This window comes from Ornithodoros turicata, chromosome 2, assembly GCF_037126465.1.
Source record: "Ornithodoros turicata isolate Travis chromosome 2, ASM3712646v1, whole genome shotgun sequence".
NCBI classification, from domain to species: Eukaryota; Metazoa; Arthropoda; class Arachnida; order Ixodida; family Argasidae; genus Ornithodoros; species Ornithodoros turicata.
The window spans coordinates 8,339,599-8,483,777 of record NC_088202.1 but is presented as its reverse complement, the minus strand read 5'-3'; the positions used below and the strand labels follow the sequence as shown (position 1 = coordinate 8,483,777).

The 144,179-nt window shown below is 44.3% G+C and overlaps 1 protein-coding gene and 2 long non-coding RNA genes across 3 annotated transcripts in view; 2 read left to right on the top strand and 1 right to left on the bottom strand.

The window, feature by feature from the left end:
- The first annotated feature begins 40,218 nt into the window (after nt 1–40,218).
- LOC135383068 (uncharacterized) lies at nt 40,219–124,085 on the top strand. Its single transcript, XR_010419644.1, has 5 exons — nt 40,219–40,247; nt 99,230–99,330; nt 99,957–100,073; nt 100,694–100,934; nt 123,935–124,085. It is a non-coding gene; the product is annotated as an uncharacterized LOC135383068 (long non-coding RNA).
- On the top strand, nt 87,479–87,862 carry LOC135383067 (uncharacterized). Its single transcript, XR_010419643.1, has 3 exons — nt 87,479–87,532; nt 87,615–87,698; nt 87,791–87,862. It is a non-coding gene; the product is annotated as an uncharacterized LOC135383067 (long non-coding RNA).
- Nucleotides 124,086–143,409: 19,324 nt separating the features above from the next.
- The window catches only part of LOC135384302 (uncharacterized), an 858-nt gene continuing 88 nt past the window's right edge, over nt 143,410–144,179 (bottom strand). Inside the window, exon 1 of the mRNA XM_064613508.1 lies at nt 143,410–144,179. This exon is cut by the window's right edge and continues 88 nt beyond it. Coding sequence (XP_064469578.1) covers nt 143,410–144,179 — 770 coding nt within the window.

Below are 144,179 nucleotides of genomic sequence, written 5' to 3'. Positions count from 1 at the left end.
AGATGTGTTTGCAGTGTTCCCCCGGTCTCAAGTTTTTCTTCAGATGAAATCTGGTCAAGGTGACCAATAGCCATTGCAGCACCCGAAAGATTCAAAAGAAATCAGTAGCACGTGTTCACTATTGGTAGATTGGAGATATTTTATTGAAGAACGCAGCATGTATACATCGTCACGTTTTCTGCATTACTTATGCGTATCAGCTCATGCTTGTAGCCTCAGAATGTTCATTCGTGGATACAGTATCCAACAGCACATTTCATCATTGGCGATGTGGCATACACACATAATGAAGTACCATACAGTCCGCTGCATGTAGGCGCACTTTGACATGAAGGTCTCGCACATACGGCATCAACATATAGCATCCTGGTGGACAGAGCCAGGTTCATAATATGGGAATAGTAAAAACTTGGAACGTGTTACTCAGCAACGAGTTTCCTTTTTGAGCAATGAAGTAGCAACTGATAGTTGCTTTTGCCATGCTTGTCAGTTGGCAGCTAAAGCCTCAGAGTGCGTGTTTATGGAAAAAAAATGTCCAACAGGGCACCATTCATCATTGGCCACATAATGCTGAACCAGGTACAACACTGGCAAGGGCAGGTGCTTCATAATCAGGGAGAGAGTAGGAAATTTTCAAATGACAGGTAAAGACAGTAACACTTAGGAAGTTTGACCTTTGGGCGTCTGGCCATCATATTTGCAGTAGTACTGGATACCTGAATCTGAAAATACAATTTTCATATGTTGAAATGACACCCAAGTAAAGGCAAGATGGCAAGAGGACGTAACGCAGAGCGACATGTTGGGATGTTGCTCGTGCTCAACAATGCGGGGAACTGGCGACAGTTGGGAGACAGCTCTGCACAATGATACTTACCGACCTTGTCAAAATATCAAAATGGATTCATACTCAGGATGTCGACATCTGAACAGGCTGGTGGAGCTTCAAAAGTGCTAGGAATACCATTCATGTTTCTTTCCACAATTTTCATACACTCAAGCAAAGGTAGAATACCGTGATGGCCTCACCCATATAGCATCAACGTGTGGACGTGTTTCAACCATGCCTGGGAAGAACGACGGTTTGGGGACAGCTTTGCTATATCTTCATAAACTCAAGCCAAGGCAGAATACCATGATGGCCTCACACATGTAGCATCAACGTGTGGACGTGTTTCAACCATGCCTGGGAAGAACGACGGTTTGGGGACAGCTTTGCTATATCTTCATACACTCAAGCCAAGGTAGAATACCATGATGGCCTCACACATATAGCATCAACGTGTGGACGTGTTTCAACAATGCCGGGGAAGACGGTTCTACGGTTGGGAGATTGTGCACCATTCTCATACTTAGATCCTCACGTGCTGATGGCTGGATTCAGATTTCACACTCTTACGCCATGTTTAAAATATGACAAGCATCGCACGACTAGTCTGTGGATTTATACATAGAAATATATTAATATAAATATTTAGGAAAATTGAAAAATATGCACAGATATGCACAGTAAAAATGGAAAAAGGTAACTTAAATATGAAACACAAACGTGAAGATATGCAGCCTGAGCCAAAGTCGAAGACATGTATATGGAAAAACATTCAGTAAATTATGAAGCAAAATGGATGAATATGCATTAAAACACTTGGCAAAGGTGGAGCCGCACAAACTAAATGACACGTAAATCCACAGTCTAGCCATAATTACAGAACAGCGGCAGGTGAGTTATCTTTACCAGTCTTCCGTCTCTTTCTGGATGAATCGCCCTGATTGGAAGTTGTTTTGGCGGCATCACAGAGCGAGGCAACCTGATGGTCACTCTTCTTGTTATCTCTGAGCTGCAGCCCACGGGACTGACGAGGGTCAACCAACTCCGGTAGAAGGCTATGCGAGTAGAACAGTTGAAGGTGGCCAATCATTTTGCTCCAGAAGCCATCATTTCTCTCGATCTTCTGGACAAAAATTTCCTCGCCAGAATATACCACAAAAAGACAAAACTGACGTCGAGTGATGTGGAGCTGTCCCTGCACCTGATAGTGGTAGTCATGGTTTTCCTTCAACGAAATATTACCAGAGTTATCAATAGTGCAAAAGGTGATTTTTTTTGCCCGCACTCCCTCCACAGGGGTAAGGGGCCGAGCCGAATAAGGGCACTTCACTTCCACGACAGTGTCATCACCGACAAGCCCATCAGGTGTTGCAGCAAGGTATGCAAACTCCTGATCAACAACAAGGCCGCATGGTGAAACAGTCACCCCTAACTCATCCTGCAGCTTAGCAATTGCAATGGGCTCAGTGTCGCGACCATATCGGAGAGCCTCAGTGTCAAAATGACCATAGAGCAAGGAACGAACAGTACTTGCACTGCTCGTTGCATCTCGCATCTTGCATACCTTGCCAAAATTAGAAGCGGTGAGTCGCTTTCGCCTCTCCTGCATCCACAAAGTTCTCCCTTCTTGACCTCGAGTATCAGCCTCGAGCTGCTCTGCATCTGGTTGGGAGAGCACAAGGGAATCCTTGTACGCCGCAGCAGCTTCAACATAGTCATCGTGGTTCATGTCTGGAGCATCCACTATGGAACCATAGTGGTTGTCGCTGGAAGCACGCTTGCAAGGCGCACCTTCAAGTGAACACTTACAGCGAGCAGCCCCAGAACTCCGATGCCTTATGCAAGCAGCACGAACAGCTGCTTTACGCTTCAGCATAATTTTTGCATACTTCCCAGGGCTGGTGTTGTACACTGCCTTATGTAGAGCACGATGGTACTGCTTAGAGTTGAAAGACACGACAGCTCCTGAAGCCCGCATTCCGAATGATCCCCTCTGGGAAAAGTTTATTCTTTTACCGCCAGAAAACTTTGCAACGAGAGAATTGAAATGTTCTGCAGCATTATTGTTAACGTCAAGGATCAAGCTGCTACCATTGTTTGCCAAACGACTCATCGCTACAAGGATTTCATTGAAAAGTCCGCATTTCCTGAGCTCTGGGACGTGATTGACTTCCCCTTCTTTTGGACCACTGCAAAAGTAACCCGCACATTTTGCGTGGTCGCCGAACACATGGAGTGGCCCATTACGGATATCAGCCACCAGGTTCCGAATCTGATCTTGTTTGCTGAACTCGGCCTGCTCTTTGCGATAGTAAATAGCCCTAGCAACTCCAACTCTTAGTCGAACAGCATTATCCAGAAGTAGCTTCTTCAACGATGGGGGAATGGGGGTTGTTCTCTTTGCCAAAGCAACATCTCGAAGACGACTTACATAGTTTCGAAGAAGGTGGTTGCGACATTCTACCTTCTGAACTACCTGATGCTGGTACGGTGCAGCTTCAAGAATTGACTTGTATGTGCTCGAATCACCGTCAGCGATCAACTGCAAGTACTTTACCCCGTGCAACTCAATGCTGCGCCTGAAGCCTTCAACAACGATATCCTTCCCCATACTGGTAGAGCTGCTGTCCCAGTTCTTGAAGCACAGATGCTTTTTTGGGCTCGACCCTGCCTTGGAACTTGCGCACAGTGTACAAAATTTGTTCCGGACGCCTAGGAACAGTACTTTCTTTGTGCGGTACCCAACAATTACAGCCTGCAAAAACGAAAAAATGTCAGGATTGTATTCCACAAAACTCTACCCCCAATGACAATGTTTCGAGGAATTATGCATTTGTACGCGTATCATACGAATTAATGCCACAGGATGTATACCACTCTAGAAAGTGTGTTTACCAAAAGACAGCAGTGCCACTAATAGCACCAGAGGGGTCAACTTTTTCCTCCAAATAAATGCTCATAGTGTTCTTTCCACAAATGGTGGGCACAGACTTCCTGTATATCCCGTCTGCCAAGCGGTGTGCAAGATAAATCCTCCTTTTTCGGGCACCTTTATTAAGTGTAGATAAAAATTTTTACTTACCAAGCCAGAAAGAGCGTCGTACTTGTTCTTGTATGAACGTTTGCACCAAGCACCATCGGCAACGACCGTAATTATAGGAAAACCGTCAGCATCGACGTCCCCAGCCTCCCTAGCTGACCGAGCTTCCTCAATGCCTGCTTTTCTTATTTCTTCCCAAGCTGTTTCGTCGATTCCTTTAGCAACAATATCCTGATACTTACTGTACGTGCTACCAGCCATGCCGGGTATGTCCAGAGCACCTAGGAGCTCGCGAAGGCCTGAGAAACCAGAACCTATAGACACGATACCGTTCACTGCTGAGGAATTGACGTCCATGCGTTGTTGAACAAGTTGATCAACGGGTGCCTCTGTTGTGACTACATCTTTCCTCAGACACATCCTGTACTTCAAACTGAAAGAGCTACACAGACCTCGCCGATGTTCTGATACAATTTCCATGTCAGCCAGGCCGCAACCAAACGGACTATGTACCGACAAACTTTGCAAAGACGAGAAGAAGTGATCAATCTCCACTATACGCCGACCATTCACACTGCTTGTGCGCTGACTCTGTGTCTGGTGAACATTGCCAGTATCGAAAGATGAAGATCGACTGGGTGTAACAGCGGCAGTGATTGGAACGGGACTTGCTCTGGAACCGGCAAGCTCGTCACAACCTGAACTGCAGGGGACTACATTATCTACCTCAGCTGAATCAGCAAATGACGAATTTGAAGGACGAATTTCGCTTGTGCTCGAAGCGATACAAGCATTCCGACCGGCATCAGTTACAGTTTGAGGAACAACACTACCACCAAAGGTTGAGCCTACAAGGGTATCTGCGCGATGTGGAGTCGTCGAAGTGCAACGATCACTGGGAACAGCACGGCTGGAGCATCCTGCATTACCAAAATCTCTCAAATCCGCAGGCTCCGTCACATGCCTGCCTCTACCACGTAAATTCGCAAAGTCCTTCTTCTTACGTTTCCGTTGTCCGTAGACGTGACTTCGAGCCATAATGGGTAAATACTATGAACACGCAGAAAACACACAAGGATAGAGAGCAAATGAACAGGACAAGAAAGTGAAAAAAACGCGTAACTTAGCCACGAATTGGTCACTTCAGGACGAACCGCCGAAACCACGGACGCCGATCAGCTGCTGCGCAATACGCGGATGGTTACGAGCGGACTACGTTCGGGCGCTGCGAGCGGACGGCGCCACCTTCCGGAATCAGTGGTAAACGCCTTGGATGCATGCCTGTACTCACTTTTAATTCTTTTTCGGAAAAACAGAATGCTAAAAACACACAAAAAACGCGTCATTTGAATCCTGAAACATGTCCCCGGTTAACCTCAGAAGCGGATTGTTTTTATTTGCTTTCATTTATTTATTTGGATTTTTTGAAGCTGTAGCGACAAAATTCATTTCTTTTTCTTTTTTAAAAAAAAATTACAACGCTAGAGCGATATTTCAGTTCCCAGAGTTAAGATGTCTTGACGTCACCTTTCCGATGAAAGTTTCCGCATTCCGATCTGTCTCGTAGTTCAGCCACAAAACCTATGCAAAGTTCACATAGAAAACAGAGGGGTTCCCACCTTCAGGGGTCCGTAAAAAAAAATTACAACGCTAGAGCGATATTTCAGTTCCCAGAGTTAAGAGATCTTGACGTCACCTTTCCAATGAAGGTTTCCGCAATACGATCTGTCTCGTAGTTCAGCCACAAAACCTATGCAAAGTTCACATAGAAAACAGGGGGTGGTATGTCCTCTTAAATGGATCGTGTGCGGGCTTCATCCTGTTCGCATGTACAACTTTATCGTCACCCCGCCTGACATCTCGGATTTTGAATGTCACGTCGGAACACTTTTCGATCACGCGGTGTGGACCGGTCCATTTTGGTGCCAATTTCCCACTTACGCCTGGCGCAACGGCTTCCACCCGCAAGTACACGCGATCGCTCGGCTGGTAGCCCACGTTCCTCGCCCCCTTATCGTGTCTCTCCTTCCTTGTTCTCGAAGCGTCCGTGAGTCACGATGCCGCAATTTTATGTGCGATTGACAGACGCTGTATCAACTCCGCTCGGTTGTTCTCTAGTGTACCGTAATGAACTCGAGTTGACTCGTAAGCGACGTCAGGCACCACTGCTTCTCTACCGTGCAACAAGAAGTACGGGCTCTCCTTCGTTCCCTCATGAATGGCTGAATTGTACGCAAAAAGAGCAAAGGGAATCCAAAGGTCCCAATCTCTTTGGTCATGGGACACGTAATGGGACAACATTTTAACGAGCGTTTGGTTCAAACGTTCAACTGCACCGTTGCACTCTGGGTGATAAGCTGTTGTCTGCAGTTTCCTTACACCCAGCCGTGAGTATATTTCGTTCATCAGCCGCCCCGTGAAATTTGTGCCCTGGTCTGTGAGCAGCTGCCGGATCACTCCATGTCGCAGAATAATGCCTTCCACAAATACTCTGGCCACTGTTTCGGCCTTCTGGTCGACCATGGGGAAAGCTTCTGCATAACGGGTCAGGTGGTCAACAAAGACCAAGATGTACTTATTTCCAGATGTGGTCACTGGTAGGGGACCCACGATGTCCATGGCTGCTCGCTCAAAGGGGTACCGCACCTCCCCAAATACCTGCATAGGAGCGCGTTTTTGGTTTTTCGGGTCCTTTCTTAAACCGCACGATTCGCACGAGCGACAATACCTCGCAATGTCACCCCTTATTCCAGACCAGAAATACTGTTTCTGAACCTTTCGCATCATCTTCTTTGTCCCCGGGTGCGCTGCATAAGGAGCATCGTGATATAACCGCAGCAGCTCCCCCACCATTGACCTCGGCGCGACTAGACGACCTTCCGATTTGCCAGCAGGGTCTATTTTCCGAAGAACCCCTCCTCGGTCAAGACAAATTTTCCGGATGTTTTGCCAGGTGACGACTCACACACGTCGATAATCGGCCGTAACCCCCCGTCTTTTCTTTGTTCCTCCTTCAGGTGCATTTGCTCCGCAGTGGGGATGAATATGTCCGCTTGACGGACAATGGCTCGACTTAACGCGTCCGCGTTCTGGTTCTTTTTGCCTGCTCTGTGGACGACTTCGAATTCGTACTCCTGCAGTAGGAGATTCCAGCGAGCAAGTCTCGAGTTAGGGTCACGCGCGCTCATTAACCATTTGAGGGGTTGGCAGTCCGTAATTATGGTAAAATGGCGCCCGTACAGATAGCAACGAAAATGACGAACTGCCCACACGACGGCCAAACATTCTTGTTCGGTCGCTCCGTATTTTTGCTCAGCTTCATTTAGCTGCCGACTTGCGTACGCAACTGGGTGCTCTACGCCCTCAAAAACCTGAGAGAGGATAGCCCCTACTGCGTACTTTGAAGCGTCCGTTGTCAATGAAAATGGCCTGGAAAAATCTGGAAATCTTAGAACCGGTGCTTCGATCAGCTTTTGCTTGAGGCGGTCAAACGCGTCCTGAGCTTCTGTCCCCCAAAAGAATGGTCTCTTTGTCGCCAGCTGCGTTAGCGGGCGAGCGATCGCCGCAAATTCTGCAATATGCCGGCGATAATAGGTAAGTAAACCGAGAAACTGCCTCACCGTGGTTTTATCGGTAGGTGTTGGACAGTTTCTGACACACTCCACCTTGTGAGGGTCGGGTCGGACCCCCTCTGCTGATACTATGTGGCCCAAATATTTAACCTCCCGTTTCAAAAACTGGCACTTGGAAGGCTTCAGTTTTAGTCCCGAGGACCTCAATCGACCAAAAATCGCTTCTACATCTTCCAAGTGCTTCTCAAATGAACCGCTGTATATAATTATGTCGTCGAGATAGACGTAACAAGATTTTCCGAGTAAGCCTGCAAACACTACATCAGCTGTTCTCTGCCATACTGATGCACTGTTAACTAATCCCATAGGCATTCGCTTCCACTGATAGTGACCGGATGGGGTGTTGCAGGCCGTTTTTTCCTTGTCCCGTTCGTCCATATCAATTGGCCAATATCCGGACGCCATGTCCACCACCGTGAAATATTTAGCGTTCCCCAATTGCGCTAGAGTTTCCTGGATATTGGGAAGTGGGTATGGATCCACCCTTGTAACCTTGTTTAGGTCTCTGAAATCAACGACAAAGCGATAAGAACCGTCTGGTTTTTGTACGAGCAGTGCAGGAGCTCCCCATGGTGAAGTGGAGTGTTCAATCACGTCACCTTCCAGCAGCTCGTATACCTGTCTTTCCATTTCTTCACGCTTTGCATAAGGTATGCGGTACGCCCTACGGTATACCGGTCGTGCATCCTCTGTCGGTATCCGATGTTTTACTGCTTTGCAGTGACCGATATCTGTACTGCCCCACGAAAATACATCCCCGTAAGTTTTAATTAAATCAGTCAGGCGTTCCCGCTCCGTTTCGACGACGTGCCCCAAATCAAACTTTGCAGCGACGTCTACCGCGTCAACCGCGTTACAGTCTGAACGTAAGGGAGTCGATATCTCACCAATATCGACGTCGATAAGTCTTCCCACGACCTTTTTTCGCGGAAGTTTTATCTCTTGTAAGGTAGTGTTGGCTACTCGTATGGGAATCGTACCGTCTTTGCGTATCTTTACTATCCCTGTCGCGACCCATGCGCCGGCCTCTATTTCCACATCGGACATCTCTACAACCGCCACCCGACCCGCCATCCCTGGCATGGCGACTCTCGCTGTCAGGAGCGACTCGCTCATGGGCGGTAAAGAGGAGGTGTCGACCAGCCGGACCTTCACGACAGTTTCCGCCACGCTCGAGCGTGGGGCAATCTCCCCGCACGTTTGCGCCGTCCAATTCAAAATCGGGACCTCCCCGTCTTTCATCTTCAAACCACCTCTGCTTGACAGCAGATCGGCTCCTTGGTCGCGAAGGATGTCTTGGCCAATCAGGGCCGCCGTAGGAAACGAAATCTGCTCCGTACATACAAAACACAGGGACTTGAAACTGTGGTTACCAACTCCGAAGGGGATCTCGTAACAGCCTACAGCTTCAATCTTGTCCCCTGTTATGCCGACCAACGTTCGATCGCCATTGCCCTCGCGGAATTTGCTTCGCCATCTCCTGTCTATGCGGTCTAGGACACATTCTTTTACTAGACTGACCTTCGATCCTGTGTCAATTAGACACCTTACCCTGACGCCCCCGATCTCGCATTCAATGATGGGACTTGTTTCTCCGCAAAATTTCACGATAACTTCCTGCTCTTCCCCTTCGTCTCGGACACCCGAAGGGGACGCGACTAGTTTCCCGAGTGGGTGACCTCCCTATCTGTGTTGTTGCCTTCCGCGGTTTCACGTATCCCAATCGTAGGATTTCCCGTTGCCTGCGGGTTGTATCGTTGTGGACAGTTCCGAGCAAAGTGTCCAACTTTACCGCAGACGTAACACTCTCCGCGTCTTTGCCGAGGTGCTGAACGTCGCTCGACTCGAGTAATTGCCTCGAGTCATTGCCTAGAAATCTCAGCCTTTTGCTGAGCATCGTCACCTTCGTAACTCGCCAAAGTGGCGTTTCCTAGGTTGCGGAGTCTCGCGGCGAATGCACGCACGTCCTCCCCTGCGTTCTGCCTCGCTCCCATGAATTTCTCCAATTTTACGTGCGCAGGCTGTGTGTCAACGCGTTTCTTAGCCAAAGCCTTGAATTCAGTGAAAGTTTTGGCTGCACTGACTTCATCGTCCTGCCACGCGAAGTTATATGCCGCGCCTACCATTTTGCATCTGGCGATTCCTACGAGTTGATTATCCTGCCAACCTCCCATAAGGCCAACCTGCTCGAGGATGTTAAGGAAGTCTGTCAAACTTGGTCCCATACTGTCCCCGGTAAAAGTGGGAACCATGCTGCCTAACGCTAGCACACCAGCACCTACACCTACACCCACCGGGTTAGCCACGGGTTGTGCCATAGCGTCTCGTTTTTCCTCTCGTGTGAGAGTACAATGATCTCACACTTTCCTCAGCGATTTCATCCACAGAGTATATCCCACCGCTGCCACCACTTAATGTGATGCGCACGCCTGCTCGCGTCACGCTCACGATTAAATCTATTGTCTCGAACTGTGTGGGTCCACGCTGAGGTGAGGAAAGACGAGACGGGACTGACAAACAATTACAGAATGTTTAATTCCCATCTATGAACATCGCATGTGCGTTGGGCTCACCACTACGATGCGGCGTGACGACTGCTTCATCGAGGCTGCTTGCTCTTGCGAAGGTAGGTTGTCGCTAACGTCGACATGTGGTGGCGAAGTTGGCCCAGGCTGGTTCCTCACGGGGGACAGAGGATGCAACGGCGGAGTTGGCTGGCGAACAGCCGGCACGGAGCACACCAGTCTGGGGATCTTTACTGTTCGCTGGATGCCGCTCTTCTCCTCTCACAAGGGTCCCTTTCCTCGCTCGAACGCTCGGTCCCTTTTGTCTCCCGGCCACCCACTTGTTTGTCCTTCGCTCTGTCCTCCCAGGTGGTTCTCATTTACTATTCGTTTTGGGTGCCGCCGCCGTCGGGTTCCGTCGACTCACTCGAGGCGATCGTTTCGCCAATTTCTTTCAGACGCGGAGTCTCGGTAGCACGCCGTCCCGTCGCCTAACCAGGAAATTGTCGTCTGGCTTTCATTGTACCTGTCCCCATCTGAGCATTGTTCGAACTTATACGGCGCCATGTATACCCATAGGGTTCGTCACATAAGGGTTCGTCACATGGCAACGCTCTATTAACCACCCAGAAACGGAATAAAATGCGCCCTGCGCTGTGACTGTGACATAAGGCGGTCACAAATGAGCGGGACAAAGTAACATTAATGATAACTTTAACGATACCCTGCACTGTCTTTCAAGGACATTAAGCTGTAGTGTGTAATTAAACGTCTCGTAGGAAAACGTTTACATACGTATACGTGCCGCTGTACGTTTATGAGAACGAAACCGTTTGAACGTATCCTGGGAAAACGTTTAAATACGTATACGAATTTACGCTGTTGAATGCTGTTACGGCGGCATGGCCGAGTAGGCTAAGGCGTCCGCTCGTTGGTGGTAACCAAGGTCGTGCTGAAGACTGGGAGGTGGCGGGTTCGAATCCTATCACCGGATGTGCTGTCTGAGGTTTTCCCTGGGTTTTCCGAAGACTTTCCAGACGAATGTCGGCACAGTTCCCCCTGAAGTCGGCCCAGGACGCATACTGATCCCCCTGTCCCCCACTCATTCCTGCTGCCTTCTCTCCGTACGTCCACACCTGTACGCCGCTCATAGCCACTGTTGCTTCGCGGCGCTAACACCCAATAGAAAAAAAAAAAAGAATGCTGTTACGCAATACGCTGTTGAACGTATATCTAACAGAACACGCTTAAGAACGTTTCATCTGTAAAACGTGTTACAAGACGCATTTCTTAAGAAGACGTTTAATAAAGAGCTCTAACTTGAACCCATTGTCAACTGAATAATAGCAGTTGAAACGGCACCACCAGTGGAATTCCACTAGTGTGTGTGTGTTGGAATCTCACTTCTGGTGCCTTTTCTCCAGCTGCCTTTATCCAATTGACAATCGGAGGGAGTGCGTTCGAATCCCACTGCTCGTGCCTACTCTTGCCTTCCGAACAACATCAAAGTCCTATGGTCCCAAAAAGGTCAAAAGAGCGCAGAGCGTTCGTGGACTGGATTTGGCCAGGGACCAGGCAATTTTGAGAGGGGAGGGGGGTGAGAGGGTGCGGTTCGGGAAGGTTGGTAGCGGGGGCAATGAAGAATGTGCTCTAGATCAGCAGTCACAGCATCTCAGCTGCTCACTTGAAGTAGACTTGTTGGTTTAATGACTACGTCTTGTTTGATGTGCCTGTTTTCTTCATTACGAGAGTTAGTATTTGATTTCTTAGTATTTTCCCCCCCAGATGTGCCAGGCAAGAAGGGAAGGTTTTGATGGCGAATTCGCGGTCATATCTGCCGAACAAGCTGAAGGATTTGGATGTCATACAAACACAACAGGCTATCTCGAGAGCATCCCGCAAAGTCACAGGTGTTAACGAGTTCAAGTGGCTTTAAACCCGTAACTGTACGGAAGCAAGTGTGAAGTGCAGTGACATTTTGGTAGGATATTTGCACAATTTTGGAAGTGTGCCTATAAATTATCAGCTGCTGTTCAAACAGCAGAATTTCAAACGTGCAGTGCATCATCTGGGTCGCATTCTATTTATGACTGTTAAGAATCGCTGTTTCCCACCCTTACACCCTTTTGAGTGTAAGGTGGGTTGTACCATAAGAGTTTGTAGGTGCAATGAAATACACCTACATCTCATGGTGTATTTCACAACACACACCCATATATACTTCGGAAAGGGTGTAACATCTACTTAGTGGGTGTGTGCTTGTGATCTACACTGGTAATTGGACAATACCCTGTAACTGAAACTGATTCAGCCATATCAGCCATATGCTGATTAATGGTATGACGCACAACAAGCTCCTCCAAGTAATGCGTTTCCTTTTTAACAGCAAAACGTATACTACATACATTGCCTATCTTGCGAGCGTCTGCAAATTCGATAGCCCTGCTCGCATTCCAGTCAAAACCAAGGGTGAGGGTTAATTTAGATGTGCACCTAATTGACACCCATCTATGAAAGGGTCAGCCTCGAAGAGGTCTAATATGTAGTAGGTGGTATAGTGTGATCTGGGAGTATAGTGCAAAATAGACCCCTCTAACATAGGTGTAGCACTCCCATGTCACTATACCCGATACCTATGGCCGATGGCCGATGCTTTTTTCTGGATTTCATCCTGGAATTCACACGGGAGTGATGTACTCTTACAGCAGCGAGGTCGACGTCACCAATCACCAAACTCATAATTATGCAGGGTGTCACAGAAAATGTGTTTGTTATACGTACGTCATACACCACTTCTAATCACGTAGTCAACTCCACTTGTTCTTACTAGGTTTTCGCTACGTGTTCCTTTAACGTGACAGATCTAGGGCTAGGCACATAAAATTTATTGTAAATGAATTGTAGCATCTCCTGCACCTCAGCATCTCCGAAGACCTGGAATAAAACTGTTTTGAAAAATACACGGAATGATGTTTGCTTATCGATATGTACATAAGAAACCCTCTTGGTGAGGCGGTTTTGTGTGGTTGTACTTTTTAGTCAACCGATTTTAAAACTCCTGTAGTGCCCCTAATGTAGGTGTGTATCGCATTATGCAGGAATGGGTGTGTTTTTCTCAGTGTGTTATTGAAGTCATAGCAAATCGAGCACAAGTGCGTGTAATTTTTCGCTGCTCTTTCCTTCTTTCACTGGTTTTACGCAGAAGAAAGCCGCTTTGTAAAGCTGGAGCTTTGCGGCGAATTTCCCCATTGATCACCATTGAATAGTGTTCTATCATAAGAAGTGGGTTTGTTTGTTAGATTGTTTGTTTGTTGCATGTTGTTGGGTGCTCGGTATATTGAAGTAAGCTGTTTGCAGGTAAGATATGCTTGCATCTGAGCGCAGGGCCCGGTAGGCTGAAATGGGAAGAGAGGAAAACCTGGAGCGCTTAGTTGATCTAAGTAGTAGCACAATTCTAGAACAGTTTCCATAATGAGTAGAATCCTACTCCTAAAATTATAGTTGAACTTATTAAGCCTTTCGGCCATGGTGTACTAAAAAAGACACACCAAGGATCTGTTTTGACGCCTCAATGAAATGGCCGAAATAGGCAAAGAAGAAGCGCATCGCTTGTTGCGCTCTCGCGTGACCTGGAACTGGGGAAGACGACGAAGATGGTAAACACGCATACGAGGGAAGCAGCGGGAAGTACAAAATATTATAATTATAATATTATATAAAATACTATATATTACATAAAAAATAAAAATAATATATAAAATATATATAAAATTATAATATAATTTTTTTACGAGTATTGTAACGGATGTGATGAGAATTTTGCATGTTATTTGTGAAACATTGAAGACCTTATGCTCACCGAAATATTATTGCCCCAGTGTATGCATCGGATATAGCACGTCCAGGTACATGTGTACTATATTTAGTGTACGTCAGGGCCCAGCGCCTGTCACTCCTTGCAAGTTGGGCTCAGGAAGTACCCATTCGCTACACACTTTCCTTTGCTTTCTTTTTATTTGATTTGAAAAAATTGCGCGAATATGTTTTATTTTCCGACGAAGAATTATCCCTTCATAGTCCCATGTCTCCTTCCTTGGTAATTGAAAGGCATCTGACCGAGAGGATGATCCAGGTAAGGAAGAAGACGAAGAATTTGCCTCACGAGGTGCGGCAGACGACGGGTGTCGTGTATTACATGAGCTAAATCACGAACTTCGAGAAGAGCAAATCACAAGAATAATAAACAGAGTGAAATAAACTAATGAAGACGCCGTACGGCTCTCCGCCGGCCGCTGTTCCAGAAGGATTTCCACGTCCGCTGCAGTATTTTTGACAACTGTTAGCTCAATGTGATCACCGTGTTCATTTTGCCGTTTTTGTACAGGACCCAAAATAAATTATAGCATCAAAAATGTTTAACTTTTTCACAACCACTGTACAATATTTAATACATGACGCCATCCTCTATAGCCAAGAAATAGTAACCTCGTATTTTGCATTTTTGGGTTTCTTGGACGGTATAGAAACCAGATCTGGTCGGGAAAAAAAATTCAACTGAATGTTTAAAAAATCCAGGGCCGAAAGGGTTAAGAGTAGTACGGGCCTTTTGTGATAGTGAAAATCATGAATATAGTAGGAATGCAATCACATCATATATCTGTCTGCATCATGTATAACTTTGCCCTAGGCTTTCGCACCTTTTTTGCTCGCAGTCTTGCAGGACACGTGTAACGTCAGACAATGAGTATATGAGCATAGAAAAGGTTGTGCGCCATGCATTACATAAGCCTGGTGATTAAACATGAAGGTGGAAGTCACTGAAAGGTTAGCCATGCAGCTGTAGGACTCCACCGGTCCAGGGCTCTACCATGTGTTCCAGCCTCAGAACATCACTTGCCCCTGGCGATGATGTTGAGTGTTCTAGGGTATCAATTATTATTTTAAACAGCAGTGATAGCAGTTCTCACAATGCGAGGATTTTACTGCTATTGTGATTCTAAGGATTGAAAGCACCAAGGATGTTTTCAGATGTTCTCTGTAGCGTGAAAATGCTTAATCGCTACGATCAGATGTCATGCATGGAGTGGATATCATTAAGAGTAGGACAACGGAAATAACCATGCGATTCAATACATAATAGGAGGGTTTGTCTTTACAAGGGTGGCCCGGCTCTACACCTGTTCGGACAGGATGTGTCGTGCAGTGGCACCATGTTTCAGGTGTGTGTAGCATTGAGTTGACCGTTAGTGGTGCGACCGTGGCGTGATATTTCGTGGTCTTTCTTGCGAGCAGATTTACGATGAGGACTGTTTTTGAATAAGAGTGTGCATGTGTTTAGAAATAGTTCGATGCTGGAGAGTGTGTTCCCTTTCCTTTTGTTTATGCATCTAGTTATCTAAGTATATATTTCGTTTTAACAAGAAACATTCTTCTTGAAGCAGTATCTTGGTGATGACGATAGTGCTACCACGCCCCTGATCTGAATGGCAGTAGCGCTGCCATTATTCTCCATAATTTCGCGATTAAATTAGTTCAGAAAGTAACCACAAGGGGGACAGATGGGTGGTTTTATTCAGGCGGAAAAAAGCGTCATTCAGTTCTCTGCCTGGCTCTCGGATGGAACGGACATACCTCACTGAGCTCCTCGTATTTAGCCGTTGTTGATGTTCCTTGTTAGGATTATTTGTCCTTTCCTGATTTCCGAATACAATAGAGTAGGTCACTTAGGGACAGTTGGCTCGGGGCGATCGCGTCGTTCGGGGGGAGATACCCTCGTGGAGCAGACGACGTTTCCGCAGCACTGGGTGTTTTCAGGGAATATTTGATAGGCTACTTTTTGAAGTTTATTTCGTGTTCATAGCACAAACAATTAATTCTCGAAGGGATTCATGATTTGGGCTGGCACATTTCAGTTCAGTGAACGTAAATTTGCAGACTTGGCGCGTATATTGCAACTTTCGTTGTTGTCTTTCTTTGACAAGGAAAATTTTAATTTTGCTCTCGCTCGGGGCTCTCAATGATGGTTGAGAAACATATTATTGCATTTTGTTGCACAATTCAGTGATATATTGTACGCTAATGACGCTTCCCGTAGTTATTGCGTGACGGCGAAACTTTCCAAATGCGTGATTTTCTTGTTTTCCTCGTAGCAGTTTGTTGTAACTTGAACAGAGATAAAATGACGAGGTGGTTCTATTTCAGCGCAGACAGATAAGACTTCAGAAGAGAGAAGAGAAATACATGATGACGATGATATGGGGATGACTTCCGCTCATTGAGCAGAATGCTACCCCATTGCTATTGGGGGAAAATGGTGATGAGGATGATGCTGACGACGCTGACAGGGTTTTAGAGAGAGTCGACCAGGCCGGTAGTTTGCAGGAATTCGATGAAGGGTCGCAAGACGGACATCTGCTTTCGTGTGTCCCATGGTCCCAAAATGAGTCTGAGGTCAAGGGGTCGGCTGTCAATCCACGCAAAGTCGTTTGCCAACAAGTGACGCTCGCTCCTATAAGGGGCACATGCGATGATCACATGGTCCGCGGTCGCTGGCACACCACACGCCGGGCACAAGGGAGTACTGGCACACCCTATCTGGTAACGGTAGTACGGCGTAAAGGCAACATTCAGCCGTAAGCGATGTAGGAGGGACTTAATGACGCGCGGTAAAGATGTCGGTAAGCGACTCGAGAATGTTGGGTCTACAATTCCCAGTATGGTACTGACCGGGACATCCTGACGCCATTGTTCGACGGATGAGGAGGCAGCCCAGTCACGAAGAAGAGACCGTCTGTCCCCCCTTAGGAGAACAATCGGGACACACTTGCCCTGGTGGTGAGCGGCCGCTGCCGCAGCGTCGGCAACGTGGTTGCCAGAGATTCCGCAATGACCCGGAATCCATTGAAAAGCGATGGTGTGGCCGTGGGCAGTTATGGACTTCAGTAGGCGTAGAATGTTTATCACAGGTGTGGCCAGTGAGCCGCGGAGACCTGAGGTTTTCAGGCATCGAAGAGCTGACTTGGAGTCCGTACAGACTACCCGTCGCCGTGGATCGCAGGTGGCCGCATATTGTAAAAACAGCAGGATTCCGTACAGCTCGGCTGAGGTCGAAGAGGTGCGATGGGACAACCGGCAGCCCCGGGTGAGCGGTATCGAGGGTACCACAAAAGATGAGGATGACGAAGTTTTCGTTGAGGAGCCATCCGTGAAGACCGCGTGCAGAACCCGTCATATGCGGTGCCGATGAAATTCATAGTCAGTTGCTGTAGTACGAGGTCGGGGTAGCTTCTTTTGTTGTCCGTGATCCCTGGGACAGAGGCGGTGACGCTTGGCGACGGAAGCGTCCACGGGCCCGTGCTTTCAGCGGCGGGGCTGATCACGAATTTCGGAACGCCTTAACGTTGGCTTTGAAGGCTTCCTCACACGCACCCACAAATGTCGCAAAGGCAGGAAGAGGAACTGACAGCTCCAAAGTCAGTACTGTCCAGATTCTTGACACTCAAATAAAGCAACAGCTGGCTACTGTCCTGAAATGTGGCATTCCCTCGACGAATATCCCAAGTTGGACTTGGTGGTTTGAAATTGAAAAGACGACAATGAAGAATAAAACGGCCATGAACAGTCACAAAGTGCGCAGTCAACGTACAGCAAACTCGTAGCTAACAACATGGAGAGCGACAGGAACCGGAAGAGTACTCGGCTCTGTCTATAATCCTACGTATTACTGGCAGACCGCGCGAATTGCTCATTAAAAACATGCATATTGTATTAGTACATACATTATTCGCGCCTCCGATTACATTATTTTTGTTTACCTTCGTAGTTTGCCCCTCAACAACCACGCTCGCATGTGTATCAGGTGTATCATGAAGGGCGCAGGGTTGCTAACACAGATTTCGTATTTTTTCCCGCCTTCGCTACCATTTATATTTACCCTGCACGTTACGCGCGAAAACGGCCAGTGGTTACGATAATATACCGATGGCATTAAGTTCCGTTATCAGTTGTCAAATGTTATCTGTGAACTTCTGAACTGCATGCTTGCAGAAGGCGTGCTTCCAAAAGAGCTGAAAATCGCCAAGGTGGCTCCAATTTACAAGAAAGGTAGCAAACTTGACGTTTCGAATTATCGACCAGTTGTCTTTAACCACCAGTCTTTAAGTAAAATTTTTGAGAAAGTGATCATGAAAACACCTGAGGGATTCTTCAGCAGCTGTAATATCCTAAGCCCACACCAATTTGATTTTAGAAAGGGGAAATCAACAGTATTGGCGCTGAGTAACTTCACTGAAAAAACTAAACGGAATCTGGATTCTAAATACTTACGATGGGAATATTCGTAGATATGTCGGAGGCATTCGACCTGATTGACCACAATAGGTTACTGCTTAAACTTGAAAATTACGGTATACGTGGTGTGGCACTACGACTGATTGCAAGCTACCTAAGGGACAGGGAGCAGCTTGTAGATGTTGCTGGTACCAAATCACACCGTAGTCCTTGTTCAGTCGGCGTTCCACAGGGTTCTATTATTGGGACCTTCCTTTTCTTAGCCTACATAAATTACCTTGCCAGGTACTTGTCTGACAGCAGCGTTTTATATGGTGATGATGTAAATATCTTTGTAGAGCCTCTTACTATTGATGAATTGTTTATAAAAGCCAACAAGGTTATCAGCGAACTTGTAATGTGGCTCTCTGAGAGCAAACTTATTCCAAATTTCTCTAAATCTATAGTTATGTTCTGTTCCGCCCCGCTCAAAGTCGCGTCCAGTTAGATTTGCATAGTCTTTTTTTCCTCAAAATTTTTGGGAGTCATATTGGATGAGCATCTTAGTTGGCACCCGCACGTCCTCTGTGTGAGAAATAAGATATGCTCAGGAATATATGCGCTAAGCAAGGCACAGTGCTCTATTGTCAACAAAAGTACTTACTGACATCTACTACGGGCTCGTTCATTCACATATAAATTACGCGTAGAAGTTTACTGTTTAATTTACAACACTGCCTTAAAGCAGCTTTACCTTGTGCAAAAAAAGGCGTTGCGTATTATCTTGCATGTTCCGCCTAGGACGACAGTCTCGTAAGCTTTTAATTCACTCGCAATAATGGGTCTTTTCACTTAGAAAATATGCTGCCTTCCCCAAGAACGCACGCGGTCCTCAGGATGTCCTCAAAGTGTCATCACGTCCTCGTCCCTTGATGGAATGAATAGAGGAGGTCCACAGGATGTCATCATAGGAGCTTCCAGTGATTGCCATTTGCGTACATCCTGCGATCGTCAACCGGAGGACAAGCACAGGAGAAGTAGATAATTTTAATACTGCGTTGTGCACTTTAATACCTGCTAGAAGTTATCAAGCTCCCGATTTATTTCTCATTACCCAATACAATCACAGAAGGAGTGCTCATGCATAAATAAATAAAAACAATACGAACGAACCTATAGTTCGTTCGTAGCAACATGAGCAACATGTGGGCAATGTTTGAATAAAATAAAAACAGATATATGGGTGCAAATACTGATAGTCGGATTTTAAAGGAATCCGTCCATGTGCTGCGTTTGACGTGCAGTAATCCCAAGAACACTCGCGATCCTCAGGACGTCCTCAAAATGTCATTGCGTCCTCGTCCATGATGGGATGTCCGGGGAAGATCCAGAGAGTGTCATCATGGGATCTTCCAATGATGGCCATTTGCGTACGTCCTGCGGCCGTCAGCAAGAGGACGTATATAGGCTAAGTAAATTAGTTTAATACTGCGTTGTGCATTTCAGCGCCTACACCCATTAATTAGTGTTCTGGTTTGTTTGTCACGACCAAATTCAACCGAACCAGCGCCAGACAGAACAGATCGGTCCCACGGAAGTCCCACGGACGTCTTGAACGGGATATTAGGACATCCTGCGGAACGGGTCTAGCGGGATAAAAGACGTCCCACGGACACCGTTTTGTCAGCTCCTCGATCATCCCAGTGACTTCCTACGACGGTCCCATTTGAAAATGCGGGATGCGTGACGGACGACGGACGGAAGTACCCTTTCATGTTGGAATTGAAATGATTTGTTTATTTCTAATCACTATATGAATTAAATCACTATAAAGGACAGAAGTGGTTTATTTTTACGTATGATACATATACAAGGCACTTGTGTTGCAATGACGCTTACACCCCGCAGCAGTACCGTCCATCAGAACATGTGCTACAATATACAGGTGGACAATTGTTGAAAAGTTATGTCCAGTCTCAAGCAGCACACAAAATGAATTTGTCGAATGTCTGTACAGCACACAGAAGTAATGTTATGAATTCAGCCTAACCTAAGCCTTAAACATTTCAGGGAAATGCATCGCGCAATGACAACACGACAAAGTTGTCGGTGGCGTAAGTCGAGAGGCCTGCCTATGAGTGTCGCGGCATGTTTCTGGGCTTTACAAGTAATTGTTAAGATATTTTTCCTCGAACACTTGTGGGACCATGATATAAAAACATGCAAATTCTCATCCGGCAGCCCATACGCTACAGTTTTACACGAGTTGTAAATTTGATTCGAAAATTTCCGTTTTACAAAAATCATGAGGACAGTCACTCACACAGTTACACTGTTATGCATAGAGAACATAAGATATAGGTACACGAATATTTTACAACCCCGTAACACGCCAAATTTGGGTAAACTCCACAGTATATCGAACAAGTAATCATAAAAGGCAATGTTTGAATGGGCCTTTTCTCAGAACGTGGGAGCTCTCAGAGAAGTGACAGAACGACATACAGCAGCAGAACTATATTCCCAGAGCACATATGTCACATATTTTTGCGGTCCCACACACAGAAATATGCATAGAATGTTCAGTAATGAAGTAAATTATAATCAACTGCAAATTCTACCTCAACGTATCCCAAACTGAATCTGTGAAAAGTGTAATGTGAGCTGATTCAGAACGAAAGGAAAAATCGTAGCACTTCCAAATGCTGAAATCCTGATATTATGCTAGATCATAAACGTGCTCTTCAATCCCTTGAATGAGACAAAAACACTTTACGGAAAATTAAATGATTAATGTATGCTAAACCCTAAGCATCAATTCCCCAACACCCAAAATTACTCGATCGAAAGTGTTTTGTAAATTCGTCAGAAATAAGGATGTTGGGAGGGGGCAAAACAATTGGAGTAGTCAACATGCAAGGCACATGTTCCTCTGTACACACCCATGTTGTGTACACCACATACAAACGAGTATGTTGTGAAACAGTCTTTTCAATTTGTGCAGCTTGATGCTTCCTTGTAGGGAACTCATTGAATCTTTCGCAACAGGTGTTCTGATTGCTTCTACGTTGCGTTCTACTTTGTGCAGGAATCGTGTCGTCATGCCAGGTAAAGCAACCTAAACATCAAAGGAAAGTTGACAGCGCTTGAGATTGAACATTTATTGTTCGTACATTGAGCTTCAAAGAACATGCATGCTAATCACATTACCCAATCTTGAGCACATGCACTTATATTCCTCCAAAGTGGTAGATTGGAACATAATTAACTTACTCAGTGTGCCAAAATTTCAGTTTTTCTTGTGTTGCTTCCGATGGGAAGAGTCGTTTGCCTCAACTATGTCGGCGGCGTCACAACTGTACGCAAGGTGAGACGAGATCCGAGATACATCCTTGAAAGAAGATTCACACAAATCACATTAAGAAAACTAAAACACACTTATATTCCTCCAAGGTGAAATGTTAGTATCTAACTTAGTTACACAGCGTTACTCAAAGAATGCCACGATATCTGGTTTTCATGTATGCCTGTTGACGTGAAGAGTGAACAGACGCTGTTTGCCATGAGCACTAAAATCTTCTGCAGTACCCTTAAATCATGCGTCTCAAGAGCCGTGCAGTATGATTTTCCGATAGAAGAAATTCAAGGAAAATCGAAGCAAGTAAAAGATGCACACCAGCATGAAGTTCAGCATAACTGACACTAAAAACTGCAACTGATGGTGTAAGGCAGGCCACTTAAGCAGGCGCTAAGAATAAATTTGACCACCACAAAGCATTACACCAAACTGATCTTACCTTAGCAGTTTCGAGGTATGCCCTTTTCATTGTGGTTGATCGCACTACAGACAGATGACCTGACAAGGGAGAGTCACTCGTGTGGCATGAAATCAGTCAAACGGCGCATGGATGCTAGCGCAAAACAACTGACCTGAATTATCAGACTGAAAAGCGGATTCCAGAACACATCGGTTCAAAATCGGAACATTCAAAATCAGGCTGTCCAATCAACATTTCCACGGCAGACGCAGAGACCGCTTCACCATCGCACCTCAAACCCATTCAAACAGCACGAGCGGTTGGTCTAGATTTAGCAGAACATACCAAGCACAAGTTTCGTACCCACGATATTTGCTAATGCGAAACTTGTGCAAAGACACATAGTAATAATATTTATTCGTATTCCAGCATGGCGTATTGCAAAATAAATTAGTAAATGCCAAGAAACTGAATCTAGCCATCTACCTACACAATTTCCATTTCGAAACTACACACAGATTACGCCCTGCCGCGTCGTTTCGATAGCGCAATGATTGCTCTTAACAGTGCAACATGCAACGACCGTTGCGACCACGTGACACAGCGCAGGTGCATCCGTTTCCAGTCCTGGGCGGATCATCGCCGAGCAGCTTGAGCACAGCCATTTGAATGGGGGGATATTCGCATCCGTATGGGACCTCCCTAGGACATTTGCCAAGGATGCGGACATAGATGATCGATTTGGGAATATTATGGGACAAAAAATAGTACAAAGAGAAAATACAAAAATACAGGGAACAAATACAAATTGAATGATTTCAATCGATACTCCATGCACTGGGTTCAATGTGCGATAAAATATAGCTTGCTAGATCTTTCATTGTGATATTGTTGCCATGAACATCCGAGCAAGCTCCCTGACGGGACGCTGCATGGAGCATTTCCGTCGAAGACACAGAAAAGTGATGGCATATTACACCGCCTGCTTGATTTTCGATGCATGTTTTAAATCAACTAAGTAGGAAACACGGCCGTTACCTTGGTTGTAACCTAATACTCCAAGGAATACGTCACTGCAGTGTTGCTTATACAGTCAAACCTCGCTTTACGAACACCCTTCGTTTCTCAGAAAATCGTTCGTAAATCGAGGTACTCGTAAGTCGAGGTCCGAGGTGTGCAGTCTACAAATAGCTCACAGAACAACGGGAAATTGATTTGAATGCGTTTTATTTTTGAAAATACTGCGTAATTGTGCTTTGCATCATACTTTCTGCAGGGTCTATCCTGTTTAGAGGAGATGACAGAAGTCTGACACTTGACTCATCCACCCGGTCCTCAAAGTACCGTATCGCGCGCGGATGAGACTGTTTCCAACGGCAAATATCACGCTTGTCACCGACTGTCAGGACTGAACGCCTTCTCTTGGAACAGCAAGATGTTTCCATCTCGGAGACCTGGTCCAAACTCACAACCGTTCTGCTGTAAACGCTCGAATTATACTTTCAGGAAATGGTGAATCATGTTTGTGGAACGTAGTGACATTGGGACATTGTATGTTTGACCTTGGCAGCATGTACTGAGGAACTTTCATTATCCTCCGATCCATTGGCCTGTCCTGTACGTTCATAACTCCGTTCGTATATCGAGGTCAGAATGGCTTGGCTACTTTGGGTCCGTTCCCTAATAATCCGTTCATAGTTCGGATATCGAGGGTTCGTAAAACGAGGTCAAAATACACAGAAAAAGTTTGGTTCCCTGTGGAGCCGTTCGTAAGTTGAGGGAATTCGTATATCGAGGGTTCATAAAACGAGGTCCGACTGTACGTGAAATTGAATTAAACTTAGGTACCTCACCCTTCGTTTCGACTGAGATGCTAGGAGAACTCTCCCACATGCGGGAGTTTGCAAGACCAGCAATATATAGTATATATTGTTTTCTCTGCGAAAGGAAATGCCACTGACACTCTCTTTCAAAGTGGGCTGCCTTAGACTTAGTGGTACAGGATCTTATATTTTTGCTTTTTGTATCGCGGCACCCATTCTTCGTTATCGAAAGCAATCGAAGAGGAGAAACGGAAAATGAGAAGCTGGTGACGGAGGTTAAAAACTGCAAAAAAGACAGTTGGTTTCTACTGCAAACGTCTGCTCACATATAATATTGTGATCTTTCTTCATGAACGCAGTTGTACGTACGAAAATCAGTGGAATGGTTGCATGTATGAATCACATAAGAGCCTACTGTGCTACTGAAATTATCCTGCACGTGTCCCAAGATGGCGTCCTCAGGAGCCACATCGGAGTCCCACTACGGATTAACTTCGTAGTCTCACTTTGACACTTTGAGGACAAATTGAGGATCCTGCAGGGATGTCCGAGGGCTGACCTTGTTTTCGTTCAGTGATATCCTCAGGATGATCGAAGGATGTCAACGTGTTCTGGGGAAAAATACAGTTTGCTAGACCTTTCACTGCGGTCTTATTGCATGAGTGTCCGCAAAGGGTCCCTGGCAGGAGGTTGCACGGAGCATTTTATTTCCAAAGAGACCAAAAATAGTAGCGTTTCACTGCCGAAGCTTCACTTACGATGCATGCATGAAACCAAAGCAGTAAGAAACACGGACACTAGCTTGATAGCGATTTAATACTCCAAGGAATTTCTCATTTCATTGTTGGTTATGCGCGAAATCAAGTTAAACCTCAACCTTTGTTTTGACTAAGATGCGAAGAGGATTCCGGAATCTGCTGAAGTTCGGATGACAAGCAATAAGTTGTATCTGTTCCGTCTTGGAAAAGAAATGCTGCTGCATCATATGCCTTTCTAAGTGGTTTCGACGGTCTTCGTTCGACTTCGACTTCGACTCATATTGTTTGTGATGAGAAATACGCTGAACAAATACAGATGAGAAACCACGAATAGTAGCTGGTGACCGAAGTTGAAAAAATATATATACAACACACACGCGCTGTCTGGGTGCTGCAAATGTGCCCTCACTTCCCAAAATAAATAATTCAGTAAGGTATCCGCTTGCTCCCAGAATTGTACTCGCCGCGTCATTTGGTAGCTCCCATAGGAGGTCCTGAGAATATGACGGGGAGTCTCACTTTGTCACATTTCTAGCAAATTGAGGACCTAGTAGGGAAGTCCTGGGGATGTTACCCCTGTCCGCTGATGACTTTCCTCGGACGTACACAGGAGGTCATTGTGTTCTTGGGGTTGTACACAAACGTCGGCACGAAACCGATGTCACTCACGTCGCTTCTTTTTATTGCTACTCTTCTTGCTGTGATTTGAGACGCGATCTTTGGACCGTGAAATTACCAAAACCACGAACAAATTATAGGAAATTTACGCTAGAGTTCGACGGTGGGAAGGCTTGGAATTCCTTGCCTAATGCTAATTTTAACTCTATCAGAAGTAGCCTTTTGTTGCAAAACCTATCAGACACAGAGCATTTTTAAATGTTTGAATTTTTGCTTATTGTAACCGCGCTGTTGTTCAAAGTTAGTTGGTACTATAGTCTGCACGCTTCCTAATTTGTGGGTATTGTTAGTTTTGTTCTTGATCTTAGTTAGCATCTAAGTTACCGATTTGTTTGACATTAGGTCACTATACACTTAATGTACTGTGTATTATGACATTTAATTATATCGCACAAGGCTGTACTGTGCATTATCTCACTTTTATGTTGTTAGATGGATTGCATTTACAGGCTTTGACCTCGCAATCCCGCTGTTACTTTGTGTATACATTGTTTATTGTGCATAAATAAAATCTGAATCTGAATCTGAATGTTAGGGTAATACATACATACGTTTTATTTTCAAGGTGTGAGAGGAACAGAGGCAAAAAAGCCGAAAGGCTTGACTAGGTCTCAGCTCCTCTTACTGACAGGAGGGACATCAGCACATACAAAAACGATGAAAAAGAAACAAGCAAACAGTATAATATATATATATCATGGTGGACACAGTAACAATTCAAATGACTGAAATAACATCTGTATGCATAACATTGCAAGCGCTAGTGATAAAGAAAAACGAAGAGTTATGACAGAAGCAACATTATCACACTTGAGAGTGTTCCAGTGGTAACATCAATGTTCATGTTAACTAGATTATTTAATAAATACGGGAGTAGATACGAAACGCGTTGAAAACTGAAATTACCGAGATTTGTACGGCAAGGGCCCATATGGCTGGTTAGTCCTAAAAACATACGAAACAAGTTTTTGTTGTAGTGAAAAAGGACTCGATGAAAATACCCCTGGCCTTCTGTTACGGACATAATAACGAAATACACAGTACTTATATAACTGGTGGAATCACAACGCTATACATGAAAAAAAGTGGTAACATGACTATTATAGGATATAATCAGTACAACTTGAAACACTGTATTTTGTAATATTTGTATGATACGTTCATTAGTGGCTGATGTAGTGCCCCACACTAATATCTCGGAAGAAACATGGGAAAAAGTGCGTAATATATTGTCAACTTTACTTTTAATGGCAATATATGCCTACACTTATTTAACATACCACTTATTCTGCCCAGTTTACCCAACAAATATTGAACATGGCCACTCCATGACATGTCTGAAGAAAAAATGATACCCAGAGATTTAACAGTATTCACAAGTTCAATTCTTGACTGCCCCAAAAATAAGCCGTATGATAATCTAATTTCCTTATTTTTAGGCTTGAATATTATTGCTTTAGTTGTATCAGTATTCACACGCATGGAATTTCAAGGACAAAACTCCCCTTAGCAATTAGCTCATCTTCCTGCGAACTCGTCAAAAGGACTGTCGTGTAATCAGCATAAATGACGAATACAACTTCCTTGTCCAGTAAAACAACATCATTAATAAAGAGGTTGAAAAGCAGAGGTCCAAGTATGCTTCCTTGCGGAACTCCAGTTTTAATTAGTGAGAAAGATGACCTCCCAGTTTTTAAATAAACTGCTTTTTGCATGTTCGCAAGCTATTACTTAATTAGCCGCTGGGCAATACCCCTTACACCACATAATTCAAGGGTTGACAGTAAAATTTTGTGATTAATACAGTCAAAGGCTTTGCTTGAGTCTAAAAAAATACCCAGGGTAAGCAGCCTATTTTCGATGTTATTAAGAATGCACTCTTTCTGATTAAGAAGAGCTGACTCTGTAGCCCGGCCTTTACAAAAAACGAACTGCGAAGGTGTAATTAATTCATGCTTCTCTATAAAATTAGTCAAGCGGGTTAAGATTAATATTTCCAGTGCCTTCGCGAATGCAGATAAAATAGATACTGGTCGATAGTTTTTTAAATCGTTTTTAGTCCCTCGCTTATGAAGCACTGCCACTTTAGCAACCTGCATTTTATCTGGAAACACATCAGAAACTAAGCCTAAATTGCAGACTATAGTTAATGAATAAATTAAGTAACTGCTAGCAAACTTAATTGGTTTAATTTGTAATCCATCCACATCAATGAACTGAGAGGTTTTTAGACTCATTATCGTCTTATAAACCTCGCCTTCATCAGTGGGCAACATAAATATCGTGTAGCTGTTACGTTCAACATCACACGTGAAATTTTGCATGCAGGCATGCCTTTGGTCCCTGCTTACGTTGATAAAATGGTTATTAAACATATCTGCAATTTCCCTTTCGGAGACCATTTTGTCGTCAACCATTAGTTCTTCGATTTCTCTGGACTCTTCAGCGGTACCCATTACCTTACGGAGATGTTTCCATGTGGTTTCAGAGTTTTTGAGGCATTACTCACTGGAAAGTTTTTTATAACAAGCCTTTTTTGCTTTTCGAAGTTCGGAGTTCGGAGTTCAAGATTTTTCAAAATTTCCTAAACTCACGTCTCGAAGAGTCATCCCTACTATGCAACAATGCTTTCGATAATGTGTATTTCTTCCTAATCAGTGCTAACTCTTGTGGTATGACCCATGGCTTCCTTGCTCGTTTAGGTTTATATATATATTTTTATATGGGAAAAATCGGTTATATACCAGGATAATGGTACTCAAGAACTGGTTATACGCATCATAAACGTCGGAGCAGTTGCTTAGAAAATTCCATCTTATATTTCCTAAGTGGTGACAAAATTGCTCCGTCCTTGTGAGTGAAATATCTCGAGCGAAAATGTGATGGGGGTTATTTTCTGTGCTCTCTCTCTTCCCACTCAAACTATAAATATCGGCAAATGATCACTCAGGTCATCAGTGATGCAACCCGTTATAATCTTTTGTGGACAATCATTCATTATAAATAGATCCAGCAAAGTGCTGGTTGACGTCGTGGAGCTAGTAGCAGAATTTATTACATTACAAAAACCATATGACTGGAGTAGATTTAGCAACGCCTCCTGGATGGGTGAAACAGTCAACAAATCTTTATCCACATCCCCACCTAAGCATAAGCTACACTTATTCTCAGAAGCGTACGAAAGTAGCTCTTCTAGCAAAACAAGAAATGTATGAATGTTCCCTTGTGGTGGACGATATATTACTGCGAACATTTGACTGGCCCTTGTGACGCACAAGATCTCATAATCTGAAAGAGAAACAGTAAACTGTTCAAGTAATCGAAATCGATTTTCACGAACTTGCATCAGCATAAGTACGTTCAAATGTATCTTCGTGGTAGTGGGGTGTATCACATTCTAATATAAAATTATGTAATCTGAGAAGATTCTTGATTTATTCTTGAATAACAAAGAGACTGTATAATGATTGTGACTATCTTAACTGTTCTCTCGAAATGTTACACTCGCTTCAATTTTGTGTCTTCTAAAAAAAAAGATTTAATTTGGTCTTGACAGAACAACCTGGATTGAATGTGATGTAGCCAATCAGTGCAAGAATAAAAATTTCTTCTAGCATGCATAGCTGCAAAGCGAATTCCTCTTGAAGGGATGTGTCCTGACGCGGCACCTTAGAACCTATTATAGTAGTGCCTTGTTTGGATGGCATTACAATACCCAACAAACAACAGACGTCCAGACGATGTCTGTAGGATATCCCATTTTGGACAATGGGATATCCCTGGGAGCAGCCTGAATATCCCAAGATATCCATGCGACATACAGGAGACCAGGATATGGGCACTGTTTGGACGTCGCAGGTATCTCCCTGATGTCACCTCGGGATATTGGGACAAATGTGGGACATTTATGAACCGTTGTTCTGACTGTTAAAATTTAATGTAATGTGCACTTCTTTCACTTGATACATCACAAGTGACGACGCTACGGTGATATTAACAGAAAGTAGCCTACATATCTACAAAACATATACATACGGTAATTAATGAACGTAAGTGTGTTTAAAGGTGCTCTCACCCCAAAATTAAGAGCGGTACCCCATTGTGCGCCCCCTTCTTCTTGTAATTACAGCTATTGGAACACAAATGCGTGTAATTTTTCGCGGCTCTTTTCTTCTTTCACTGCTTTTACTCAGAATGTAGATGAGGGGCAACAGTCAGCATCCAGGTAGAGCAGAAGAAAGCCGCTTGGCAAAGGAGAGTTCATGAGGATTGAATTTGTTTGTTTTTTGTTATATGTTGCTGAGTGTCAGTATTTACTTTGCTCCATATGTTGATGGAGTAAGCTGTCTGCATTTAGAGGTACTTGTGCAGAAATACTGGTATCTGAGTGTGGGGTTGAAATTCCTATAAAGCACGTCTCCTTGTGCATTCTAGAGCTGCTGACTGTGTGTGTGCTTTTTTTCTTGATTTGTGACGTCATCATGGCATGTCTGAACTTGTTTAGCAGTGTTGGAATTTTACCCGCCGCAAGTATCTTGTTGTTGTCGTCTTGTGTTAGCTGTCGAGATACATAGCGAGGTCCGGTGATTCTGCTATTATTCCTGAGCGCTCCGTCTTAAGCCTTTTGCGTGCTCGCTTAAAGGAATTTGTGTGCCCTTGTCCTGTTACGAAGGGACAATACGGCTGTATATGTAGCATTATGCAAGAATTATCTGATACCAGAAATGAGTGCCTTTTTCTTAGTTTATTCGCGTATGCTTTGGTTTTTGAAGCCATAGCAATTCCAGCACAAGTGCGCGCAATTTTTGCTGCTCTTTCCTTTTATCAGTGATTTTACGCAGAAGAAAGCCGCATGGCAAAGCTGAATTCATGAGGGGAGGGCTTGTTAGATGTCGAGCTCGGCATGCTGAAGAAGTCAGCTGTATGCAGTTATAAGTATTTGTGCAGAAATGCTTGCATATGAGCGCAGGACAGAAATTCTTAGTACGCCACCCTCAGTGTAAATTAATTATTTTGGATGTAAGTCTGCTTCACTACATGACAGGATCCGGTAGACTAAAATGTGGAGAAAGAAAAGCTTGGAGCGCTTGATTGATAGTGAGCCAAGTAATAGGGCAATTCAAGTTTCCATAGAAAGTAAAATTTAAAGACTCCTAAAATTATAGTTGAGAGTAGTATGGGCTTTTGTGATAGTTTTTCTAAACTAGCAAGAATGAAAATAATTAATATAGTAGGAATGCCATCATATCATATATCTATTCCCGTAAAGGCGTTCTGTCTTGTGCTCTGTCGTGCGCGAATGAAACTTTGCCCCCAGACTTTCGCACCTTTTTGCTCGCAGGTGTAGTCTCAGACAACGAGTTTATGAGCATAGAAAGGGTCATGCATTACATAAGCCTGGTGATGATGTCGCGTGTTCCAGGATCTCAATTATTATTATTTTAAAGAGCAGTGGTAGTTTACTGGTGTTGTGATTTGAATGATTGAAAGTAATGATAAACCTTTGGGGTGAAAATCGCTAAGATCAAGATTCATGCATGGTGCTTTTTTTTGTTTAATTTTAATAAATAACAGGAGTGTTTGTCTTTGCCGCTGCCTTCTTCAGTCAGGATGTGATGATGTCACACAGTGGCTCTATGTTTCAGGTGTCTGTAGCAATGCATTGACCGTTACTGTAGAAAAGTTCAGACAGAAAATGGGAGGTTGGTCGATGGTGTGCATTATCCTGGAGGAATTTACGATGAGCATTTTTTCTGAATAAGAGGAGTGCGTGTGTGTGTTTAGAAGTAGTTTGATGCTGGGGAGAGTGTGTTCTGCTTTGTTCAAGTGTTTCTCTTCGCTTTTCTCCCCATTGTTGTCTGACAAACATGCAACTTTTTCTGGCGTGACAGTGGCCATTAAGCAATGACCTGACATGACCAGACAAGTTCTGTCATGCTTTCCTTCTAACGTAGTGCTGTAGTTTTTTTGACAAGGAACGTTCTAGTTGAAGCATTGTCACGTCGATAGTGCTGCCCAGAATGGGAGTAGAGCTAGAACGATTCTTAATAATTTTGCGATTCGTTTAGTTCGGAGAGTAGCCGCAAGGGGGACAGGTGTGTGAATTTATTCAGGCTGCCTGGCTCTCAGATGGGACGGACATGTCTCGATTAGCTCATTGTATGTAGCCATTGATGGTGTTACTTGTTAGGATATTGTGTTTTTTCCTGTACTCATAAGTCTCATTTAGTAAGACTTTGGGAATGAAATGCTTAATTTCTACAATCACTTTCATGTGTGGCGTTTTTCTGCAATACTTTTTCTGTTTCCGGAGTAATCATTATAGTAGAATAAAGGAAATAATTGTGGGATAGTGATTCAATAAATAACAGGTCCCCTGTCTAGAGCGTACGCATCTGTCAGACACGCATCTGCATGCCTGTGTGAAGACGTCATAGCGCAACTCTATTGTTTCTGGTGGACCTTGTGGTCCAGAGGAGATGGGTTGGGCATTAGTGAAAAAAAAAAACAGTGTAGCCCTGACACAATAGGATGATGTCACAACCAATGAGCAAAGCCTGCAGAGGGTGCAAGGATTCACTTCTCTCTTGGACACTGGTGGGTGTGAACTAGTTAATTCTGTTCCTAGCAATTGTGTTGGCCGTTAGTGGAAAAACGTAGCTTCGGTGGGATTCTGTTTGCCTCTGACGGGGTACGAATGTGTGGTTCGTCACTGGTGAATGGTGGATTTTGTGTTGAGCGGATTTACAATGACGGAATGCAGTGTACGTGTCCGATGATGGTGAGTGTCTTTTTCACCCTGTTCAAATGTTTTTTCTGTGTTTGCTTTCCTATGTTGCCCGGCAGTCGTGTGATTTTTGCACGTTTAACAGCACTCATTGAGCAATGTCTCGACATGCCCTGACCTGCATGCTTTTCTTTGTTGATGCTTTTTTTTTGGGGGGGGTTGAGTTTGAGTTTATTTGTCATCACTAGGAAACAAGGAACAAGAAAAACCGTGGGGCGTGTCCAATAGCTTTCGCTAGTACAGGCTCATGCCCCGCGGGGTAAATGGAACAGAAAAACAGGTGAGATAAATAATGCAACAAACAGTTACATTCCTGGGATCAAACAGTCTGAAGTGTCTATAAGATATCGTCGTAGCATGTTGCGGAATGACTGGCTGTTTTTAACCTCAAGAGGCATAGAGTTCCAGAGTCGCGGCCCAAAACACACTGTCAATCTCGTACCATACATATTTTTTTGCCGATATAACATAAAGTCATTCAACATGACGCTTCGGTTACCTCTTGGACATTTTTGAAATATGTTGTTATTAAAAGGAACGTTATTCTTTACAATTGACTCTACAAGTAAGGCATGCCGCTCTCGAATAAGATCAGGCAGTGGGAGAATATTCAAAGAATTAAAAAACTCAATACAGGAAGTTCTACTGCCAGAACAAGTAATTAATCTTATAGCTCTCTTCTGAAGCCTGAACAGACGATCCAGATTTTGACCGGCCTCGGTGGCTCAGTTGGTAGCGTGTTCGCCTTCTGATCCCAAGATCGCGGGTTCGAACCGAGGACGCAAGCAAGGAAGCCGAGGACGCAAGCAACTTGGTGGCAGGGTACAAGTCGCTTAGACACGCCGTCTTCCGCGAGGGACGTTAAATACGGGGTGCCATGTAATGAGCTTTCATTGCATGTTAAAAAACCTTCAGGTGGGCAAAAGCAATCCACAGACCGACCGCTGTGGCGTCGCTCATGATCTCAGTTGTCTCGCGACGTAAACACCCAATTATTATTATTATTTGTTAATTATTGTTATTGTTATTATTGTTATTAAGATTCGTGTTGATCGTTCTTGTCTTGATGATGACGCTAGTGCTGCTGCACCCTTGATCTGAATAGTGATAGTGCTAGAACGCTTCTTAATAATTTTGTGATTAAATTAGTTCAGAAAATAACTGCAAGAGGGACAGATGCGTGACTTTATAGAGGAGAAAAAATCATTACGATTCAGTTCTGTGCCTGGCACTCGGATGGAATGGGCGTATCGTGCTGCGCTCCTGTGACTTCCTGTGACTCCTGTTGTGGGCTGATTTGTTGTGTAACTAATTCTTTCGCAGCTTTGTCCCCGCTTTGTTTGCGGCTTTCATGCCTGTGCATGTCGGGCGCTGGTTGCTGTTGACCATGCATCCCCGCCATTTTCTATCTTCTTCTGCCTTGGGAACAAGAGTAGCGCTGATGTAACTCCCCGTTGCCGCTAGGAACGCATACGTGCAGTGTAAGGAGAGAGAGAGTGCCCGCGAGGAGCTGACCGCTGAATGCCGGCCGACACAGAGGGCGCTAAGAGTGCGCGCGCATTAGTAGCGTCCACGGAAAGGCGCTCCAGTCACTTGTTCGCTGGCTCTCTTGGAGTGCAGACGTGCAGTCGGTTGCTCCGCCATCCCCGCGCTGGGTCAGTTTGTGCCTGGATGTCGTCGGGATCGGTCACATTCTTCTGCGCTCCCCGTCACTGTTGTTGTTGTGGTGGGCTCATTTGTTGTGTAACTAATTCTTTTTGTTGTTAGCTATTGATGGTTAGCATATTTACTCTTGCTTTCACAACCTCTGTATTACAAATGTTTCTCTCCTTGCATGTCCAGAGCTGCCCTAACCTGCCCAGGCATGTCATGATGACGTCACAGGATGTCCGGAGCTGGTGGTCATAGCTGCGATGCTTTGCAACCTGCCTCTGTGCTCCGTTGCCCAGCGATGGTCAGCGGCTGTTCCAGACCGCTTTCTTCAAGATGGCGTCGTTGACCTTCAACTAAACTTCTTCTCTCGACTCTATTTCTATCTAGTTTTTTTATTTTTTATGACCACGGTTATCCGGAAACGCACAACTGGTCTGGACACGAGTTTGATGCTCCCCGATTAGTGTGGTGTGTCCCTGGAGGGTGCTGATTTCTGTGGGGGGTCCCAATTAGCTGTAATTGAGTAATCACTCGTGTTTTGGCCAAGATGTGCGTTTCCGGATACACGTGGTCAGTACTTACTACTCTGATGTAATCATGCAATAACTTAATTTGCACAATTGGACAGTGGCAGTTCTCAGAGCAGCCTTGCCAAAGGAGAAGCAGAGGTCGCACGTGCCTCTCATGTGATATTGCTGTCAAAGTTGAGTGATCTGTGTCAGAGTGAAGTGATAACTGCAACTGCATCACAATAGAAATTCTTTCTGAACAAGAAGACTAAATTAAAAGCCTCAGCTGATGTATTATAGCATGGCATCAGCTGTGGGGAGTTCTCAGGCATTGGTGGTGGTGATTGTTTGGCATGTAATGGTGCAGTGATAATGGAAGTGAGATTGTTTAATATGCCAGTATGAAGTCAAGGGAGGAGCCTATAAAGAATGAGCACAGAAAAATACATAAGTCCCTGACCAGCTATACGTAAAAGTGTTTCTTCAATAATATATGACTCTGAACAAGCAAGCACAATGCAAAATAGCAGCACGGACTTGCTTGTAGCTGATGTTGCAGCTGTTGTTGTGTGTGTTTGCCTCTGCCCATTGCATGTTTGCTCCACCCTTGAAACACCATTATTGAGACAAATAAGACCTTATATACGAGATATTTGATCCATTTTACCAACAAAGAGAATAGTGTTTGTATTTTGTGTATGTGGTCTCAATAAAGAACAAACTCTGAATGGCTCGGATCTGTTATAATGACACTAAAGTGCGGCCTTTTATTTTTGCAGTTATGACATCTGTGATGTCAAGTGCTCTCAATATATGACTATGGGACAAGTGTATACATTCCCATTATATTAAGTTCCAGCAAGTCACAGTCACATTGTAATGACAAGTCTTTGTTAGCTGAACAGAATAAATGAATTCAGTGCTTGATTTATACAAGAATGTGATATATGTAGAGATATGCAGATAAAGAAGGTCACAATTAACCATAGCACCGCACTGATAGAACGACGGGGGGTTACGATACTGGCAACTTCCACACAACTCACTGGCAGGGACACCCTGGGTAACATAACGAAAACAGCGCTAACACACACACAGGACACGGATGTAAACAGGACTGCACAGTGCGTGTTCCGTCGTGCGCCCGAACAAACGCAGCCAGCGAAGCGATGCTTTAACGCATTGCAGATTTCTGACACGTTGCAAAGTACCACGTCAATTTCTTGAAACCATAACACTATAAAAGTTATGCGTGTGGGAGTCCGATGCAGGATATGGCTACACTTGCGTCAATGTTCTTTCTGTTTACTTACAGGCAGCCTGCCGTGATGATGCACCTACACACACGTTGCACACATCACACCAGACTTCAAAGCGCAAAAACACGCTGCTGGCGTGCCCCAGCGATCGAAAGGATATCTCGATCGTTGCAATTCACCACACAGGCCGCAGAACAAACGAGAAACAAGCGATGGTCCATGGAGGTGAAATTGTTATACGCAACATGGAGATACGCAACCACAATCGACGACCGAACACTGACAAAAGCACAACGATAGCCTCCACGAGAATATGTACTGCTGCCTCTTCAATAACATGGAAAACGCGCTCTTTGTACATTGTTTTAGCGATCATATTAACAAACACGTAGGCAGGCTTAACCGCCGGCTACCCACACACCATCCCGCAACCACCTGTAGCAGTGCCAGCGCCGCCTTAACTTTTCTTTGTCAACCTCATAACAAAAAAGAACAAAAAAAAAGAAAAAGGAACAAAAATAAACGGGAGCCTTCCTCTTCGCGGTCCTTCTGTCGTCTGCTACTTTCTCCCTCCCCTCAATCATCTCGTGACAATGTGAATAATGCGCACGCGTCGTGGTCAACCGGCTTCAGAGCCGGAGAGACCACGTGATCGATTTAAACCCGACGTCATTAAACAACGGTTTAAGTGGCTTTGTGAATACGGGCATTGAAGTATACGTCAAATGGAGAGAGCAAAGACTGGGCTTGTTGGTACACACATCAAATTACTGGAACATGGGACATGTAAAAACTGGGACATGGCAGGTGAGTCTCATTTCAGTAGACTTCGATCCAGTACGGCCCTGTGACGTCCAGGGCTCTCGTCTCTGTGCATATCGTTTTTAGTAACTTGTACTGTAATAACTCGGTGACACTCGCCATAATCAGTGCTCCTCTCGGCCCATGAGAAAGTGCTTTCTTTCTGCGTTACTTTCATATCGCCTTTGTGCGCCCCTGGTGAGAAGAGCAGAAACGAGGAAAACCGTCTTTCAGCGAATGAGAGCGCGTACAGAAGGAACAGGTTTTCTTTGTTTACCTATAGTGCGGCGAGTTGAATCGGCGAGTTGATGACTGCAGTGAATCTCTTGTTCAAAGGGCACGTCTGTGGATAATTGTCAACTTGCGATACAACTTCGGTATGAGTGAATTTTCAGCTCAGGTGGTGTTGGAAATCCGTAAGTGGAAGAAGGGGTGATACCCGCATGTGCTATCTTTTGTGGCATCTGCCATATGTGGTGGCAAGCATATCTCTGTCTTGTGATACAGATATCAGACGTCAGTCTTTCTTTTTCCTTTTTGATAGGTATCTTCGTGGACGGCGTGTTCTAGAGTGCGGGTATTCTAAGAGAATCTGGAAGAAATTTCTCACTTTTAAGGTTGTACCGTTACTGCCCAATCAAATTCACAAAACCACTCTTATTTCCTGTTTGCACTGACGCAGGATCTATATCGCACTCAATCGCGATAAGGTCGCCACCTATGAGTGTACGGACGAAAATAAAGATGCAGTGTCCACTGCGTCTGTGAAGACGAAGTGAAAGAACCTTCTGACAACTGGTCGTTGTAGGAATAAACAACAGCTGGCTAGACGAAGTGACCTGAAGCGATTACACGTCGGTCCTGTCTGAAAATCATGGGTATGTCGTGTCTTATACTCGTATTTCGCGTAAAGCGATGTATCGTTCCAGTATTACAGTACCAATATTCCATTTGGTATAGGAGATGGCTAATCCTCTAGCGCTGTTTCCTTTTTTTACAGCGGAAAGCGAAATTTCGGGTAAGTATGCGGTTGAGCAACATTTCATCCTAAGCCACATGCTAATGGGTACAGCCAAAAATTAGATGGGGTGCAGTTCCGTAGACGGGCTTACGTATTTTAAACATTAACGTGTCCAAGAGTGCAAGAACGCATTGAACTAAGCGAAGGCTATATACTGAATCGAAAAGTATATAATTCTGTGAAATATACATAGCATTGTGACTTATGGATTTTTTTTCTCGAAATAACAAAGGCTAATGTCAGAAAATGGCCACATATAGGTAACTTATGAATTATTGTCGGGAGAAACCGAAATAAGGAATAGTTACGACAATTTTGTAATGCTTAAAACGAAAATGAGATATCCGCAGGCTATGTGAACGCGTGCTAAAACCACGCTGTTTGATGCCGACATGGGAGCTCAAACAAATGCCGGCACCTCCCTTTCTTTTTTTCTGATAAACAAACCCCCCCCTCTCCGGCACCGCTTAGCACGTGGCCACCACCAGGGCGAAAATAGTCACACAACCTAGACGAACCTTACCCAGACGCACTTTACCTAACCTATCCTGATCGAAGCAGGCAAAAACCACCACCTCGCCAGTGCCCCTTGGAGCATTTTTCTTGCTATAGTACAGCCATTCTGCAGTCTAGAACATTTTTTTATGTGAGGTTGAATAACATCATCTGAAGCACTTCTACAGCAGGAGAGATACGGCATCGCTGAGCCTAACGGATTGGGAGGTTGCCGTCTCGTTAAAGGCACACATTAGGTCAGACCAGCTCACGTTAGTGAGGTTCGTACAAGTTAGATAAGCACCCAGGCAGCACCTCAATGTGGGTCCCAGGCTGGTGAAAAATTGGCCATCTCGGATTCCCAATGTTGACAATCGCAAGCCGGTCCAAACAGGGTCTAATGTTGGCATGCAAATATGCAGTAATCCAGTAAGTTGATGCCAATGCTCAGCATTGATGTAAGTTGAGGTTGATGCTGAGTTGGTCCAGTATGCCAATGTAGATCGCATTTTGTCCGTGCAGTAGTCGAATAATATATAGCCTCGCACTGGTCCTGTATTGGGTAAATGGGAAGTCAATGTAGGCCAAATCAAGGTACAATATTGGTCTGCCCAAATCAGAGTACCGGTTTGCCAGCGCAGTTATCCTGCATTTTTACTTTTTTGTATTGTTCCCGGCGTTATGGCAGGGCTATGAACAGAATTACGACGTTCTGACTCGGAAGATTTCGTGCTGAAAAAAAAAAGTATATATATGTGTATGTTTGTAAGTGCTCAAACGTAGACCGCACCGCATTAGAACAGACACAGAACACAAAAACAAGTCCGTGGGGTATGGTGATGTAGGGGGATGGTGCGGCCAGCCTGCTCTGGAGTGGCAGCTCGGCGCACCAACATAGAGAGAAGAGGGGTGGGTGAGCGAGAGAGGGGAGAGATGATGATAATAACAAGATCATTTATTTTTGATTGGGTGCTCATAAACAACCCAAAGGTCTGGGAAATGGTGCACCAAACATGAATGAATTCAAAAATACAAAGATGAACGTAAATACACATAAATACAAAGAAGCTACACATCAAATACAGTACACAAAACAGCAAATGTTAAAGCCAGGCGTGGGAAAAACGAAGCAATTGAAGCGAAGACTAAATAAACTATACATGAAAAATTGACTTGATGGCATTAGTAACATTAGAAAAATCAGTGAATATGTTAACACCATCATTCTCGAACAGTTTGTTCCAGCACGTTAGTAGATGACTGATCGGACTTAGTTTGTATATGCGGTCTACATGAAAGACGGGATAAGATCTAAGGGAACGAGAAGGTAATATGGCACAGGAGAGGGAGGGGCACGTAATCCCTCTTGCACTAGGATTTAAGTAGTCCATAGGAACTACGCACCACAGAAAACACGAGAGAATCCCTCAGTAGCCTTCATTGCGATGTTCCCTGTACCACGGTAACCGCTAGGATTGATGGCGAAGTTACCTCATGCTTGAAAAAATGAAAATAATAAGTAAAACGAGTCAAATGCGAGGGAGGTTAGTTACGAGGGAGCGAAGCGCATCCGTAACGGTGTAGGCATTCACAAGCTTGCAAAATGCAAATCGTCGAAAATTGTTGGCGCGTATACTTCTGGTATTCATTCGCATACACGCTATTCCGTTTTTTATTCACTCCGTTCCATTTTTATCACTCACCGACGTACCCAGAAATGTTTTTGTATCATTGTAGGAACTGCACTGGCAATATGACGTCTGAATGAGGGAATGTAGGGCAAGGAGTGGGGGGGGGGGGGGGGGGGGGTCAAGATGAGGCAGAAATTTGCAGTTGAAAATAGAATTTTTATATTTTTGTAAAAAAAACATTCAATTTTTTTTCAATTCAAATCAATTCAATTCAAATTTCAAAGCATTCACAGAGGTCTAGAGCTTCTGATCTGTAGATCAGAATGGACGCAGCCGGTTCTAAAATAAACACAGAACAAGAAATTAAGATTGTCTCATCTTGCCCAGTACTGGGCCGTTCACAATAATACGTAGCAGTTGTGTTTTCGAAGATGGGAAGTCCCGAAGTTCTGAAAATGTAGCACACCTGAGTGGAATTAAAATTGCACTTACATTTCACAGTTATTCTTAAAATGCGGTAGCTTAACACTTAAAAGATACTTAGTAGTAGAGTAGTTCAGGATAGGTCAGGTGGCAGTAGTAATAGTACAACTAGTCGTTTAGTCATTGGTAGTAACTAAACGGGGTTATGCACAATGCAGAATATTGACTCAGCTTTAACTGACACCCGGTGAAGAAGTCAGGGCATAAGTCGTTACTTCCAATGTTGTATATATTTTAAATGGGTTTGCAAATATTTTGCAGTTATGTCTTCCGTGGCAACGGAGGGGGAGCCTTCTATTTCTAGTGGACCACAAGATGGTAAGTTCTGGGCATAGTCGGGGGTTGACGAATGGGAGTACGATTACGTAGAGTTACAACTGTGTAACATTAAGGTCATAAAATGAGATTTCTTTCAAATTGAAAGCCGAGATCTTTCGTCGCGATTCGAGACGCCGAGGACGTGCAATGATGGCATTCGGTTTCGGCTTATCGCATACGATAATGAAAACGTTTATCAGTTTCAGCCGGACACCATATGTCGCATTCATGTGAAACAGGGGGGTGTTTGTAAGCGTATACAGTAAGGGGGAACTGTAGACGATTCTGTCACGTTTTTGATTGGCAGGAGAGATGATCCTGAACAAACAACTAAGTTTTTTCATTCAACAAGGAGATTGTTTTCTCAGGAGGGGACAGTAACACACTTGACTGTGTCACTGCTGTGACGCACGATGTCACCGCCAAGCGCTGGTACGCCCATGTCTTGGCGTGATGCTCCTTTCTGCAAGCGCTGTGGAAAATCAACATCGGGAGGCCCCCAGGGGTACGCGATTGAAATTCTGTTTATGCGTGATGTCTTTATATGGCGCGTAGTCGAGGAGCGTGGCGTGGCGCAACAGGCCACTTAAAACCCTAAAGACTGAACTTCACCGCATAGCACGCTTTGCACTCACCATTGACACGAATGATAGGGTAGCCGCTTTTGACTCGAAGAGAGAGGGAGGCTGTTCATTACCCTATATATAAATTGACATAAAAGGGCGTACGGCTTCGTCACTCTTCGAATCAGAAGCGGTAACCCCATCATTGGCCGCAATGGTGGGCGAAGAGCGTGGTATGTGGTGAAGTTAGCGGCACACTACGTTACCTTTCTTGTTCTTCTGTTTATACTAGGTCGTCAAGCAGCGTAACTGAACGGCGTCATTTTGCCATGAGCACGTGCATCACCATAGCGATGTCCGTACATTGCGAACCGGGCAAAGGATTGTGCCATATGCCCGCATGCCGGCGTGCGGCAGTCGGCCGTCGTCACTAGTAGAGCATTGTTCTACTCCAACGCGAAGCGCGCCCACGACTGCCAGAGCGGGCTTGTGGAGATAGAACGTGGGGCAGTCCCATTGGCGGCTGCGTCATCGGCGCCCACTGTCTCATCCATGGTCTCAACTAGACCTGGGCACGCTTGCACGAAACTTCTGCTAGGATCCTAACCTTGAGGAATGTCCTTGAAGAATGTCAGCCTTGCTAGTGCTTCTGTCACGTGCTACTGACGTAAACTTTTTTATCAGCGAAATGCACTGCCAGAGCTGCGCCAAAGGAAATGCCTCAAGATTAGGATCCTAGCAGAAGTTTCGTGCCAGCGGGCCCTGTGCACCGCCAACTCGCGCCGCCGTCGCTGCCGATCAACCTCGCGCCGTCCCGCCGCGCACATGGGCTTAACGCAGTTGGAGTGTTCTGTTCTTCTGGTTGCGTGTCAAAAGAGCAGACGTAGAGATGGATGGCGTGCCTTGAAAAAAAAAAAAGGAGAAAGAAAGAAAGTCTGACAGTTCTGCTTTTACGGAATATGCGCTTGGTGGCTCCTCGCAAGTAACCAGACGAATACTACGCACGTGCCATGTTAGATACCGCTCGCCCACCGCTCGCCCACCGCAATGGTATGGTCATATAGTTGTAGGTTAGCATCTGCGGGCTCACGTCGCTGGCGCCGCTGCCGCCGACGCAAAAACCAGCCTGCCGACACCGCCAATCAACCTGCCATCGGCGCACTGGTTTACATCACTCCCCCTCATAAGCCGGTAATAGTTGTAACCTGAATAAACGAGCATTCCTCAAACAATGTAACCTAAAACGTCAGTTACGCCAATTTCCAGATGTGCTGAAACGGTTGTGATAGTAGAACGAGCATATCCAACTCCCCCGAAATGCACCTCCGTTTCTCAATTTTGTCTTCCTATAGCGAAAATTAATTAATCAAAGAAACTAAAAACAAGCCGCGCCGCTATTTTTGTGATGTAGATGTGGAAAACCTGCCCCATCTACTCAGATACGTAGATATATGTTTATCCTGTAGAGCGCATCGTGCCATGTTGATCGAGAGCCCTTACGTATTTTTGCATGCTTTTTTGAGTGTGCGCATTGCTCTATCCACACAAGTCATATTCCATTGACAATAGTTTCACAAACAAAACACGTAAGGTTCCATCTCATACTGCTTTTGTGTTAGGCATGTGTCTTGAAATCAGGTATATATACCGAGTTTGCGGGGCCCAACAGATTTTATCAAGGGTAGTGGCACATTTCCCACTTCTTGAACCATACCAACATTGCCATAATAAGGAACATTACACGGTGCTGTGTACTCCACACTCAGTTGACTCGCGATGTAAACCCCCAATTATTATCTTGTGTATTCCACCCCACATGCTCAACCTTCCCATACCCAGCGCTTCCCATACCCTATTTTTTTAGAACATGTGCTTAAAATTGCACAACTGCCACTCAAGTAACTTTGCCGCCAAAATAGTGACAAAAGGCGTGTATACTTTGTCACAAACAAATATATGAAATATATTATGTTGGAAATGGTTGACTCTGTCATCTTCTTTGTACGGTGCACTTCATAGCAGAATACACAGAGTCCAAATGTTTTCATTGTCCACAAATGCCCTGTTGAAGCTGAACGACCCTTATCCAAATGGGGAAGCCCGGCTTGCTCGTCCCTCCTCTGTCCCTTTCTCGTGTTCGGCATTTTCGCTATGTACCAGCTGGCCTGCACCCTTGCCCTTTTGCCAGAGAAAGAAATATGAAACCGCAGCGCTCAACGCAAATAACTGCATGCTCAGCAGCTAAAACTGGCGATGCCGAAGACCTAATATTTCTAAGTTACAAGGGATAAAGGAGAAACGAGCACGACAGCGTAGTAATGTTACTTCGAAAGTATAACGCCACAAAGTTTGTGAGAGTCACCTACTGCACCCATTCTTAATAGGCCCCAATAGACGAGTTCAGAAAATCCCAATGCTCTTTGCGCACGCATTGCACCCTGGGCGCTTGCTAAGCGGAGGAACGAAGAATAATCCTTCACATTTCGCTTTCACTGACCTTGACACGTCGTAGACAATGGACCGGTAGGGGAGGGATCGGAACAGTTTGGAGGCCACCCATTTCTTTCGTATTAGTAAATTCCCACAGTTCAAAGCGGCGCTAAGTACTCTGGGATTTTCTGAACTCGTCTATTGTGTTTCTAACGACCAGAAGCTAAGCCTCTAGCACTTTCACATACGGATCTAATATATCTTATCTATGACCTAGTGATAATAATATATCTTTGAGCCAGAAAATCGAAAATCAAACTCAAACTCAAGTAATAATAATGGTGTCTATCTATGACCTATATGGACCTTCAACACTAGTTTGTCTAGGTTCCACCCGTGGCTTTTACTGAAATTCGAAGTTGCTCTGTAGAGCGGACAAGAACACGGAAGAAACAAGGTGCCGTACCAACTGTGTTCACCCAAATACAAATATTATTTGTTTTAACCATGTGTATTCTAGCAGATTACAGGTGACCGATCACACACAATTGGCATCCAGGGTGAAAACACAACTGGCCACTGACAGAATGGCGTAAATGCGGGTTAGCTGGTGGATAAATTCCATGATAGGCAAGCCTGAGCGATGGGCAATACCCGTAAACAAACACGTGTTTGTGTTTGTTTACGTGTCTTGCCCATCGCTCCGGCTTGCCTATCATGGTATACTACCAGTGCTGGCACTGTCCTGAAATTCTAAGTCACCACTTATCAGAAAGCAGTGACCGCGCAGAGCTTAGAAGTCATATTGATCCCCTTCCATTATTCTTGTTCTTGACAGCACGTTGGCTGGCATCCGGTTCATAAAAGTGACATTTATAATCGAAAGAACGGTTAAATAGTAAGCGAGCTCGTGAGAGTATCCATGATGGCGAGACCCCGAGAGGAGGTACAACAAGGGACATGCACACACAACGTTGATACATTGTGTACGTCCCTTCCGATCTCTTGTCTCAGGGTTCATATTTCCTTCCTTCAACTTTATATATTTTATTTAGAATTGTGAAGGTACAGCGAGGCACTGTTCGCAAATCCGACAGTACTTTTATTCGAAACAGGAAACCATAGAAGGAAGCATTGCAGATATCTATGGTGCATGTTAATCACTTTGCAATGTCACAGACGTTCAGACAGGCTGTTCAATTTGTCGTATCATTTTTAGGTGGATTTTTAGGCACAGAAAGCAGTTTTGGCACCTGTATGTCGACACAGTGTCGATACTTTGCCATGACACAAATATATGCAGCAACAAATATACCGTCTACTTTATTATGGTTATTAGTCAACACTGCCAAGAATGTGGGAACACAGTCTTGTACCACCTACACTCTACAAAGTGACCTTCACACACAGCACATTGCAGGTCAACGAGAGCCCAAAATGATGTCCTGTCCTTCTCCATTGGCTGAAAACATTTTTCTATGACTTTGCATAAGGGGAAGTTAGTACAAGAAATGCGCACGTTCCTTTTTTGAGCGAATAAGTATTCAGAGCGTTCTCATACTGTGGTGGGCCTGCAGTGCATTATGTGGTGCACCACACACTGTAAAAAAATAGAGCTCTATGTTAAACACACGTTTAAACGTGTTCTGTTAGACACACGTTCAAGAGCACGTATATGTATTTAAACGTTTTCCCATGATACGTTTAAATGTTTTCGTTTACATAAACGTACAGCGGCACGTATACGTACATAAACGTTTTCCTAAGAGACGTTTAATCGTTTTCTTTACTCCTCTAAACACTACAGCTTACTTTCCTTGAAATACAGTGCAGGGTGTCGTTAAAGTGGCATGTTACTTTGTCCCGCTCATTTGTGACCGTCTTATGTTTAATAAAGAATAGTCACAGAGCAGGGCGCATTTTATTCCGTTTCTTGGTGGTTAATAGAGCGTTGCCACGACCCCGTTCGCAGCCTACACCGAACTCCGCTCCGCGTGCACTCATGGCATTGGGATCGCTGACACTCCAAACGGAGCTTTATCGCATCGACATCGTCCGGCGGAATCACAATTCTGGGTGTTATCCTTTTCTCCATCCGAATTTGTTCGTAACGGGAGGTGTGCGGCTCTTCGCGTCAGCGCATCATGCCACAAAAGTCGTGCTCATCCCTTTTTTTCCCACTCTGGCGCAAGAATGATATCATTCCGCACAGTGATTGGTTCTTAACGCGTAATTGGCAAATGTTCTGGTTTTAGAGTTGTTTTAGAGTTTTTTAGTGGGAACCAGTAGGAAAGAGCAGGATACATGCTTCAGGCTAAAGTACTCGCTCAAGATGACAATCTTCCGCGTTGGTCTTTTCACCAAAATACTACTCGCGTAAAGAAGATAAATACAGAATTTTTAGTATAAACTACCCAAAGATTCAAACGTCATCACCGCCATTACGAGCTCGACATGTTTAAAACTATAGTGAAACACGTCGGTTCATAATGATATGTACGACGAAAATGAACCCAAGTAGGGGTGTTGCTTAAAAGCCAAATATGAACTGAAGTAATAAGCTACTTATAAGACAGTGAGAAACTGGCGTAGTTGGTAATTACTGATGGGAACCATGGACGCGCCAGGCATAACGGGGACAACTTCTGTCTCTCTCCCCGTAATGCCTGGCACGTCCATGTTTCCCATTAACAAAGAAGAGAGTTGCTTAGATAGCTATCCGGTTTAGAAAGGCGTGGCGTTTCGTATTAACAAGACGTTTCAAACGGCCTTGACAATAACGTTCAATCGCTTCATTTCAACAAAACGCTTAAACGTTTCACTATACGTTCCAGACCATATAGGTTAATCTAAACGGCGTATAAAACGTTTAAGGCGGAATCACTTCAGTAAGCCTATGGGGAATTTTTGTTCACATACGCCGCGGGAACAACGCGAAACACCCTTGCGAGATGCATATCAGAGTGTTCGTTATGTCCCTCTGCATTTAGTGATGCCTTTTTTAATGCATAAAGTTGATCCAGTGATTTTTAACGAATTAAAATCATATTTTTAATACATGACACTCTACGGGAACCGTGGAAAGGTTGCTTCTCTGAATGCTTACGGCCTTGTAATCCGCTAGAAAATTGTGTTATTTGGTGAAGTTGTGTCTAAGGAACCTAAAGAATTCATGAAACTGCTTCAGTGTAACGTAGTTCGTGAGTGGTGTGCGAAATTCTACAACGTGTATTGCCGTCTGCTAGCATGCTCTGGTCTGTCGCCACCACCGTTCACTTCGATTGGAGTGGGCGGTCCTCAGCTGACATTTTTTCCGCGTTCTTTCTCTCATTTCTCCGTCGTGGCGAACGGGGTTGTGCAGTATCGTGCCAGGCCAGGATACTTGGTTATGTTTTCTGGGTCGGCTCCAAATTGAACTCCTCGCAGCTGCGCTCGCCGTTCTCAGGCACCGTTGCATCTCACGGCTACTCGAAACAAAAACTGGAAAAACGGGTTAGATCCCGAGCCCTAGTTTGAACTGAAGAAGGCTGACTGGTCGACCAAGTTTCCAAAGCGTTGCGTGCGTCCCTCACACCAATGCAGTTCTCGATAGGGGATTCAGTGAGAACCGCCAGTTTCTCCATAAGGGGCCTCGTATCACAATTGAGAACGTTATGCGTTCATTTCATTTATTTTTGTTTGTGTCAAGCACAAAACAAGGTGGTACGCCAAAAACCAGCAGAAGCCGCTTGACTAGGGCGGTACCACCCTACATTTAGTGCAAGCAACAGCGGAATCAAACGAGAGAAAATAACGCAGGCAAATATTTGAAAGCCATGATATAACATGCGCAGTAGAGATAACCGACACAATGCTATCAATGAAATTCGCTTAGAAAAAAAGAAAAGGGATAATATTACACACATGCAGAGCGACAAAAATGCAAGGTTATCAATTCAGTTGACTTGAAAACATATTTCTCAGATTTCTTGAGGACATTTGTGAAATATCAATACTAGAATTCAAGAAGCTATTTAGAACAATGGCAAGTCTGTAAGTTAAGGATTGTTTTGCGTAATTTTTTCTTATTGACGGTACCTGCCACATGTGCTTGGTGTGTCCGCCGACTGGTGGTTCTGTCAAGGTTGCACAGCGACAACCATGCGCTATTGTTTAAGCGAAGGGACCTTAGGTACGACCTAACGAGAGTGTAATTAGAGAGGATGTCAATTTTCATAATCCTTAGCTTCTCAAATAGGAGCTCATCGTGTGTGTAAACGGAGACACCTTCTATAATCCTAACGGCTCTCTTTTGTAATATGAGTATCTTTTTTAAGTTAACCAAACCAGTGGAACACCACACGAGGTTACAGTAACAGAAAACGGAGTGAATAAGGGACTATATATCAAAAGTTTCACCTGTACACTGAAAAGAAGTCGATCCCTAGACAAGATACCGCAAAATTTTCAAATTTTGCTACAAACTATGTAGGATAGGTCAGCAGAGAAAACAACACCCAAGACTTTTACGGAATCCACAACATGTATTTGCTGATTTCCCAGTAATACATGTACCGTGCAGTGCATGGGTTTGTTTTTTGCTTTATATAATACCGCTTTTGATTTATCAGTATTTATTAGAAGACGGTTGTTTACTGCCCACTCATTTATAGCACTGAGAGCAACATTTGCACTATCCACTACCGTAGCTAAATTCGTCCCTGAAAAATATATCGTTGTATCATCGGCGTAGATGTAGAAATCTCCGACCCCAGTGGCATTTACGATATCATTAATATATATATATTGAATAGCAGCGGTCCTAGGATGCTGCCCTGTGGGACACCTGAGGCTACTTTACGGGCGGTAGAAGAATGGTTGCCCATCGAAACATACTGAGTGGGATTTGACAAGTATGACGATAACAAAGAAAGAACGACACCGCGAATTCCATAGTATTGTAGTTTTAGCAACAGTAAAGAATGATCAATAAAATCAAAAGCTTTGGAAAAATCTAAATAAGCCCCTAGTGTATACAACCCTTCTTCAAAGTTATGAGTTAATAGCTCTTTTTGCGCAAGCAAGGCAAGTTCCGTAGAGCAGAACTTCCTGAAAACAAATTGATTATCACTGATAACAGAATGCTTCGTGAAAAACTTTTCGAGGCGACTATGCAACAATGCTTCGAGGCCTTTTGAAAAAACTGGTAAAGTGGATATCGGCCTATAGTTCTTGGATTGGTTTTGTCTCCTCCCTTACTCAGGACACCGATTTTTGCCCATTGCATCTCAGTAGGACAAATTCCGGTTATGAACGCAAGGTTGTATATGTGCACCAGGACGGGTGCAGCAATACCAATAACAGCTTTAACAGGTGCAATCTGTATGTTATTGCAGTCACGCGATTTGCTTTGTTGCATATTCGCATAAACAGAGCACACTTCACTTTCCGATACCGGGAGGAGCAGTAAACTTTCTGGGATGGAGTCTTTAAAGGACCATGGAAATCATTTGGAACATATATTTTTTCACCGCTTGATATGAACATACTACCTTCATAAACTGTTACGGAAAATATTTCATTCGAAAAGCGCGAATTTCCTGAGAAAATTAGTTTGGAAGAATGCGCTCCGCGGCGACATTCTCCCCCAACCGAGTCTGGCGTGTGGTGACGTCAGGCGTCCGAGCACTTCATTGGCTGCCGGAAGCGTCCGCTCCCCGCCAGAATCGTCTGATAGCTCAGGAATCATGGCAACTTACCGACTGAGACGCTGTTGCTATTTATTTGCGTTTGACATGATTTGTCTCGTACGTTTTGCATAAAACAAGACGGCGGTCAGTGTAAAAGGTGTGGCCAGGCCTCTGTGTTGCAGTGACGGCCCGGGTTGAGGTGGATCGTAAGCGGTTGTGATTTCTGTTCCGATTGTGCTGCGGTGTCGTTCATTAGTGAACAGTATTGTGCCTGTGTGTGCAGCATATATATATGTGATACGACTAAATACATTCCTGTCAGTTGGAGATTTATTCCATGTGCCAGTGATGTATGCTGCGTATGACCATTCAAAAAAGAAAATGATTATTTGACCATGTATTTTGGGGTTTCCCACAGATCGCTAGCAGATTAATTTTACTCACTTTATTTTGGTATTCATGTTGTAGTGTTTGTGGAGACGTTGCGCTCCTGGTATCAGTAAGATATGGTAAGCGCAATGTTACGCAGCTATGCGTTCATTGGTCCGCTCTTTCGCCTCAGAGATGCCAGTGTCCATGCGGTTCAGAGCCCATAGTGTTGACCACAACACGGAGAAGTCATGATGGTCGGCAACATCTTCAAGTGAAAACACTGGTCACTGCGCCGCGTCTTCATGACTATGCATTCGTAAACAAGAAGCACCACTATATTTCAATCCCAATGTTAGTAGTAATAGGTGGTGTCCAGGCTTCGACAATGAGAAACTACGGCACCCCCTGCCCTGAGCCCTGCGCGTATTTTTCCCTGCGTGGCGCGTGTGCGGAGGGTTGTCCACGTGATTATCGGCGGGGGAGGGCTGCGTGCGCGCTTACCCTCTCACATTTTTCAGCCTGGGACGACTTCTTTCGACATTTTTGAGCCTTGGCCGATTTGGTTCGCGTATTTTTTCCCGTACCCGGCGGGCGGCGCGTGGCCAGAGGGCTGCGTGCGCGTTTACCCTTCAGCCTAGGCCGCCGACTTTCGTCATACGTGGGCCGACTTCACATATTTTTTCCGATACATCAGGTGTGCAGTAGGCAGTTTACATGCAAAGGATAGCCATACACAAAAGTACAAGTGAAAATATATTTATTAAAGTCATTAGGAATTATGTTATGACTCTGCGTGAATGGGAAAAACTTAGCCAAAAATGTGAAGCAGAAGAAACACAATACACATAACAAAGAATATAATTATTAAAGGTACGATACAATAGCATTGAATAGGTATCACAGATCAAACACAATATTTTTTGTTAACTCTAATCATACACACAATTTTTCAATGAATCAGAAGTGATAACACATTTAATCAAAGAAGATATTCTTAATCAATACGATTGGCAATCAAAATTACAAGTTTTATTATAAAAAGTCTGAGATGTAAGAATCTGATAGGTGTAAGTAATTTCGAGCACATTGCGCGTCGGTATGTCACCTGTATGGGGCCATCCCATACAGGTGACATACCGACACGCAAAAAACCTAGCAGACTCCTTGGTCAATGCCAAAATCAGCGAAACGAGCGCCCCGTACACGGGAACACGACCCTGCAACCTCCCGCGCTGCAAAACTTGCAAGCACGTTCAACACGCTAACTCCATCAAAAGCACTGCGAGCAATTACACCCACGCCGTTAACCACGCATTCACATGCACAAGCTTCAATGTCATATACTGCATTGAATGCGGCGACTGCTCTATGCAATACATTGGTGAAACTGGCCAACAAATGAACAACCGCCTTACCGGACACAGAATCGACAGTCCAACAAACTCCCCAAAGCAGTCGCCGAACATTTTAACGTTCCTGGTCACAATTTTGACAACATTAAACTATATATTTTAGAAACCGGGTTTAGATCCACACGTGACAGACGTGATAGAGAGTCGTATCTCATATACAGGTTCAACGCTCTTCACCCGTCCGGTATCAACAAATCACAAGGCACCCTGGAAACACTTCACAAATAAAATATAATTTTCCCTTCTATCTCCATTATCATCAGTTATGTTCAGCATGGCCACTTCCTTCTGCTTTCTTTATTGCATACCACAACTTTGTATTACAAATATATATATATATATAAAAAACAAAAAAACCTTTGCTCGTTCTAGAATTTTCCCCACGTAACCACTAACCTCCTTATCTTTCGCTATGATTGCCAATTCTTGCCTATTGTCCCATTTCGTCCACGTGTTCGTGAACCCCCATTTTTCTGTAACCGGTCAGGAGCCTAGATGACATCGTTCACATAATCCCCTGCACACTCTAACAAAGCGGCCATTCACTCCGGCCGTAAAAACCCGTACGGACCCTTTCTTCCCTCCGGGCTGTTGACACACAATTTGCATGAACCTTTAAACACGTCACACCTAACCCTTTAAATACCATGCCAATGATGAGGACGGTGCCCAGAAGAAGAACAGTCTCTGTTCGAAATATCGGCGGCTTCTGTCCTGAGGCAACTCCCTTCCTACATCTCTACCAGTTCGCTGGATTTCTACCCATCTTCATTAGAAAATAGACATGTTAAAAATTAACTTCACCACATAGCACGCTCCTAGCCAAGAAACAGAACTAATGATATCTGCCCTGATTTGCTGAAGACGGGTGCCAATAGATGTATGGAAGACCACGGAATACGAACGACAAGAGGAAATAAAATCTATACCACTACAAAGAAGATATTCTTAATCAATACGATTACAATCAAATTACAAGTTCTATTATAAAAAGTTCTAATATTCCTATACGTGAGAACCATCATTGCAATAGCGTGAATATCTGTCATAACATTTCGAGTGCAATAGGGAATCTCAGTTTCATATTCCAACATTACTCAACTTTTAATTTCTTATTAAGTGAACAGCATAGACGTAAGGAAATAACGAGAAACAACACAATCAATAGCTACAATTAATAGAGAGCCAAACCTGCGAACCATCCAACACATAGAGAAATAATAGCTAATCAATCTATGAAAAGGCGAAATAGCACAGAGGAACACGCGGCGACACGTAAACAACAACAGAGGAAAATAATCTATCACTGAACCATCATAAAATCGACCAATATACAATTTTCATTCTAACAAACACTACGAACCTTGGTGAAGGTATCCAAGACATAGAAAATATGCGCTATTTTTACTCTTTTCCTCAAAACCGGGAGACTTTATGTCTCTATCCATGTGACCATAGCACCGCGCATGCTTTATCACTCAAAGGGTTAGGGGCTATATTACTTCGTCCAGCAAACGGGGCGCTCTAGAGGTCAGATAAGAGAGTTCAAAGGCGATATATTTTATTGTGCAGCGCAAATAGATGTCGATATCACTCGCGGGGGTCACTATCTTTTCACATCCTTTCCCTGAAACGGAAACCTTTTGTCAAAGTGGTTGACAACTCGCAATAGGTTTGTAGAGATGCGATATTGTTATTGAACATGTAGAGAAAGTCCAAATTATTAAATGGCAGCAACGATACTCAATCAAAAACGAGAAACAAATTTAATTACATCAATTTTTGTAATATCTTGCAACAGAAATTTCTAATGAACCACACAGAAATATCAAATGTGAAATGCAACTCAGAGTTATGAGGCATTCCCGTCTTAGAGGTACTTACTTACGTCAATCGAGTGAACAATTGAAACAAATACAAGACAATAATTATTTCGAGCAGTAAGTTCACAACTCATAAAATATCAGTCGAGTGAATACTTGAAACAAAATCAAAACAATAATTCTCACGACAGGTGGTGATTATGGCATTCTAAACCAGATAATAATTTTAATCAATAAAATAAACATAGATATGCTTTTAATTAAATGTAGACGTTCACTTGAAAACAGAAGAGACATTTGCTCTACATTGAAAAGATGGACAGATTTTGTACTCGATACCATAAGTCATGGGAAGATGTGATAAAAAACTGCTTCGAAAAGGAAGAGCCGCGAAACGATTTCATTATCACTGCATTTCAATACGTTCTAGACATGGTCGTATTCGGAGATATGGTACAAACTACAGAACTGAAGGTGCAAGAATTTATATGTCGAATCTACAATACTTATAAAAATATCTCCACATCAACGTCAGAAGGGCCACTTGGATTGATGGCGGAGTTTTTGAGATTTGCAAACGAAGAATTGAAATACACTACACCAGATGTAATTGTAATCATTGCAATGGGCATTGCGTACATCAAGAAAGCAGTCAGATCAAATTATCATATACAAGCGGTCTATATTGCACGGTTCATTACGGATTTGTTGAAATTGCACATATCTGAGATGGAAAGTACATAAAATCTTATCACATGATATGTTCCACTACCATGGCAATGCAATTATTTTATTCTACCAGTCTCTGCAAAGATGTCGAATGAACAGAAGTTCAAGATTGTCGTGCAAGGTCTGATGTATCATCATTTACTGAAACTCAACAAACATATCAATTGCGGTGGACCACCGGACGATTTTTATCTAATACTCTCTTGTACGCCATTCAAGAATCTTCATACAAAGAAAGGAAACATCAATAAGAGACAGTGCAAGTTCATCGCGACAAAGTGCAAGTTGCTGAAGCAATACAAACACGGCGACAACATATCGCCTGCGTTGATCAACGCTGGATTCAAGCGCCCAATAATCAGAATAAACTATTTAATGTCTTCGGAATTCATCAATGAAGACAACAAACGAAAACTTCAGAGTTTGAAAGATAACTGTAATTTATCGAAATAAACAAGTGCATAACTGAAACAATAAATGTAATCTTTCTCATCATTATAATGAATTGTACGCATCACAATGAAAAACACCTTGCATTTAGCATGGCTAGACTGAGAACAGTGATCGCTAGGGAAACGAATATTCCACAATTTGTGTAAGAATTCTCATATGGAACGAGTCCTGACCACCAAATAGGTTTTACTCGACTACACTCTGTACAAGTTCAACACTCGAGAAACGGGAAATAAGGCAAGATAACTGATTGCGGCGGGATAACTCAAAGCATTCGCGACACAGTGTCATCGACTTTTACAATCGCATTCGGGTTCGGTGCCTGGGAGATAACACGAAGCCTTCGCGAAAAGGGAATCTATTATCAGATGCCACAATGCAAACGAAAGATTTTACGAGCATGAAGTGCAGGCCAAGTCTACATTTCTAATAACGTAGTCTTCGTAACACACGGCACACAAACGTATATGAAATAATTTCCAAGTGGCAATCAGATTTTGGGAGAAGTGGATCACACAACTGCCATCAGAAGTGATTAGCCAATATACAATGAAGATGAGCGTTATGCATAAACACAACGGAAGATATGTTATATTATAATAACCAGATCAGCGCAGGTCACACATAAAACGTAGATTAAATTCACAAAATATACTCGAGATTTTCTGTAGCCATACAGAAAAACTATCACATTATTTTAGTGTCATAGCATCCGGACACTACAAATGGAAAGACCATACTTTAATTTTATAAGTCTTTAGCTCATAACGTTGTAAAACGCAAATTCCACACTAAAGACCATTTTCTTCTTTAAATTTTCAAAGCAAAAACTCCACGCTATTTCTTGCATTTCTCTAAAGATATAGATTAAAAAGTTGTGCATATACTCACACATACTATGCAAGATATTCGATTGTGGATTAAATGCTAAAATTTATCGATTCATATTCAGGAGAAGTGGTGACTACCACACATCAGTAAGAGTTTAATTAAAATTTGAGCAGGTGTTGCGATTTATGATCAGTGTTGTAGAATGTGTAATTTCACAATACGCAAGCTTTAGCTCGATCACTTTGACGAGCACTTTTTCACGATGTCAGAGAAGTTAATCGAATGGATTGATATTTTCTGTTACACTATAACATAATGCGAATTCTTTATGTCGTGGATATTAAAAGTTAGAATATTTTCCCAACGAAATTGACTTATAACTCGAAGAAAGGGCCACCCGCGTCGCGACCCTGCAAGCGAAAGATATCGGAATGTTGCGAAGCACGTGACCGCATGTCTTATCTTCGTTGGATGATGACAGACGGGTCGAAAAACAAAATAAAGAGCGGCTATTGCGTCCGAGAGCTCGCCTCCTTGATGGCTTCTTTCTCTTCACTCTTTCTTTTCAGCCTAGATTATCGAGTTGCTGTGTACAGGAAGCTGGGAACACTTTGTCACGGAACATAGGCCAATGGTAGATTGTTCAACTAAATTGTCATTTAGCTAAACTATGGCGCTTTCTATACAGTGTACCTCGCCGCACATCTTAGTTATGTAATTCTTTTGCACCCTATGTAACTATAAAGGAACATGGTATCGGCCACAAAAAACGAAATTGTAGCACCGCAGTAGTATTCTCTGTGCAGGCGCACGGTTTTACTGTTGACCAGTAGAACGACCGATTCATATACAGGGTGTCCCAGCTAAGTGTATACAGATTTTTTTTTTAAATATATAACACTTTTTCCAAGGTTAAATCAATTGCAATATAGCATATGCTAAAGGGCACTCTCTAGCAGGGCATTAGCAAAGTCCAAAGGCAATGTCTTAATTAACTGTTATTAATTAACTTGTTAATTATAAAAGCTACAAAGTTGTCCCAATGAGAACATCTGTTCGTTTCGGTCACCTGATATCGTAGCCATTTCCAGAACAAAAAATCCGTTCGATAGATCGCCCGCAAAAAATTCGTGAAGGAACGCCATTTTTTTCTTTATTTTGTTCATTGCGCTTCTTAGAAGACGCGTCTTTCATCCCCAATGTGAGAGGGAGAAAGAGCAAACTATCGCCTCTCGCGTCCTGGAAAAAGATTAAAAGGAAACAGAACATGCAACTCAAGATAAGGCCAGTTCCGATAGAGTCACCCGATACATTTGTTTTTGTTTTGTTTCCGCAAGTTAAAGCTCATCTTCGACGCATGAGGCGGCACTGTGCTCCTTCCCCCTCTCACGTTGGGGATGAAGGAAATACGCGTCTTCTAAGAAGCACAATGAACAAAATAAAGAAAAAAATGGCGTTCCTTCACTAATTTTTTGCGGGCGATCTATGGAACGGATTTTTGTTCTGCAAACCGCTACGATATCAGGTGACCGAAAGGAACAGATGTTCTCGTTGGGACAACTTTGGAGCTTTTATAATTAACAAGTTAATTAATGAAAGTTAATTAAGACATTGCCTTTGGACTTTGCTAATGCCCTCCTAGGGAGTGCCCTTCAGCATATGCTATATTGCAATTGATTTCATCTTGGAAAAAGTGTTATATATTATTTTAAAAATCTGTCTTGACGAATAAACCAAAACAATTTTGGAAAAATTTTTCTCCGCCAAAATCCCACCTTATCAGTCTAACTTACACCAACGACAATACTATCGCCGACAACGACTGCACCAACGCTTTCGCTTCCTTCTTTTCATCCGTTTTCAACACCGATAACGGGTACACCCAAACTCTATTATCAGTAATCGCCTCTTCACCAATGGTCCCCATTCATATCAGCACTCATGGCATTTGTAAAATCATTGAGTCACTTAAGCTGTCGTCAAGTGCTGGTCCGGACTCTATTAACCCGAAGGTTCTATACAACACGAGATCTATTTCCAGCAAGATTATATGTTCCATATTTACTCCGTCGCTCCAAGATTCTGCTTTACCGCAGAACTGGAAGACGGCGAAGATTGTCCCTATTCACAAATCAGGCAGCTGCCACATCGTTAATAACTAGCGCACCATTTCACTCACTTCTATAGTATTTAAAATTCTCGAACACATAATCTTCTCCAACGAGGTTAAGCACCTTGAAGAAAAATGCTTCTTCTATCCCTTGCAGCACGGGTTTCGAAAGCTCTTTTCGTGTGAAACTCAACTAGCCAGTTCGGTTCACGACATCTTTCTCCACGCGGACAATAATCATCAGACTGACGCCGCTTTCTTAGACTTTCGCAAGGCCTTCGATATGGTGCCGCACTCTAAGCTTCTATACAAACTCTCTCTGCTTAACTTCGACCCGTTTGTCGTCCGTTGGATAGCTCAATTTCTGACTAATCGTACGTGATTTGTTACTTGCAACAACCACCTATCCCCAAATGTACCTGTGCGTTCTGGTTTCCCTCAGGGTTCAGTCCTTGGCCCTCTCCTTTTCCTTATCTATATAAATGACCTTCCTTCAGGCATATCCTCCACGATTCGTCTCTTTGCTGACGACTGTGTAGTGTACAGGCAAATCCCCTCTCCTTCTGACCAACTAACCTTACAAAGCGACCTTTCACTAATAAGGCGTTGGTGCAATGAGTGGCAAACAGACCTGTTGAAATTACTTTTCGAAAGTATTTGAATTACGATTACAATTACTTGTTCACAAAAGTAATTAAATTACAGTTACAATTACTCATTTTCTATAGTATTTCAACTATGATTACAATTACTGAAAAAAGTAATTGCATTACACTGAATTACATTCACAAATTTGACTGCAACGTGCAAGATTTGATGTACACATTTATTGCACATGTTCTGAAAGATGGTGGTAGTTGTGCTTGTGGTAGAAAAACAGGTTAGAGAAGTCTTACACAAGGACAAGTCTCTTGCCATGTTAAAGAAATACCGAACATCACAGTCAAAAGGCTTTCTTTCTTCAGGTATGCCAACAAAGTGCAGATCATGAGTGCAGCTTGTAACGTCGACTGGCTTTCAAGAGTACAGTATTCTCAAAGTTCTTGTTTGTAAGGCTGCCACGTCTCCTTGTCATAAGACTAGCAACCGAAAACAGACGCTCCACTGGTGCACTGCTGTGCAGCCGAACATTGTACTTCATGAACACCTCGGACACACAAGGAATATCTTTCAAGCACTCTAACGACTCTGAAGTGCGGGTCAATACCCACAATTCGTACTCCTTTTCCCATGGTGCAAGAGCTTTGCTCCTTCCACATTCGAATGTAAAAAATCTGTTCCGAAAAATGTACCGATCTGAATCGAGTCTTTGGGTAATCACTGTGAAAAAGAAAAAGAAAAAAAGAAACGGTGTGGAACTGACCCAAACTTTAAACATTGGGCCTTCCCAGATAGCGTTCAAAGTAATCCCGAAAGCAATTCAAAATGCGTTACGCGTTACTTGTAAAAGTAATTCAATTACAGTTACAATTACATAAAACCTAATGTAATTCCGGAAGTAATGAATTACTAAGAAAGTAATTACTTACAGTAATTCAATTACTTGTAATTAATTACTTTACAGGTCTGGTGGCAAATGCCTCTGAACATTGCAAAGTGTCGCATTTTGTCGTTTTCTCGAAGACGGGTCTCCCGTCTTCCTCCTTTCCCCTACACTCTAAATGATATCACATTAACAGATTCTTGCAAATATCTTGGAATCCACCTTTCCTCCAACCTAATTTGGAACGAGCACATCAAATACATAATAGCTAACGCTTCTCGCTCCCTAGGCTTTGTTAGACGCACCCTCAGGTTGGAGCCCTCCATCTTGAGCTCCTTACCTTCACGGCTCTTGTACGAAGCAAGCTGGAATATGCATCACCTATTTGGGACCCTCCCCCAAAGTATCTCTGCGACGCCATAGAAGCCATCCAGAATCGGGCTGCCCGTTTCATTTCCAACGACTAGTAATTCAATACCTCTGTAACCGCATTAAAATCAAATCTTAATCTCGATTTACTCGAACATCGTCGCCGTCTTGCCAAGTTAGCCCTCTTCCATAGGTTCTGTTTCATCTTGCCACCGCACCAATCGCCCATCACCCGCTCGAGTGTCATTTTTCCTCGCATCGACCACACTAATAAGGTCACACGCTTTCATTGTAATACGAATGCATTATCCAGATCATTCGTTTGTTCAACTGCCATCGAATGGAACAACTCCCATCATCTCTCGCGACTATTATCGACCATGCGGTATTTTGTAACACCCTCTCCCGTTCACTCCACCCACAAGACCACCACGCTTGTATGTCAGTTGTTATGAAATTTTTCTCCTCTTCCTTATCATATTTGTTAATTATCTGTACTTATGTGAACGAACTCCCTGTTTCATACTTTAATACTTGTTTTCATATAAGTTTGTACTGTCGTCGTTTCTTTATTTTCCTGTTTACTTACTGCTAATTGTGTTGTTCTTTTTTGCTTGCTTGTTTGTTTCTATCAAGTTGCTGTAAATGCATCTTACGCTCCAGTAACCCCCCCCCCCCCCCATGTAATGTCCTCCGAACCCCCTTGAGGTTCTCGAACTAAATAAATCGATATGAATGTTATACTAGTGCGCACAACTAGCGTCTCATGTAGGTCCAGGGTCTCGTCATGATACAGTGAGGAATACTGCGACACACTTGATTCAAAGCATTGCTGCGAGTTAGCTTGTTTCCCGACTGATAGTGCGCTGAACTGAACTTGCATTTTTGTAAAACAACTTCAATATAATGCAGTCATAGCGAGATAGTTTCCTTGGTTTTGTGGTATATTGCGCTCACTTCATCTGCTTTCTCTTGGGCCCCGTTTGGGCTATCGCGGCCTCAATGGGGGCCCTGACACATGGTTTGGGGAACACTCAGGCATACTGTATATTGTTACATGTGACATGTTGTAGTGTACTGAAGCCAGCTTCACTGTTGTATTGTTTCTTCGCATGGTTACTTCTTCAACGTTACATGAATGAGGAATGCGGAGAATGAGGAAATGTATGCCTTACATGTTCTGCATGTTCTCTAATTGCTGACCCCTACTGTTGGGCTAAAATCCAGCAACTACACAAAAAGATTAACAAATGCAGAACAGGAGACAGAAACACGGACGCAATGACATGATTGAGATCATGATATGCTGTCAATTTTTTTCTGTGTTTCTGGTTCTACATCTTATGAACATGTGCCACATTGCCAACACCCTTTCCCTCTAGCTGCGAAGAGAGCCTCTCAGTAATAAAAATGCAGGTTGTCAAATGCACGTAGACAGTGCTTACATTTTTTGGGGCCTTCGCTCATCTAATGTTTATGGCAGAAAATGCTCCTCTAGTTCACATGGCACACAGAATATGAGTGTGCTCCACAGCCAAAAACTGCACTGTAAATTAGCACTGCAGTATGTTTATCGGCACGCATGAAATTACCCTTCATAAGTGCATCATGCAAGCTCATTGATTCTGATGCTAATTGCTCATGAAATAACATGGGGTGGGGTGAAAGACACTGGAATCACATGTTGCGTCACTAGCAGCGCCGTACTCACTCAGCAGTGACATCACAAGCAGTGATTTCTCACTGAAGCCTGCAACTCAACGATGTAATTCACATCTTGATTGCAGAAAAAGTAAGCACATGTTTGTTATTACTTGGTATACAGTTGAAACTTCTTAATGTGATGACGGTCATTCTCGTGGATTTTGGCAATAAAACCATTTTAGGATAAAAAAAAAACACCTGTCAAGGTGTAAGCTATGAAAAGTAGTAAATTGAGTGAGGGCCTTTTTTCTTTATATTTTCAATGCTGACATACATCAGCTTGTGTAACTGTCAATCTGGGCTATTCCAGCCAAAACCAGCCAGAGATGTAGCTCGACTCTCTTAAATATCACTGACAAAAATTGTGTGCATTTTTTAGACGATGCATGTATCGAATGTAAATTATCATTTTGTTTTCTTGAACAATGGGGGCGCATTAAACTGTGCCGAAATATGAAGTGGTCCCTTACGAGCTTCCTTCTGACATCTACATATACATCATTTGTGCGCTTTCCTTGCCTGGTGTTAGAGGGGAAGCACGGGTCTGCTATCCCAAAGGGTATGTAGAACGCGAAAATAATCTGGTGACGTAGTGAGAACTCAAGAACGGAGCACATTTTGGGTAGGTTTACGATAAATTTCCGGCAAATTTGCATTCTTGAAGGAGCCCCAGATTATTTATTCTTGTAACTGATTGCTTGTGATTAGCTTCACGTAAAAATATCAAGCTGATCTATATTCATTGTTTAACCAAGTGTTTGAGAATATCAAGCACTTGCAAAAAATTACTTTTTTTTCATATAGTATATTCACATATAGGTCGTCTAAAAGAAATTTTCCCTTATTTGTATAACTAGTCCTCTCCTGTAACATATTGAAAATCTACAGGGTTATTTTTCTTTAAAAAAAAACAAAAAAATTGTCACCATAATGTGCTGCAGCTTGTTCGTCCGTTGAGGCCATCTATAAAGCAAAATAGAAAAGACTCCTTTGTGGCTGTCTCCCGCGAAAATCGACACTCTGCTTTTCCATTTTGAGAACCTACAGGTGCATTTCTTCTTACGCAAGAAAAATGTTTCGTCAGCTCATTCATTCCCATCTGTATGACGCTATAGCACACTCTGTACAAATTTTGCATTCAACTGTTCTGCCCAGTTCTACAGATTAGTTGCAGTCGCTGCTTCATAACAGCTTTGTCAACATTTATGATTGTTTTCACATACCTGAAGTCATCTGGAAAGTGAACAAATCTCATCATTTCAAGGGCATGCCCTCTCCTATAGCATGTTCAGAATCTGCCGGCATGTGTTTTCTGTAGATCTTATAGCATCAGCTCATTATTGGCTCAGGTCATGACAGAATGCGACGTAACAGCTTTTGGAAACAATTTATTATGATCTCGTCTGCCATTCAACCACAACAGAAGAAAAGCCCACAGTCTTTCTTTCAGTGGAAATAGGTGTGTTTGCTGCATTAACAGAACGTGGGTCAAAGTAATAGTACCTCCTTGTGGCCTGGGTGGATCATGCCTCACTGTGCTTTATGTCCAGTAATTTCTTCTCCAACCGTATCTCTTTGGCAGTGAGCTACAACGTATGCAGTCTTCAAGCTTTCTTTCACCAGGAAGAACAGCTTACAGCTCTGCAGGCATCAGAATATCTGCACGCAATAGGGGGCTGCAATCTATCCCTATAGGTGCCAACGTTTTAAATGGTACTGCGAACACAGTCATAGTAGCCTTTATCACGGCACAAGGCAATTATGTCAAAGTCATGCTTGTGGAGGCAAAGCCATGCTTGCCAAAGCCAAAGAGGCAAAGTGATGCTTATGGAGGGTTTTATTATGCCCTGCTGCTCACTGTATGACTTCTGTTTTTAGCTGGAACAAACAAATAAAAAAAATCTGAGGAAAGAAATATGCCACCTTCAGTTGCCATCGACCAAGCAAACTAAGTCAATAATGGTGGTTGTTGTTCGCTCTGCTATGTGATTGTGTTCATGTTAATTCACCTGTTTGGTACTGTGGTACCAGCTAGCTTCCTTGTAGTGTAACATATATGTGACCGCATGGAGGACAATCAGGAGGAATTAGCTAGTCTTGCGTAGGAGCTCTCACACTGGCATAGCTGGTCAAAAAGAAAATGTGGGCCATGCATAACATAAAACACAAATAGCAGTATATTTTCGGCAACCATTGATTAATTTCTAGTAGGTGCGGTGCATATAGCGTGTCCATGGACTGATATTTTTATTCTTGAAGAAATATATTTTTGCAGTTATAAGGGATGAAAACATGTTCTACATCCGAAGTGGATGTACTAATTAGGTCTCATTTAATTATTGGAAATAGAAGGTCGGTGCAAAGGCAATGTCGGTTTCTATATGTGCCGCTATAGTTTTCAAAAGCACGCTCGTGACCATTTGGTATGAGGACATGGCCCCGAAATAATGGATGTGTGAGAGTAAGTCTCGGAGCGTTCTTTTTGCCTTTTCACTTGAACGTGGGGAAGAAACAACGCTGCATAACTGCAAGCAGCACATTTAATGTAATGTCGCGCAGCATGCAAGTTTTACAGCGATTTCATAATTCAGCACAATATTTATAAGCTGTAAAAATAGGTGCAAGGGTACCATACAATGAAGTAGCTTGTACCGTAAATTTTAGAACTTTTCTTGACGTGGGTGCTTGGCATAAAGAGTGACCTGCTAATAAACGTACTTAGGGATTTCTGAATGTGAAGACCATAGGAGAGAAAGGAAGGCAAACAAATATAACAGAGGTTGCCATTCATTTCTCACACTTCTGATTTCAGTTACTTATTGCGCTTGGTTTTCTTCAGTTCTGACATCTAGTAACCAGATTTTGCACTGTATATCCACGCGAATAAAAAAGATGCAAAAATTTCTGTGAGAAAATTTCATGGTTTTTAAGACCTTGGAAATGGTGTTCTTAGGTTCCAGGGTATTCAAAGACCAGTGAAAACAAAGTGCTTGAAGTATTATGTCTAGATTCATCTCTTGCAGCTTTTGCATGGCAAACCGTTGTCTAGGAAGGTGCGCATTCATGGAATGGAATCCATGTGGATGTTCCTGAAAATAGAATCTTATTTCGTTACACTTTGAGATTACCGTATGCTGGCTACAAAAAAATTAGGGCACTTCTACTGACTCAAGTTATTCATCCGAGAGAAAATAGTTTTTTTCTTGCAAACAAACAAACAAACAAACAAACAAACAAACAAACAAACAAACAAACAAACAAACAAACAAACAAACAATTTCTTCTCATTCATATGCAGCTTACTTGCAGAAATGCATTTCGAAAGTCTGTCCAGTACCTGTTTTCTGCATTTATCAGAACGTAGGCTCACAAGGAAAACCACAGGCAAGTTCCCATTTCACGATTTTACAGTTCTGAGGCTGGAACACACACAAACACATACAGAAGGACAAACACAACACCTCCACACGGTATGGGAATCAGGCTTTTCCGTCGATCGTCACTTTTCAACTCTACAATTTCACAACCAAGGCAGCCCTGCAGGAGAATGGCGATGTTCGCGACAATGTTCATAATATAGCAGGTGTCCACCATAGCTGGAACCAACACCGGGAACTCATTTGGTGACACGACACGAATTCAGAGTTCGAGATACTCAAATTTGACAGGCGTGCAGCAGAACAAAGCATTAACTGCACTGTCAACAGAATCATGATAGCCGGCGGTGAATACAGTAAACGATTCGTCCAGACTCGGTACGCTCGTTCCCAGCCTTCCCAGCCCACCGCAAAAAGCCTCACCCTGCGGGAAACTATTTTGAGACGCGGGAGCCAAAAGCCTTCGCTGCTCTGAGGCTGTCGTGCCTGTCGACCAATCAGAGACGATTTATTTTTAAAGTTTGAATCTGAAGCGTTTGTATCGCAAAAGTTGACTTTTAAGGCTTTATCTTTACGCCGTGGATTTTTTCGTGATTTATTTCGAGGAGTTTAGTCTCGAAGTTTATTTTGCGAAGTGTAAACCAGAGTAATCCCATGGTATCATAATAAAATTACGTAGTCTGTGTATCGTCTGCGGACCGTAGCTGCTTTCCTTGCTGCACCCTTAGAACTCTCATTTAGTCAATTTGTCGTCCAGAAAGCTATCACAGGCGCCAACATGCCAATTAAATCCAGCAATCACCCGATATCTGGAAACTCTCATGCTGGTTCCCACAGTTATACATCACGTCTTATTCTTTATCTGAAAGCTCCCGGGCGTGTTATCGGTGTTGTTGTCAGGTCGGGGCGCGAAAAGGGAATTGTTCGCCTCAGATCTGTCCTCCTCTCCCTGCCCAAATCTCTTACTCTTCGCGTACTCACGTACCACCCTGTAAACTTGGCTTCCTTGCGTAGTCCTCTGCTATCAGGTCAAACCGGGTTTCAGAGGGGGTGTCCCAGAATGTTGCTCTTGTTTCACTACATTGAATTGACCTCCTTGACCTCCACAATTCCAATACGTCTCCCTGTGCGAACTCTTCGTAACAGCGCTCTTTCTGATTTTAGATTTTGCCAGACTTTCTCGCCACTGTCACGTATGCTTGCTTCCTATATGAAATGTTCTACGCATGTTCATGTTTTTAACATTAATGCGTCCATTTCTTATGGATGACTTGTGCACCATTAATAAGGCTGCCGCTGTTCATGGGCACATCAAATAAAAGTTTGAGTTTAGTTTTAGTAAGCACCCATGTTGGTGCAAACTGGCTGTAATGAACCAATACACTACGATTACACACCATGCTAAATTCTGGAATTCGCATATCAGTGCGAAAGGGGGGTATGCCGCAGAATGAGTAGTAAGTACTGACCACGTTTATCCGGAAACGCACATCTTCGTCTAAACATGATGAATTAATCAATTTGAGCTAATTGGGACCCCCCCACAGTAATCAGCACCCTCCAGGGAGTCACCACACTAATTGGGGAGCGTCTAACTCGTGTCCAGAGCAGCTGTGCGTTTCCGGATAATCGTGGTCACAAAAAAAATAGATAGAGATAGCCGTGAAGAAAGCGGTCCGGAACGGCCGTTGACCATCGCTGGGCGACGGAGCACAGAGGCAGGTTGCAAAGCATCGCAGCTATGACCACCAGTTCCGGACATCCTGTGACGTCAGCTGTGACGTCATCATGGCATGTCTGGGCAAGTAAGGACAGCTCTGGACATACAAGGAGAAAAACACTCATAATATAGAGGCTGGGAAACCAAGAGCAAATATGCTAAACATCAATAGCTATCAACAAAAATAATTAGTTACACAACAAATGAGCGCACTACAACAGCAGTCACGGGGAGCGCAGAACGGTGCGACTGCTCCATCCGACAGCCAGGCAGAGAACTGACTCGTAATGGTATTTTCTCCTGTATAAGGTCCCGTAGCTGCACCCCATAGCTTGTACTTGCTCAACTAATTTCATGACAAAATTATTAAGAATCACGCCAGCGCTACTCCCGTTCGCAAGGCAGAAGAAGATAGAAAATGGTGGGAATAGCGGGACAATAGCAACCAGCGCCCGATGTGCACGGGCATGAAAATCATAAAAAGGGGGGACAAAGTTATCACGTGCGAAAGAATTAGTTACACAACAAATCAGCCCACCACAACAGGAGTCACAGGGAGCGCAGAACGATGCGACTGCTCCATCTGACAGTTAGGCACGGAACTGACTCATAATGCTTTTTTCTCATCTATAAAGTTACGCACGAGCAGCCCCCCAGGCGGTTACTTTCTCAACTAATTTCATGGCAAAATTATTAAGAATCACGTCAGCGCTACTCTCGTTCCCAAGGCAGCTTTTGCGGAAGATAGAAAATGGCGGGGATGCCCTTACAGGTACAACAGCAACCAGCGCCCGACATGCACGGGCATGAAAATCGCAAACAAAGCGGCGACAAAGTTGGTGAAAGAATTAGTTACGCAGCACATCAGGCACGAAGAGGACAGAACGACACTTCCATTCCGTCTGACAGCCAGGCGCAGAACTGAATCGGAATGCTTTTTACACCTCTATAAAGTCATGCATCTGTCCCTCTTGCGGTTGATTTCTGAAATAATTTAATCGCAAAATTATTACGAATTGTTCTAGCACTACTCCCATTCAGGGCAGCACTATCGACATCGTAAAGACAAGAATGTTCCTTGTCAAAAAAGAAAAAAATACAAAGCTAGATGCATCAACAGAGGAAAGCATGCATGTCGGGGCATGTCAGGAGCGCTATTACGCGAGGACAAATCACATGACTGCTGGGCAACACAGGAAAGCATACACAGAGAAACACTTGAACAGAGTGAAAAGACACTCACCATCATCGGACATGTACACTACATTCCCTCATTGTAAATCCACTCGTTACAAAATCCACCTGCCTCGTCGAACACCATTCACCAGTGACAAACCACCCATCCAAACCCCATCAGAGGCAAACGGAGCCCCACCGAAGCTACACTCTTCGAGTAACGGCCAACGCAATTGCTAGTAACAGAATTAACGCGTCCACACCCGCCAGGGTCCAAGAGAGAAGTGATTCCTTGCGCACTCTGTAGACCTTTTTCATTGGTCGTGACGTCATCCTATTGTCTCAGGTCTACACTGTTCTTTTCCACTAATGTCCAACCCATCTCCTCTGGACAACGTCCACCTGAAACAATAGAGTTGCGGTATGACGTCATCATGCACCTGCGTGGCTCAAGGACGCATACGTTCTAGTCAGGGTACCTGTTATTTATTGAATCACTATCCCAAGATTATTTCCTTTATTCTACTATAACGATTGCATAGGAAACTATTGTAGAAAAACACCATGCATTAAAGCTGATTGTAGGAATTAAGCATTTCATTCCCAAAGTCTTACTAAAAGAGACTTGCAAAAGAACAAAATATCCTAACACCTTCAAAGGCTACATACAACGAGCTAATCAAGACATGCCCATCCCATGCGAGGGCCAGGCAGATAACTGAATTATGACGCTTTGTTCCTCCTGAATAAAGTCTCACACCTGTCCCCCTTGCTTAGGTGGGTAGAAATCCAGCGAACCGGTAGAGATGTAGGAAGGGAGTTGCCTCAGGACAGAAGCCGCCCATATTTCGAACAGAGACTGTTCGTCTTCTGGGCCCAGAAGAAGAACAGTCTCTGTTCGAAATATCGGCGGCTTCTGTCCTGAGGCAACTCCCTTCCTGTCCCCCTTGCGGTTACTCTCTGAACTAAATGAATCGCAAAATTATTAAGAATCGTTCTAGCTCTACTCCCATTGAAGGCAGCACTATCGACATCATCAAGAATATTCCTTGTACAAAAAAACTACATGTAGAAGGAAAGCATGTCAGAACAGGTCTGGGCATGTCAGCGCATGTTTGTGGGACAACAAGGAGAAAAAAAGCGAAAAGAAACACTTTAACAAAGCAGAAAACCAGCATCACACTATTTCTAAGCACACGCACTGCTCTTATTCAAAAACAGTGCTCATCGTAAATCCGTCCAGGACAATACACACCATTTTACTATTGCTACACTTCTTTCCAGTAACAGTCAATGCATTGCTACGGACACCTGAAAGACTGTGACGTCATCACATCCTGTCTGAAGAAGACAGCGGCAAAGACAAACACCTCCTATTATTTATTGAATCGCAAGGTTATTTCCTTTGTCAGACTCTTAATGATGTTCACTTTTACAATAAAATTCAACAAAAAAAGCACTGTGCATGAATCTTGATCCTAGTGATTTTCACCCCAAAGGCTTATCATGGTCATTATAATCACAACACCAGTAAACTACCACTGCTCTTATAAAATAATTGAGACCACTCAACATCATCACCAGGCTTATGTAATACATGAGTTTCTACGCTCATGTACTGGTTGTCTGAGGCTACACCTGTGAGCAAAAAGGCGCTAAAGCCTGGGGGCAAAGTTCCATTCGCGCACGACAAGGCACAAGACAGAACGCCTTTACGGGAACAGATATATGATGTGATTGATTCCCACTATATTAATGATTTTCTATCTTGCATGGCAGTTCAGAAAAACTACTACAAAACTATAATTTTAGGAGCCTATTAAAATTCTACTTTCTATGGAAACTATAACTGCCCTGTTACTTGGATCGCTATTAATCAAGCGCTCCAATTTTTTCTCTCTTCCCGTTTCAGCCTATCGGGTCTTGTCATGCAGTGAAGCAGACTCACGTCCAAAATAATTAATTTACACTGAGGGTGCCGTGCTTCGGGAATTCCTATCCTGCGCTCAGATGCAAGCGTTTCTGCACGAATACGTATAACAGCTGACTTCTTCAACATACCGAGCTCCTAACAACATCTCACAAACAAGCAGAGAAACCCACTTCTCATGAATTCAGCTTTACCATGCGAGTTTCTTCTGCGCAAAAGCAGTGATTTGAGGAAAGAGCAGCAAAAATTGCGCGCACTTGTGCTGGAAATGCTATGGTTTCAAAAACTGAAGCATATGCTAATAAACTAAGAAAACGACACTCATGTCTGGTATGAGATAATGCTTGCATAATGGTACATACACAGCCGCATTGTCCCTTCGTAAAGAAAGCACAGGACAAGGGCACACACATTCCTTTAAGCGAGAAGGGAAAAGGCTTAAGAAGGAGCGCTCAGGAATAATAGCAGAGTCACCGGACATCGCTACGAAACTCAACGGCTAACACAAGATAACAACAACATAATAGTGACGGGTAAAATTGCAACACTGCTAAACAAGTTCAGACATGCCATGATGACGTCACAAATCAAGATAAAAAGCACGCACGTGCACACACACACACATCAGCTCAGGAATGCACAAGGAGAGGTGCTTTATTGGAATTTCTCCTCCACGCTCACATACCAGCAATTCTACACAAATACTTGTAACTGCATACAGCTTACTACATCAACATATCGAGCAAAGTGAATACTGACACTCAACATCATATAACGAAAAAAAAAAGAAATTCAATTTTCATGAACCCTCCTCTGCCGAGTGGCTTTCTTCTGCTCTACCTGGATGCTGACTTTTTCCCCCTCACCTACGTTCTGAGTAAAAGCAGTGAAAGAAGAAAAGAACCGCGAAAAGTTACACGCATTTGTGCCCCAATAGCTGTAACTGCAAGAAACCGTAGCACACGCTTATAAACTGATTAAAAGACACCCATTTCTGCCACCAGATAATTCTTGCATAATGCCACATACACAGTCGCATTGCCCTTGCGTAAAGAAAGCACAGGACAGGGATACACAAATTTCCTTAAGTGAGCAGGGAAAAGGCTTAAGTCGAACCGCTCAGGAATAATCGGAGAATCGCCGCTTATCGCTACGAAACTCAACGGCTAGCACAACATGACAGCAACAAGATATTAGCGAAGGGTAAAAATTGCAGCAAGAAAGACACTATTGAACAAGTCCAGAAATGCGACATCGCATACAAAATACTGCTCATCGGGGAAAAGGCCTAAGCCTGCGACAGAAAATCATAGAGCATACACAACTTCATTTTTCTATTTCGCGTAAACTCAACGCGGTCTGCTTGGAAAACGACGCACACATTTTTTAGGGAGCAGAGAAATACAGGAATTTCTACTCCGTGCTCAGATACCAACATTTCTGCTCAAAAACCCATAACTGCAAAATTAAACACTGCTTACTTCATGAATTTATCAGACACCCAACAAAATCAAAGAAACAACCCCACTTTCACTGACAGAACACTATTCAGCTTTTACCAGGAGGCTTTCTTCTGCGTAAAAGTAGGGAAAATAAGAAAAGAGCAGCGAAATATTACACGCACTTATGTTTGCATAGCTATAAGAGAATTTCTGCTATCACCCTGCTGGAAATAGTCCAATTCAAAATAGCCCAGAAATCTCATTCGGTTTAAGTGGATATCACATTTACAATTCTCATTGAAAGGAGCCAAAATTTCCCATTCCGAATAGACAATTTTGGACAAATACCATATTGAAAACCACTGGAATTTAATGGGTTTCAAAGAGAAATCACTGTAATTGTCAATGGGGATGAAGTGGAACCACGCTTAATCACCACTGGAATTTAATGGGTTTCAAAGAGAAATCACTGTAATTGTCAATGGGGATGAAGTGGAACCACGCTTAATCACACCCATTGGAGGCCAGTCTAGTTTACCATTGGCCAATGTGCCGTCGCCCAGATTTTCCCATTAAAGTCACATGGAAATTCTCATTGACGATTCACCTTTTGAATGTGTAATAACATTCGATTCTGCTGCATCGAATGAGCAGAACGCATGTTTTTTGTTGTAGAAAGGAGTTACACTGGATGCCGTTTCTGCGTGCACATTTATTTCTTCACACATCACAATACAGTAGATATTAAAATATTACAAGTGGGACATATAAAGGTGAAAGTTATTTCAAATGTTCAAAAGTGTGAATATTTACCAATCAGTTAAAAATCGCTAGCAAGACAGTGAACAACAAGAGTAAAAACTCGATTCAGCACTTACATGTTTTGAAAGCATACTGTCCATCACGAACACACACAAAATAAATCCACAATCAGTAACTTAATAGTGATGTGTCCCCAACGTCCGTACAGCGTCGACGAACAAAACAGAAGGTCTTGAAGCACTCAATCATCATGGTGTTCTGTGCTTCGTAGGTGATTCGCGATGTCCCGTCCAGCTTGCGTTTCATGCGTGAAAACTAATCCCATCCAACTTCGGTAAGATTCCGTTCTGGCCACCTGCTGACAAATGCCTATGCCAGCTGCGTCGCACCAGCCTAACCTTCGAGAAACACAATTTTTAAAAGATACAAGAACAGCAGCATGTCAGTGTGAGTGGGTGTCAAATATATTACATACCGTTGCTCACAGCGCGGGAGGTAACACTGACTGCACATTTCGCTCTCCTCCCATCACCGGTTGTAATGCCTACGAACAGGGATAAAAACATGCGAGACTGTGTAGAAAGAACGGGTATGTTTCTAACATCGATTACATACCTTACAAAGGGGAAAAAATATCCTCAAAATGACGCCCGAAATACGCCAACTGCTTGTGAACCACGGCGGGACAAGGCGCGCATCCGAACACCTCGGCATTCCGTAACAGACTGACTAATCCGTTGAAGATTTGAGGAAACGCATGGACTTCCGTGCACTGGAATGTTATAAGAATGCAGAAACAATAGCTTAAAGTGATTGGTGCGTATGAACTTACCGCGACACATGTGCTTTTGAGTATATGTTCACGAACATTTGAAATAACGTAGCGAACTATTTTCAACGCGGACGAGCCATTATGCGGTGCGGCACGGAAACGTGTTACAACGCGCCCGCTTCGGACTCTGCCTCTGCGAGCGGCGACATCGGCGAACGGCTTGCTCAGTTGATTTGTTCGGAATAAATTTTCATTTGCTTCATTAATTAATTTATACTATGTCTGATTGTCGTTCAATTTTCGCTTGCAATATATGTCGATACGGTGCGTATTCTGGAGTTTCATTTGTTTGAATCGGACGCGTTCCTCGAATTAGTTCATGTTCTACACGGACGTACGGCGTTCTTCCTAATTATATTATTACTTAATTTGAGAGTAATGATGTACTATTGGTCACCATTACGCTCGTTCCTTCAGCAACTGGCTTCTCACCTATTGTATTGGCGGCCATGCAACATGTTGGATCCCACTAAATCAATTGGAAAGCAGTTTCTCATTGGTACACATTAGCCCAATTCCTCATTCCTTCTATTGGTGCAGACTGTAATGCACAACATGTTGGATCTCATTAAATCAATTGGAAGTCAGAGTTTCTCAGTGACGACCATTAAACCATTTCGTTCAATTGGTTCCTTGCTTCGTGACGTGGTCTTCGCCACACAACACGGCAGAGCCCGGTTTCGCGAAGGCAGCTTCCCTGCTTAACTTCGACTTCAGTCAATGAGAAATAGTCGGCTTTTACACGTTGAACGAATTCGCAGTCTGATTTCTCATTGAATCTCATTAAAATTGCGGGGAGAAGTCAATGAGATCATGCCGAGTATTTCCAGCAGGGCAGATAACTACTGCATAATGCTACATGCACAGTCGCGTTATCCCTGCGTAAAGAAAGCACAGAACCGGGGTACACATCCCGTAAGCGAGAAGGGAAAGTCACGTCTTCTCGGACAGCTTAATACGGTAAAGGCAGAATTCTTACCAAGAAAACTAGGCTTGCACACAGCTACGAGCGTGACAGACACAACGAACAAATAAAACACTCCTATTCATTTCTACTGAGAGAATTGGAGTGAACCACATGGTAAGAACAAAGCACACCGCTTCAGGAAGGCATATCAAATGCAGCGCAACAGGGTCCGTGTGCAGAACTCCTAAAATATCCCACCCAAAACAAGGACTCCACCAGGGTCGCGTGGTAATTCCATTAAAAACGTTCGTCCAATCCAACAGATTACAATGCGAACGCGATAACAATTACTTTTTAAACCAGTATTTTACGCAATAGCACATAAATGTATCACTCGTGTCACACGAAAAGGTAAACACATAGCACTTACTTGTCAAGTGGGGTCCCTGGTTCAGAAAAGCGCGCGCGCGCGCACACACACACGCACACACACACTCACAAACAATGTCTATTTTCACCTTTTCACCTTGGCAACAAGGATCTTTACCACATACATGGAAGGAGGCATTGGTTGTTCCCATCCTCAAGCCAGGCAAGCCTCAAAATGCCCTATCCTCCTTTCGCCCGGTGAGCCTGACAAGCTGTATGGGGAAACTGATGGAGAGAATGGTTTTGCATCGCCTCGACTGGTGGCTAGAAAAACAACGTGCGTTCCCTCACGAAATGGCTGGATTTCGTCGCCACCGAAGCTCTATGGATCCAGTTCTCGACCTAGTCTCTACAGTTCAACATGCTCGAGCCCATCAACGGATCGTCCGATCGGTCTTCCTCGACATCAAGCGCGCATATGATACCGTCTCGCACATTTGTGTGCTGCACGCCTTGCGCTCGTTTGGAGTATCCGGTCGGCTCTTCATCTGGCTCCAAGACTTCCTTACGGACCGAACTGTCGCTGTTCGTACGTCCCAAGGCCAGAGCCCTCAGCATCCTGTTCCTCAAGGAGGCCCCCAAGGAAGCATTCTGAGCCCCACACTCTTTAACGTGGTGATGGCCGGCCTACAATCAGTAATTCCTCGCAAAGTGTCGTTCTCCGTGTATGCAGATGACGTCGCCCTTTGGACAATAGGAAAATCACGTCCGGCTCTCCAGCGCCGCCTGCAGCTCGCTTTAAACAATATCCATACGTACCTCACGCACCTCGGGATGGACCTTTCGCCCGAAAAGTGTGTCGAGCTCCCTTTCACGCGTAAAGCTATGACCAATTTTCCTCTTTGGCTTGGTTTAAAGAAGCTTGAACTGGTACGCTTTCACCGCTTCCTTGGCGTGGTAATCGACTCGGACTTGCGCTGGGCTCGGCACATTAAACACCTTGAAACTAAAATGCAGCGATGGCTCCCCGCAATTCAACATCTTTCTGGCCCAGGATGGGGCTGTGATCAGCGTTCCCTGCTCGCGGTTCACGCGGCATTGGTGAGGGCAACTGTGCTTTACAGCCTTCCTATTCTGCACAGGATATCAACAACTTCATTAAATACACTTCGGTCCGTTTGCTCGAAGCCTTCGTCGATGCCTCGGAGTTCCAAGAATGGCTGAAACACAGCAAGTACTGGCTGAAGCTGGTGAGCTCCCGATTGAAGTTCTCCGTGAACGGGAAACGGCTCGTCACTACCTCCGTTTGCTAGCTCACATTCCCCGCCACCCGCTACTCAGGAAAATTCGATACCGCCCTGAAAGCGACTTCTATCCAGTAGCGCAGAGGACACGCCAGACTCTCACTGGCTTCATAACTAAGGACACTATACCGCCGGAAGCCCCCTGGTCTCTACCGGTACCGCCCACTTTTGTACGCCTCCCAAACCTTCTGGAAAGAAGAGATCAGGTCCCCCCTCAAGTCCTCCGAGCCCATTTTCATGCTCTGGTAGACCAGCATTTTTCTACGTTTACGAGAGCATATACTGATGGCGCATCCCGAAACAACAAGTCCGCCTCAGCATTCGTCATTCCATCTGAAGGCGTCGTGCACGGAAGACGCCTTTCACATCCAACCTCCTCCACAGCTGCGGAACTCTATGCCATCCTTTTCTTTCTACAACACATCGCTGATTTTCCACCCCGGGAATGGGCAGTCTTTACAGACTCCAAATCTGCACTTCAAGCAATTGAAAATTCCGGCATACGAGGCCCATCCGCACCCCTAGTCACTGACGTGTTAATGGCTTACCACACTATCTACGCTGCAGGCCACAGGCTCGTTCTCCAGTGGGTTCCAGCCCATTTTGGTGTCGTGAGGAACGAGCAGGCCGACACCGCCGCAGAAGCAGCACTCTCGTATTGGAAACGGACCCGTATTGTTCTGCTGAGAGGAGACCGCCGTTCAATTCTGCGACGCCTAGTGACACCCCTGGCTTCCCGCCAACGGACAGCCGACATTCTTCCCCCCTCTATGTTGAACAGAGTTGATCCCACGCTCGCTTTCCGCATGCCACGAAACACCTCTCGTCAAGATGCTGCATTGATCCACCGGATGCGCCTCGATGTGGCCTTTACAGCTCAGTGGCGTTACCGCTTGAGACAAGTTGACTCTCCCACCTGCTGCCACTGTGGTGCTCTTGAGGATCTGGAGCATATTCTTCTTCATTGTCCTCACTACGAACCTTCCCGAACCACACTCTCCGAGTCTCTTCGTCAGCTGGACTCTCGCCCTTTCTCCCTATCGAAATTGCTTGATCCCTGGCCCAATCCAGCCCAGCAACGCTCTGCGCTCAAAGCTCTTCTGACATTTCCGGACACCATCGGACTTCGATCGTTATTGTGAAGGGGCTCGTTATTTCATTCCCCACATTCCATCCAGCAGTGGGGTAGAGTATCGCCTGTGGCGATGAAACTCCCCATTCTCCAAGGTTGAAAATATTGTTGTTGTTGTTGTATGTGGCATTATGCAATAATTATCTGGTGGCAGAAATGGGCGTCTTTTTCTCAGTTTATTAGCGTGCGCTACGATTTCTTGCAGTTACAGCTATTGGGGCGCAAATACGTGTAATTTTTCGCGGTTCTTTTCTTCTTTCACTGCTTTTACTCAGAATATAGGTGAGGGGAAAAAGTCAGCATCCAGGTAGAGCAGAAGGAAGCCGCTCGGCAGAGGAGAGTTCATGAGAATTGAATTTGTTTGTTTTTTGTTATATGTTGTTGAGTGTCAGTATTCACTTTGCTTGATGTGTTGACGAAGTGAGCTGTATGCAGTTATAAGTATTTGTGTAGAAATGCTGGTATGTGATCGTGGAGGAGAAATTCCAATAAAGCACCTCTCCTTGTGCATTCCTAAGCCGCCGTGTGCGCGCGCGCATGTGTGCTTTTTTGGTTTGCGACGTCATCATGGCATGTCGGGGCGTGTGGAGCAGTGTTTCAATTTTACCCCCCCCTCCCGTTATTATCTTGTTGTTATCTTGTGTTAGCTGTTGAGTTTCGTAGCGATGTCAAGTGACTCTGCTATTATTCCTGAGCGCTCGTCTTAAGCCTTTTCCCTTCTCGCTTAAAGGAATTTGTGTGCCCTTGTCCTGTTCTTTCTTTACGAAGGGACAATGTGGCTGTGTATGTAGTATTATGCAAGAATTATCTGATACCAGACATGAGTGTCTTTTTCTTAGTTTCTTATTTGTTCTTTTCCAGCACAAGTGCGTACAATTTTTGCTGCTCTTTCCTGAAATCACTGTTTTTGCGCAGAAGAAAGTCGCATGGTAAAGCTGAATTCATCAGAAGTCGGTTTCTCTGCTTGTTTCTTCGATGTTGTTAGGAGCTCGGTATGTTGAAGAAGTCAGTTGTTATAGGTATTCGTACAGAAACCCTTGCATCTGAGCGCAGGATAGGAATTCCTGAAGCCCGGCACCCTCAGTGTAAATTAATTATTTTGGATGTGAGTCTGCTTCACTGCATGACAAGATCCGATAGGCTGAAATGGCAAGACAGAAAAAATTGAAGCGCTTGATTAATAGCGATCCCAGTAACAGGGCAATTATAGTTTCCATAGAAGTAGAATTTTAATAGGCTCTTAAAATTATAGTTTTGTAGTAGTTTTTCTAAACTGCAATGCAAGATAGAAAATCAATAATATAGTGGGAATGCAATCACATCATATATCTGTTCCCGTAAAGGCGTTCTGTGTTGTGCTTTGTAGTGCTCGCAGGTGTAGCCTCAGACAACGACTATAGGAGCATAGAAACTGTCATGTATTACATAAGCCGGGTGATGATGTTGAGTGGTCTCACTTATTATTTTAAATGAGCAGTGGTAGCTTACTGGTGTTGTGATTCTAATGACCATGATGAGCCTGATGTGAAAATCGCTAAGATCAAGATTCCTGCACGGTGCTTCTTTTGTTGAATTTTATTGTAAAAGTGAACGTCATTAAGAGTACAGAGAGAGACAAAGGAAATAACCTTGCGATTCAATAAATAATAGGAGTGTTTGTCTTTGCCGCTGTCTTCTTCAGACAGGATGTGATGACGTCACGCAGTGTTTCAGGTGTCTGTAGCAATGCATTGACCGTTACTGGAAAAAAGTGTAGCAATAGAAAAATGGTGTGTATTGTCCTGTACGGATTTATGATGAGCACTGTTTTTGAATACGAGGAGTCCGTGTGCTTAGAAATAGTTTGATGCTGGTTTTCTGCTTTGTACAAGTGTTTCTTTTCGCTTTTTCCCCCTTGTTGTCTGATAAACATACACTGACATGCCCAGACCTGTTCTGACATGCTTTCCTTCTACATGTAGTTTTTTCTTTTTGAAAAGAAACATTCTTGACGATGTCGATAGTGCTGCCTTGAATGGGAGTAGAGCTAGCACGATTCTTAATAATTTTGGATTTATTTAGTTCAGAGAGTAACCGCAAGGGGGACAGGTGTGTCACTTTATTCAGGAGGAACAAAGCATCATTATTCAGTTAGCTGAATGAGATGAGAGAGAATGAGAGAGTTAGAATGGAAATGCTTAATTGCTACAATCAGCTTTCATGCATGGTGTTTTTCTGCAATAGTTTCCTAGGCAATCGTTATAGTAGAATATAGGAAATAATCTTGGGATAGTGATTCAATAAATAGCAGGTTCCCTGTCAAGAGCGTACACGTCCTTGAGCCATGCAGGTGCATGATGACGTCATACCATGACTCTATTGTTTCAGGTGGACCTTGTCCAGAGGAAGTGTGTTGGACATTAGTGGAAAAAAACAGTGTAGCCCTGTGACAATAAGATGATGTCACGACCTATGAGAAAGGTCTGCAGAGGGCGCAAGGAATCACTTCTCCGTTTGCCTCTGATGGGGTATGGATGTGTAGTTCGTCACTGGTGAATGGTGTTCGACGATGCCGGTGGATTTTGTGACGAGCAGATTAACAATGAGGGAATGTAGTGTATGTGTCCGATAATGGTGAGTGTCTTTTCACTCTGTTCAAGCTTTTCTCTGTGTTTGCTTTCCTCTGTTGCACAGCAGTCATGTGATTTGTCCCTGTGTAATAGCGCTCCTGACATGCCCCAACATGCCTGCTTTCCTCTGTTGACGCATCTAGCTTTGTATTTTGTTTTCTTTGTGACAAGGAACATTCTTGTCTTCACGATGTCGATAGTGCTGCCCTGAATGGGAATAGTGCTAGAACAATTCTTAATAATTTTGCGATTAAATTAGTTCAGAAATGAACCGTAAGAGGGACAGATGCATGACTTTATAGACGAGTAAAAAGCATTACGATTCAGTTCTGCGCCTGGCTGTCAGACGGAATGGACGTGTCGTTCTGCGATCTTCGTGCCTGATGTGTTGTGTAACTAATTCTTTCGCCAACTTTGTCGCCGCTTTGTTTGCGATTTTCATGCCCATGCATGTCGGGCGCTGATTGCTGTTGTACCTCTAAGGGCATCCCCGCCATTTTCTATCTTCCGCAAAAGCTGCCTTGGGAACGAGAGTAGCGCTGGCGTGATTCTTGATAATTTTGCCATTAAATTACTTGAGAAAGTAACTGCTAGGGGGGCTGCTGATGCGTAACTTTATAGAAGAGAAAAAAGCACTATGAGTCAGGTCTGTGCCTGGCTCTCGGATGGAGCAGTCGCATCGTTCTGCGCTCCCTGTGACTCCTGTTATGGTGGGCTGATTTGTTGTGTAACTAATTCTTTTGCACGTGATAACTTTGTCCCCCTTTTTATGAATTTCATGTCCGTGCATGTCGGGCGCTGGTCAGGGCATCCCCGCCATTTTCTATCTTCTTGTGCCTTGGGAACAGGAGTAGCGCTGGCGTGATTCTTAATAATTTTGTCATCAAATTAGTTGAGCAAGTACTCGCTAGGAGATGCAGCTGCAGGACTTTATACAGGGGAAAAAAACATTACGAGTCAGTTCTCTGCCTGGCTGTCGGATGGAGAAGTCGCATCGTTCTGCGCTCCCTGTGATTGCTGTTGTGGTGGTCTCATTTGTTGTGTAACTAATTCTTTTTGGTGATAGCTATTGATGTTTAGCATATTTACTTTTGCTTTCCCAGCCTCTGTATTATGAGTGTTTTTCTCCTAGCATGTCCAGAGCTGTCCTAACTTGCCCAGACATGCCATGATGACATCACAGCTGACGTCACAGGATATCCGGAACTGGTGGTCATAGCTGCAATGCTTTGCAATCTGCCTCTGTGCTCCGTCGCCCAGCGATGGTCAATGGCCGTTCCAGACCACTTTCTTCAAGATGGCGTCATTGACCTTCTCTCCACTCTATCTCCATCTATTTTTTTTATGACCATGATTATCCGGAAACGCACAACTGGTCTGGACACGAGTTAGACGCTCCCCAATTAGTGTGGTGACTCCCTGGAGGGTGCTGATTACTGTGGGGGGTCCCAACTACCTCTAATTGATTAATTAATCGTGAAAGATAAAAGTCACTGAAAAGGCTAGCTAGCTGTAGGACTCGAACCCACATCTTCTGGATTGCCGGTCCAGGGCTCTACCAAATTGAGCTAAGCTAACACGCCTTCTCAGCGACTTCCAGGGTGCGTCATCTGAAGGGACAAACCAGCCACTCTCTCTCATTCTTCCTCCTTTCATTTTTACATTTTTGCTCACTCATACACACATTCATACGACGGGATCGATGCAGGCGGCAGCTGTTCAACATGAAAGAACTGATGTTCTGAGGCTGGAACAACATAGAAGGGACAAATACATACAACTACTCAATTTGCCTAAGAAATTAACGGTGAAAGATGAAAGTCACTGAAAAGATTAGCTAGCTGTAGGACTCGAACCCACATCTTCTCGGCAATCCAGAATATGTGGCTTCGAGTCCTACAGCTAGCTAACCTTTTCAGTGACTTTCATCTTTCATCGTTAATTTGTTAGACAAATTGAGGTGTTGTATGGATTTGTCCCTTCCATGTTGTTCCAGCCTCAGAACATCAGTTCTTTCATAATTAATCGTGTTTAGACGAAGATGTGCGTTTCCCGATAAACGTGGTCAGTACTTACTACTGGAATGCTCACTCAAAATGTAGCCGAAGCTGTTTGGCTCCACATATGCATATGTTCGTAAGTGCTCAAACGTCGTCACGCCAGTGCTGGACAGCTGTTTCGGCCTTATTGGACCATTGTCAGCAGTACGGAGGCAGGCAACGTTTGAGCGGAGAAGAATCACCGTACTACGCGTACATAACCTGCTGACGCTATCCGCTCTAACGTGTCCTGCCTGCGTACTGCTGACTATAGCCCACTAAGGGCGAAACAGCTGTCCAGTACTGGCATGACGACGTTTGAGTTGCCCCGTCGCGCCCCGTTTGTCAGATCGAGACAAAAATTTAGGTCCGAACAGATCTGGAATAGCCCTACGATGGCTCAAATCACACTAGGAGCTGCTCTCAAGTGGTTTGGAAATTCTAGGCGGAGACGCGTTACTAACACCGTTTTGGCCTTAGTAACACTGCCTCCGTTTCGGACATCATGCAGCCGGAGAACGCCTATCCTCTCCGAAGCGGTAGCAGATGCTCCGGCCTGCTCGGTGTTGCTCACCTCGATCATGTGATCCCAGGTCCAATGGGGGGCGTCCCTGCCACTCACGTCACAGAGTGACGCGTGTGGCGGCGCTCATCACGTGTCAATTGTGAAGGCGAAGGAGGGTGTTTCGGGCACGGGAGATTCGGGGGCTATTGCAGGCGTCCCAATTTCGCTGCGGTTGCAGTAATTGTGGGAAAACTGTTTTCGTGTGTCTAACATTCCATATCGACCAAAAACAAACAATTTGTCTACCTCTAGACTGCTCTTTCAAAAACGTGCCCGCGAAACTGTGTACTGGCCCATCAAGTCATGCACGGCCTGTGTATCCACACAGAGGAGACCACTCAGCAAAAAGCTAACACTGAAGGAGGCCCCCACACACCTTGGGAGCGAGTCGCAATTGACTACAGAGATAATTCGGAGACTATTCGACTACAGAGGCAACCCACACCTCATCATACTGGACAGCTGCTTGGGTCACATATATTTCGCAGCACTCATGGCTGCCACAGCAGCAGAGGTCATGCATGCGGTTTGCAACCCACGGCATACCCAAAGTTCTGGTGTTCGTCAACGGAACACGTTTCACAGCTCGTATATTCAGGAATTCCGAAAAAGAATGCACATTCGAAGTTATACCTATAACGCCGCCTTTCACTTACCAGCGTGACTGCCTACGTCACCATGTTCCGTGCAACACAGTTTTACGCTCCTGGCTGTACGCACACGTGCGACGCTAACCTGAAACCGCATTCCACGAGCCGATCTCAGACCTCTCCCCGACCTAGAGACGCCATGGTCTCTCCGAAGGAATTCCGAAATGCTCTCAGCATCCTTCGTCGGTTATTGCAATGCATTACATCAAATTGCACAGAAACATCCCAACTAATTGGCGTCGGATTTTCGGGACCATCGTCGTTGATGAACGAGGAGTCTGAGATTGTACAACCAGACGACTCAGCCAAATGCACACAGAATCGGCACGCAAGGATCAGATAACGAGAGCAGACAGGCACCCGGTATTTTGAACACCTGTGGTCGCTCTTAGCGCGCTCTCAGGTTTCCGGACGGCCGATGAGAGTAAGTTAGCGTCTCGGCCTCGATGTATAATGCACGAGCCTTGTACTTTTTTTAGTCAAGTAAACTTCCCCTATAACAGTTCCCCTGCCTCAACTCACAGGAATAAAGTGGAACTGTATAGTTTCGTTGTCGACTCGTATGCCCTTGAAGGTCAAAGATTGTAGGGGGTCAAAGTGATACAAGCTCGTGCCAAACGGAAGACACTCGCGGACAGATATACAAACATGGAAATGTGCCATTAACATAACTGCAAAACGGTCCAAAACGCGTTCGCTACCGTTTGTAACAAACCAGGAGGCAGAACGATGTCATTCGGGATATTGGTTGGCTGATAGCGTGCTATGCGGGGAAATTCTTTTAAGAGTGCATAACAACTCAAAGTGCACTCAGGTATGAAGCCGTGCCTAGATGACATAGTTACGGACGCATCATATACTGGTTTCGCTATCAGCAGTGTCGGCGACGCGAAGAGAGCAACAAAAGTGTGACAATAGAAGCGTTTTTAAAAAACACAACTATAAGATATTTTCAGCTGTATCCTCCCCTAAGCACTCGGCTTCATATACAGGGTGTTTCACCTAAAGCGATAGAAAATTCTAACTGGCGACGTACTCGCCGGAGGATTGTGTGACTTTCGCCAATTACCTTCTGGAAACTAGTACCACCATTGAGTAAGGCTTTGGACAATTTTTAATTGTGGGAAATTTATTTTTGTCAATTGAACTTTGAAAATTTTCAAGTGAACCTCGCTTATTTTTTACAGATATATAAAGTCCTCCCAGGATAACCGCAGACCCATCAAAAACTATGCACAGTATTGTGACAGATATAGTCGAAAAAATTAGTGTTACGCTTCGCTACGCGAAGTTACGCTTTAGCCCCGCCTGCTTGATTTTTGCAAAGGAGCGCGCGCGAAATGTGCGTCTAGAGGAGGAAGTGTCCCCGCCTTCATTTGCTTTGCCTTCGTTGTGATAAAACGGTTGTTTTGTTTTCTTTGTGATAAGACGGTTGTTACCAGCGTCAAGGTCAAAGCGGGGGAAAGAAACGTAAAACAAGAGGCAAGAACACTTCCTCCTCTCCCCGCAGCTTTGGTGCGCTGCGGAATTTCTACCAATTTTTTATCGTATTTTTGTTGTGCTACTGTGCATAGTTTTTGTTGGGTCTGCGGTTATCCGTGGAGGACTTCATATTTCTGTAAAAAAAGTGAGGTTCGCTTGGCAATTTTCAAAGTTCAATTGAAAAATAAATTTCCTCAATTAAAAATTGTCCAAAGCCTTCCTCAATGGTGCCAATTGTTTCGAGAGGGTAATTGCTTAAGGTCCCGCAATTTAGGTGGAACACCAATTGGGGGGGGGGGGGATCTGAGTGGTCGACCGCACCTGCCTGTCGACTCCCCGTGAAATCACCCTGTAGCGGTTCAACATGTTTCGTGGCAGCCGCATTTTCATATGGCTTGCGAAAAGGGAGGAGAAGTATGTATTCCGCGATCAGCTTGCGTGGCGGGTACAAGCCGTGAACGAGCCAGGGTCATTATTTTCAGTGTATATTAGGACATTGAACAGACGAAGGCGCAGAGGCGGACAATATCTCGGAAAATAAATAATTTGTGACTTTACGTCGCGAAACACCGATCGTGAGCGAAGTCTCGCTTAGAGACAGACGGACGCCAGTCTCAACATTAATTTTGTTCACTTCGAGGTTCTTCGAGGTCAGATATGCCGATTTTGAAGTGAACTGAGCGAAACTCGCGCTGTGTGTTCATTAGCGAACACTGAATATGTGTACGAAATATCTTGGTCCAACTGTTTGTAGCTTTTTAGAAAACTTTTTTTTTTAGTTTCCATGCCCGCGCGTCATACCGTCGGCAAACCCTGCACACGGGCGCACCGACGTCACTGCTCTCGGCTTATCTGTCTTTGGCTTGGCATGGACTCTTGGCTTGGCCACTTGGATTCTTTCGTTTCGTCCTCTCTGCATCGTACATAAGCGAACAGCTGTTATGTTATTGCTAAGCCGGAAACAAAGCATGTGAATATTTTTTGGCACGGCGTCGTTTGGAAAGTGCACTTCCTTGTGTTGACCTTGCCTTTTATGGGCTGGAACGATATGATACGTGATGTGCCACGGCGAAGTTGTCGAGAATGCGACGGTGCTACGCTGCTATTATACGCCTATTATAGGTTGCGAAAAGACCAAGCAGTGCGAAGCTCTTGGCTGACAGCGACAGCGGTGCTGGCTAAGTTCCACTCCAAGGATTTCGTCCACGAATGTCATCATAGGTTACGCGCGACTCCAGAGACAATTTGGAATCTCGGCACGAAATCGTCTGATGAAAATCTGAGATGCCCAACACACAAATTTTGAACGTGTGACGGAGGATCAAGCAAAAAACGAGAGCAAGAAGGTAAGCTGTAGTTCAGATATAAAAATAGCAAGCTTCATGATTCGATTGTGCAGCTGTCCTACGCTTACTCCACGGGCTTACTCTGATATAGTCACGATTATAGCAACATAACAGAATTGATAATCTATAACTTGTGAATTACCACAGGTGCACGCTGAAGCAGGAAATGAAGCAGGATGTGGCTTGCACCTGGTGCATGAAGAAATTGCTGACACGTTAGTTGCAGTCTGCCACCAGCAGGTATGACAATGCGATGTTATAATTTGAGTATTCACAAATCTTCCACTTTTCATGGGCGCTCTCATGCAGACATCTTGACACCTCTCTAAATCTGCCCTCAGCATTACATCCTGTGCTTACAGGGTGGAAAACAAAGGTCGCCATTCGGTTTAGCTGCTAGCTCCGAGTTCAAGCACTTTTGCTGTACAGACACTGGTTCCTGTGGATGGGGTGGTACAAGCTTCACTGCCTGATGTAGAAGGTACGTTACATTAGTTCAGTTAATTTGTCTTTTGCATTTTTGTTACTGTTGACTGGGTTACTGTTGGACATGCAATCCTGTCTGACACGTAGAAGCTGATATCGTCTCTGATAGCGTTTTAGAATTTTCACTGTCATCAGCGTCCAATGAGGAAGGTGCCTTTACTATGTGTGAGTGTTTGATTGAATAATAGCGCAGAATTCATGTTAACGTTGTCTACTTTTATTAATTCACTGTCCGTGTTCTGAGAGCTAAGAAAAATGTGAACTATTTATATCAGATATTTCGCAACAGAGAGACAAGGACGGAAGAGGGAGACAGGATGGCTGCGTACTCACAACTGACGGATTTTTTTTATTGGTGAACCACTTAAATAGGTAATTTCCATGGGTTAGGTATATCACAAACACATGATGACTAGGAACATTAGGCCACGTGAAGACAAGGAATCCTTATCGATTTCCAGAGCTGCTCTTGCGCCAAAAAAACCCAAATCAAATCAAATCAAAAAATCCTTATCGAGATACATTATCTCAGCTTGTTTGATATCAATGGACGGTGTGCTTACACATTTATAACCTACTTTATTAATCAAGTAGGCTTCAAGGATCTCCCGATCCACTTGGTTTAGAAAGGGTACCTTCTATTGTGTGTTTTTTTTAAATAGTGGTTCACATCCGCAGAGTTTGCAGTGAACTGGCAGATGACCAGACGGGGTGTTACATTTTTGGGCAGCGGCCTGTCAGTACGCAGCTGTCCTGTTCCTTTCTTCCGTTCTTATCTCTGCTGCAAAAAACCTGAAGTATGACTTACCAACTACCCCGTTTCTCTACGTTAGTCAACTATTTATTTGTCAACTTCACACTGGATTGGCATGCAAGCTGAAATACCTGTACAAATACTGTGTGCATACTGCATACATGCTGTTCGATAGGCAAAAACACCTGAGCAGTGCTGTGCAGTCTTTTTATGCAAAGTCCATAATCTTACTGGAACATCACAGTACGTAGAAGAGCAATTTGCAGGCATCCTGCGATAGAGATTCACAACACAAAGAAGACTTTGAGAGCATCTAAATTTTATTGAGACGAAACTTTCGCGCACCAGGCTGCTCTTGTTAATGTCTAACATGAAGTTGCAAAACCACAGAATATATAAAACATATTGTAAGGCAGAGAGTGAGGGTTGGTGCAGACATAAAAAGAAATATACAAACATATATAATAAAATAAGAAGGGGGCACAACTCCATCAGTTTCAAGCCGGCAAGGGATGAGTTGACAAGACACCGTAGCACTGTTTCTCTGAATGTGTCGCCCGTGAATGCCTTTTGTGCCAAATAGTTATGTCTGCCATGGTCATTCATGTGTTATGCTACACAATTCATCCCTTGTCTGTTTGAAACTGATGGCGTCGTACTCTCTTTTATTTTATTATACTGTGTTTGTATTTTTATTTGTATATTTGTACCAACCCTCACTCTACTTGTTCTCTACCTTACAACATGTCTTATATATTCTGGAATTTTGTAACTTGATGTTAGACCTCAAGAAGTACAGCCTTTTGTGCGAAAGTCTTCTTTCTGTTGTGCACAATCATTATAAAGTAAACATGACTGTCCATTTCTTGTCATTAAATCATTTTTCTTTTTTGCAGTGGTGAGCAACCATAAGGACACATGCAAGAATGGGAGTCTCTTTGGGATGACAAACCCACATCACCTCATGAGGATACAATGGTTGATGAATAGCTCATGTTTTCAAGCACATGGAAATTTCAACAAATAATTCATGAAAAGGCGAGTCGGTGCTAGCACGAGGAATTGAACGTGAACCGTGCTGCTACCAGTCAGGGATGTTACATTTCAGGCACTCATCGACTTTTGGTGAATTACTTGTTGACTTTGTCCCAAGGTGGAGCTCGCCACAGCTGATTTGTCTATCTGTTAATGTTGCAGCGTGTGTTGTGCTTTGCTCTTTGTGTGTTCCAGACTCAGAACGGTTACTTTGGATCAGGTCGGGTACGTTTCATAGTACGTAGACATGGCAAATAGAAAGTGGTGTTTCTCAACACAACTTAGCAGTGGCCTTCGTGAGTTACTGCTGCGGCCATAAGTGTAAATGGAAAGCTGCACATTATGTTCACTTTACTTTTATCATGTGCTATGTAATCCTGTTCAAGTTCTGTCAAATGAGTGCGTAATGCTGTCCTATAATTCAGTACTAATGCTGTCAGTACAGTTCAGTGTTTAAGTAGGATGAATGGCAGTGCACGAATGCAGGAAGAAAACTGTCATGTTATGACATGTGTTTATGTACTGTACATTTAACTACTAATTTTATTTCTTAGCTTCAAGCCTAGTTCTCACATACGACAACGGCGCACGGCAACGGCGAACGGCACGGCAAATTGTGTCGTTCCGACGCCGTAATGGCGCCGTTCTGGCCGCCGTCTCACGGCAAAGGGAAGTTGAGCCATGCTCAACTTCTGCCCTGCCGTGGTCCCGCCCACATCACATCCAACCAATGAACGGCCCGCACGGAATATAGTCAACATGGTTGAACGCAGCGTAATGAAGAAAACGGTGCTGGCAACCATACAGTCAGCAAAGATGGCGGCTTCTCAGCTTGATGCCGAGAAATTAATTGAACTTGTGAGAAGGTTTCCTTGTTTGTATGATATGTCGCATCCTGATTTTAAGGATACAGAGAGAAAGGAGAACACGTGGAAATCCATCGGCGAAAAGCTTGGCGTGACAGGTGAGTGCCGTTGTTCCCGCTGGGCACATTCAGGTGAACCCCATGCATTGGAAATCAAGCACAACGCCGAAGGCGTTTCTCGTCCAGTGTTCGATCGATCGATCGATGTACGTAATTTACATATGAGCCACATCCTCCTACCTACCGAACAGTATAATCTTACGTGCTGCCTTGTTGCAGGAGATGTAGCCATGAAGAAATGGGTAAACTTGAGGGACAGATACCGTAAGTTGAAAAAGGACCACGACGGCAAACTGCGGAGTGGAGCAGCGGCGGTGCCCCCGGTATCATGGATATATTTCAAGATACTGGAGTCGGTATTATGTCAAAAGAAGTCTGACGCCAGGTAAACACACACCTTCTTTTGGTTAAAATAACACCACGCGTTTCATGTGCGACCAGGCCAGTCTCTAATCTCGTGATCGCGGATGAAGAACCATCCCTGGCCCTACTTCAGTAAGAACGTCGCAAAATTTCCCTAGCTGTTTACGTGGAACAAGTAGAGCCCACAGTAACGGAAGAATGATTGATTTTCTAGACAGAGCATCATGCTGTCTTCCGGGAGCGGCGACAGTGCTCAGGGATGCTCCCAGATGCTGTCAGATACAGATGTAGACCTTAGGTACGTACTTCATATTGCTAACAAATTTTGGCTTCTGCTCTTGAATGTACGAAAGTTGTGTCATGGCACCCCATTAACTTTTTTTTTTGCAGCCCAAGCACGGCCGCACAAGCTGACGACAGCTGCCTTACAGATGCAGCAGCGAGCATACCCAGGGCACCAGAGTAAGTACGTGACCCAGTGTCTGTTTGTATAGGTAGACGGATATGCCAATCCATACCCTGCTTATGGGCACATGACACTAAAACTTTGTTGTGCCTTCAATGGCACAGTACACCTGTTTCCCTCGATTCACAGAGGCCCTCTCGCAGGTCTTCCACGGGGACGAAGAGGCGTGCGTAAGTGTTGTTGGGTCAGATGACCACCATCTGCATGTGCACTTGACTGCCATACCTTAGTGTATTTTTCTTCTCACCAGTCAGGATAATGATGATGGACTGTCGCAGCTCCGGTCTGCATACATGGACACGATGGAAAGGCTGGCGAAGCAGCCGAAGCTGGACCGCATCGACATGTTTTTCAATTATGTTGCAGCCTCAGTAAGGGAGCTCCCCAGCGACTCTCGGAGCAGGTTCATACACCAGTGCCAGTCACTCCTTTACCAATTTCAAGGACAGCTAGATGCAGACAAATAAGATGTCATAAGTGAAATAAATGTGCCATACGGTTAACATGCTTTACAAATCTGGTCACTCTACTTAACAAACATTGCATGGATGGTTAGAACTGTCCTCTCAGCACAGCTTCGTCTTGCCATGCTAGCTTGCCAGCACCAACAAAGTATGTAGAGAGGCTCTCCCTAACAGAACTTGCACTGACGCTGTATGTGTTGGTAGTCATCCTTCCAATCTGGGAGAGTCCCCTCACTGCGTCACCAGCCTCCCTCCAGCCTCCGAGCACCAGGTCCCCATCACTCGTTTCACGGTCAATGTAGCACGGTGGGCAATAACTGGCCCTGCTTTCCTTCTCATTCATGAGAAAATTGTGTAATGCGACACAGGCCAGAACATACCTGTTCACATTTCCTTCAGATGCCTTAAAAGGGCTCCTTATAATCCTCCACCGACTACACATGATTCCAAAACTGTTTTCCACCACCCGCCTTGCTCGTGACAGTCTCAGATTGAACACTCTTTGACGGTGCTGGGTAAGCTTCCTCTTGGGATATGGTCTCATTAGATAGGTTCTCAGAGGAAAGGCTTCATCACCAACCATCATATACGGCAGCTGAGTTCCATCTGCAATTGGTGTGGCAGCTGGCAGTCCCAGAGACGATGATTCTAGGTGTTGGATTAAGTCGGACCTTGCAAAGATCCCACCGTCGCTCTCACTTCCGTATGAGCCCATGCTGACATATAGGAACTTGTATTCGGCATCGGCGACGGCCATAAGGACTTTACTGAAACTGTGTTTATAGTTGAAATTGCTGCTCCCTGTGTTTGCTGGGCATTCAATCGTGACGTGTTTCCCATCAATTGCGCCTGCATAATAATAACAATAAAGATCAATGTTAACTGCTATTCTTTGGCAAGTGCACCCATGCAGTTGAAAAACAAACAAACAAACACTTCATATGTGTATATGGTGTAGCACAGAAAATACAGGGTGTTTTCCTTTTATTGGAAACACTACGCTTCACGAATGGAGCTGTACAGGCGAAACAAGTAATATTTTCCTGGTACATGAGTAAGAAACAGGTGCTACATAATTAGTAGCACCTGTTTCTTACTCAAACAGCGTGAAGATAGCCTCCAGTTTTCATTTACCGCCAACTTTCTGAAGCGCTGTGTTTCCAATAAAAAAAAACACCCTGTACAATGTGCAGGCTTTACAGAATGAGCTCCACCAAGAATTAAGCTGTACCTATGCAATGAGGGAAATTCCAGCGTGCCTCGAACTGCTCAGCTACCCTTCTCCAGTCCGCACTGTTGGTCGGGCACCTCACATATGTGTCCTTTAGGCAGTCCCAGATGGCCTGGCAAGTCTTGGAGATTATGGTACTTGTTGTCGACTTCCCAATGCGAAACGCATAGGACAGACTTCGCTGATCGTCCCCACTTGCGAGAAACCTGTATAATCATTTGCTTTCGTAATTTAAGCGTAATGCTAGCTCGCACACTGCTGGTTATAACATTGATACAGTGCACAAGAAAACAAACGTAGGACGGAATATAAAATACCATATTCGTGCCTTTGTTTGAAATACTCATTACACGGGTCCCTTTCATTCAGTACCACTTGAATTGCACCTGAAGGCGATAGCAACCGGTTTCCAACTATATCATAGACTGTGTACTTTTTCCTGAAGAAAATACCTGATCGTCATTTCCAAGCGGGTCCTAGCAGGGATGGCGGGTCTCCACCGTGTGTCTTGCTTTGTGATGGAAGCCTGTACCTTACGGAACAGCACCTCGAACGTTTCGGGAGACATCCGCGTGAAGCTGTAATCATGCATTTTTATCAGCACAAACGGTACATCGCAGTGGGTATTCTCAGGCTTATTGAGCGGTCACGTACTTGAAGAAGGTTTCGTGGTCCCTTGCACGAAGCCTTGGAATCAGAGTGGCGGAAGCACCTTCGACGGCTCTGTGACGGTGGATTTCACGGACCCAGAACCTTCTGCGTCTTCGTCTGTTTTCCGTATTTAGCTTACGGATGAGGTAAAGCAGCAACAACGTTCCCAGGTATGACGCAGAAGCTCGGTTACTCGCATCGCTGGTGGCGTCCATCTTTGCTCGCCGCGGCTCGTGACGTTCGACATCACTACACATGTCAGGGATAGGCTTCAGAACCGGGTTCCAGCCAAGTGAGAATTGCTTTTCGGGGGATCATCATTCTGCCAGATGAAACATGTGGTTTAAATTATTTGCAGGACAGGAATTGCGTAGCTTCACACAAATACTACGACTATAATGTAAGAGTGGTTTCAAATATAGCTTTCTTGTGTTCCTTGCGTTATCGCACAAGGTGTAGTATCAACTATGATCCTTTATTTGGGGGGTATGTACAGTGCAATCAACAGATGCTATTTACAAATCTGTGTTTCCTACTGTGTTGAAATGGGGTAGTTTGTATCTGAAAGCCATAGTGAAACACAGGCAGCCAAGGACAGATGTTTGATGCCCTCGAGAAACTTGGCAACACATTGCAGTCTGGCTACACATTGCACATACAGTGGATGCTGTCTAGATTTCCAGAACACAGAGATCAAGGCTGCATTTAAACAACAAGTGGTTAGAGAAATCCGAGACAGTTGCATGTGTAAGCAGTCCGCTGTTGGATTTGCTTCTGTCCGAGATACGTTATCTCAAAGGAGACACTCAGAATGATACTAGGGCTGCCTGTGAAATGGAATGGAGGAGAGGGGGACGATATATAACCCCTTTTTCTTGCATAATGTATAATGTAAAAACCCCGAGACTAGGGAACACGAAGGGACAGACACAACACGTCTTTCTTGTTTTCTTGTCTGTTATTCTGTTGGTTAAATTGTCATTTGTTTAGCAGCATAAATGTGTACATTCCAGAGTCTGCTAACAAATATATCAGTTGAGAGCTAGCAGTCGCATTGTAGCTGCCTCACCTTGTCCTTTGGTGCTTATGTTTCACTATGGCCATCTTTGCTATTGCAAAAAAGCAAAAACAAAAAGAGCACAGACAAACACGAAAACAGCAGCCTGGAAAGCTCCCTGTTCTAGTGCTCGCATGGAAGCAATGCAACGAGGTAACATGTTACATTCATGAACTGTACATAGTAGTACCCATCACAATGGCAACCGATTATTCAGATTTTTCTTGAACTGCTTTGTCTTTTGGAGCTTTGATTGCCCTGCCTATTATTCGAGCTTGATGTGATTCCCCTCTTGAGAAGATTGCTGATGCTCTGCAGTGTGTTAATTTTGAAACTGTACTGTGCTGAGGTACAAAAAGAGAATTCTCATATCTGCATTTGAATACATAGGACTAATTTGGAGGTACTTTCCTTATTGACATTGCACCAGGTCCCAATATTGTTGATTGATGGAAAATGGTAATAAATATATTTATTTGCTTGCAAAACAATACACAAATGTCGTCTTTTCTAGTGAGATATTCCCTGTTCACCAGACATAAATGTGGAAAAGTTAAAGGGGCACAATGATGGTGGAGTCTAGCATTGTTTTTTGCTACTTCACATATATTCACTGTTATTCGTGTGCACATTTGGACTAGGAAGGTACAGCATGCGCATAAAAAATAATTTCGTATGCAGCCACACATATATATATTCAGAAGATTAGATAGATGGCCAAGCATATATAAGTGTGCTTCATGTGAATTGGGTATGCTTGGGTATGATAACTTCCATGGAGAAAGTTACATTGGACCTGTAAGACTGCCCTTTGCGAATGGTTTGGTAACTCTTTTTCGTGTCTCTAACTGTAAAGGTAAGAGGCAGTCGAGAATGCTTCAGACAGGTTTGCAACTTACATATGTAGTGGCGCTAGTGGGTTGGGTTGCGGACACTGAAGACGATGCGCGAGAGCTCGGCCTGGATCATTCTTCTGGCTGATTCGTCTGGAGACATAGGCTCCAACATGTATTGTCTCGTCCCTAGTTACTCATATTAAATCGTTGTTATTCCCACGCATACCGACTATCTCAACATATTGTTTATCATGTCCTATATGATAAATATTAAATACAAAGTGATTTGTGTAATAATTCTTGAGTACGGAATTAATTCCGAGGCTCGCTAGTGATGTCAGCCAGGACGACAAGTCACATAAATTGCCTCTAACACTCTTACACCCCCATGGGCTGATCTGTGCGTTGAAACCGCACTCTAGAGAGGGATAAGGTGCACCCACTGATTTGGTTCCTAGTCTATGCTATGCCCTAACTCTTCAGACCCCACATTTCTAAAAACACTATTTCTAAGTGGTAATATGTGCTCTGGGATTTCATTTGCGTTTCCACACTGTGCAAACACATGGCTTCTGGAACTTTGATGTGCATGTTTTTGTGCTACGATGGTCATTGCAAACAAAATCCAGTCGTCTGAAATGCAGTCGTTTGTAGCGTGCCAGACGACGCAGCATGACAAGGGAGTGTGGCATTCAAAGAAAGCAACTTTAAAACTCACAGAATCCCACAAAATGTTTAAAACGTGATTTGAATTTCGTTTTACGTCGCTCGCCGTTCCACAACATCGTCGACGGTGTTGCACATTGGCAAATCGTGCGTAAAACTTGTCCCATAGCAGTATATGCGGTTTCTCAAATACATAGCACGATTTTTTCCTGCAAAAATAAAACGCTGTCGGCATTTTCTTGCTAAAACGGCTGTTGAGAGTTAGTGAATGTTCTAAGATAATGGACTCTGCAATGTGCAAGTGCTGTAAAGGGGCTAACGCAGACGCGACTTGATACAAAGTGTACGGGGCTCACAAAACACAAACGACGAATTCCGGTCACAACATTGCGCAGAGTTTGGCTCACGAATGAGTTCGCAGCTGCTGCACTGTTTACTTATCGCGGAACCCAGCTGTCCGCCATCTTCAAGCACAGATACGTGAAGCCACGAACAGCCGTAGCTGGAATCCACTGACAAGTAGGAATGCACACACAATGCCGTCACACACGAAGGACGTCACAATGCCCGTTCGGGTGCATCTACATCATAACAATGGCTGCGCCCATGTGTGTTTCGGAATGAATTATCTATTTTTTTGACATGGTACTCTACCGAACTGGGAGAATGAAGGTGCATTTTGGGGAGAGCTGGATGTGGGCTTTCAAGAATATCACAACCGTCTCGATTATTTGGCATGTCGGCATAGCTGACCTTTAACGTGCGCTCCAATGTCGACACACGGCACGTAGAATGTACAGTCCGTCCAAGTTTCTGAGTGCAAAGGGGAACGAAATTCGCTAAAACCAGACGAAGATATGAAAACATACAGGTCTTTGGCTGCACGTAGTGTACGCTGCACAGTGGTTCTAGTGTTCTACGCGTATGTTACCTTCTGACGCCCACTCACACAAACGTTTCCAACCTCAACATGAAATGACCCCATCTCACCCTTGAGGTTCAAACAAATGAAGGGCACGAAATTGAATAGAAGTTTCCCATACGCTCTAACATAAAACATACAAAGTACATCGATAGACAACATCGGCGCGTCGGAAGGCAGTGTCGGCGGCACAGCGCCAGACAGGTGAACACTCGGGTTAGCAACGTGGCTTGCAGGCTGTAGTAGAGCATGTCGTTGATCGGATATCACGAAGCATGCAGGGCATGACACGTAGTGTCGGAAGCTAAAAAGCCACGCAAATCAGGTCAAGGTATCATGCAATCACGTAAAGCAACCAGAATCGTCCCCGAAATTGTCTACTGTATCTCGCAATACGCAGGTGCATTAAAACATGCAGCAGGCTTGCAAAAGGTGCGAAACTCAAGTTGAGGATCGTGGTAAAAAGCTACATAAGTATGTAGATATACTTCAGGCATGTTTAATGTAGATTTTCCTTTACAGAAAACAAGTAAGCAATTTCTTACTAAACTTTTGCGGCAACTTGTGTTCGTTCTTGCCGACACTCATATCGCCGTTTCGTACCGCTGCATTCCAAGTTTACAGTATATCAAGCTAGATGTACTGCTACGACACACTTGTGTTCTCTTCACCCAAAGGTACAGCAGCCTGTTTTGGCTTGGCCGCCCCTAAAGGCGCTGTACCATTATTGCGTTTCAGGTTGAGCAGTATGCCGTACGAGGCTATTATCTTGCTATATATGGAGAGTTCGTATTGAATAAACAATGAGCTGTCGATTTCAGTCAAGTATAGGAAATTGCGAAGAGGACGAAGAATCACCTGACCCCATTCATGGTTCAGCACTGCTCGAGCACGTGTGATAGCTGCTCGGCCATGTTGGATTGAACACTTGTTCTCTCAATTGGAGTCATTATTTCCTATATTTCGGTGCCGAAAGCAAGCTGCATAGGAAAGCTGTTTATGAAACCTTCAATGGCAGTTGACTAGAACAACTGTGCGGATGACGATGACTGGAACGACTGCCGGTGCATATAGGCGAGGTGAACGAGCGTCTGAACGAATCTTCATCTTCCCTTTTGTTACACTCAATGCGGCGCATGAGTACGACGGAGCCTATGGTTAGCCAGATGGCTAACCTCTCTTGAGGCAGTAGCAACAATACTGACGAGGAGCTGGCTTCTGCACGAGAGCTCTAAACAGAATAATCGTTCTAGTCGTTGTTCTGTGGTGCCAGTTGCAATCTACGCAACAAGGAGAGTATTCGCGATCCGCTGCGTCAAAGGATACGTAGGGATACGTATGATACGTGAAAGGATCTTAGATAACAATGAATGAACGGTTGCGACGTGCATGAGTGTCAACTAGCATAACCACACATAATTTGATTAGCGGCATAGCCGAAACGCACAAGTTACGGCAATGCACTGCACTATTAAACGCCGCTAACGTACCGAGTGACACGTAAATTTTGTACGTAATACACTTAACGTGATAAACTTGCATTACTTCCTTCGGTCACAAAAAGTAATCAAGCTTGTCTAACCGTTCACCTGCGGGAAGTCCGAAAGAGTGCAGACTTCCTCTGTGACGATTTCTGCGTCCTTTGGAGGTGCAGGGATTCCCCGTCATGTTCGTCTTCCCGCTGTTGTGATGATCAGGTGGATGTGCCATTCCGTTCTCACATTAGCAGTTCGCCACAATCTAAATCTAAAGCATTCAAAACCCTCAAACTACCTACTAGCCTCTGCGTGCACAACGGTTGTAGTCCGAGAGAACACGCGTGGCCGGACAGACGTGATGTCATAGACTCACAGCGGTGGCATCCAATGTATTGTTCCGTTGACGAAAGCGTGCTGGGCGAACGCAATGCATCCTGGACAGGTCCTGGTCGCACGTCACAGAAAACGTCAAGGCACACGTGACCTTAAAGATGGCGGCGTCCATGATCGGCGGTCAAAGCGTTTGTAAACAATGCGGTTGTTGTTTCTGGGCGACGTTTTGGACGTTTTTCGATCACGGTAATTATTTTTATCCGATAATCTCGCAATAAAACACGCAGTTTCACACATAAAGCTTCGTATTGTTGAGAACTTCCAAAGATGTGATAACGACCGCGCGTTAAGACTTACCGAGCCGATGCGATGTACTTAAACTAAGGTGAAATGGGCTACCATGTTGCGGAAGAAGCACCGCATAGTTTACGCTGGCAAAATACGGTTATCTATTGGTGTTATGACGGCGAAAATGTCGGTAAGCGGCAAAACGACATGTAAACAAAGTCGCATGACCTCAAAATGACGTTTTCTATGACGTGCGACCAGGACAAGATGGCAGTTTTGCCATAAGCACCCGCTTGAGGGTAGTTACAACAATGGCAGGTTTGTGTCACCCCTGTGGTCAGACTCCAACAGCTCCCCATAGAGCCCATAGTTTGAGATAATTCGCACAACACTGGACTCAGGACCAATGAGACTGCAACGTTGTAGAAATTATGCAATGCTAGTCGGCCAATCAGGAGCCTTAACTTTGGCTGACCTTTCGGCCGGTTCTGGCTGCCATCGACTTCTACCGGATTTCACGCCTACCGCCGTTACCCGATATTCAAAATAACTGAAGCTTCTTTTGGCTAAAAGAAATATTTATTTGACACAAAGCACTGATTCAAAGATCTGATACATCGATGCAATGTGAATAGAAAGTCCACTGCGTTGATGACACACTGTACCCAAGTTCGTACTTGAAGCAAAACGAACACACCGTTCATTTCTTAATACCGAGGCAGTTTTACATACAGTTTTATGAGTGCGTGCCATTTTATGATGAGTATCTTCTTTCGCTGCTGCTTGCAGACCGGGAAGCGCTTGTGTTGCACGTAATCCTGTCTTTGCTGTCAGCCCTCGAAATCCGACGGCGCCCGTGCGTGTTCTCCACTTTCCAACCGCTCCAACTCACGAAGCATTCCAGTTCCGGAGTTGATAGACTGTTCGTAGGGTAATAGCCGTTCCAGGAACAGCACAACACGCGTAGAATCACAAAGTGTTCTGCCGACTGACACCACTGAAACACGGAACACTAGAGGACGGACACCGTGCCGGCCGATGCGTGCTAGTTCGGAACTATGCCAATACTGCTGAAACGGCCGCCGGCATGCTCCACGCACATGCGCGCGAACAAAATGGGATTTCAAAACATTGTCGAGCAATCGGAGCGCGGACACAGTCTGGGCCAATGAGCTTGCAACGTTGTAGATTGGCGGAGTGGTACATATTCTATACAGCCGCATCCTCGGTTACCTGAGGAGGACTGGTGATGTCTCCTCCGTCGTTTTTCTTTCTCCTCCGTTCGACGGACCGTTTGGATACTCGCGCCTCAATCAAATGACTCTCGCCCAAACAGCGCGAAGGAAACTGTGACGACAGTTCTCGGAGATCAATGAGCATAGCATCCAAATATTTACACATATAATGTGCAGCCAATCAGAGATCCCCAGATCAGGCGCGCCGGTAGCGACGGTATTTTGGAGGCGGTGCGTTTCGCTTTAGAGCCGGCGGCTGGCGTCGCCGCCAAAGGCGAAATCTGCGCAGAAGGCATGTTCTTTTGCCACGCGCAGAAGAGAGAGTCACGTGATGCCATAGCCCGTTGTGCGGATGATTTCATACGCCTACAAACCAAACACCGCAGCGGGACGCGGACAATGACGACGATGACCACGCGTTTCATAGCTTCGCAAATTCGCTTTCGCCAGCGTGCGCATAGTAGGAGGCCGTTAAATAGTCAGGGGTGTGTTCACAGCCACCTTCCAGAATCGCAAATTTGCGTTGACTTCCCTCATTATTTTACCAGCAGGCGTGCCACGTAGTACGCTCCGCGCTGTGGGCGCGAAAGACTCGTTCCCTGCTACCCCCTCCCCCTATGATCGTCACCGTTGGGAGAGGAGACTGAACGACGTAAATGAGTCCAACGTTCGGCGTTTGCGTTACAAATATATTTTGAGGTCCCCTTAAATAAGGAAGACATCTCATATGATGACGACCCACTGCACAAACACATCACTGCCACATGAACATGAGGAAGGAATAAAAACAGCGCGGGAGCGAAAATATTCTGAATCAATAGTATTTGTTTTTATTGCTTTTCTAAACGCGTATATAATGCAACTAACCTATATATCGTTCCATAAAACAAATGCATCAGTCTGAAGCTGTATTCCATCTCTCATGAAATATTTTCGTACAGCTTTAGTGACTGAGATTAAGAGACAGGTAAGGAATAGACGATAATGCAGAACAGAATGCTTTATTCTCCCCGCGCAGTCTTGTGCGGACCAGCGGTTGGCCACTGCATGCGCTCTCGTGTAGCTGGACGATTACTGGCGGTGGCGATTGAGCCAATACAGAGCAATAGTCTTACTTGCACCATGACCATTGAACGATCACTGACGAGGGCGGAGCAAACGCGAGCTTGCGAAGCTAAGTAGTAGCGAGGAACTCACCCCTGGTGGACCGGCCATCACCTCCTCTACAATGTTATTCTGTTTTCTGACATCTTGAAAACTGGAGGGCGGGCCTATGTTGGACGTGCACACATGTGTTCAAGATAAGTACCTCACATTTTCAGCAACTCCGGGGATAGGATGATGTCATTCGCAAATGGTGGTTGGCTGAGAGCGTGTGATGTGATAAAGTTCTATTTTAACAGTGTAGAGCAGTGGTTCCCAACTTACGTTATTCGAGGGTACCCGTGATCGTGCCAGCACGACTTCAACGAACACTGGTGCAACCGTGTGGAAGTGGGAGAGAGCGCAACTTGATACCATGCAAATAGCAAATTATTTAATCAGTTTAATCAGTTGTTTATCAAGTGGCAGTGGTGGGCGCGCAGCGTGCTATGCGGTGAAGTTCTCATTTTAGAGTGCAATGTCCAAGCGATGCTATGAAAGACATTAGTTGAGGAAAAGTCAGCGAGTGCCGGTAGAGGGATTGGGACTTACACCTGTGATTGTTAGTCTGGTGTATTTTGATCAGACATTGCGCTCTCGTCACATATGCCAGTAGAGCTCCATAACTGCGCTCGTTATGAAGACGACAAAAACAAAACAACTTTATTTTTGGCTTTGGAGAGTGTGGAGGTTCATCGCAGGAGGCAACACTCTACCCCATTGCTGGTGGGAATGTGGGGAATAAAACAACGAGCCCCCCTCACAATAACGATCGAAGTCCGATGGTGTCCAGAAATGTCAGAAGAGCTTTGAGCGCAGAGCGTTGCTGGGTTGGATTAGGCCAGGGACCAAGCAATTTCGATATGGAGAAGGGGCGAGAGTCGAACTGACGAAGAGACTCGCACGACAAAAACGTGTCTGCTCTATCTAAGGAAAACGTGGAATGCACATCACCTTGTGACCTTAACCACAGTGCTTGAATGCTTGAAAATGGGATAGGAGCATTGTCTGTGCATTAACCTTATCGTTAATCTCGTTGGTAAATCATGCTTGTTCTAGGGACGAAGGAAAGCGTAAACTGCTCTTGGCGATATGCTGTGCCGCTTGTCTGCTTCTATTCTTCGGCGCCCTGGCAACTGTCTTGAGCTCAAAGAAAGCCGGTAAGCCGCTTCCCAGGAAAATGCTCGCGCAGTTCGAGCATCCTGTGTTCGTTGTAAGCAAAGGTGCTGCAAGCGTAACGTTGACGCGCTATGTGTCAGTTTGAGTACAGCTTGAAGTAAAATAACAGCGACAGAATTATACTCTTATTTTAGGAGCGACTGTAACTGTATTTTAGACCCAGTAATTTTTCTCGTAACCGTAAAACACTACAGCTTTTGTGTGTGTGTGTGTGTGTGTGTGTGTAATCTACATGCATCTGCTCGCCTCGAGGAAGCCTGTACCGTTTCCGACATCCTCAGGTAGCGCCCTTCCAACTATTTTTAAAAGCTACATTCGCAGCACAAAAGAAGTCTTTTTACTTTATGACTCTTTTATGAGTTTATGTTAGTCTTTTTGGTGACTAAATGTGTGGGAGTTCTTCTAAAGCTTTTGGGCTATTTGCCGTTATTTGGAAGCAAATAACAGTGTCATAGGACTAAGAGAGGTAGTAAGTGCGATCATGAGAAGTAGAAACCCTACGTGTGTTCACTCGCCTATCTGTTCCTCTTTTCTTGGACTGTACGTACGACTGCGTCCTCTCAACTGCTAATACGTGCCTCCTCTTTCTGGTGATGTATTCTAATAGAAGATACGGGCGATGACAGCACGGAGTCTGAAGAATACTATCCCCTGGTGCCCGATGGTAAGGTCAGTCAGTCAACGCCGTCCTCTGCAAGTGAAGAGGCAACAACAAAAGTGACACGTATGTTCAGACCTTTCATTTCATCTGGACGCGAAAAACAACCGCAGAAGGACCCAATGTCACGTAGGCATGGACGAGTATTCTGACCCTTGGCCTTCCAAATTTTCCAGCGAATGAACATTGACAAGGCTCCCTGTGGCTGCAACGTACGTTTTGCAGACTGTAGAGCAGCTTCCAGCTGAAATTATTCATCTCTACTACAGTATGCACGTGAATTTCGAGCAAACCAGCAAGCAAGGATGGAAATCTGATGCATTATAACATAACATTCTGGGGCAGTAACGCTATTTACATGCACGTGGCCAGTTAGTTTGTGCCTATATATCAATGTTCCACTTGTAACGTAAGGGCGACGGGTGGAGAGAATATGTCTGTGGTAGAAGGCTCTTTGCATCTAATATTCATGAACTAGCCAGTCTACAAGAAGTCTGACACGTTCTAGCGGATGCAAGTTTGTAAATGATCTAACTGTGCGAATTGTTGAACTGACCAAAGGCAAACATTTATACTGCGCGGAATAGCGCTGTACCCGCTCTGCTATCGCCACTAATTTGATTCCAAACGGGCGTCACAGGTACTCTGGTTCCGCTAATGAATGTCCCCCTCCTCTCTTCATGCAGGAAAGCCTCTGCCATTTAGACCGTTGGTGTGCAGCTACAAGCGGGATATGAAAGTAGGGTACCCTTTCCCTCCCGACGGCCTCTGCGACTTCCTCTTTCACACATTTGGAGTCTGTGACAATGGCTTAAACTACAAGCAATATCACGATGTCGTTGACGAGGACAGAGCTCTACTCGATCAATTTAAGGAGGCCGCCGCCAAGTCCAAGTTAACTTCGTACGGCATTGATATATACGACCAGTAAGTAATGAATTACCGTATCAATTCATGCATCGTTGAGCAGTTAGACACATCACTGTTCTCGTTAAAGGGATAGTTTTCACATAGGATAGAAAGGGATTCACAGCGAACGGCATTCACACTGAATGACATTCATTTCGTGTCACACGGTGAAACAAAATGGCAATACACGAGAATGAGTTCGGGGAAGTCATTCGTTTTTCCCTCTCGCACCGAATGAGTGCCCTCGCGGTAGAGAGGGAGCAAAAACAACCGCAATGAACCATTTGAAGAGATGAAAATCGAGTGAAAAGTTGCACTCCAGCGTTTTATCTTGAATTTGATAACTTTTGACACGAAGGACGGAGGGCTAAACAATGTTTTTCGAATAATTGCCCTGATTCCCAGTCGCCATGTTGCCAAATGCGGTGCAGTAAGGCTCGCAACCACAACAACTTTATTGGGACATGATTAATGGGGAGTTTCATCACCAGGGGCGATATTCTACGCCATTGCTGGTGGTGATGCGGGGAATGAAATAATGTGCCCCTTCACAATAAGGAATCGAAGTCCTATGGTATCCACAAAGGTGAAGATAGCTTTGAGGGCAGAACGTTGGTGGGCTGGTTGAAGCCAGGGAAAAAACAATTTTGTGAGAGAGAGGGACAGAGAGTCCAGCCCGTTAAGGGATCCGGTTGGTAAGGTTGGCAGTGTGGGCAATGGAGAAGAATATGCTCTACATCTTCTACAGTACCGCAGTGACTGCATTGGGTGAGTCAACTTGCCTCAAGCGGTAACGCCACTGCGCTGTAAAAGCCACATCGATGTGCATTCGATGAAGTAATGCGGCATCTTGACGAGAGGTACGTCGAGGCATGCGGAAAGCGAGCGCTTGACCAACTCTGCTCAGCGTGGCTGGGGGCAAAATGTCAGCGGTCCATTGGCGGGAAGTCAGAGGGCTCACGAGGCGTGAAAGTACGGACCGACGATCTCCTCTGAACAGCGCAATACGCATCCGTCTCCGAGACTAGAGGGCTGCTTCTGCGGCGCTGTCGGCCTGTCCATTGCCTTCGACACCGCAACAGTGGCGGATCCAAGGGGGGGGGGGGGGGGACGATCGCCCCAGCCCCAAAACGTCAGTTTATCCATTAGATTTCCCTCTCCTCTCCCCCACTACGCGCTCCGACAAAGAAACCGCCCCCCCCCAAACCGAGGGTCTGGATCCGCCCTTGCACCGCAATGGGTTTGAACACATTGGAGAACAAGCCTGTGCCCTGCTTCGTAGACAAGGTTGTAAGCCATTAACACATCCATAACCAACGGTGCGGATGGCCTCGGGTGCCAGAATTTTCAATTGCTTGCAGCGCAGATGTAGAGTCAGTGAACACGACCCATTCACGCTTGGTAAAATCGACGATGTGCTGCAGAAAGAAAAGTATGGCATAGACTTCCGCAGCTGTGGATGATGATTGATGCGAAAGGCGACGTCCTGCCTTCGGTCTGGATGAAGAATGCCGAGGCGGACTTCCTATTTTCGACTTTCCTATTCCGAGAGACGCCATCAGTCTATGCTGCGGCAGAGGTACAAAAGTGCGCCTCTACCAGAGCATAAAAATGGGCTCGAAGGACTTGAGGGGGAACCTGATCACTTCGCTCCTGGAGGTCCGGAAGCCGTACGAAGGTGGGTGGCACAGGCAAAGACCGGGGGGCGTCCGGCGGTGTGACGTCCTTAGCTATGAAGCCAGTGAGAGCCTTGCGTGTACTCTGCGCTACGCGATGGAGTGGGCTGCGGGGAATGTGCGCACGCAAACGTAGAAAGTGTCGAGTCGTTTCTCGCTCACGGTGTACCTCCACCGAGAGTTCACTAGCCTCAGCAAGGACTTGCCAGGACTTGCAGTAATGCTTGCTAATTGTCTTTGCCTGTAATCCTTGGAAAACGCAAGGATTTTGTGAAATAATCTTACATTTTGCTAGTTTCGAGAAAAAATAAAGAAATATATATCGAATGTACCCGTACAATGGTTTCATATGTGAGGCCTTGGAAGACATCATTTGCAAATGACGTTCTGCTTCTTTGTGTAGCTAGATGCAAGACAAACGAATGACATCCGGTGCGACTGTCATTCGCTGGGATGCCATTCAGCTTGCAATGGGACAGGGGCATAACTGTAAAGAAAAAGAGCTGCTGTAAAAAAAAGTAAATAAAGATAAAGAACTCTGTCTCACTCGTTTTCATAAGCACGGTATTCGTTCATAAGCGTGGTATTGGTAGCGAAAATTGCCTTTCATCCCCAGCAAATCAGGTGACAGCGCGATATCATTCTTAATGGTGTTTGGCATTGAGCTTGTTGAACCCAACCTCCATGAAGCGATTTGTTTTTAGTTCGCACTATATGATGCGTGCCCGTCAGTGCCGTAACGGCAACATTATTTCGGGAGAGGTTCAATGGAGCCCTTACTTTGGGGACGAGAATTTCACCCTCGTTCCCCTTCCAAAAATCGTCACCGAAAGCACGATTTTGGGAAAGTGTGAGCCCCGAACCCGCTCCCATAGCTAGGCCACTGGTGCGCGTTCTGCTACCAGTTGTTCCCTGACACCAGCTCCATGCGACGGAAAACCAGCGAACCGTTTGGAAGAGTCTTCCTTCGATGTGACTGTTAGAGTACAAAGTGAAAGTTTAGTAGAATCGGTAGCTGGAAAAATGCACTTTCGTGTTGCGAATTTGACAACTAAATGCAAGTACGGTCGAAGAAACTGTGTCCAATAATGTACTGAAAGACATATCTAGTGACACTGCTAAAGGGTGTTTCTTGCAAGCACGGGGGTCGGACTCGCTCAAGGAAGCGTGACCACATAAATTCATCCCTTGCTATCTAAATTAGTCGTACTATGTGGGTATCTCATATCTGTTCGTTAAACAAATAAGCGGTGAATATTTTCCTACTTCATAACTTGCTTCTGTGCTGTCGTTCGTTCGTCACTTTATTATCACGAAACCTGACAGACCAGAACATGGAATGGCGGGTCGATTCGTTTTTGCCATTTCCGGTTCCCGTTGGTTCGCAGAGCAGCACGAAAGCAGAGTTTACAGTGTGTTTTCGTACTTAGAATACTGTTGCCTTCGGAAATACATGCCTACATTCGTTCAGATGGGTAACGATTTATTGATTTCGCTCGCAAGGCATACAAACGCCACTTCAACACTACATAGGCGGTAAACATCTTCATCTGTCTCGGTGGAAAGCAAAGGGTTGGCAGTGTCGCAGGTAATCTCATAGATAAGATATGATTCACGTTTGATACGACAACGTTTACCTTGTGATTTCGACAGCACTACTCAATTCGGCACATATCCCGAACATTTGTACTTACTCAACGCGATTACACAGCTTTCCTCGCTTCCCAAGCAGCAAAATGCACTGAAAGTCGAGTGCAATATGGGTCGACGGGTAGGCGAAAGGCCTTGAACAGATTCATGAAAGTACAGAACATTGATAAGACACATACCGTCCACCCCTATTGCACTCGACTTTCAGTACATGGTGCTGCTTGGGTTCCTACGGTGGACGTCGTTCCCTCCATCGGCTCGTTCCCCCCGTTTGTCATCCCACGTGACCGCACAGGGTTGGCAACAAACGGAGCAGCTCTGCTGTAGTTAGGGGGCTGAAATTCGTCGACTAACACTGTCCATGACCAATGGATGGCTGCGCCCGGGCGGTCACGCTTAGGGATAGGAGAATGCCATTGACTGCGCGCCAAGTACGTTCTCTAGAGTCTTCGTATATTAACTCTATGAGTGCAAAAGAACGACCCTCGCCTGTGCGATAGGCACAGGCGTCAGCAGCGAGCTGACGGCAGCAGACGACAAGAGTATTTAGCGTAAGGCCTGGAAGAGCCGTTTGCCACTGAGCCGCATAAGCTCTTTGCGACCTAGATTCACGCAGCATCAACTCCCTGCTGCGCACCTGATTTTTTACTTCGATCTATTTGAGCATATGCATATTCTCTTCTGGTTGCTTTTGATCCAGCTGCGGCTGAGATAAAATATGTGCTGTAACATCAATTCGTGCTTGGTGAGTACCATAAGCACCAGCAATAATGACATGTTCCAAAAACGACAGAAACTAAGCTAAATAAGTCGGAAAAGAAAAAGAGAAAGAAGGACAGGTAATTACAGAGGCTGATGCATCGCAGATGCAATAGCTATGAGGGCACCACGATACGGCGGGCGGCTCCGAATTCAGATTCAAAAGGCCAGAGCGCGAGAGCAGCAGTTCCATGCGACAGTTCCGTACTATCCTCAACTGATATTTCTACATCTGACCTCACACTAACGTACATCTCCATAACCGAAACTGAATTTTGTACTGCTATTAAAGGGCTGTAAGGAAATACATCTTATGGTTTTGACAAGATTCCAAACTTCATCGTGAAAGGTCTTGCACCCATTCTTAGCCTACTTACAAACATATTTAGTTACTCTCTTAGGTTGTGGATGTTTCCATCCTATTGGAAAAACTATACTGTTGTTCCCATACATAAATCAGGGGTTCACAATTCACCTGCCAATTATAGCAAATATCGCCGATATCGCCTTTGCCTTGTATTTCAAAGTCTTCGAAAAGATAATACATAATCACATCTATTCGTTTTTTAAACCTTTACTGTAATATTCACAGCATGGCTCTAGTGCTGGTCGATCAGTTGAGTGAAATTTGGTGACGTATCTTCACAACGTAGGACAAAGGTTGTCGTTGTGTTCACAAGTTGATTCCGTTTATTTGTTTTTCGAAATCCTTCGACTTAGTTAGTTATCGACTCAGTTAATCACCAACTGCTGTTACATAAAATGTCGCGTTATAGAATTCGTGAATTAGTTCATGGTATGCTTCTTATCTTTCGTGTTGACTTGTACGTATACATGGCTGCTATTCTACCTCTTATGATGTACTGTCAGGTGTACCACAGGGGTCGAACCTAGGCTCCCTTCTCCTTTTATCCCCCTAACTCAATATCTCTATAAATGATCTGTCCGCATGTGTCAATAATTCTCATGTTCTTGGATATGCAGATGAGTTAAAACTGTTCAAAGATGTTTCGTGCATAAGGTACTGTAACCTGCTTCAAGATGATGTTATTCGTCATGATATTATGTCTGTTATGGACTGGTGCTCTAACAACTTACTGACTCTGAATAGTGATAAGACACTGATGATATCATTTACAAAGAAGTTTAATTGGGTCAATCATATGTTTGTTCGTGTATAAAATTCGACGCGTAGATGTTGTTGGCGATCTTGGTGTGCAACTTGACCCGTCATTGTCTGTCGTCTATCATGTCAACAATATAACACCTGTAGCAACTAGGAACCTCGGTCTTATTGCTCGTATTACGTTTTCAAACCCTTAATGCTTGCGCCGCCTATACAAATCTCTGGTTGTACCACATTAGAATTCGCATGCACCGCATGCGACAGACCACAGACTTGACAAGACAACATTCCCAGAGTTTCGGGACACGTCTTGTTAAAGTTGGCTTGACCTGCGTACTCGCTGTCCTCCTTTGAAGCAATGCGTTCCACTGTTTTTGTTAGAATACCTGTTGACCCTGAGCTTTAGAAAGAAATGCTCACACACATGTGTTGCTATGAGATGTCCTTCGATGTCGTACAAGTGGAATGGAAGCGGAAGAGCGTCACAGTTTTCTTCCTGGAGGATGTAATTTCGCCGTGTTGGCTTCATGGCAAAATGCATTGGCGTGCTTTTTTTTCCTGTACTTGACCGAAACAGTGGGTTCTCCAGAAAATGCCCATGTGAAGCATGAAAGGTGAAGCTGTCTTTTACGCTTTACAACTTTGTGCGCCACTGTGGAATATTCCAGTTTTGTTCTCATGACGAAAGAAGTGATGGTGGGCTCAGTGTGGGTTTGCGAAGCGTTTGTATCATCATCCCTGAAAGTGAAACGCAGGGATGGGGTTGGTTCAGTGGTGTACATGTCGGTCGTAGCTTTCGAGTACCCAGGTTTGATCCGCGAATGCTTTAGTATTTCTTTGTTTCTTTTTTGTAGATTAAACCGTTTGGAGAGTAACGGCAGAGCGAGGGCGTCAAAATTTTAGGGCTTAATAATGCCGTAATGGCGCTATGTACACTGCACGACTGTTGAGTTTGATTTAGTTGCGGTAATGCTGTGCGCTCTCCCTTGTGTGCTTAATATGTGAAACGCAGGCGACTTCGGTTCACTCCGACTTACTTAACCGTTACATGAAGCCCCGTTTTGCACACTGTCACGCGTGTTTGTTGTACTGCAGAGACATTTCAATCGCTTAGCATAAATTCTTTGTTCCCATCGCGTAACTCATCAAATTTTCATTATTCGAGATTGATGTGATGACTGAATCGTCGTGCACGACTGAATCGTTTGCAAAAGGAATATTTATAATTGCATATCTTATGCATAGTCTTCATTGTATAGTGGTTAAACATTTCCGATGACAGTTGTGTGATTCGATTCTGCCAAAGTCTTATTGGAACTGTGTGCCGTATGTTGTGATGATTAGAATTGTAGACTCCGCCTGTGCGTTATTTGATAATAGATTCCTTACAACATATATTGACAACTGTCCAACCGTTTGAGAAAACATATACACTGTGCAATTTTATTAACAAAATAAGCTTTCGCAAAATATTAGTGATCCTCTTTGTAAACAAAGATTGATGTAACATGCCTCTAAATTTCAATTAGCGATTCTTCTTCTATAATTTCTTTCCTTCGGGTGTCGGTGTTGTATAGAATGTGGTCGTGTAAAATCTCTTTGATTGCCAGCGCTGATTCCATGCGAAGATCCATGTACATAGTGTGGAATAAACGTCTCCTTAGAAATCTTCAATATAATCATAAGCTGTTTTCGTTGCGATGTGTAGAAATACATTACAATATGATGACAAAGAATACGTTTATTATTTCAGTTATACACTTGTTTATTTCAATAAATTACAGTTCTATTCCAAACTCTGAAGTTTCCGTTTGTTGTCTTGATTGATGAATTCCCAAGACATCAAGTATAGTTTATTCTGATTATTGGGCGCTTGAATCCAGCGTTGATTAACGCATGCGATATGTTGTCGCCTTATTTGTATTGCTTCAACAACTGGTACTTTGTTGCGATGAACTTGCACAGTCTCTTATTGATGTTTCCTTTCTTTGTATGGAGATTCTTGAATGGCGTACAATAGAGTATTAGATGAAAATCGTCCGGTGGTCCACCGCAAATGATATGTTTGTTGAGTTTCAATAAGTGATGATACATCAGACCTTGCACGACAATATTGAACTTCTGTACACTCAACATCATTGACTGTTAGAATAAAATAAATGTGTAGAGGCTCTAGGGTGGCATATATCACGTGATAAGATTTTTTATGTGCTTTCCATTTCAACCGTTAGGTGTAATTTCAACAAATCCGTAATGAATCGTGCGATATAGACTGCTTGTATATGATAATTTGATCTGATTGCTTTCTTCATTAATGCAACGCCCATTGCAATGATTACAATTACGTTTGGTCTAGTGTATTTCAATTCTTCGTTTGCAAACCTCAAAAACTCCACCATCAATCCCAGTGGTCCTTCCGATGTTGACGTGCAAATATTTTTACAACTATTGTATCGTTTCGAGGCTCCTCCTTTTCGAAGCAGCTTTTTATCAGGTCCTCCCATGACCTATGGTAACGAGGACAAACATCCGTCCATATCTTCAATGTATAGCAATTGTCTGTCTGTTTTGTAGTGTGCCTCGACACTTAATTAAATCATATCGGTGCCAATTTTATTTATTAAAAATTTATTACGTTATCGTGTTTAGAATGTTCCACCTGACATGAGAATTATGAAAGTCAATTTACAAAAAAGATGTGATGAGCGAGAAAAACGCGAGCTTTAAACGGAGTTAGTTTATGACTTTGACCATGACCATTGTGGGATCCCCCTTCTCCCTGCGGGGCGTAACCTTGGCAAAGTGCATGGTAGCTCAGCTTCCCTCTCTCACTCGTTCTTCTTTTTTCTTTTTTTTTGTTAGTTGGTTCTGATTGAAAAAGATGTGTTCCTGTGATGTATCGCCCGGCTTGGTCAGAAAGTGTTTTCCTAAATTAATTACTGCTTTGAGTTTGCTTCAGATGATCGCTCGATTGATATTAATAAAAATATTCTACTAGTTGGGGAAGTATTTTTAAGTTGTGTGCGTTGATTTTCACTGTAGCAAACTTTTACATTAATTTGCATTTCAGATGAGTTGTTTGTTTGCGGCTTCTGCGTGTACAAATTACTATTGCAAAATTATCATAAAACGATGTAATTAAATTTGATTCTCGTTTTCGAATGAGTATTGTTTCCATCAATGAATAAATTTGACTTTCTCTTTTTGTTTCAGATATTCACTCGATTGATATTGTGTGTGTTGAGAATAATGTATGCATTATAGATGTGTCAGATCTGAAATACATTAAAATGCATCGTTTCCCGTTTTGGTTGAATATTGTTTGCGCCGATAGTATTTCTCATTTGCTTAAATAATGTTTCTCTAAAACCAGTTTGCACTGACATAAAAGTCTGTTCTTAGATTTTTTGCGTGCTATTGTTTGTTGATAGAATTGTTATTGTGTTCTTGAGAATCGAATAATTCCAATGTCTATTTGCAATCAACAAAAAATTTCGTCTCTGTACACCGGTCCTAAGAATATTTCCTTTTGGAGGAAAGAATGTAAAAAAGACAGAGGGTTTCCCCACCCCGTAGACTGACAAGAGATGTGCGGATTCTTCGCTTTGGGCTCTATAGAGAGAGAGAGTGACCCCACCGGACTCAAGTCTGGCTGTACTGTGTTAAGCTTAGCTGTGCTGCGTGTTTGGATACCTCTGTCAAGGTAATGTTTATAGTGCCCGAGTAGGATGAAAATTCTATATTGTTAGGTAGCAAGGATGATTTTATGATAGTTCAAAAGATATATTATTTCCATTTCAATTTATTAATGTTTGATAGTTTGTTTTGCTATTATTTCCTGTGTGTTGTTTACATGTTGGCAGACGCATCGTTCAAATCGTTTCTCTGCATTCATCCGTGCCTGTTTATTGTTTTTCAATTATTTTCTTTTTGTGTACCTCTTGTTTGCTTTGGTGCATTTGTTTTGTTCTCTATTAGCTGTTGATTGTATTTCTCATTATTTCATTGCATGTATGTACTGTTTACGTGTGGATGGTGTGCCGTTTAAAGTGTTTCTTTGCTATTCATCCGTGCATGTTTCTCGTTTTGATAGATTGTTTTTCAATTATTTTCCTGCATGTGTCTGTTGTTTACACGTTGGCAGACGCGCCGTTTAGAGTGTTTCTCTGCTATCCAGTGTTAAGTGCGTGCATGTTTCTCGTTTTGATAGATTGTTCTTCAACTATTTATCCTTTGTGTACCTTTTGTTTACGTGATGGGTTTTGGCTCTCTCTTAGCTGTTGATCTTGTTTGGATATTATTTTCCTGTCTATTGTTTACGTGTGGATGATGCACCGTACAAAGTATTTGTCTGCTATTCATCCGTGCATGTTTCTCGTTTTGATAGATTCTTTTTCAATTATTAATCCTTTGTGTACCTCTTGTTTACGTGATGGGTTTTGGTTCTCTATTAGCTGTTGATCGTATTTCTCGTTATTTCCTTGCGTGTGTGCTATTCACATCATAAGAAATTGATTAATTGTGTCGTGTTTGAATATTCAACTTAGCTTCCCATATTTTTTATTATGTGCATTGCATTCATTCCGCTTTCTTTTTTTGGCTGGGTTTTTTGCCTTCACGCAGAGTTACAACATAATTCTTGCCACTATTTGGCTTTACTATCCTTTGCATGTAAACCGCCTACTGCACACCTGTTGTAGCAGGAAAAAATTAGCGATTCAAGTCGACCTAGATTGAAAAATGACGATGGAAGTCGGCCCAGGTGTGACGGTATCGTCGCCTGGATGGGATGAGAGTGTGCATGTCCCTACTTACAGGTAAACCACTCACGCGTCACCTGAAAAAAAAATTGCGAACGAAGTCGGCCCAGTGTGAAAAATCGCCAACCAAGTCGGCCCAGGGTGTACAACGATAAGTGTATGCTCAGTTCTTCGGCCCGCTGGTAAGCACACGGACAGCCCCTCACCTGCGCGCCACCCACCGCGCGCTGGAAAAAATGATAAAAAATTGCTAGTGAAGTCGGCCCAGCTATTGTTCTTGAAGTTACATACATCTATCAGAACTGGCGGCACGGGTAGACTTTTATAGGGTAGCACCCTGTACAATTGCCTGACGACCAATCACAATCGAGATTATATATTATACCAGAGGAAGTTATATACCAGAATTTCTTTTGTAAAGAAATTCTTGTTATAACCTCCTTGGTTTGCAAGTGGGTTTGCATGGTCGCATGGTACGGCCGCCATGAAAGCTCCAAGGTCGCGGCGGCAAGATCAAGGAATTGCGATGCTTTTCGTAATCCAGGGGCCCTATTCTCGTTAAAGTAATCGAGCTCGATTACCTTGTGTCTCGCATGTGATTGGTCGTCAGGCCTTAGTGGCCACGCCTTCTTCACGTAAAGACCAATGACAGGCAAAGACACAAAGTAATCGAGATCGATTACTTCGACGAGAATAGGGCTCCAGGGACTTTACTTGCCTAGTCTGTTAAAACTCCACTATGGTGCTCATGTATAATAATGTGAGACTTTTTATAATAAAACTTGTAATTTTGATTGTAATCATATTGATTAAAAATATCTTCTTTGATTAAATGTGCTATCCATTCTGCTTAATTGAAAACGCGTGATTGCCACTAATAAAAAATATTGTGTATGATGTGTGATACCCCTTCAATGCTATTGCATCATACCTGTAATAAGTATACTCTTTATTATGTGTATTGTGTTTCTTCTGCTTCAGGTTTTTTGGCTGGGTTTTTCTCCTTCACATAGAGTCATAACATAATTCCTGATGCTAATGACTTTAATAGATATATTTTCACTTGTACTTTTGTGTATGGCTATCTTTGCATGTAAACAGCCTACTGAACACCTGTTGTAGCTGAAAAAAAATTGCGATTGAATTCGGCACAGATTGAAAAATGACGAAAGAAGTCTGCCCAGGATGAAAAATGTGAGCGGGTAAGCGCGCACGCAGCCCTCCGGCCACGCTCCGCCCACCGGTAAGAGCCTCCACCCCAGCGCCGCCCTTCCGGCGCTGGAAAAAAAAATACGCGAACGAAGTTGGCCAAGGCTCAAAAATGACAAAAGAAGTCTGCCCAGGATGAAAAATGTGAGAGGGTAAGCGCGCACGCAACCCTCCCCCCGGCGATAAGCGCGCGGACAACCCTCCGCACACGCACCGCGCGGGGAAAAATACGCGACGGTGGCCCAGACGCTCCTGGATTCGAACCAGACACCTATGGAACGTACTCTCAGGTGGTCTCCCTCCCAACATAATATTACTACTTACGTTTCCTTTCTCTCTTTTTTTTTTTTGTTAATAAGCATATCCCACCCCCAGCCAAAGTACTTACTTCGCGGTGCACCCTTGCCCCCCTCCCCGCCCCCCCCCCCCCTTCGGGAAAACGAAAACTCTCCGTCTCTGATTGGTGGAGTGGACTTCCAAACGCCGTGAGGCTTGAGTAACGGCATCGGCAATTCGGCGCTGAGTATCCACAAGAACTGTTAAAATATTGGTCATCGATGGGGTGAACGCGCTTGCTTGCGTTGGCTCACCCGGCGTTGCCGCGAGCAGTTGTCCCGAAAACACGTTCCCGAAACGTTGGGCCGCTCAACGTTCACGTCGTTGCCAGGTGGGTCGGTTTTTTCGTTGGTCACATTGTAGTCGTTCGTGGTCTCCACCGTTACTATTGTGTCCGAGTTAGCGCGTATATTCAAAGCGTCCATCAGCTTTCGTATCTGCGTCTTCATTTGAGCGATGTCGTTGCGTACGTCGTCCGTCATCTTTTCGGGGCTGTAACGTGTCGAGTGTTACTTAGCGAGGTTCCACACACCTTGGTTCTGTTGATCCAGTTGCGGCTGCGCCATGTTAGGGTGAACTTATGCTTTATTTTCAAACGAGCACATGGTTACAGAATACACCTGCGTGCGCCATCTTGTCTTTCTTGATGTCGCACTCACTCTTGCTTCCCCCTGTAGGCTGCTGCCTTAACAATTACTTTTATAGGTGCTTCCAGACTCATGGATTGGACGTGATGGATTGAATACAAGGCCTGTCCTGTGAGTCATTTGTTAGCTGCAGCTACGATCCCATTTCAGGTAAAAAAAAACGTTACCTTTTCATATATGACTGCGCTGTTGTTCAATACCGCTGGATTTCTATGTGCTCGCTAATCTGATGCTCGTTTTCGACTTCGTTGCCGAAGAGCTTCAGTTACAGTTGGAGTGTCTGAACTGCATCGGATTCCCGTTATTGATGCCGTGTAAGTGCAGGCTGTCAGAATGATTATTTTTTAGATTCAGTCACACAATTTCCTTTTTAGCGTGTGCGCATTTTGATTTGCAGAGTAGGATGTGTCACTTCACGGTCGAGTTAGTAACCTCGTCTTTCGTGTTCGAATTGTCAGTCGGGAGTCAAATGGGTTCTGCACAAGCAAAATATGATCTGACATGTATGGATATGGAAATACTTGACACTTCCAAAGTACCTCAATCAAAAATATGCATAAATTTCAGTTCTGCAGTAAACAAGCTGCATCCAATATTTTTACATACAGGCATTTATAGTGATATCACATATTGTCTTTTTCTATTTTGCAGTGTACCTCGGAAACGTTCCATCCTGCTACCCACAGCCATCTACCACCCCACACGTAAAGTACTGAGTTGCCTTTGGAGCACTCAAGAATGGACCCGAAGACAGAGGCAATGCTTGCAGCTACCAGTGATACAAGGGCTGCGATTTGTGTGCATGTACATTACTATCTACGTTGGAAGAGTACCTAGATCTCTTGGTATGTGATTGTCCAATGAGGGGAAGTGCTCACGATGTCCGCTAACTTGTCCACATGTTTGAAAGTCAATGTTTGCCCGGTATGTTCATAGAAATAAATCTTGTACCAACATCCATGCTGCCTTTGTAAGACATGCTGTGAAGGAACCACACATGCATGTGCATGTGAGGGAAGCATGGGCCACATGGGACATATACATGGGCCACTAGTGGCAAAATTTAGGTATAAAATATGTATAATTTTAGACCTCATGGCTAATACATATCTATGACGGTTCAGTGGATAGATAAGTACTGTCCCATTTCAGACGTTTGGTCTAACAACTGTCTAAATCTATGCTACAATTATCCGGCTATTAGCTGTATTTTAGCGTAACGCTGGGCTAGGCGACGGATATACCGAACAATAGAGCTACTTTGTTAGACGTCTACTAGATATTCCCAAAGTCTACATTTAGACGTCTTTCAGACGTATGCTAGCGCACCATGCGTTGCCTGGGTACTTTCTCGTCTTTTCTCAGCAGCTGCTATGATGCGGTCTTCACGTTTCTGCACCCCTCGCATTTGCTGTCATACAACACTTAGCGCTACATTGGAGCCTTGATTACAATTTCGTAAACCAGGCTGCGCATCCGCCATGTTTGTTGTCCATGCCGCTGCTCTTCAGTCCCAACGTTCTCGCTCGTCGAGCGCGCTGAATGTCCTACACTCGCGACCTTCCGGCGCTCACGGCAAAAGTAATGCAATTTCAACTGTCGCGTCGCGTTGTTCGGCGCCTTCGCGACTTTCCCGCCTCTCGCGGATTGCTGTGTGACGTGACAAGTTGTCCGGCATTTCCGCCGTTCGCTGCTTTCGCGGCGTTCAGTGGTGTGGTGTGCACGTAGTATTACAAGCGCATTACTCAAAATACAGTCGCGATCTAATGGTAACATCTTTATGGGAATGTGTAGCAGCCGGCAAATATTTTCACATTCACTTACGCCTACCTGTGATTATCTAACCCAGCTGGAAAAAGTAGACCCGATCTCATTCAGCGCCCGCATCAATTTCAATGAGTTTCAATGAGAATTTACGCATCCAATTCGTTTAATGTGAATATAGCAGGTATTTCTCATTGAAAGCGGGAAAGCTGACATTATGTTTGGACGCTCGAACAGATGTTGTGGTGAAGGAGTCTTATAGGAAACCGTGAGCTAATATCTCCAATGAGAATCAATGTCTTTCAATGAGAACTGAGACACCCAATTCATTTAATGTGAATAACGCAGGTATTTCTCATTGAAGTAATGAGAAGTGTTGCGGGAAAGCTGACTTTATGTTTGAGCGCTCTAACAGATGTTGTGGAGAAGGAGTCTTCCAGGGAACCAGTATCTAATTTGTTTAATGAGAACCAATGACTTTCAAGGAGAACTGAGACACCCAATTCATTTAATGTGAATAACGCAGGTATTTCTCATTGAAGTAATGAGAAGTGTTGAGGGAAAGATAGCTTCATGTTTTAGCGCTCTAACAAATGTTATGGTGAAGAAGATTCATAGGAAATCAAGAACCAAATAAAGTAATTAGTTCATTGGGTGCCAATGAGAAACAATGATTTGCAATTGGAGCAATCTGAACCGACGTGTTGTGCAATGAAGATCCCCTTCACAGAAGAAGAACGAATTGGGCAATTGGTTTAGCATCGAATCAACGTGATCACTGTGTCAATTGAATTAATGTTAGCAAACATGTGCGGATAGGACTGTTCCATGAATAGATGAAAGGATGATTACCATGAAAGACACATTCGAGGGATAGAGGAAGTTGGTGTGCACTGAATGCAGAAGTCAATCATGCTAATTTAAAATATCCTCTATTCGAAACGTGTTTGAATTCCTACACACTTCAATTTGCACAAACTACGCAACTGACGTGTTTTAGATTGCTTACATTTAAATCCATACATAGTTTTTTTGCACTGCACGAGAGTGAAAGGAAATATTCTTTTCCCCAGGAGCATGCATATAGAAATACGCAGGAATGCCTCAAGTGAAGTATGCTCTCTACCCATGCATAGTTTTGCACATTGTGCTTGCAAGTGGTGAACAGACTTGTGTAAACAATATGTAGCAAAACATATACAAATAATGTACGCTTGTATGTGACAGCTGTAAAACAAGAAAATCTCAAAAACACGGTACAAGACACCGTGTAAGAAAGATTGTTGGTTATAGCTTACGTTATCTCAGAAAAAAAGAAACTGCTAGAAAAGACATCAATGGTTATCTCAAGATTGTCGCACTACTAATACAATCAAAAACTTGAATGGTACATGCAATGAAAGAAAGGAAAAACTGTTTTTCACAACGATAGTCGTTACTGATTCAATCTTGTTTGGCAACTTGGTCACCACAAACTGCTCATTTTGTGCCATGCGCATACGTCTACATGCCAACGCTACAGGTGAAGGTATTCTTACTCACTGCCAAACATAGCATATTGTTACGTGTCTTCCGAACACTGTTGTATTCCAAAAGTGTCAGTGAACTTACCGTTTCCTGACCCTCTTGGCGAAAGCTAATGCGAATAAGCTCGGCATATGACCCGCCATCCAGACAAACTATCTTATTGTTTGTCCTCTGACATTTAATATGATCTGTAGTGGCATTGTACACGACCCCTTTTGCATCATTCGCTTGTAAGCGGTGGATGATGAAGGCAATGCTGCCGTTGGATTTTTTAAATATGTTAACGGTCTCGAGCCATGCACCTTTCCCGAGTACCCGTGCAGACGAAAAACTTTCAAATCATTTTGCAGCAAATGATTCTGAAACAGTCGCGCAGCATAATCAAGGCGGCCACTGAAATAGAGCACCGATAGGTCCAAAACTGAAAACACTTTTTTTTGCAATGTGAGTCAAACAACGAAAACTGAAGTACACTGACGACTTGCAATATGCTCTAACTATATACTATAGCTCTATTTCGCACGCAAACATAAGAACGAGCATAGAAAAAAAAAATACTGCCGAGGCAGTTTCTATGCTGGGTCAGTGCAGGTTGAATTTCCATTCTGAAACCATCCACCTTCCATTCGAAAACCACAAGAGTTCAATGCTGGATTCGAGCTGGAAATGAGATGTTCCAGCTAGTACGCCAGATAGTGTTAGATTCCTGGCTGTGAAGACAAGCTGGGCTTATATAAAGCGGGAAAAAAGGAAAAAACGAAAAGAACTGTCGAAATTAATTGCACAACGTGTACATATTAAAGTATGCTCAAATACAATGGAACATTGGTGAAATAATAAAATAAACAAAAAAGAATAATAATTCTAATAATAAATAGTAAATTCTAATAATAAATAATAAAATAAATAAAGACCGAGACGTGTGCAAAGTTACGCACACAACTCCGCGTTCCTAAGTAGGTTGCAAAAAACTGATTGTACGCTGCCACAGCTTTACGCTTTACCCTGCGACACTTCAGCTTTGCCAGTCTGTCAAAACGAAACTACAGCCATAATGCTCTCGTCGTCGTATGCGACCGAGCGCCATCGGCATCAATTCAGAATATGTTTTGAACTTCGAAACGTCTGTTGGCGTGTAGGATCTAAGGTGCAGCCTGGTTAAAAATCTGAACGTGTTTGCATTTGTGTAGTGAGGTGTTCCGTCACGCATTGTGTTCCTGAACCCGTGCACGAGCTCTGTTACCACAAAGGTAAGCGACGTGTTTCGGACGCTTGATCCTCAACTCCCAAATGCGAACCAAGAGGTGTTCTATAGTGACCCGATATTTATCCATAGTTCTCTGAACTGCCTTCATGATGTGCCATCATCCCGCTTGCACTAGACGGACTTACTTTGTCGGACAATTAAATGAGAAGGTGCTACTGATGATAAGTGACGTTCGTGATTTCGCATATGCATGTATCAGATTTTGCCTGCTTCAAATTTATTGTTATATATATATATATATATATATATATATATATATATATATATATATATATGTTACTGAAATGAAAATTGAAACACAGACTACGAAGGTACGGGAAGTAAGAAAAAAGGGATAATTTATTTACATTTAAGATACTTGGAATGCTAAAAGGGTTGTCGACTTTTTTAGTCCTGACGAAAACAGTGCCACTGTCGAAACGTCGACAACCCTTTTAGCATTCCAAGTATCTTAAATGTAAATAAATTATCCCTTTTTTCTTACTTCCCGTACCTTCGTAGTCTGTGTTTCAATTTTCATTTCAGCTACATATATTCGCGGTCGTCCGAACCCCATTCACCAAGTATATATATATGTTATATATATTTATTGTTATAGCTTATTATTAAAAACTAGTAGAGCAAAATAGATGCCCATTTTTCAGTTGAGTTATATGGCCAGGCGAACATTCGCTCGAAGAAAATCATGATCATGATATATGATCATGAATTATTTCATTCTGGGACTTCTCGCAAAGGCGAAATAACAGAACGGGATCTATTCGGCGTCGAAAGTAATTTCATGTTGAAAAAAAAAAACACACACACAAACGCGCACGTGCGTTGAAATATCTGTCGCGAAATTTCGCTATGCAAATGATCCGGAACATGAACTAAGCACGTTTCTGGCGCAGAAAAAGCGACATGCAACCCAAGTGGGAGGGCCACGTAATTTGGAGCGATTAAACTGATTGATGTAGGAGCTAATGGCCAGATGGACCGCTCTTCCACCCGGATAAGGCGAAGGTCGCATCGTTTCTGCGTTTGAAAACTGCGTATTTCTTGTTTCGGCTCATTTGCATAGCGAAATTTAGCGATGAACATTTCATCAAAGGTGCGCTTTTAACACTTATTTCCACATGGAATGTCTTTCAACGAGGAATATATTCCTTTCCGTCTTCTCGCTTTTATGCGAAATCCCATAATTAAAGAGTTAATCAATCATTATTAGGTAATTACTGATATTGTAGGTTCATATTTTCTTCCGGAGAATGTTCACCTGTCCATACTACCCAACTGCAAAAACGGCGTCTATTTTGCTCTGCTAGTTTCTAAATACAATTCATGTGACGAATAAAAGTACACACCCTGCAGAATGCTTCTCTGGCTTCACACAGCCACGTACCTGTGGCAGTCCGTACAACGCCCAAGAACACAGTGTGCAAATTCAAAATCTGGCATGTTTATTAGTGCAGCTGGTCCTTTAGATCCGCAGAATTAGAGGTTGTCCTTTAATGACTGCTGTATCTCTCTCACTGCTGCTTCACCAGTCGATTCTCTTGTGTTAGTCTCTCGGGTGTTAGTGGTGATAGGGTCCATGGCTGAGGCATAGTACTCTCCTTCATGGTAGCACCAACTACATCCACAGTACCCGTGAAACCCGATATTGTTTTGCATGGGGGCAGAGATACGAAGTCGACACAGCAGCATAGTCCAATAAATCTGCTTTTAACAATGCTTCCTGACTTCCATGACTTTCATGACTTCAATGTCACATCACTGAAAATATCCTTTGCATCGTCTACAGACACGAGGAAGGTGTTCATGTCCAGCTTTCCTTTGCCACAATCTGCCTCACAGTTTTCGGCAGCTCATTTATCATCACGTGAATTGACCAAGCTGATTTTTGCTGATTTAACTTGTGCTACTTGTGCCCCATCGGTATTAAATGTATACGAGAAGTTGTCAATTGGAATCAAGACCTGACCGGGCTGGGACAATGCCTCATACTTTGCTTCGTCCAAGATACCGTAAAATTTGTTTGTCTCTTACTTCTGTACAGTGACTGCCGGAAACCTCTTCTCTAGTGTTCGGTTTACACTGCATTATGGCGCTTCATGAGGTGCTCCCCGGAAAGGAAGCAGGAGTGAAGGAGGTTGCGCCTTCAACTACTGCTAAATGTTAATTACATCTTTTAGATTTTCTCACTATCTGATACACGACAGTATTACTAGCCAAACTTTGCGCATATAGAATATAATATGCAGTGCATTGATCCAGTAAATTATCCAAATCACATTAAGTCTAATTCATTTTTGCGGGAATTCATTTATACTCATTGGAAAGCTCTACAAATCTAATGTGACTATGCCACAACAAACCTACTGGCGAATCGAAATGGAGAACATCCCAATGAGAAATATCCTGCTGGGGCTCATTGGTTCAACGAGACATGACGGGGACATTCAATGAGTTTGAAGCCACCACTTCTCATTACATCCCATTAACATTTTCTGTGACTTCTCATTATATCTCATTAACACTTGCTGTGATTTCTCATTACATCTCATTAACACTTGCTGTGATTTCTCATTACATCTCATTAACACATACTGTGATTTCTCATTACATCTCATTAACACATACTGTGATTTCACATTAAGACTAATTGAATATGGCCCCATTTTCAATGTGATATTTGTCCCAAATCATCTATTGGGGATGAGAATTTTCGCAGTCACTGAATGAGATTTGTGTATATGATATCCAATAGGTTCAATTAGATTTTCATAGGTTTTAAATAAGACAGTTTCCAGCAGGGAAGCATGCGGATACTTAATTTCGTGGCGTATTTTCTCCCACAGCATGTGTTTCTTCGGCACACTTTTGTACTTTTCGTCACTGAGCCTCCACAGCGGTGTATTCTATTCAATAAGCGGTGTATTCTGTTCATAATAAAGGGTGGGCAGAGCAGCAGCATTATGAACGGCACTGCTAAGTTACCGTTGCTTCTTATGCAGATTTTGGTCCTCCACGATTCCCAAGTGAAACCGGATCAGACGGCATTTGAGGCAGATCAACGAACATGCATTATCGGCAATGGTGTAAATAGTTGTTATCGTTCGAAAGAATGGAATGCTTGCGTCAACTTGAAACCCACAGCTCGTCTTGATCAACCAATCACGAGTTTAATGACCCACGTGACTTCTTCCGAGTCCACAAAAGCACACATGCCACAGGATTTCTTCAGTGGGCAGAGCAGCAGCATTATGTACGGCACTGCTAAGTTACCTTTGCTTCTTCTGCAGGTTAGTAACTTTTATTGCATACGTAGTAATGACCCTTGCTTACTGCTGCTGCCCTGCCCAAGGCCTTTTGTAAGGTGTTTTACCTTTGTGCAAAATGTTGGATCCTTTTTTGACCTATTGCTTTGTGGTGATGTAGAGAAGAACCCCGGCCCTGGTAATGCTGAACAGCTCACAATGTTGATACGAGGAGCATTTTTGATCAACTTAAGAATATCACTGTTTCTCCGACCGAGGTGAAGAAATCAGTTGAGAGCTTAGAGGAAAGACTATCCAAAGTTGAAAAATTCACGCAGAATGCTTCCCAGGACAGTGAAGATATTAGGTAACGGAACGGGAGTTGAACGTTCTCATAGGCTTGGCCTTCCTAAACTGAACAAATCCAGACCAGTAGTATTAAAGCTTCTAGACCACAAGCAGAAGATGATCATATTGCAGAACGGGAAACGCTTGAAAAACAGTAGTGTATTTGTAAATGAGGACTTTTCGAGCCAAGTGCGAAGCATACGGAAGCTACTTTGGGAAAGCACGACAACTGAAAGAAAGGAAGGAAGAATTGTCTAGAGAGAAAATTGTCATTGTCAGTTGAGATACAAGTTATTCATTGATAACGTGCCCTACTGTTGGGACTCAGATAAACAGGGACGAATCTGTTATCAACGTAATCCTTATGAGAGAGTATGAGAAGGTGTGTGTTCGCCGGGCTCTGTTCATACGGAATGACATTGTTTCGTTTGCTGAATGCTAACCCGCGTAGTCTAGCGAATAAAGTACATCTGCTTGAAAGCATTTTCAGTTCATCTTCTCTAAAGGTGTACCTGTTGTTGATAATCGCATCAGTGTGCTGTTGGATATCAGATGGATTATATAGATATCTCAGCTGAGGGCATTCTTATCTATTACTTGCTACTACTTTTTGGACGTCCCCGGGACCAGATAAGATATCGAATCTGCTCTTGTTCTGATATGCGGAATGGATGGCAAAATATAATTTTTAGTACATATATTAGAGATTCTTGTCTTCCTGTGGACTGGCTTACAGCCAAGGTTATTTCAATACCAAAAAAAGGGTATTTACTGAATGTTAACAATTATCGTCCCATTTCTCTAACATGTACATGTTTAGAGCATATCATAGCGAAGCAGTTATCGTTAACAATTTGGAGACCTATCAGTTGTTGTCAGCATAGCTTTCGTTGTGGTAAAAGTACTGCAACAATTTTGTTAGAGGTGACTTATGATTTTACATCATGTTTCAATAATTTAGGTCAGACCTCTTGACGCCTTTTGATACGAGCATATCTCTCAAGTAGAGCCCAGTTTGTGAGTTTGGACGGAGTATTTTCTTCCACTTTGAGTGTTGCTTTTGGCGTCCCACGAGGAAGTGTTTTAGGACAAATTTTGTTTTTGCTATATGTCAATTATTTGCCGATAGACTTTTACCTCCAGTGAAGATTCGACTATTTGCAGATGATTGCATCTTATGGTCTTAAATTAATACTGTGCAAGATCAGATAACTTTAAATGAGTCCCTGTGTACCGTGAAGCACTGATATGATTAACGTAGTTTGGAGCTTAATGTCTCTAAGACTTATTCCATGAGCATAACAAAGAAAAAAACACAACTTGAGTATCAGTACATGCTAGATAATCGTGAAATTCGGAAAGTTAATCAAGTAGACTATTTGGGCATAACTTTAACAACAAGTTTGAAATAGAGTTTACATATAGAGAAAATTTGCAATCGTGCTACCAAGACGCTATGGCTTTTGCGACGGAAGCTCCGGTCTGCATCATATGAGGTTAAGCTGGCCTGCCTATAAAACATATGTTAGGCCGATATTGGAATGCGCCTCACAGATTTGGGATCACGTATAATAAAAAGTGGTATTGCAGCGTTAGAGAAGATACAGCGAATGGCTGTTCGCTTTATCACTTCTGATTACAGAAGGACTGTTTCTGTTAAAGCTTCGTTGTGTAAGTGTGAGCTTTGGACCCTCGCTGGAAGGGCAAGGCTAAAATATTTGCATTTGCTTTTTTATCACAAACTTGAATGTGACATTGTAAATTTTTTTATCTCGTCCAGTTACAGGATCCAGGAGACTGAGTCATGCTATGTCTCTAGGACTACAGTCATCAGAAATTGACGCTCAGCAGTTTTCATTTTTGCAACGCACAGCGGGAGATTGGAACAGGTTGCCTGAGGAAGCTGTCCTCATTCAAGACTATAGTGGTTTTTGTTCATGAATTAATAAGAATGTCCACTCCTGCTAGGACCCACACCTGGGTGTGCAGCACGAATGAATAAATAAGATAAATCAAATCGAAAACAAATGTGCTCGTCCCGTTGGGGAACCGCTGCGAGATTTGCGGCTTGCACCTCTGGTTGCAGCCCAGTCATCGTTGGACGTCAGAATTTGTGCCGGGATCAGGGCCGGCTAGATGAGCCATGCGCGGGTTTCCCCGTCATGTCTTGATGATGGTTGATTACGGCGGGCCCTCAGGTCGTGCGGAACCCGGGGCGCCATCTCCGACTGCTCTACCCCCTGGCCAGCCCAGGTCCGGAGGACAGACCTCTGTCTGACGGTCCGGACTGCAGGAAACAATAATATCGCTGAATCCACGCATTACGTTTCGCCAAATAGCGGCAACGTTCTCCTCTTTCTGACCATCCGCCGTCAGAAAGCTGGCTGGTGTGATAGAATCCCGTATGTGCTGACACAGTTGTCACGACATAATACCAATACCTCTCGAAATACCTTGATTTAAACGAAAAGGACTAGTAGTAGGGTTGCTTGGAGACGGTGTTCTGTAATTTATTTGTGTCAAGGTATACTGCATGGGAGAACAGTACCATTATCACAGAGTTTTGTCTCCTCAATTATTATGGATGTCGCCGCATCCACGCTATAGAGAGGACCATTTTGTTTCTATTGTTTCTGTGGTTATATGGAAGTATGGGCTGCTGATTATCTCTATGCACTTCGCATATACGTGCTTCCTCTCCTTACAGCTTCGATGTCACAACTATCCCGTCGTTAAGAGCAAAGGAGGGCAAGGATGCACTACGAGGACTCTGGGACTTCAAAATAGTTCACTACGCCATTTTGAATTGCATACTTTACAGTGCAGCTCAAACCTACTCCAAGGATATTGTCACGTTAGCAAAGGTAAGATGGCAAAGGCAAATCCCTGGAAGACTGAAATATTTACTAATGATCTGCGTAGTTGGGAATAACCGAATGTTTTGCACAGAAAAATGACAGCAGGTTCAGCACATTCACTTTTAAATCCCTTCAAAATTGCTTTAAAATTACTGATTTTAAAGTGGTGCATAATCTGAGTGAATGCTGAACCAGTGGTCGTTTTTCTATACAAAACTAGGAATTATAGAATAATAATAAGTGAATAGAAAGATAGTGGAGAGAGATAAACAATTTCATTGAAAATCAACACCATCTTGAAGAAAGCAGTCCAGAGCCATCGCCAGCCATCATGGTTGTCAGGTTGATGAGAGGTGGCTACCTAGTTGCAAAGCATTACACAAGGTGGTGCCACCATCCTCCTTGTGACTACCAGTTCTGCACATCCTGGGTCACTAGGTGTGACGTCATCATGGCAGATATGGGTAGGTTAGGACAGCTCTGAAGAAGCAAGGAGAAAAACACTTATAATCGAGACAGAGAAATCGAAATTCACAAAAATCAGCCCACTGTCCCCCAAAGCAACAGTCACGAGGAGCGCAGAACGACACTTTGGTTCCATTTGAGTGTGAGGCTGAGAACTGAATCATGATGCTTTTTTATCCTCTAAAATGTCACGTGTCTGCCGCTCTAGTAGGTAATTTGTGAACTAATTTAATCATAAATTATTGAGAGGCATGCCAGCACTACTCTTGTTCCCGCCAGGCCAGGCCAGGCGGCTGCCACGTCAAGCCGGTGGCAGCTTTCTTGGAAGACAGAAAACGGCAGGCATGCACTGACAAGAATTGCAACAGCCAACGCCCGACAGGCACGGGCACGTCACTCCTAATTGCTAACAAAGCAGGGACAGAGATATCATAAGGAGTGCAGCGCGCCACGTCCGTTCCATCTGAGAGCTAGGGAGAGAACTGAATCGTGATGATTTTTACTGCAGTACGCTCTGACTGACTTTTTGAACTAATTTCATTGTAAAATTATTAAGAATTATGCCAGTGCAACTCTCGTCCCTGAGGCCAAGGGCGTGGCCGCCTTTGTGAAAGACAGAAAATGGTGGGCATGCACTTGCAAGAGCAACAATGAATACCCGACATGCGTGAGCACAGCAGTGCTAATCACAAACAAAACAGGACACAGACATCACAAGGAGTGCAGTGCGGGCCGTCCGTTCCATCCAAGAGCCAGACAGAGAACTAAATCATGATTCATAACTTAAAAACCCGAGACTAGGGGATAAAAAAAACGACAACACATACAAGGGTTGTCGTTTTTTTATCCCCTAGTCTCGGGATCTATATGGATGGTTGATGGATGATCGATATGGTTATGGATCTATACCACCAGCTCTCTTGCTACCTCTCTATCCTGTCGTAAAAATTATGCTTGTTTTTCCTGTAAAATGTCACACATCTGCCCCTCTAGCTGCGTTTTTGTGAACTAATTTAATCGCGAAATTATTAAGAAACCTGTCGCCATGCTAGCGCTACTGCCGTCCAGATCAAGTATGTAGCAGCACTACCGTCATCGTCAAGACAACAGTGATACTGCTTTGACAAGAGTCTTTTTTGTCAAAAAGGAAAAAAGATGCAGATCGACCAGCTACATGCATTAACAAAGGAAAACATGTATCATAAGATAGAACGGTATGGAACTGGTCTGGGCACATCTGGGAACGTTCTCAACGAGTGGTGTCATGCGAGTAAAAATACAGGCTCACATGTCTGCTAGACAACAAAGGAAAGCAAGCACAGAGAAAGCACTGGTCTGCAGAGTAGGCTTGAACAATGTGGAAAAGACACTCACCAAAGCAAAGTATTTTCAAAGTATTTTCAAAGCAAAGTATCAGCAAAGTATTTTCACGTACACACCACTTAGTCAAAAGACAGTCCTATTCGTAAATTCGCTCGACACAAAAGCCACCAAAATCAACGCACACCATCCACTAGTGATGAGCAACACGTGCGTACCCTGTGAGAGGCCAACAGGAAACTGAAACCTGGCACTCTGTTGCAGCTCTCACAGATTCGTCGTGATGTCATCCCATTGTCTTGAAGCTACACTGTTTTTTCCACTAACAGTCCACAATCAACGCAATGCTATGGACAGTTCCGCCTGAAACAATGAAGCAGTACACTGCCACTGCATGATGTCATCACTTCCTGTCTGAGGCTGCACCTGCATGGTTCAAGGATACGTACGACTGCGTACTAGACAGGAGGCTGTACGAGCCATCCCATTATTTATTGAATCGCAATCAAAACATTATTTCCATTATCCTACCATTAACAATATTTACTATTGCAGTAAAATAAAAAAAAAACTATGACAGAAAAGCACCTGCGCCACTTTTAGTGAACATTATATGACATGCGAGTATAATTTTAGCAGCTATAAATTATATGCACTCATTATGGAAAACACCATGCATGAAATCTGAGAAAAGATGGCCGTAGCAATTAAGCATTTTTATTCCAAAGGCTTACTAAATGACTGCTAGACTTGCGAAAAGGTCCCTTGCTGCTTACAATCTTTAGAACCACAACAATAATTTAGCAGTAAAATTCTACTCGTCGTGAAAACTGCTGCTCCTGCTCCCTAGAATATACAAGAAAAATAATAAGTGAGGTCCTGGAACATCCGACGACATCACTCGACTTATGTAATGTATGAGACAAAACATTTTCTAGCTCACAGTCTCGTCATTTGAGACTGCCAGCCACTGCACTAACGGTTCAAAGCTAGTGCAAGACCAAGAACTACACAAAAACACGAACTTTATCGAGGGGTGATGAATGAGGAGCTTCATCGTCATGGGCGATACTCTACCCCCTCGCTGGTGATGATGTGGAGAATCAAATAATGAGCCGCTTCACAATAAGGATCGAAGCCCTATGGTATTCAGAAAGGTCAAGAGAGCTTTGAGGGCAGAGAGTTGGTGGGCTGGATGTGGCCACGGGCCAGGCAATTTTTGAAAGATAGGGGGCGAGAGTCCAACTGGTTAAGGGATCCAGGGAGTACGGTTCAGGAAGGATTCCCAACTATAAGATGTAACATGTGGTTGGCCTTTTCAGTGATTAACCAATATGACTGTTCCACTTAAGATCAGAAGGGACGCCGAGGTATTTAAGGTCATTAATTACTTGAAGATCACAATCATTTAAAGTGTACGACATGGTAAACCGTTCCTTCTTCCACGTGAATGACATTACCTTACATTTGGTAAAATTTAGCGGTAAGTGCCAATTAAATGTATCTGAGAGGCCTCTCAGGATTTTTTAAGAGCTCTGAGAGGACCTTTTAAGAAATTCTGAGAGGTCTGAGAGGACCTCTCAAGCAGTCCTAAGAGGTCTGAGAGGACCTTCTACGAAATTCTGAGGGGTCTGAGAGGACCTCTCAAGCAGTCCTAAGAGGTCTGAGAGGACCTTTTAAGAAATTTTGAAAAGTCTGGTAGGACCCTTTAGCACTTCTGAAGGGTCTGAGAGGTCCTTTCAAGAAATCTTGAAAGGTCTGGTAGGACCTTTCAGGCAGCACAGAGGGGTCTGAGAGGACCTCTTAGAGAAAATCTGGAAGACGTTGTATTATCATTCATGTAGCCCTGAGAGGTTTGGGGGGACCTCTCAGACAGCTTTGCGACAGTGCGTCGTGCGACACCTCCCAGAGCAAGTTGCTACGTGTTTTCCGCCCCGCGGAACATGCTACCTCGTCCGCTTTGGAAAATAGATCGCAAGATTTCACGTGTTTGTGCATTATTCCTTCAAGGAACACGTGCCGTGATAACCTTGTATTGCCTTCCCCCCTTGAAGCTATTGTTCTTGCAATCCGTGCATTATTGCACTGCACGTAAGTGGAAGCGTTTCGGCCAGTCGCCAGCGGTTGAATCAGTCTGTTTTGAAACGTTGAAGTGTCAGGACGTCGGCCGCGGATCTCAAGTAATTTGCGTTTTGTCTTCGGGATTGTAACTGTTTTTGAGGTATGTAGACGATGTCTCAAATATGCTTTTGTGATTGACAGCCATTCCTCTTCACTTTAGGCTTTTACTACTGTTCGCAGACACGCATTATGAGCGCCGATAGGAAGATTACCAACCACGTAACGTTACCAACGGCGCTGGGTGCCAAACGGTGTGTTATATATTTCGATGCCTACACACTGGCTTACACTGACATTTTGAAGTTGTATTTCTTACAGATGAATCTCGTACGAAGTGACAGGTGGTGAGAACACAAGGTGGTGAGAACCCAATCTCTCCAGTTAGTTGGTGGCTTACGCAAGCAAGAGAAACTAGACGGTGCATCGCAAGTCCCGAAGTATACGTAAAACAGATGAACTGGATCACCGAGAAGCAGAATTCCTCAAGAATATTTTTCATCGCCGCTGTACGGACATTGTGAATATGTGTCCCATGAGTTCACGCTTTGTGGAATACGACAGTATGTGTTGATGATGACTCGTACGCTTTCGTAGACATGTATGTGCTAAATCTAGTTTCTGTTGGTGCAATTTACCGTTTCGTGTAGTTTCTTGCGAGCGATCCTTCAACAAATATTAGATATTCACAATTCTGTAAGACATTTGAAATAACTGTTACATAATCAGATAGCAGTGTGCATGCCTTGAGTGTATCTGTACAATCGAAGGAACTCAATATATGTGGAGTTTTGTGACATGTACTTGTCTGTATCTATGTCTGGTGTATCATAGCACTGTATGATTACACCACTCCGACGACAGGTGCAGCGTAGACGGCGAAATTGAACATTGATGTTCCGATGTCAGATCTGGGCATTAGCTTCTGAGAGGCCCTCTCAACCTGAGAGGTCAGCCTGAGAGGTCCACCAGCCTGAGAGGAAAGCCTGAGAGGTCCACAGGCCTGAGAGGCCTCTCAGATAGATTTTCACTAGGGTTAAATAGCGTGTCAATATCCTGTTGCAAGATGAGTGCATCATGACTGCCATGAATTTCTCTATGCAACAAAGAATCATCCCCCAAAAGTTTGACTCTGGACTTGATACCTACAGTTATATCATTAGTAGTATGTGAGCAGCTCAAGTATCCGGAAACGCACACAGAGACCTGGACGCCATTAATTAGCAATTAGAGTTAATTGGGACCCCCCACAGTAATTAGGATCATTCAGTGAGTCATTACACTAATTCGGGAGCATCTAAGACGTGTCCAGACCACAGTGTGAGCTGCCGGCTAGTTGAGCTGATAAAAAATAAATAAATAGGTAGAAAATAAAATAAAAAGATAGAAATCGAGTGGAGAGGAAGAGTTTCGGTGAAGACCAACGACGCCATCTGGAAGAAAGCAGTCCGGAACCGCTGCTGACCATCGCTGGCCGACGAAGCACAGAGGCAGGTTGGAAAGCATCTTCAGGTGCGACCACCAGCCCGGATATCCTGTGATGTCATCATGACATATCTGGGCAGGTTAGGACAGCTCTGGACATGCAAGGAGAAAAACACTCATAATACAGAGGCTGGGAAAGCAAGAGTAAATATGCTAACCATCAATAGCTATCAACAAAAAGAATCAGGCACAGAAGCAAAGCAGCCCACCACAACAGCAGTCACGGGGAGTGCAGACAGATGGGACTGCTCCATCCGGCAGCCAGGCACAGAACCAAGGCCGAAGAAGATAGAAAATGGCGGGGATGCCTGGACAGCAGCAACCAGCACCCGACATGAAAATCATAAAAAAGCGGGGGCAAAGTTATCACGAGCGAAAGCATTAGTTGCACAACTAATCAGCCCACCACAACAGGAGCGCAGAACGATGCGACTGCTCCATCCGACAGCCAGGCACAGAACTGACTTATAATGCTTTTTAAAATAGCGGGGATGCCTGGACAACAGCAACCAGCGCCCGACATGCACGGGCATGAAAATCGCAAACAAAGCGGGAATAAAGTTGGCGAAAGAATTAGTTACAAAACACATCAATCACGAGGAGCGCAGAACAATACGTCTGTTCCGTCCGACAGCCAGCCGCAGAACTGAATTGTAATGCTTTTTACTCCTCAAAGTCATGCATCTGTCCATCTTGCGGTTGATTTCTGAACTAATTTTATCGCAAAATTATTAAGAATTGTTCTAGCACTATTCCCATTCAGGGCAGCACTAGCGTCATCATCAAGACAAGAATGTTCCTTGTCAAAAAAGAAAAAAATACAAAGTTAGATGCGTCAACAGAGGAAAACACGCATGTCAGGGCATGTCAGGAGTGCTATTACAAGAGGACAAATCGCACGACAGCTGGGCAACAGAGGAAAGTAAACACAGACCACCACCATCACTCACCAGTCACATCACTCACCACACACATCACAGACACTCACCATCATTGGACACGTACACTACATTCCTTCATTGTAAATCCGCTTGTCACAAAATCCACCTGCATCGTCGAACATCATTCACCAGTGACGAACTACACATCAGCATCCCATCAGAGGCAGACGGAGCCCCACCGAAGCTACGCTCTTCCACTAACGGCCAACACAATTGCTACGAACAGAATTAACGCGTCCACACACCCCAGTGTCTAAGAGAGAAGTGAATCCTTGCGCCCCCTGCAGGCTTTGCTCATTGGTCGTGACGTCATCCTATTATCTCAGGGCTACACTGTTTTTTCCCACTAATGTCCAACCCATCGCCTCTGGACAAGGTCCACCTGAAACAATAGAGTCGTGATTGTAGGAATTAAGCATTTCATTCCCAAAGTCTTACTAAATGAGACTCATGAGTACAGGAAAAAACAAAATAATGGTTCAGCAAGGCATGTCCATCCCATCCAAGAGCCAGGCAGCTAAGTGAATAATGACGCTTTGTTCCTCCTGAATGAAGTCACACACCTGTCTCCCTTGTGGTTACTCTCTGAACTAAATGAATCACAAAATTATTAAGAATTGTTCTAGCTATACTCCCATTCAGGGCAGCACTATCGACATCGTCAAGAATATTTCTTTCCAAAAAGAAAAAAAAACTACATGTAGAAGGAAAGCATGTCAGAACAGGTCTGAGCATGTCAGCGCATATTTGTCAGACAACAAGGGGGAAAAAAGCGAAAAGAAACACTTGAACAAAGCAGAAAACCAGCATCAAACTTTCTAAGCACACACACTCCTCTTATTCAAAAACAGTGCTCATCATAAATCCGTCCAGGACAATACACACCATTTTTCTATTGCTACACTTTTTTCCAGTAACGGTCAATGCATTGCTACAGACACCTGAAACACTGCGTAAACTTCATCACATCCTGTCTGAAGAAGACAGCGGCAAAGACAAACACTCCTATTATTTATTGAATCGCAAGGTTATTTGCTTCGTCCGACTCTTAATGACGTTCACTTTTACAATAAAATTAGAAGCACCATGCATGAATCTTGATCTTAGCGATTTTCACCCAAAAGGCTCATCATGGTCATTAGAATCACAACCCGAGTAAACTACCACTGCTCTTTATACATGACTGCTTAATGTAATACATGACCTTTTCTATGCTCGTATACTCGTTGTCTGAGGCTACACCTGCGAGCAAAAAGGCGTGATAGCCTGGGGGCAAAGTTCCGTTCGTGCACGACAAAGCACAAGACAGAACGCCTTTACGGGAACATGATTGCATTGCCACTATATTAGTGATTTTCTATCTTGCATCACAGTTTAGAAAAACTACTACAAAACTATAATTTTAGGAGCCTATTAAAATTCCACTTTCTATGGAAACTATAATTGGCCTCTTACTTGGATCGCTATTAATCAAGCGCTCCAATTTTTTCTTTCTTCCCATTTCACCCTACCGGGTCTTGTCATGCAGTGAAGCAGACTCACATCCAAAATAATTAATTTACACTGATGGTGCCGTGCTTCAGGAATTCCTATCCTGCGCTCAGATGCAAGAATTTCTGCACGAGTACCTATAACAGCTTACTTCTTCAACATACCGAACTCCTAACAACATCTAACAAACAAGCAGAGAAACCCACTTCTCATGAATTCAGCTTTACCATGCGACTTTCTTCTGCGCAAAAGCAGTGATTTGAGGAAAGAGCAGCAAAAATTGCGCGCACCTGTGCTGGAATTGCTATGGCTTCAACAACTGAAGCATATGCTAATAAACTAAGAAAAAGACACTCATGTCTGGTATCAGATAATTCTTGCATAATGATACATACACAGCCTCATTGTCCCTTCGTAAAGAAAGCAGAGGACAAAGGCACACAAATTCCTTTAAGCGATAACGGAAAAGGCTTAAGATGGAGCGCTCAGGAATAATAGCAGAGTCACCGGACATCGCTACGAAACTCAACGGCTAACACAAGATAACAACAAGATAATAGCGGCGGGTGAAACTGCAACACTGCTAAACAAGCCCCAACATGCCATGATGACGTCGCAAACCAGGAAAAAACACACATGCGCGCGCGCACACAGCAGCTCAGGAACGCAGTCACCCATATACAACCTCGGGATGTTCCATAGAGTAACGACCTCCGATAACCAGACGTCCGCAGGGCATCGGTAAGCGTCCCACTGACAGAAATTGTACTGACATAGTTTGGTCTATGTTACTGCCTGAACCGGTCTACAAGACATCCTGGCCGACGAACAGAGGATACATTTAGGATAATTTGAGGCGTGTTGGGGGCTGTTCTGTGGTTATCCTGTGGACACTGTGGCAGGTTTTTATTGTATTCTACACGTAGTATGTGATTTGATTTCTGTATTTTATTTACTTGTGATAGTTATACAGTAAAGACAGCATATACAAAACAAAGAACGTTTATTACACAATAAGAAACTTCAAAGCGGGCACTACAGTCCAGTCTGGTGGAATGTGGTTGGCGTGAGCTTCCACTGCCTCACTGCAAAAGAAGAACAGGTTTAATATCAGCATCTCCCCTCAATTATCGTCCCATTTCCCTAACTAGTATTCCGTGCAAAATTATCGAACACGTAATTTACTCAGCTATCTCGTCTCACCTCGAAGGCAACAATTTCTTTTTTGCTCAACAACATGGTTTTCGTAAGGGCTTTTCATGCGAAACACAGCTCTCCCTATTCACCTTTGATATCCTCTCCAATATGGATCGCGGAGTCCAAACAGATGCAGTCTTTCTTGATTTTAAAAAAGCATTTGATTCTGTGTCACATTCAGGTCTTGTACACAAACTTTCGCTCCTTAACCTACATTCCGACGTCTTTAACTGGATCGTGAGTTACCTTTCTAACAGAGCTCAAACAACCATTGTAAACAACTCCTCTTCGGCCTTCCTCCCTGTTTCTTCGGGTGTACCCCAAGGTTCTGTTCTTGGTCCTCTTCTATTTCTTATATTTATAAATGACCTCCCGCACTCCATCTCATCCTGCATCAGGCTCTTCGCCGATGACTGCGTATTATACCGTGCTATTAAATCCCGTTCAGATCAAATTACCCTTCAGCAAGACCTTGCGTCAATTTCCAACTGGTGTTCCTTTTGGCGTCTTCCCTTAAATGCTTCCAAGTGCTGCCATGTTTCATTTTCTCGCTCTAGGTCCCCCCTCACCTATCAATACCACATTGACGAGTCGGTTGTCAACACTTCCGATAACTACAGGTATTTAGGGCTTCATTCCTCATCAAATCTTTCCTGGTCAGATCACGTTCATACCATTGTAAGGGATGCAAATCGTAAACTTGGCTTCATACGTCGTAACCTTAGGCCTGCTCCCCCGGACGTCAAACGTCTTGCTTACCTAACCCTAATTAGGCCCAAATTAGAGTATGCCTGCAGCATATGGATCCCTACCAATCAACTCTTACGGATCTTCTCGAGTCCATTCAAAATCGTGCAACCCGTTTTATTTTGTCCAACTACTCATATCCGTCTAGTATTACCTTGCTAAAGTCATCCATCGATCTTCCCCCTCTTGCACTCCGTAGAAGATACTTTTGTTTGTGTCTCTTTCACAAGTTTTACATCAATCAAGCCATCCGACCCTCTTTCATTGCACCAGCACACTACGTCTCCGCCCGGACTGATCACACATGCAAAGTTGAGCATATCCATTGTCGTTCATCCCAGTTTCTCAATTCCTTCTTTCCACATGCTATTGACATTTGGAATGACCTTCCCCAATCCATTGCCACCATCTCTGATCTTTCTGCATTTCGCAGACAGTTGTGTTCTTTTTTTGAATTATAAAGTGTGTCTCATTTACTTGTATTATTTTGTTTGTGTGTTACTTCACATATGTAACCTCGCGTACTAGTTATATTAATATATTCATTATGTGATAGTGCTTGTTGTATTATTAGTTCACACCCCCCTCATGTAACGCCCCTCGCGGGCATTTGAGGTATTCGCATAAATAAATAAATAAATAAATAAAATATTTTTCTGGAGCATCCTAGCTATAGCTTTATTTTGTCACTGTCAGTGAATTCCATACGTCGTTCTAGAACTACACAGATAAATGTCACAATGCAAAATGCGCCTCTGAACCAGACATACGATCTGCAAGTGCATTCACATCTGAAATATCGCCCTGAAAACACTTCGCTATTCGAAATATATGGCACTCTGACAGGATTGGTGTACCCACCTCGATCACTGCGATGTCACCGCCAGAGAGAACACCGTTTTTGCACGATATATCAGTAACTGATGTTCCCAACTGTTGTGGTAAATTGGAGACGGCAACATGGCAGCTTGCTCAATTGCACCCTGACCTGTTGCGGTAGACGAACATGAGCTGCGTCTGCTCTCTGTTCCGTTTCTGCATAGCTTACCCAACGTTCACGTTGCTGCTTCAGCGACATTTTAACTGAAGTAAGCGCAAGTACCAATTTGTGTAGCTGACACAGTCATCGACGAGCGAACTGGTCAAAACCAACCGCCACGGCCGCCGTCGCCTGCACACTGTTGCCATCCGTGAGCTCCCGAGCTGCTCTCGATTTCGTGCATGATCTCCCAACGCAGTTAAAAACGCGTCGCGGGAATGAACTACATTTAGGGATCACAAGTACCAATGAAGCAAACTTGTGACCCAAGTACACCAGATAAATGCTTACCCAATTCTCATCCCATTTCACTGCGAAGTGTGCTGATACGGATGCCCACACGACGTCCTCTAACCATCCGACCGTCGTAGTTCACTGAATAATTTGGGGACATTAGATATCCTTCAAGGGTATCCTACGGTGATCTACAGGACAAAGATTCAGACAGTTTGTTCTGGGACAATAAGCGGATATCCGTAGGACAGATGTGGTTGACTGGGAATGCACAAGGAGAGGTCCCAGCAAACCATCAATATTCCACAGACCTCCCAAATTGTTCTCACACGTCACAGATGTCACGTGTATCCTCACAATGTCCGCTGTATATCCACAATGAGAGGTCACAAATATCCCCCAGTGAATATTCTGTGGATATACTACGAATATCACAGCAATGACATTTCTTTACATTACAAGGATTTCTTGTGTCAATAGCAGCCATTTCCAGCATTCTCAGAATGCGTGACAATTTCATTTTTTGCGTAAAAATGTTATAAACTATCTTTAAATAAATAACTTCTCACTTTAGACGTGCACAACAGAACAAATAAAAAAGCTCTCACAGAATAAGCTGCCAGTCAACACCGACTGTTGGTGTAACATAGAATGCATGTTGTCTAATGTTGACTAATGATGAACAATGTTGTATGTAGATAGATAGTGCTGAATCAATGCTGTTTCAACTGTACCTGGCCAATGGTGGATTGTGAACATAAAGAACATTGATTTTCCAAGAGCCACTCAAAGATTTACGCAGCAAATATTTGCGTGGGTTCTACATTCTACCTTCAACATATTGTCAACCTTTATCACGAACGGAAAAGTCGTTGCATCTTTACTCAACATACTGCGCACCCAATTTGTTCATGTGCCGTTCGCATGTAGAGGAAGGCATGTTTGATGTGGTACTTATCTCACTTTTTCCTGATAAAAATATTTATTTGATACCCTCATAGCCATACCTTTTCTAATCATATTTGTAACGACTCATCACGTATCGCACCATAGTCAATAAACAAAAGAGAGAGGGAGAAAAACAACAACATATTTTACCTTTTCCACGGGAATTATATAACAAGAATGAAGTTCCCAACAAGCGCGAGCCGAAGCGTAACGACGTCTGCTTCATCGCCATCGACATTCTCCAACCGCCGTTTCCAACAGGCGAGGCGCGTCATCGTAGCGGTTCGGTAGGATATGGTATGTTACAGGGAAGGGTCTTTGGAACTTCATCATGCGTGTTCTATACTGGAATCTCGGGAGCATCGAGGCAGTACTCGCCAGTATGCCGAACAGCTAGGTTGTGCATAACAACAGTTGCCGTGATGTGTGAGAGCTAGCGTTCCCTTGTTCTCCGGCTTTGGGGTTAAGGTGAGTTCGTTCTTCCTTTTGCGCGTTGTTGTTTTTTCAACAATCACATGTGGTAGAGGTGTGGAGCAATGACAGCTTTGTATCTGAGTAAACAGCTATAGTTTGCTTTACCTGCGGAGTCTAGCGCGTACCACTGATGAACTCGTGCGAACGGTGGAACTGTGAGAGATTGTGTTTGTACAGGTAGGAAGTGCAAGTACATTTCTTCACATCTCTTTGATTCAGGTACTATTTCATAGGTCCTTGTGATATCTTGCATTAGGGATGATGAAAGTAATGGTGAAGCAGCACTATGCGCAGCCTCGTAGTAGCTTGGCTCAGCTAAAGTTGTCTTTCATATAAAGGATAGCAGTTGTTTTCACGTTTGACTGCACTGTTTTTCAAAGTTCCTTGTTTTTTGCATGACCGCTAATCTCGCTTGAATGTCATATGGATACGATTTGACTCTAGATTAATAAAACATGACTGTTTTACAGTATCCACACACACTGACATGGATAGCCCCACACATGTGTAAAGTTCCTGGTGTCTCTACAACACTGAAGAGCCAGGCATAAACCGGAAGAACGTCGCTTGGGTCTGCCAGTGATTAGGCTGCTTCCACGTGTACCATCTATACTCCGAAACAAACTGCGGTAAGTCACTGTCTTGCATTGCACTATCACTGTCTTGAGCTGCTGTCCCAATAGATGGAATTAACTATGTTATTGGTTATCTTTCAGGGATGACGGTTCCGAAGTGGCGTAGCAATCACGTGATTATTATTATTATGACCATTATCGTCTTATTATGCGTTTTATCAGTGTCACCCTATATTGTTAATAATTAGCCTATATATGTTGTAATATCATATTGTGTACTATTAGAAACAGCGTTTTTTTGCCGTGCATGTAACATCGGTGTACTTGGCTTGTGTTCAATAAACAAGAGTTCGTTGATACGATGTTCTTTGTTGTAGAGTAGTGTTTTCCGTAGAATAAGTAAAAATTGCAAAAAAAAGCAACAAAATACAATAATAATGCGCCCTGTATATGTCCTCTATATGGCCAAATATCCCTGAGAGACATTCCTGGAATCTTTCCTGGATCAGCAAATGCGGAAGAAATACGGGTCCTCTGTCTGTCCCAGAGACGTCAACCCAAGTGGGATATCGTGTGGACGTTTCCTGCGACATATATGGTTTACTGGGGTGCTTTATTGCAATTTCTCCTCCACGCTCACATACCAGCATTTCTGCACAAATACTTACAGCATACAGCTTACTCCATCAACATATCAAGCAAACTGAATACTGACACTCAACAACATATAACAAAAAACAAACAAATTCAATTCTTATGAACTCTCCTCTGCCGAGCGGCTTTCTTCTGCACTACCTGGATGCTGACTTTTTCCCCTCACCTACATTCGGAGCAAAAGCAGTGAAAGAAGAAAAGAACCGCGAAAAATTACACGCATTTGTGCCCCAATAGCAGTAACTGCAAGAAACCGTAGGGCACGCCAATAAATTTAGAAAATGACACCCATTTCTGCCACCACATAATTCTTGCATAATGCGACATACACAGTTGCATTGCCCTTGCGTAAACAAAGCACAGGACAGGGATACACAAATTTTTTTAAGTGCGCAGGGAAAAGGCTTAAGTCGAACCGCTCAGAAATAATCGGAGAATCACCGCTTATCGCTACGCGGCTAGCACAACATGACAGCAACAAGATACTAGCGAAGGGTAAAAATTGCAGCAAGACAGACACTACTGAACAAGTCCTGACATGCGACATCGCATACAAAATACTGCTCATCGGGGAAAAGGCCTAAGCCTGCGACAAAAAATCATAGAGCATACACAAGTTCATTTTTCTATTTCGCGTAAACTAAACGCGGTTTGCTCGGAAAAAGACGTACAATGTTTCTTAGGGAGCGGAGACATATAGGAATTTGGACTCCGTGCTCAGATACCAGCATTTCTGCTCAAAAACCCTTGACTGCAAAATTAAGCACTGCTTACTTCATCAAGATATCGAACACCCAACAAAATGAAACAAACAACCCCACTTCCACTGATAGAACACTATTCAGCTTTTACCAGAAGGCTTTCTTCTGCGTAAAAGTAGGGAAAATAAGAAAAGAGCAGCGAAAAATTTCACGCACTTTTGTTCGCATAGCTATAAGAGAAAAAATAAAATAACGAGACACACGCTAATAAACTGAGACAAAGATACCCATTTCTGCTATCAGATAATTATTGCGTAATGCTACATGCACAGTAGCGTTATTCCTGCGTAAAGGAAGCACAAAACCAGGGTGCACATCCCGTAAGAGAGAAGGCAAAGTCACTTCTCGGACAGCTTAATACGGTAAAGTCAGAATTCTTCGATGAAAGATGAAAGTCAGTGAAAAGGTTAACCAGCTGTAGGGATCAGAATTCTTACCAAGAAAACAAAGCTTGGTCATGGGTTTCTGATAAATGGTGACCTGGAATTTCAAGGCAGTGCCTACTGTGTAGTATACTTGTGTTCTCACACTCGATGCCGATTGTGTGTGGTCGGTCACCTGTAATCTGATAACATGCACATGGCTAAAATAAATTATACTTTTGGAATATACTGTTGGTACAGCACATTGTTTTTATGTGTTCTTTCGAAAATATAGATCAACAGATGCTCTACTCTGCAAGTCTCTCGTCAGTTCTACCGAGCAACCTTCGGTTGCTCGAATGGATTTCAGTACAAGCCATGGGTGAAACCTTGGCAATCTAGTGTTGAAGGTCTATATAGGTCATAGATAGATTCTATTACTATTATTAGGTTATAGGTCAGGCTTAGGTCCTGGTTGCTAGAAGTGCAATTGATGCTTATTAAAAATTGGTGCAGGAGGTGGCCAACATAACTACATACACCAGCTGACTCTCACAAATTTTGTGGTGTTATACTTTTGAAGTAACATTAATATGCTGCAGGGCTCTTGTCCCTTGTAACCTAGAAATAGGTCCTCGGTATCACCAGTTTTAGTTGCGGGGCATGCAGTTGGTTATGTTGAGTGCTGCAGTTTCGTATTTGTTTATTCTCTTTGACAAGCAGTGCAGGATTCCCCCTTTTGATAACGGTTTTTCAGCTTCGGCAGGGCATTTGTGCACAAGGAAAACAGTTGGACTCCACATTCTCCAGACATTTGTATTTTGCTACGAAGTGCAAAGTACAAGGTAGAGGACAGCGCCCACCATTTCTGCCAATGCTATTAGGTTTGTGGCAAAGTATATATATCTTTTCTCACTGACTAATTTGGCGGCAAAGTTGCTTGAGTGGCAGTTGTACAATTTTAAGCACATGTTCTAAAAAATGAGGGTATGGGAAGTTCTGCCTGATTGAATATGTGGAGTACGCAATATAATAATTGGGGTTTACGTCGCGAGACAACTGAGTGTGGAGTACACAACACAGTGTAATATTCTTTATTCTGGCAATGTTAGCATGGTTAAGAAGTGGGAAATGTGGCACTACCCGCGATACCATCTGTTGGGCCCGGCAAACCGAATACATATACCCTGATTTGAAGATACTATGCCTAACTCAAAAGCAGTATGATATCGAACCTTACGCGTTTATTTGCGAAACTATTGTGAATGGAATATGGTGTAGGTAGCGTGTTCCAGGAAAGAGACAACGTTCTGGCTAATCCACGGGAACAACTAGTGGCCGAGCGGCCCGTGCGCCGTGCATTTATTAGCGCGACCAATTTGAACGAGCGCTGATGGCGTTGCAGATTGGTCTGCTCGCTACAGGGCTCCCCCTCCCCTTCGACTGGCTGAGGGGGGAGTTGGAGACTGGCTGAGGGTGCTGGCCCAAGAGACTGTACGACGGAGCCTGGGGTCCGGGTGCGGAGGTCGTACAGTGGAGCAAGGAAGTGGTGCAGGAGAGTCGGACTCCATGTAAGCAGGCTTCACCCGGTCTAACGACACCACCTGTTGGTGTCCGGCCATGTCGAGGATAAGCATCTTGTCAGACCGGCACAGCACACGGAAGGGGCCGTCGTAGTGAGGGGCCAGGGGACGGTGAACGGCGTCACGACGGAGGAAGGCATGTGTGCAGGACTTGAGGTCTTGTGGAACAAAAACTGGGACAGTGGTGGGCTGGCGCGGAGGGGTCGGAGCAAGCTGACGGAAGAAGCGTCGGAGGCCGTGGACATAGGACATAGGGCACCAGAAGTCAGCGGGCAAACGCAGGGTCGTGCCGAAAACCAACTCTGCGGCAGAGCAGGCAAGGTAGTGCTTCAGGGCGGAGCGAATGCCCAGCAAGACTAGGGGCAGAGGGTCGACCCAATGAGTCCCGGCCTGGCGAGCGATGAGAGCGGTCTTCAGCTGGCGGTGAAAACGCTCCACCAGAGCGTTTGCAGCGGGGTGGTAGGCTGTGGTCCGCAGATGGTGAATGCCGAGGAGCGCCATGAGTCGCCTGAAGAGGGCACTCTGGAACTGCCGTCCCTGGTCGGTGGTAATGCGGGCGGGGCAGCCGTACCGTGCGATCCATGCGGAAAGGAGGGCGTGCGCCACGGTATCTGCAGTCGCATCGGGAAGGGGAACCGCTTCCGGCCATCGTGTATAGCGGTCCACGATAGTAAGAAGGTAGCGATGGCCGTGGCACGGGGGTAATGGACCAACGAGGTCGACATGAAGGTGCTGAAACCGTGCGTCAGGCAAGGTGAAAGGATGAACGGGTGTCTTGGTGTGACGTGTGATCTTGGCCTTTTGGCAAGCGATGCAAGCCCTCGTCCAACGTCGAACGTCCGTGTTCATTCCCGGCCACAGAAAGCGAGATGACAATAGTCGCTGCGTGGCACGGATCCCAGGATGGCTGGTGTTTTGAAGATCTTGAAAGGTTGGGAAGCGCAGGGAGGGCGGGAAGTAGGGACGGGGGACGGGACCAGAGAGGTCGCACCATATGTCGGACGACGAAACGGGTAGAGGCGCCTTCTGAAGCTCTAGGGAGTGCTTGGTCGTGTCTGAGAGAAGGTGACTAAGTGTAGGATCTCCCGCTTGCGCGGCGGCCAGAGTGTCGAAGGTCAAGGCAGTCGAACACGTGGCACCCTCGAGGCGTGACAGTGCGTCGGCCGGAGCGTTCTGATCACCACGAACGAAGCGGATGTCGGTGGTGTACTCCGAGATGAGAGAGAGACGACGGAGGTCGGTCGGGGAGTATGTGTCACGGTTGGACTTGAAGACAAACCTAAGAGGTTTACGGTCCGTGAGAACGTAGAACCGCCGGCCTTCGAGGTAATGCTGGAAGTGCCTCACAGCGTAGTAGATGGCGAGGAGTTCTCGGCTAAAGGTGCTATACCTCTGTTCGGATGGCTTGAGCCGCTGAGAGAAGAAAGCCAAGGGGGCCCAATCATCGCCGGACTGCTGCTGCTGGAGAACGGCGCCAACGGCATGAGATGAGGCGTCCACCATTAGGCGTGTAAGGGCCGAAGACACCGGGTGTACGAGCATGGCGACTAAAGCAAGGGCCGCCTTGATGGTTTGGAAGGCAGTGAGAGCTTCTGAGGAGAGAGTCAGAGGGGAGTTCGCCTTGGTGTGCGTACGAAGCAGGTCGGTCGAGGGCCGCAAGAGGTCGGCACAGTGTGGGATGAAACGGCGATGGAAGTTTACGAGGCCGAGAAACTCGCGGAGTTTCCGCAGTGAAGAAGGCACGGGGAAGTCTTGAACGGCTTGTACCTTGGACGGGAGCGGTGAAATGCCGTCCGCCGACACGCTGTGGCCGAGGAATTCCAACGACGGAACGCCGAAAAGGCATTTGCCGGGATTGATGACAAGGCCGTTGTCGTGCAGGCGCTGGAAGAGCTGGCGCAGGTGTGCTTCGTGTTCCTCAGGAGACTTGCTGGCAATAAGTAGGTCGTCCAGATACGCAAACACGAAATGAAGACCTCGTATGACCTCGTTGATAAAGCGCAGGAACGTCTGTGCAGCATTCCGAAGACCGAACGGCATTCGGACGAATTCGAAGAGGCCAAACGGTGTGATAACGGCGGTCTTCGGAATGTCCTCGGGCGCTACCGGGATCTGGTGGTAGGCCTTGACCAGATCGATCTTGCTGAAGGTGGTCGCACCAGCAAGGCCACTGGTGAAATCGTGAATGTGCGGCAAGGGATACTGGTCTGGTACTGTGCGGGAATTCAGGGCTCTATAGTCACCGCAAGGCCGCCAATCGCCGGGGTCCTTCTTCGGTACCATATGTAGCGTTGATGACCATTGGCTGGACGATGGACGGATGAGCCCCAGCTGCAGCATGTGGTCAAACTAACGGCGAGCAATCTGGAGACGCTCACCGAAGAGCCGACGGGGGCGTGATACGGCGGGTGGTCCGGCGGTCTGGATGTGGTGCATGACTGAGTGCGTGGGCGTAACCTCAAGGTTGCACGGCTTGGTCACAGCGGGAAAATCAGCGAGAATAGCGGCGTAGCGGGACGCAGGCAGCACAGTACGAATGCCCGTAGAGGTCTGCAGCGCGGGCGAACCAGACACCGAAAGGGTGGTCAGGGTGTCTGTCAATTTCCTGCGCGAGAGACTGATGTCGAGTGCGAAATGCTGGAGGAAGTCAGCGCCGAGGATAGGGTGGGGTACGTCGGCGATTACGAAGACCCACCGAAAGAGTCTTCGCAGGCCGATGTCAATGGCAAGGGACCGCAGGCCAAAGGTAGAGATCGATGAGGCGTTCACGGCTTGAAGGGTGGCGGAGGACTTGCCGTGGACTCGGTCGGCCCGTGTAGGAGGCACAAGGCTGACCTCGTCACCCGTATCCACCAAGAATCATTGGCCCGCGACCCCGTCGGTGATGAAGAACAGACGGCTTGCCGGTGGTCCAGAGTCGTAGGCCGCCGCTATCGACTGGCCCCCGAGTTTCCCGTCCAGGAGCACGGCTGAGTGCACTTGAGGGCACGGTCGCCAAACTTCTGGTGATAATAGCATAGATCCGCCTGGGAGGCCGGGCTGCGGAAAGGGGATGGGCACCGACGAGAATGAGAGCGTCGGTAACGTGGGCGACCAGAAAGGTCTGCGCGCATAGCGGCATCAGCGTCCGTAAGCTCTTTGACTTGCGCTTGTAGGGCAAGGAGCGTAGGATCAGACAGGGAAATAGCCGCGATGTTCTCAGCCCGTGTGAAAGGTGGCGCAGATGGGGCGGAGTAGTCGATCATGCGGTCCGCCAACTGGGCAAGGTTATCGAGAGAGACCTCGTCAGATCCGGCCAGTACCAAGCGGACTTGCTGTGGGAGCCGCTGGAGGAAAAGCTCCCGCAGGGTCGAGGGCTGAGTATCAGCCGAGTCTCCGAGGAGCTGCTTCATTCGGTGCAGTAATTGGGTTGGCCGCCGATCGCCCAGTTCTTCCTCGGATAGAAGTTGGCGGAGCCGGGATTGCTCGGTGCATTCACTGCGGGAAAGAATAGCCTCCTTCAGCCGATCGTAGGGTTTGTCAGGCGGTGGTGAAGCCAAGAGGTAATCAACCTGGTCGGCGATCTCCATGGGCAGCGCGGACACAACGTTCAGGTACTTGGTAAGTTGGGACGAAATATGCCGAAGTGCAAATCGCGCCTCAACTTGGGAGAACAAGGCCCGGGGATTCTTGGTCCAGAAGGGGGGAAGCTTAAGCTCAC